Source organism: Magnolia sinica, chromosome 5 (genome assembly GCF_029962835.1).
Source record: "Magnolia sinica isolate HGM2019 chromosome 5, MsV1, whole genome shotgun sequence".
NCBI lineage: Eukaryota > Viridiplantae > Streptophyta > Magnoliopsida > Magnoliales > Magnoliaceae > Magnolia > Magnolia sinica.
Genome location: NC_080577.1, coordinates 102103555 through 102247733, shown reverse-complemented (window position 1 = coordinate 102247733; position 144179 = coordinate 102103555). Strand labels below are relative to the sequence as shown.

Below are 144179 nucleotides of genomic sequence, written 5' to 3'. Positions count from 1 at the left end.
GGCGGATGGCTTGGAAATTTTCAGCCAATTTCTTTAAGCCATGCATTTGTCTTGATAGCTGTAGCCATTCTGATTAAGTAGCCCACTTAATTATTGGGCCATGATATCTTCATAGTGCTTCCACCCTGATTGATGAATTGGATCTCGCACCTATGTGCCAAGCTGGCACAAGTGGGGGCGATGTTCTGATCTGTCTTATGCAAGCTTGTGGGTTTAGCGAAACCTAGAAACATGGGAACAATACTGCCAATATTATATAAACTAATTTTGATATATATAAATATCAGAGGTACATAAGAGAGTTTCTCAATTAGTACGAGCAGAGGATGACATGGGAACAGTACTGCCAATATGTTGAGCACCAATACTACTCTCAACTGCCACGGGATCCAGACAATGATTACGAGCCACCTTGTCACTCCATGTGGGGATGAAACATGGCCATAAATGTGTATTTTTTTCAATTCATTTACTTTTTCATGTCTTAATTGTTATAAGCTTGCATTTGTATATTATATAAACTAATTTTGGTTACTATTTGAGTGATTTCTTACGACAACGCATACTTTTTGGCCCACATTAAATGGAAATTTCTAATTTAATGCATTCTTTTTGCAAAAATTTCATTCCTGAATATGTAAATATGTGTATTTAGGCATGTCCTGAAGTTTCACTGAAAAATTCTACCATTTTCCCCATTTTCCCCCCATTTTCCCTGCATGCACGCATGTATGCATGTGTGTGCTTGCTTGCTTGCTTGTGTGATAGAGTGGAATGGTGTGACAGGACACATATACATGTATGTATGTGTGTGCGCGTGCTTGTGTGTGATAGAGTGGAATGGTGTGACAGGATTCATGCAGCTGACCCTAATTAGTTGGGATAAGATAAAAATGATGGTGATGATGGCAACAACAAAATCTTTTTCTTTTCCCTTTTTTTTTTAATTTTTTTTTGAAGTTTTTCCTTCATTGTGGATATGAATTCTTATTTTAGATTTCTTAGATAATATTGAATCTACATGTTATCTGATGATGGATATGTAATATGGTAGTATGAAGTGATGTTCATATGCTCCTCTCTTATTCAATAGTCTTATTTTGGCACCCAGCATTCCACTATATATCATGCCATTGGGGTATGGAAATATCATGTGAAACATCAGGGAAATATTGCATGTATCGCGTAATGTATTTGTAATATGAGGAAAACATTTGGAAACTTTAGAGAAGTGGTGGAATTTCTCAGTGAAACTTCAGGAGATATTAAAAGACACATAATAACAAACTTAGAACTCATGTGGGATTTTTTCAGTGAAAATTCAGGAGATATTAAATGAAAAAAAAGCACGATAGTTTTGCCATTGTTTAGCGGACAAAACTGTGTATTTCTCAATGAAACTTCAAGAGGAGCTAAAATACACATATTTGCATAGCTAGGAATTAACTAATTGCAAAAAAGATGCATAGATAATAAGTTCCTCCTTAATGGTGGTCTAAAAGCATATAACGATGACTTAGGGAAACATTAGAGAAACATGGGGAACATAGTGGAATTTTTCAATGATATTTCGGGAGATGCTAAAATACACATATTAAGAATAAAATAATAGCAAAAAAGACACATATTTGCATATTTAGGAATCAAATAATAAGTTTCCCTTTAATGGGGCCTAAAAGCATGTGTCATTGACTCAAGGAAACATTGGGGAAATTCAGTGCCTAATAACTTTCATATATTGACACAGACCTCTATTTTTACTTATTGCATTGACTATGTTAATAAGACTGTTTACCTGCTGAAGCACTTGGGAACTTAAGCAAGAAATCAAGAACTTTACATGTCAATTTGATTCTATCAACACTCAAATGCAACTCAGTTTCTGAAAAATCCAAAAAAGGATTTGATAGTTGAAAATCTCAATCAGGTACTTGAAACCTTGTTCTAGGAATAAAGAAGCACGAAATATCAGATTCCATCATTAGCTCAACCTCTTGTAAAGCTCACTAGAAGATGACCAAGTTTCTTATTTGATTCATGCTCTTAGTTCCTTCTCACTGACGAAGTTCTTTATGCATAACATTCTGAGAGCTGCTTTTGAAGTTTGTATCTGTGATTGCAGGCGTGCTTGTCTCGATTATGAGGATCATAACCAAAGCCATCTTCCCACAAGATGCTCGTGGCTTAAGATGCAGTGCAAACCTCTACTTTGGTGTCAGTATCGTAGTTATGGTGATATGTTTTATTTTCTACAACGTGGCAGACAAGCTTCCAGTGATTCAATACTACAAGGAATTGAAAATGGAGGTAATGAATGAGCAAATAACCGAGAAAGGTTCCCTGACTGGATCCGCATGGAGATCAACCTTGTGGGGCATCGTAGGAAGAATGAAATGGTTTGGGTTTGGTATCTTCCTCATCTATGTTGTAACTCTCTCCATATTTCCAGGATATGTTACAGAGGATGTTCACTCACAGGTCCTCAAGGACTGGTATCCAATAATTCTCATTGCCGGCTACAATGTGTTTGATCTGGTGGGTAAGTCTCTGACTGCATTTTATCTCCTCGAGAATGCAAACATTGCAGTTGGTGCCTGTATTGCAAGGCTGCTATTCTATCCTCTGTTTCTGGGTTGCTTGCATGGTCCCAAAATTTTCCAAACGGAGACTCCAGTTGTTGTACTGACATGTCTTCTTGGGCTAACCAATGGCTATTTTACATCCGTGTTAATGATACTTGCTCCAAAAGCTGTCCCGTTACAGCATGCGGAGACTGCGGGGATTGTGATTGTGCTGTTTTTGGTTATTGGCTTGGCGGTTGGTTCAATAGTTTCTTGGTTTTGGGTCATCTGATCCCATGACTGCATTCACTGCCCATTTCAGATTTACATGTTCATTCCATCTTTGTCCCTGGCTGGGGTTCAGGATGCTTTGGTATTATACTATTATTCCATCTGTAATATTGTATAAGACTATCAATATGTTATTTTTCCTTCATTGTATGGAACTCAAGGCTAACTAGATGAAGTGTTTTCTTTCCTGATAACAAGTGCAGCCATTTCTGTTTTTAGCTGTTGTTTTTCAGTTTTTTGGAGATGTGATTTGGTGAGAGATGTACAGTCAAATGGATATTGAGTTGGCTTGAAACTCTCTACCACCTGTAAAATGATCAGCGGACTAAGGGCCTGCTTGGAATTTGGATACACTAGAACTTTGTGCTACATTAAGAAAATTTCACGCCTCATTTCTGCACTTCCCACCCCCGAACATGTTGATGTTTGCAGCAATCTTATGCTGGAGAATTGGGTTCTTCCTGTCATTTTCTGCTGGGTAGCAAGGGTTAACTCTCAAGAACTCTGGTCACTATTTTTTACAGTGATTTTCTGCTTTCAGTAGATGTTGCATGTTGGCACCACATTTTCTCATCTCCCCTCAAAGTACTCGTGGTAAAAGAATTTGTTACCAGGTACTTGCTAATAGAGCTGTATTTTCAATCAGAAATGTGATTCTGATGGTTTTGTTTTTTCTGGTTGTGTCGTCATCCAAACAGGTTACAAGCCACTAATTCATTCAAATTTCATTGCATTTGGATGGAATACTTGCTAAACAGCTGCTGGTTAGCAAGCTTAGGCTAGTATCTCCTAAATAGGGAATGCAGTGCCTTTGGAACGAAGCATAACAGAGTTCAGATAGACCAGGGACCGGTAACTGGTTAGTATTTTCTTTTCACTTGCTTTCTTGTATATGCATGTGGAAATGATGCTTCTGGTTGAAACATAAGCATTTGGACTGGCTAGGGACAAGGTTCGGTCTGGGCCACCCAAGCCCAATCCATTTAGTAAACGGACCAAGAAACCTGGCCCTAACCTGACTTGCAACCCATTATCTGGCGACCCAACCCAACCTACTCAAATTTTATGCAACATAAAACTGTACTATGGATGTTTTGTCTTGGTTATGGGACTATGGATACGTACAGAATTCTTCGGCCTTGAATACTTAAAGGTACTTGAACGAGTCAATTGAACTTGGATTTCAAGCCAATTCACTATGAAGCTTGGTCTTGGACTTGAGTCAACTGAACTCAGATTTCAAGCCCATTCACTAGGGAGCTTGGTTTTGGACTTGACAAGACGAGTCGAGTAGGCTCACTGACTTGTCCAACTCGGTGCAACTGACAATGATTAGACCTGAGACCTGAGTTCAACCTTATGAGGTGAATATCAAACTCATGTACACATTTAGGTGAGAAAGAGCCTCCAACCAGCAGACCATGAGCTATTGTTTTGTTAGGTTTTGCTATTTAACCTTATGTAGGTAATTTTTAGTATTTATTGCACTAGAGGCAATTTTAAATTTAATTATTAAATGGAGTCTAGTTATATAAAGACTTGGTTTAGTCCTCCAGTCGACTCGACTTGCTAAACATATCTGAATCAGGTTTTCATTAATAAAAAGTTCACATAGAAACAAAACATGTGGATTGTATCGAAACTAGGAGGCAGCTATAATTATAGTTCATCATGGGTAGGGACACTGTTGCCTCATATTAACTTATTTAAGAAATGCGGACAGATAAGAAGGAAATGTTCAAATAGAATATCTTTGACCTTTGTTCTGCTGTTAGTAGAACCTCCGCTGTTAGCCACCCCTACTAGGGAATCGATACGATGAGGTCATTGTTGAAACGAGGTATCTTCTCTCAGTCTACCACTTGAGATATGGATCAGGGTGTTAGAATATATTTGACCTTATTCAAGCTATTTAATTGACCATTACATGGTGTATGTGAGAATTTTGTGCTCTCATTTCTGGTCCCAAGCGTAGACAAAGGATGCTTGCCTCAGGCTTATGGTTTAGAGCTTTTGCTACATCTTTTATTGTGAATCCTAATTGTCGATATGATCTTAGTATATGGCATAACAGGAATCTTGTAGCTAACCCTAATTAGTTGGGATAAAGCTTTGATGATGATGATGATGATGGATAGGGACACTATTGCATATTTATCAACTTCTGTAAGAAATGCCAACATAGGCACCTACTAATGTCATTGAGCGTGTTGTTAAAATACTTTTACTAGGATTTTTTGGAATATGATTCCACCATGCAATGAACTCGAAGTGTGGTGGTGATCAGGTGATCACGACAAATTGAAAAAGGAAAGAAGGGATGCCCACCCTCCAAATTGTTTCCCTTGGTTTGGCCCACCTGAATCACAAATGGGCCTGATTTTGGGCCGTAGGCCTAACTTTTGTTGTGACGGTAGGAATCATTTCACATACCCATTATGGTGAGCCTTATAAAAAATCAAGGGCGGACATCTCTCCCAATTGTTTCCTTTGATGTGGGCCACTTGAATCATTAGTCAGCTTGATTTTTTTTGTCCTAGACCTAATGTGTGATGACGCATCTAATGCTTGAAGTAGATTTCACATACACATCACAGTGGGCCTATAAAAAATCAAGGGTGTGTATCTCCCTTCCAACCGTTTCCCTCAGTGTGGCCCACTTGAATAAAAAATTAGACTGGTTTTTTAGCCTTAGACCTAGCATGGGGTCATGCACCCGATGGCTGAAGTGGATTTCAGAAACACATTATGGTGGGCCCACCTGAGCACCCAATCCTTTGCTTGCGTGGATTGCATCTCTCTTTCTCTACACACATGTACGTATCAATGTATGTATGCACACACAGATGTTGGGATTATGCTATGAAAAACCAATAATATTAGACCTTAATTTATGGCATGATGCATTTTATTTTTTTGATTAATTCTTACGGAACAAACATTCTTGTGGGGGTTTGAGAGGCATCACCTTTGATGCTCTTAAAGCATTAGAGACTGAACACAATGGCTTGGAAGCCAAGGGAGAGTTGTGTTATATAGATCTCATTGCTCTAAGTATAACCATACAGGTTTTTCAGTATGCCGATGGTATCATTGGATGGTCACCTCATGTGAGGAGATTGGCTCGGTGTCAGGATGGGCAGTCTCCACCCATCCGGGCTGACTTGATGTTAGTTTACTTCATACGAGTATGTATTTGAGCCATTGATGGTCTCTATGATTGGGCATTTGGTCACTTGTAAGCATTAAAATTGAAAGGCCCGTCATGGCTAGACTTGAATAGGCTTGTGGTTACATTAGTTCCTTTAAAATCTCCATCACTGGAGGATGTGTAGATGGATAGGTTTGTAATTGATCATGCTTTAGCTCTCCTTAACTATGCTTTTGTATAACCATTGAAAATGGGCATAGTTGAGTTTCTTCATTAGGGTATTCGAAATAAGCAAGGTCCTCAAAATAAGCACGATCTAACATGAGAGTCTTCCCAAGACATGAATAACACATGAATAGTTGGTTGATCTTAAGGTTTGGATGCTCCATTGAGTGATTAAAAGGTCACTAGCACTTTTGAGGTTTTCAGTTAGTTAACAAAAAAATTTCAATAGTTGACTTTCGTTTTTTTAGTATTAATTTGTTTTAAATAATTCTTAATGGACACCCAATGATTGAGATATGAGATGATTCATACCTTAGGTGGCACGGGCATTGCTTAGGGTGGTGACCATTAATAGTGGATGGATTTGGACGGTTGAGGTACATAAATTAGGCAAGTATACATACGTCCTTTACAGTATGCAAATATTTCATAAGGTGCTCTGCCACGATATGCAGTATATGCTTCTTGAATCTAAACCTCTCCTATTTAAGATCTGTAACGCCCTGCGTTTTCAGGACTCGAGTATATGACTCGTTTCCCAAAAATTATTAAGTACAATTTTTTAATCTTTTTAATTCTATATATATATATATATATATATATATATATATATATATATATATATATATATATATATATTTATATCCATCGAACAATTTTTGAAACACCAAATTAAACATAAAAGAAAGTTGCGTTATCATTTAAATATACAAGAAGCTGCTCATAATAACTTATACAACTAATGTCTTTGAAATTAACAATTACAAGATTTTTATGATTTATTACATGAGGAATAAAAAGAAGTATATAAATCTGAGCCGCAAGACCTCACAGCTCCTCCTGACGATACAGCCATGTATCTCTAGCCATTTACCTGGACCCGGTGCCTCATCATTTTGAACCTGACAATCACTTAAGCCACTTGTGCTACCTGTACGGTTATATATTTGATGGATAAGTTGCCAACTCAGTGTGAATTCTCTCCAAGATTACACACCGCCGCCTCAAACAAGTATAACATGAAAGCAACAAGGCATTCAAAACATAACAAAATGCATCCTTATTATATGCATGGATGCGTGAATGCAATCATCCTTCCGGGAATGCTCATCCGTGAGGAGATTAGACTCGTCACTCATGCAATCATTGACCTGGGAATGCTTATCCAGTCAGACAAAGGTTGGCCGTTAGCGAAGCATATCACGTGCGTATATTACGTACCATATAACGACTGCCTATCGTACATCACGTACGTTAGCGATAGACGCTGATATGTGCCATGTATGTATGATTAGCCAAACTATTATTAGTCCAATTACAATCAACCGGTTTAGTAAAACTCAAGGTCACTACAGGGGCTTGTCACCAGCGTAGGCCGACGACTCGGGCATAGTGTTCCATGACCACCATCCCTGACCCATGAGTCTACCGCCTTAGGGTGTGTATAGAACCCATCAACATGTAGTTAATCAATTCTCAATATATGGAAACTACCATCATATGTTGAGTGGAAATGATGTCAAAGTTACTAAAATACAACGATTAAAATGAGTTGGTAGGCCTGCCTTAAATACAAATAAGCAGCGGTAATAAAAACGTCAAACAGTTCATCCCAAAATCAAATAGGTGGATTCACCTCATAGATGGTAAGTCCCATGAATAAATTGCCACTAACATAACCTCCATGTTGAGGGACTATTTAGCGCAATCAGTCTCATTACACCCTAGGTACAGACTCTCTTTCTTAAATAGAGGTTCACCTCGCAAACTAGAGAGATTTTGATTCACACGTGTCTTGCAAGCAGTACATTAGCAGATCCAAATAGCATAGAGATCAAATATCGAACTAGGTTACCATTCTAATAAAGTGTAACTCAGGTACAAATGTAAATATGAATCAAGGTCTAGCATACACATTTGGTATTCATGATCAATTCTCAAGCATATATCCAAGTAAGCTAAACATATAATTAATCAAATTCTAAAGCATCATTTATAATAAACTTAAAAACTATCCTTGATCTAATTTAGAGATGGAAAGCTCAAGGTGAAAAGTCATCACCTTATGTTTGAATCGCCGCACCATCGCTACGAAATGCGTGTTCTCTTGGAATCAATTCTTATCATCAATCGTAAAGTTGTGAAATTAGATCCAAGCTTACACACTATATAGGGTTAGGGTCTTAACCTAGGGTTTGGATTACCTAGGTTTTAGGGTTTCATCCTAGGGTTTAGTTAAATGCTTAGATTCTAGGACTTGAATCCTAGATTATTATTATTATTATTGTACATGGGCCAAATAATATTCATGATAGGAGTATTAATCCATCCATATTAATAATGATGGTTCATAAGATCATATTTAAATGTACCGACATTATCAAATATTCTTATAATGACTGATAACCTCTTAAGTAATACAAGTAACAGTATTAGAATCTTTACTAACGATAGTATAATAAGGACTAATACTAATAATTATATTAACAAGAATTATACTAATCCCGTAATGAAAATGATGATATTTTCTAATGATAATAATAATAGTTATCATTAATGAATCTAGTTATGATAATAGATATTATGATCTACCATAAATTATGAAATTTTACAATTAGGTCAAACCTAACACACTTCTATGTTTAGGGTATTGACCTAGAGTTTAGATTACTTAGGTCTAGGATTTTATCCATTAATCTAATCTTAGACTTTGGTTTAGGGTTGAAACCTAATTCGTATAATTAATTTATAATAATATTAGAATGAAGTAAGAATAAATAATAACTGCCTATATTAATACTTAACAATGCTAATCTTATCATCAATATCCTACAATGACAAAAATAGGGATAGCATGATAATGTTAATATCTAATATCTATAATAACTAATACTAGCAAAATTAACCTACCAATGGTTAGCCACATTTAATAATTGCGATGATTATAATAACACTAATGATAATGATAACTACTAAGACCTACTATTAAGAATAATGTTTAAGAGAGTTAAATAAAATACTAGTATTTGATAGTTACAAAGGTTTTTTTTATAATAACTAGTTTCAACATAAATAATCAACTAATGTCTAGCCATATATAATAGATTAACAATCCCCATAATAAGAGTAGTTTAATCATAAGAGGAGGCTCACCTGAAGATGTAACTTAGTTAAGACTGAGAAACCAGGTGTTGCTACTGGTGGTGTTACCAAACCCGAGTTGGCGGGTCAGTGCTAATCGAGCAGCGGCTGAGTCGAGTTGACTCAGCTAGATTGGGTTGGTGCAACAGCCATCGACCCATCCTCTCTTCCTCCCTTTCTTCATCTCTCTCTCTCTCTCTCTCTCTTGCTGCTGAAGGTATCTAACAATGGCTGGCAATCCAACCTAACTCAGCCCTGGTCGAGCTGAGTCGATTCATTGATTGCACAAAGGCAAGGCATCAGCCCCGAGTCACCTCTCTCTCCTCTCTTCTTTTTACTCCCTATCTCCTCCTCTCCTTCTCTCTTTTGCTGCTGCTGGAAGCATCCAGTAGCACTCGAACCAGGCCCAAATCGGCCCCATTGCTGGCCTGGATTGGACCCAACTCGGTCCAAAGTTGGCCCGGGTTGCCTGAGTAGTGTGGCAATAGCCGAATCTGCGCACCCTCAGCAGAGTCGAGCGTGAGGGTTGCAGCACGAATGCACCCTCTCCCTTACTTTCTTCTTCTTTGTCTTCCTTCTTTCTTTCTTTCTTCTTTTCTTCCATCCGTTGCAGGTCCAATGGAATCACTGGACAACTGGGTTCGACTCGAATCAACGCACCAACTCGATTTGGTGCAGCTTCAACAAGGAAGAAGGCCGACATCAATGGTGGATTTATTCCCGTTGCTTCTTTCTCCATTCCGACTGCGTGAGAGAGTTCCTAGGGGTGTAATGGAGCTTGGCGATATGTTGGACCAAAGGTTTGAAAGGTTTTTGGTGGTGGGTTTAGACAGTGAAGGTTGCGGCTGTTCTCTCTCGGGCAGCCACAATAACCAGAGAAAGGCTCATTGCTATTCCATCCTGTTGCCTTATATCAAGCCCTACATTCCCTTAGAGTTGTCGGATAAGGGCTGGATGTCTTGGATCGAATCCTGCCGTTTGGTTTTCTTAAAACCGTGGGAAGGATAGGCGTCGGTTTTGCATAGAAAACCCTAGTACGTGATTAGCGCGTGGGTGGTTTGGGTTTGTTCGAAACAGAGTTATGTGATTGGAGGAAGGATCCTCACATGGATCGTGACAGTTGGCCGGAGAAAACGGTCGGGATAATTTTCCATTTTTGGAACGGGTCGTGTGAGGGTGTCTTTGGGCCGAATTTTGGCGCACACACGTATGCATGAAATCATGTTGGGTCCACCATCCTGGATGGATTTGAGGGGCCTACAACCTAAACGGTTTGGATCGGCCCAAGGTGGCCCGCATTGATCACAATGAACTGATCTTAGGGCGGCTAGAAGCACAAACGGGCTTGCACGCTTGCCCACTTGCACCTGTCCCTGTGAGCACGTATGTGCATTTCCACGTGCCAGAAAGGTGGGGTTTTGGTCAGCCTCGCGCTGTGGACGCGATGGACGGTTCTGATCATCCAAACGGCTCCTGATGGTGGGCCACCAATCAACACACAGATGATGTCCGTTTCAATTTCGAACAGCGGGAAAAGGAGGAGGAAATCCTTCTTCATCGAGCAATCTCAGTCAAACCAAGTTGACTAGTTTGGTATCCTATGGGTGCACGTCTAGTGGTGTACACATACTACAAGTGTGGGGCACACATAGATGTTTTTGACGAATCTACTCCGTCCATTTCACTTGGAAGGCCAAATTAAAGCCCTTGATCAAATATCAGGTGGGTCCAAAGCTCAGGTTTAACATCCTGGATTTTCACTGTTTTGGATTTTTAAAAATCCATCAATTTTTATTTTTTTAAAATTTTATTTAATTAACCTAAATATTACTTAATAACCATTAGCTCTCAATGTCAGTGTATATAGGGGTGGTAACAGTAAAGAGCTGCACCAGTCCGATTAATCAGCCGTAGGAAGCCAATGAATCCGCCCGATCACTTGAACATCAAGTGTAGTGTAACGTCCTGCCCAACCAGAATAGTGTCCTGGGGCGTCCACGTAGGATTTGCCACAGGACCGTTCATTTAAGCTACTTGTAGTGAGGTATCACAAATAAATTAGACCAAGATTAGCCCAATTGAATAGGTCAGACGGGTCCTGATAGAACCTGGTGCAGGCCTCCAAGCCAGATGGCCGTTAACACCTAGCGACAGCTCGTGCAGGCTATACCGCGACTCAGGAAGGTCAGAAAATTATAAAAATTTAGGTGAGCATAGATCTCACTGGGCTTGGGGACCATCGCGGACCACAGACCCAGTGGACACCCAGAAGTTGAATCTAGCACTTGCCAGATGCGCCCCACCAATGCCAGAATTAGAATCTGACATGGGTAAATAAAACTGAGATTTCAGGCATTTCAGCCGTCGGATTTCTTCCAAATTTACGGTAAAGGTCTAATGTATTTTTCTACCCCTGCCTATAAAATCTGGGTCCCGATCATGGTACGATGACTGTTGATCGCGAATCAGACCCGTGCGACCAAACCCCATATCCGATCATCACCAAATTTTACATGGCCCTTCATCGGGACATGGAGCACTTGTTCTATAAGTTTCATGACCAAAGGGCCACTAGAACTGCCCCGATTCTCTAAACAAGCTCTACACCGCTCGTTGGTGGTCCACTAGTTCCAAAACTATAGAATAATGTCTGTCTCACTGGGCTTAACGTCCATCGCGAGAGTCAGACCTGGGTACTGCCTAGAACCGCTCAACTTGAGCTAAAGGATGAGTGCATGAGAAGTGCAAGTACCCTAAAGGAAGAAGCTGAAACTTAAGTGAATTGGGTCGTCTACTCTTATGCAAAGTTGAGAGTTTCGGACCGTCAGTTTTTGACCAAACTTCACACGTGGAGTAAGGATATTTTTCTGCTCATATCCGTATAACCGCGGCCCCGATCGACCACCGGTGACCGTTGAACAGACTTCTAATCATATTCGTCGATCGGCGCATCCAAATGGCGGACCGATCATATCCATGCGTAGATCATCATTAGGGCCAACTATCCAACGGTGGGTGCTGACTCCTACGCCCCGTAGTGGCCCCCAAATGGTAGAAACACACTCCCCTAGGGCTAGTATAGTGAAAACCCATCCCTCAGGGCCATTTACACCAAACCTGGGACTATATAAAGGCCTTATTTGGGGCACCCCCTCCCCCATACGAATTTGCCCTAGGGAACAAATGGAGAGAGGAGAGAAAAAGGAGAAGGAAGAGAGGAAGAAGAGAGTAAAGGTGAGAGTGAAGGTGGATCGTAGGCAAGGTGGGACCCAAGGGAGTTCAATCTTGCACCTCCCTACCTCTTCTTCAAGGAAGAACCCTCCACCACAACCACACATTCGCTCTGTTGATCGTTTAGGTAAAAGCCCTCATCCCTTTTTTTGAAAACCATGAGTTGAGGAAGGATTTGCTTGAAACTCTAACATGCGAATGGTTGCTTTAGAGATTCCGGCCGTCCGACCCCAAAAGCCCTCATTTTTAGGTCATTTTCCAAGCCTCCAACAATCCATAGGTGCAGACTATTATTATTAGGTGGCCTAACACCAATTATAGTTGGAGTTTAATGATTTTGTTTGCTTGGTATGTTGTATGGAAGAATCTAGAGGAACCTAGGGATGATACGTTGTTGGAATTATATGAATTGCATGTTTATTTTTCTTTGATGTTAATCTTGCCTCTCTCATGATCTAGTGTATGGATGATTACATGCTTATATTTGGTTGATTTCTTTTTCTCATATGTGTTGCTTCATATTGTGTATGATTCTTTTGCCCTTATGTATTTGATCCCTTGAGGTGTAGGAAGTGCTTAACTTCCTCACCAACCCACACCACACACATACACCTTATTCAGGATATTAATAGTTTGCTTGCTAGAGAAATTTGAATTGTATGTTGAGCAACATGAGAACATGGTGTTGAATATGCTTGATGTTACATTGGTAGTTGGCATGCTATGAGTCACTATTCCTACCCTTAGGTTGGTCAGGAACATGAGGAGAGCGAAGGTGGTTTCGTTGGTAGGACCACCTTGAGGTTAAACCCATGGGTTGGGGCGAGTACTTGTGAGCGGCAGTAGTTAGACTACATGGGTTGCTTGTACCCGATGTTGTTCCGCCACATACTTGCTTAGGCTCGTGCGGTTTAGTCCACTGGCTGACCCACCTGGTTTGTTAACCTTGTTTGCTCACATATATATGAAAACTGGAACACCCTACCACCGTTGTAGCCCATCGATACCAGATGGAATATTGATCCACAGTCTCGTGAGCCGGGCATGGTGGAATGGGACACTATATCCTAGCTGTCGGCCTACGCTGGGGTGAAGCGCCTCCCCATAGTGACAGCGAGCGATCCTACATTCAGCACCCCCCATGTGCTTGAAGTCGGGGATGAGGGAAACCCGATGGGGTCAAGGATCGCAGGGTCTCGGCCTCATACATTGGGGGGCCTTGGCCTCGCAACTAGTTCATGGCATTTGATATGTGGGGTGTATCAGATTCCCAAATCTGCTGGATGAATGGACTTAACTAAGAACCCGGTTAACATCATCATTGCACGACATTAACTAGGTTGGCGACTCGGCAGTCGAGGTCGCTCTGAGGGAGTGTTGACATATGCGATCGTTAGATGGAGTCGCTCGAGGGAGAGTTGTGGTGAGGGTATACATCATATCATCCACCATGCATGTGCATTAATAAGATTAGTTAGGTATTTGTGAATGATTGCTTTTCATTAAATTCCTATTATAACTGATGGTTGTTGCAACTTAAGACTAATAGCACCCACTGAGTTGATCATTCACTCCCACTCTGGGACGGTGTTTTAAAACACTAACCTAACCCGCTCATAAATGCAGGAGATACAAATTACGTGGAGCCTGGTGATGCAAGTCTCGAGGAGGAGGACGAGTTCCCTTACTTCCAGTTGATGATTGGGACCCCGTCGGATCAGTAGATGGGTCGTTGGATCGCTGAGCAGCGGCTCAGCTTTATTCTTTTGGACATGCCATTCTTTTTATGAATTTGTTGGGCGTCACCTTGTGCGCTCGTTTGTATTCTTTTGGACATGTATATATAGGTATAGTTGATTTTCTTCCATTTCAGTAGACTTGTGTGGTTGTGCTTCATGTTCTAGAAAATTTCAGAATGCGCATTTAGACTGGATTAATCGCATATTAATGAAAACCAGTTATAAGTGACCCTGGGAACTCGGGAGTCGAGCGTATGTATGACAGCCGATTTCTAGGGCGTTACAAGATGATATAAAGCAATAGTTTGGAATCCCTTGGGCCATAGGTCATGAACTCACTAACGCATCCGATGACTTGAGAGGATACGTATTTGAAAACGTAACAGGGACTTAGAACGCTAGGAACCATCCCAGACCCTGAACCAACAATTGTAGACGGAGGGTAGGACTTCCAAGGAGTTAAGAATGGGTCGCGAGAAAGGGAATAATAATGATAGAGAGGGGGATCTGAGAGTCTTACAATGCCACGGCCCATTCCCGAGTAAGAAATTGGAAACTTGATAGCAAGACTCGATATGATTGACTAGGAGATTTAGCTAGTTTAGTCCACCAAATTCCTAGGGCCCGTCGGGCCAACTGAAATAGGTGGGATTAGGGTGAAATGAATTTTAGAGTAACGATAAATGCACGTGTAAGGTATTGTCCCTAGGATGAGTGTATGCCATGTTCTATAATGCCCCATTGGAATGTATTCAATTAAGGGTAAACCCCGGGTCTTCCTTCCCAAATATACTTAGAAATTCATCATCCTGGGAGTTCGGAATCCCACATTACACCTTCCAACGCATGGCTCATTTAGTAAAGCCTGTGAAATAAATTTGAGTCTCATCCCGTACTCGTTCCAGATACGCCATTCCCAATCTTGAGCTAGGATTGACATTGTAACCCCAGTTAGCACAGTTTAATATCACTGGCCAAATTGGCCTAAGTCCAAATTCCTCTCCCCAACCTATCCCCTTAAAATCTTCACCTACCATCACTCTGTCCTTTAGTTTTTCCGGGACATTGATAGAAACGAGCTGGAGACTGAACGATTTGATGGTCAAAGCCATCATCCTACACCAAATGAGCGAATATCGGGCCAAATTTGATAGTTTCGACTCATTTGGGGGTAAAGAGTTAGGGGTGAACGAAAATTCACCGAAAATAGTGAAACTGAAGAAAAAAAATAATATTTTGGCCCCTAACCAGGAGGAATTTTGTGAATTAGATAGGCTCATTGTGTAGATCATATCCTCCTACCCCAAATTCATATATGGCATGTCGTGTAACTCATTCTGGTTTGCAAGATATGCCCGTCACAAAGTACCCTCGCCGCAGCCCCTTCTGACCGCGTGCGCCCCTCCGAATCGGCGTGTTCCCCGCCGCCCGTCTGCGTGCTCCCCGCCGCACACCCGCGGACTCCCCGTCGACCTTCCAGTGAGCCGCAGGCTCCCCGCCGCCGGTCCGCGTTGCCCCTGCTGAAAATTCCTGCGAATTTGGGTCCACTTTAAGAATTCATATCTCCTTCGTTACAACTCTGATTTAGGTGATTCAAAATCTAAATTGAAGCTTGATGAGTCTAGTTTTATATAAAAATAAGAAAAAAATAAAATAAAAATTATAATATAGTTAAAAATTAAGATGTTTTACCAACTGTCCAAAAATTATTAATTTCGGACAGCTGTTGCTCCTGGAATTTTAATAATTTATTTACAACTCCAAATGAGATGAAATTTTGTGAGATGTCTTTAAAATTAATGATAAAATAATATAAAAATTTTAAAAATAATTTAGTTACTAAAAGTACAAGAAACCTTACAAGAAATAAAGACATTGTGCAATCTTACAAAAAAAAAAAAAAATCGTTAGTTTCAAACAAATATCACTTCTAGAATTTTAATATTTTTTTTCTACAACTCAAAATGAAATAAAATTTGTAGAGTGAGGTTGAGCTTAATGATAAACTAAAAAAAATAAAATAAATTCTATTACTAAATATATAAGAAACGTTACAATGGCCCCCACCCAGGCGGCCAATGGGTGGCCCTTTTTGTGTTTTAAACATGTGTGGGGTTACTTGAAGACCCCTCTCCCAGCCCTTCTTTTCCTCATTCCAAAAACCACAATCCATTTCTCTCAAATCCCTCTCCTCATCCATGAAACCCATCCCAAGAACCCTTACTCAAATCCTTCATTTCCTCTCAAATCTTCATCAAAGCCCTCTTCTTCTTCTCAAATCTCATTTCCAAAGCCCTCCTCCATTTCTACATCAAAGCCCCCTTCATTTCTAAATCTTCATCATATTAGTTATACAAATTACTATATTTTAAGAGTTAATTGAGTCATATTAAGTAAATTCAAAGGTTTTAGAAATGAGTTCACGCAGTAGCTTAATTGAGAGTTTCACCAGAAATGTCATCAAAATTTATGATTCTTTTTCCGTTTTCTTCAGTCTTTTATTATTATTATTATTAGTCTTTGGGTTTATGACTTTTCTAAATTCCCAACACATACTTTTTGAGCCGAGTCACCATCAAACTCGTCTGTGAGCCTAACTCGGCCCTGACTTGGCATGACACATCCAGTCAATTACTTGCGTGGTCAAGTTGGCTTGGGTTTTGAATCCATGACTTCTAACAGAGGTAAGAACACCACCAACAGGCCAATTAACAGGCACATGCACTTGCATGTCCTTGCATTATTTTTATATTTTACTGATATATATGTATTTTTTTATTTATAAATAGTATTACTTCAACTATATTTGAATAGAGTTGAGTAAGACTAGTCATAGAACTCGAGTCAACCCAACCCAACTAGACATTGAGTCGAGTTTTCATTTATTTATTTATTTCTAAAACGTGTGATGGATTAGGCTAGATATTGGGATCTAGGACTAACATCCGAAGGCATCTAATGGACGAGTTGGATGATACTTACATGTCAGGGTGGGCCACACATAGGTTTAAAAAAAAAAGGGGCTGGTACTTATCATACATGCATGCTTATTTTAAAAGACCCTGTAGACCTTCCTATATTAATTAATGAATAGTTTTCTTAGGTCTAATTTGGGTCCTGTCTAGGTTGAGTTCATTATAATATTTGATAAGATTGAATCAAATGTGGTGACTTGTAATTCATTGATTGATGGATGGTGTGAGTTAGGTAAGACAAAAGTTGCATCGGACATTTTGCTGTTAATGGATGAGAAGGGTATTTTGCCGAATGGGGTTAATTATACTTCGTTGATTAAGGCCTACTGTAAAGAAAGTGAGATTAAAATATATATTTGTATATACATGATATAGCTCGTTTGACTCTATTGCCTAATTTGCTTGCTCAGCTTTACCATTTGAGGTGTGCATGTAATAGTTGTGTTGGGTTTAGTACTAGATGAGACTATGTCAAGATGCGAGGGTAGTCAATGTGAGGCTCCGCCATGGCCGGCTCCTGGATCCTAATGTGTCATATCTCGAGTACTTCCCTAAGTGCAGACTATGAAGCATTCGCACACACCCTCATTGCGAATGAGTCTGCCTACCACCATAGTATAGTCACGCTATTTTGGAGAGGAGAGTAACATAAGAGAGCCTTCAAGGTAAGGAAATTTGTTATACTAGAACTGAAGAATGAGGTTTATTTGGTTAGTTACAAATGAGGACCCGTCTTCCTTATGTAGACCTAAGATCGTTTTAGCTACCTTACATGGATAGTTAAGATAAGGCTTACGATGTCATTCTGCGGCTGAGAAAACTTTAGAAACCATCTAGATAATCCTACGTAGTCTCTACAATACATTCTTTTACTACTCTAGAATTTTCTATACACGTAGGAACCTCTTAACCTACAAAAGGTGCCAAAATGCCTAGTTTCATGGAATAGCTTCCTTGAAATCTCTGGTATATCCATAACATCAGTTAACAGATGAAGATTGATGCCCTGTGGGTTGCCAATGAACCAAGTATTTTTTTTTTCCATATTTGAGTTTTAGTATTTTGTTTCTTTTTAGAAATTACTTCTAACCATGATAGAAATCGTCTTATATGATTAAATTAGATTATTTTTAGTATATTTTTCTATTTCAAATAGTTTCTAGTACTGTTGAACTTTGACTCTTGAATATGGTTGAATTTGATTTTTTAATTCTTTCTAAGTTCATATTCGATGCAGACTTCACTAAAATATTGTAAGTTTTCTTATTTTCTTATGTAATCAAGATTCATACCACATTGAGAAAATGATGTTCTTCCTCTTTTCATTCCCGCGGCCTTTCTAGGGTCACCATCCCTTCTAAACCCTAGAGAGAACTCTCCCATTCTAGATCTACTTCAAACCCATCTCCAAAAACCCATCTCAAATTTCATTCACAAATCCAACACTAAACCCATTTCATTTTTCCAAAAAAAAACATTCTCATCAACAATCCATTTCCTTGCCGAGGGAAGTGGCATTCCTAACAACTGTTGCCTCCTTCTTCTCCATTATGGTGATTCTTTCCCTCATGGGGAAGAAGCACCCCCACCCTCGTCTGACCGAGAAGAATAGAAGCTTAACGCACGGATAATTAGTAGTTTGTATTGAGTCAGTTAGGACTATTTCCATGTATTGAAGGATAATTAGAACTTTTGCTTGACTAGGTTATATTTCCCTTACATTTGGAATATCTATGCTGAAATCCATACTGTGGATGTAACTGGCCATACTAATGGCACTTTGAATCCAATATGTATGTATGGATTGCCTTGAAATTTTCTTGTTGCCTTGTGAATGCTTATATGTATGATTAACTTACTGCGTCCTTATTAACGTTATTAGCACTTCAAACCACCAGAATACTTTAAAACTTTCAACTATTCCTTCATTCTTGAATTTATGAAACTAAAGTGCAGTCTACTCCTAACCCATTAGACATGAGATCGAATTGGTGATATACATCTAAGATTTTATACTACTAGAAACCTTTTTAGGAAAATCATTTGACCATAAGCACCGTGGGAGATTTAAATCACTAAGTTAGACAAGAATTAAAATGAGAATTAAAATAGGAGATTTAAACTTTTCAATAATGGCCGTTCCCTAAACATTTAGATCGATCGAACTACGGAATTACAGAAGTATACACCTGCGAAGCATTCGCGGCTTGACTCAATTCTCAATCCTGGGCGATTACCAATGGACTCACTGCTTTGGCCGAGCAGAAGACCAGGATCCACCAGGACGAAGAAGGGATACGATGAGCCTTCTACCCTAGTCAGGTAGATGATCGACATATCGGGTTCAAGCTTATTACAACTGTCTCTCCGTATTGGTGTACCATTGAAAACAAATATTTTTACTCTAGATAGAGGAAAACCGTCACCATGAATCTAAATCTTTATAAATAATTTTTAGTAAACCATCAGGGTGAAAAAGTTTTAAGGGGGGTAGACTAAAATAAGTCAGCCTAACATAGATAGTATACACCCTACCATGCATATAAACTTGAAATCAACAAACCTGGGTAAATGAAATAATGAAGCCTTTACTTACTACCCTTAAGCAATTTCGGGGACGAAATTATTTTTAAGGGGAGTAGATTGTAACATCCTGGATTTTCATTGTTTTGGATTTTCAAAAATCCATCAATTTTTATTTTTTTAAATTTTATTTAATTAACCTAAATATTACTTAATAACCATTAGCTCTCAATGTCAGTGTATACAGGGGTGATACCAGTAAAGAGCCGCACTAGTCCGATTAATTAGCCGTAGGAAGCCAATGAATCCGCCCGATTACTTGAACATTAGGTGTAGTGTAACGTCCCGCCCAACCAGAACAGTGTCCTGGGGCGTCCACGTAGGATTTGTCATAGGACCGTTCATTTAAGCCACTCGTAGTGAGGTATCATAAATAAATTAGACCAAGATTAGCCCAATTGAATAGGTCAGACGGGTCCTGATAGAACCTGGTGCGGATGACCGTTAACACCTAGCGACAGCCCGTGCAGGCTATACTGCGACTCGGGAAGGTCAAAAAATTATAAAAATTTAGGGGAGCATAGATCTCACTGGGCTTGGGGATCATCGCGAACCATGGACCTAGTGGACACCCAGAAGTGGACTCTGGCACTTGCCAGATGCGCCCTACCAATGCCAGAATTGAAATCTGACATGGGTAAATAAAACTGAGATTTCAGGCATTTCAGCCGTCGGATTTCTTTCAAATTTACGGTAAAGGTCTAATGTATTTTTCTACCCCCGCCTACAAAATTTGAGTCCCGATCGTGGTACGGTGACTGTTGATCGCGAATCAGACCCGTGCGACCAAACCCCATATCCGATCATCCCCAAATTTTGCATGGCCCTTCATTGAGACATGGAGCACCTATCCTATAAGTTTCATGGCCAAAGGGCCACCAAAACTGCTCTGATTCTCTAAACAAGCTCTACACCGCTCGTTGGTGGGCCACTAGTTCCAAAACTATAGAATAATGTTCGTCTCACTGGGCTTGACGTCCATCGCGAGAGTCAAACTTGGGTACTGCCCAGAACCGCTCAACTTGAGCTAAAGGACGAGTGCATGAGAAGTGCAAATACCCTAAAGGAAGAAGCTGAAACTTAAGTGAATTGGGTCGTCCACTCTTATGCAAAGTTGAGAGTTTCAGATCATCGGTTTTCATCCAAACTTCACACATGGAGTAAGGATATTTCCCTACTCATATCCGTATAACCGCGCCCTCGATCTACCACCGGTGACCGTTGAACAGACTTCTAATCATATCTGTCGATCGGCGCATCCAAATGGCGGGCCGATCATATACAAAACCTACCCAGTTACATCGCTGGGACCAGACTACATTCAGGTCCAACTCGGTCGGGTTGAGTTGGTGTGGCATTTGCTGTGACCTCTCTCTCTCTCTCTCTCTCTCTCTCTCTCTCTCTCTCTCTCTCTCTCTCTCTCTCTCTCTCTCTCTCTCTCTCTGCTCCATGTCCCAGCTCATAATCTCTCCCTCCCTCTCTCTCCTTTCCTTTTATAGACAACAAGGAGGTTGACTGTTTGTAGATCCAGCTGGAGTCGGAGAACTGACTCCCTACGCAAAACAAATCGCAACAAAATGGACCGCGCACCTATGTTCTGTGCAGCAAAGAAAAAAATGCAAAACTCATTGTGTTTGGAGTCATGTTGGGACGGTTGATGCTCCCAACCCTCGAATCTGACTCCATGGTTGGGGTCATCCCTGACCTGGGCGTCTAATGAACGGCTCAGATCATCAAACCAATCCCAGCCTAGGTCACTAAATGGCCCACTGTGATCAATCTTCACGGACGCAAGGGCTATGTAAACAAAGTACGCTATGATGATTGGTGGGCCCCTTATCAGTTCTGGAAGAAAAATCCACTCTGTTCATTAAATTCCTTATGAAAAACCAGTCGGGAAGGGGTGGTTTTGGGCAGGTTTGATGCGGCCCACTGTATTAGATCTTCTCATCATCCATCTTGCATTTGATCGTGATTTATGCGTGTACACGTGCATGAGCCCAAAAGGAAACCATGGTGATAAGGGTCGAATATTGCATATCAGACCCTAATTATTGCATGAGTTTATGTACATGATAATGTTTAACGGAGTATTTTAATTATATTTTTGTTGCAGGATGAAATCAGGAGCGTTGATGGAAAAAGAGTACTACAAGCATGAATTTGACACTCTGAAGTCACCAGAGCAAGGGACGCACTCCAGGGAACTAAGACTGAAGAATTTACATGCCAGGAACCCATGAAAATCAAGCCGTTCACGTTAAAAAGGCCTGAAAATGGTCCAAAATGCAAGATCACATGGTTCCCGCCATCCAAATGGCTCGAAACTTCATACATGGGATGAGGGCCATAAATAAACCGCACATATTAAATTTCAACCATTGGATATCTCGAGAAGTGGGCCAACGTACACATCAGCCCATTAATCTCCAATTTTAGGCCCACCTACAATCTGGATATACTTCAAAGTTGACTTAGACAGTTTAAATAAGATGAGCAATAGGATGGACGGATTAGATTTCTCTAAAGAATCACAGTGGACCCCATATGTATAACGTATGTACATAGTGCACATGTGCACTGCACGGGCACCGAACGGACCTAAGTCGATCAGCGCTGCTGACCCGACTTCCCTTTTCAAAAATGGCAGTTGCCGTTTCTGGCACGCGTAACAGACGAAAATTTCGTTTTTACGGACCGCTGTGGGCCCCACCGGTGGCACGAACGTTTAATCTAAACCGTTCATCGTGTAGAAGGTTTCGACAACTACAAAACCACGTTTACATTTTGTACCCATACGTGCACACGTGTTCGGTATAGAGGACACAAACAAGCTGCCCCATGACGTCCAGAATGAAAACAGCATGATTGCTACAATGGGCCGCGTCCACGCAAGTTCAAAACCATCCATATGCGGTCGAAATTCCGTCCTGCATCCAATGGACGGATTGGATTTATCAAAATAACATCGAAGTGGGTCCCACCAGCACCACAGCGGACGGAATCCGCATACCCTGTTTTCGCGCGCCGGACGCTGTCCGATTTTTGCAGCGGTTTTGGCCCACCATACTTGATCAGATGAAAGATCTGATCCGTCCATCATAAAGATAACTCGGAAACGTCCTAAGGGACGATATTTATTTGGTAACTGAGCAAGGAAAGATGTGTGGTTTTTGCGTCTGAAACTTGGCTGTGTAATGAAGTTACGCACGCGACTGCTGCTGCGACAGCTTTTCCACCGTCCTTCCAGCACCTATAAGAGAAACAAGGGCTCGTTTGGGAGAAAGAGGAGGAAAAAGAAATCGAGAGGAGAGCCAGGGAACAGATCCAGAGAAGAGAAAGAGAAGAAACGAGAAGAAAAGAGAAGAAGAGAGAGAGGGATGTTTTCCTTGTATCAATTTTATTTTTCTTTCTTTTTATTTGAATTCATGGATTGCTAATCTTCTAGATAGGGCTGAGATGAAGCCCCTAATTTGAATAACCCTTGTCATGTGTTGATTTCATGTTGATTTAATTGATTTGTTTCTTTCTCTGGTGTACTTGACTGGAATTTCCGTACTTCTCCATGCTATGAGTTTAACCAAAATCTAGTTATGGATATTGTTTGGAATATTATTCTAGGTGCTTGTGTCTGACCATGAACAGGTTCCTATAGAGGAAGAAACAGGAATCTACATCTCTTCATGCCTGACCATGGATGGAAAGATGTGATCCATATGCTTTAAGGAATTATACATTCTGTGTGCCCGACCAAGGACATAGAGTGCGCTTTATTTATTTTGATATCAATCTGGATTAGGGTGAATCAACAGGTAAAACAAGGTTTATGATAATTAGGGGTGGATTCGAAAGTCCTAGTCTTCTCCTTGATTGAATTTTCCTCATTATTCTTAGTTATTTTTCCATTGATTTTTATTTAGTTTATTCAATTACCATCTCAAATATTTGTTGGATTAGTTAAGAAGAGTCTTTAATTTTGAATTATGACGACCAGTCCTCGTGGGAACGATCTCGTAATACGTACCATATCTACATCTGATTCGTATACTTGCGAGTTTAAAATCATTTAAATTAGGTTGATTTAAATAAAACATCACAATGCCATAAATCACGGACGCAATGGACAGTCCATATTGTCCAAATAGATGATGGGTAGGGCCCACCGAGATCAACCGACGAATGCACCACGTTCAACGAGCAAGGCTAACATGATATCCGACATGAAATTCAGCGAGGCAAACTAGAAATTGAGCGAGGCAAACATGAAACTGAGTAAGGCAAAATGGAAATTGAGCAAGGCTCAAAGAAAATTAAACGAGGCAAACTAGAAAATTAGCGAGGCAAACATGAAATTAAGTGAGGCAAACTGGAAATTGAGCGAGGCAAATAGAAAATTGAGTGAGGCAAACTAAAAATTGAGCGAGGCAAACATGAAATTCAACGAGGCTAACATGAAATTCAGCGAGGCAAAATGAAAATTAAGCAAGGCTCAGAGGAAGATGAGCGAGGCAAACTAGAAAATGAGTGAGGCAAACATGAAATTGAGCGAGGCAAACAGGAAATTGAGCGAAGTAAACTAAAAATTGAGCGAGGCAAATATGAAATTCAGCAAAGCAAACTGAAAATTGAGCGAGGCTAACATGAAATTAAGCGAGGCAAAATTGAAATTGAACAAGGCTCAGAGGAAATTAAGCGAGGCAAACTTGAAATTGAGGAAGGCAAACATGAAATTGAGTGAGATAAACTGAAAATTGAGCGAGGCAAACTAGAAATTGAGCGAGGCTAACATAAAATTCAGTGAGTCAAACATGAAATTCAACGAGCATTAAAGGAAATTGAGCGAGGCTAACATGAAATTCAACGAGCATCAGAGGAAATTGAGTGAGGCTAACATGAAATTCAACGAGGCTTAAAGGAAATTAAGCGAGGCAAACATGAAATTCAACGAGGCAAATAGGAAATTGAGCGAGGCAAAAAGGAAATTGAGCGAGGCAAACAGAAAATTCAAAGATAGACTAAAGAAGACCCAATCAAATGTGAAAATGATCTAGATCATCAAAAGCTTAAATCAGTTATATCTTGCAAATCGGGATGAGTTTTTGACATGTTATATATGATTTAGGGTATGAGGACCTACTTAAGCCAACCACGTTGGGTTGCATATTCCAGATTTTCTAGATTTCATCATATCAATGGCCAAAAGTCTTATTTAATTTCGTTTTTATTATAAATAGTAAGTTTTAGTTAGACTATAACTTTTAATCCTTTGAGTTATGCAAGTCATGCCCAACATGAAAAGGGCTTAGAAGAGAATAACTTGGTTAGGCTAAATTAAACACTATTTTTTGGCCAAAATCATGCTTGCATCGCTAAATTTCATGTTTGCCTCGCTCAATTTCATGTTTACCTCGCTTAATTTCATGTTTTCCTCGCTCAATTTCCTTTAAGCCTTGTTGAATTTCATGTTTGCCTTGTTGAATTTCATGTTTGCTTCGCTCAATTTCCTGTTTGCCTCGCTCAATTTCCTGTTTGCCTCACTCAATTTTCTATTTGCCTCGTTGAATTTCATGTCTACCACGCTCAATTTTTTTTTAGCCTCGTTCAATTTCATGTTTGCCTCGCTCAATTTCTTGTTTGCCTTGTTGAATGTCATGTTTGCCTCTCTGAATTTCATGTTTGCCTCGTTCAATTTCATATTTGCCTCGCTCAATTTCCATTGAGCCTCGTTGAATTTCATGTTTGCCTCGCTCAATTTCCATTGAGCCTCATTGAATTTCATGTTTGTCTCGCTCTATTTCCTATTTGTCACGCTCAATTTCCAGTTTGTCCGCTGAATTTCATGTTTGCCTCACTTAATTTCCAGTTTGCCTCGCTCAATTTCGCATTAACCTCGCTCAATTTGCATTTTGCTTCCCCGAATTTCATGTTTGCCTCAATTTCCAGTTTGCCTCACTCAATTTTCAGTTTGTGCCTTGCTCAATTTCATGTTAGCCCTGCTCAATTTTCAGTTTGCCTCGATGAATTTCATGTTTGTCTTGCTCAATTTTCAGTTTGTCTCGCTCAATTTCCTCTGTCTCGCTCGATTTCTAGTTTGCCTCACTCAATTTCATGTTAGCCTCGCTTAATTTCCAGTTTGCCTCGCTCAATTTCATGTTTGTCTCGCTCAATTTCTTTTCTCTCGTTCGATTTCTAGTTTGCCTCGCTCAATTTCACGTTTGCCTCGCTCAATTTCCAATTTGCCTCACTCAATTTCATGTTTGTCTCGCTCAATTTCCCTTGAGGCTCATTGAATTTCATGTTTGCCTCGCTCAATTTCTTTTGAGGCTCATTGAATTTCATGTTAGGCTCACTCAATTTAACGTTAGGCTCGCTCAATTATCCATTTGTATGTATTTTTCGTTATAAAAGAACTGTCTACGGTTTAGATCTGTAGCCATAGAACTAATGGCTACAAATGTATTGAAGCAATGGCTATGGTTATAACTGTAGCCATAGATCTTTAGCTCGGCCTTTAGCCTTCTTTCTATTATCAGACAGTTCCACCATGATATCCATGGTGGCACCGCGATATCACCGTGCCACCGTGAATGCAAGGGTATTTTTGAGTATATCTCATAAAATAAGGGTATTTTCATATTCAAATAGTGTGTCTGTACATAACCAGTTTAGTCTCAGAAGTAAAGTTTGGGAATGTTTACAAAAGCCACTAGGTAAAAGGTGGGGTTTACGGTAGTTAAAAAACACTCGAGAATATTCAGTGGACCGTGGACGTTTGGATCATGGTCATTGTGAAAGTATGGAGAGAGGATCTCGGGGAAGAGAGAGAAGAGGCAGGTGAGAGTGTTTTTTTTTTTTTTTTTGGGTTAGCTTGTTAGTACACACACTCCATGTTAGCCACCCCCCCTAGGGATTGATACCAAGACGGTGAGAGTGTAATTAGTAGCATTATTGCCATTTCAAATCTTAGAGTGCAATTATACCATTTAATGTCCAAATTCATCTCTGTCAAAATAAAAAGTGATGGACGCATCCATGTTTGCCACTGTGCATCAGCGAATACCACGGGGAAATAGGTTTGCGTGGGTTGTCCGCAAGGAGATGTGACACATGACTAGGGTGTGAATGGACCGGGCTCGGGCCTAAAAAAAATCAGAATTTTAAATAGCCGAGGACAGTGCGAAATCAAGTCCCAAGGCACTGGCCCATCGACAGCCCTACACGTGACCTACCTTCTTACGAGAGCCGATTACTCAAGGTAACACCTTAGTAGATGTTAATGTTACCATAACCGTGTGGCCCACTTTGATGTATATTTTTTAATATATTCATGCTGTCCATTCATTTTTTTTCATCTTATTTTAGGATAAGATTCCAAATCTTTAGAAGATCTAACTCTTAGGTGAATCACAGCACTAAAAACAATAGTGACTGACTGTTAAAAGCTTTTCGTTCGCCATCGAAGTTTTGGATCAGTCTGATTCTTTTATTTCCCTTTCATCCCGGTCATCTTGACATTATCGACAGCTTGGATGGAAAAGAAACATTACAAAAGCCTTATGATGGGCCCTCTAGAATTTTTAATGGTGAAGCACACAAACACTGCTGTTTTCCATGGTGTGGTCCATCTGAGATTTTCACCATCTTAATTTTTGTTATCGCATCCTAAAATGTGCCGGAGAAAGAGATGGACAGCAGGGATATACAACACATCATCCATGTTGGCACCACCAAGGCCTTACTCGGGTAACATCTGGTCCTAACGGTAGAAACTACAGGATTTTTGATGGATTTGAAAATTCACTGCATCTGTGGGACTCATATTGATGCGTGTGATTTATCCACGTCATTCATCCATGACATTTGAGGACCGCTTTTGAATATAGTTCATTGATTACAATTCTATATTTCACTAGGTGTACGGTTTCTTGGTATAATATTATTTTTTTCAAAGAAAGTATTTGATTCAAAACATGAGATTGATGGTGAAAATGCCATGATATTTTCATACATGCAATCATTGTATAATATTATTATTGATTTTATCTAATCTAATTTCATACCATTTAATCTCATGGACCAAAGAGGCACGTACATCTTTAACCTCAAAGTAGATAGCTAAGAAGAGAAGTACCACGATGGCCCACATCTACTTAAAAATTACCCAAGTTAGCACTTGAGGTCATCAAAGTGGGCTTTTGGGCATGGTCCATCCATGATGAGATACACGTTAAACCAATGGTCTGGATTATCGCATGAATGAAACCTGGCTACTATAATTAAGGCAGGTGGAGTATCATATCCAAATTCAATTTTGTCTATTGCGTCTCATTCAAGATAGACTGAGGGTGATATTTAAAGGATAGTACTTAGTCCAACACGCATCATATCCTCATCGAACTTTTATGCTTTGATGGAGATTGAATACGTTGCTTGAAACGGAAATTGAGTGAGGCAAACTAGAAATTGAGCAAAGCTAACATAAAATTCAGTGAGCCAAATATGAAATTCAACGAGCATCAAAGGAAATTGAGTGAGGCTAACATGAAATTCAATGAGGCTCAAAGAAAATTAAGCGAGGCAAACATAAAATTTTACTAGGCAAATAGGAAATTGAACGAGGCAAACAGAAAATTAGAAGATGGACTAAAGAAGACCCAATCAGATGTGAAAATGATCTAGATCATCAAAACCTTAAATCAATTATATCTTGCAAACCGGGATGACTTTTTGACATGTTATATATGATTTTAGGGTATGAGGACCTACTTAAGCCAACCACGTTGGGTTGCGTATTCCAAATTTTTTAGATTTCATCATATCGACGGCCAAAAGTCCTGTTTAATTTCATTTTTATTATAAATAGTAAGTTTTAGTCAGACTATAACTTTTAATCCTTTGAGTTATGGAAGTCATGCCCAACATGAAAAGGGCTTAGAAGAGAATAACCTGGTTAGGCTAAATTAGACACTTACTATTTTTTGGCCGAAATCATGCTTGCCTCGCTAAATTTCATGTTTGCCTCACTCAATTTCATGTTTGCCTCGTTAAATTTCATGTCTTTCTCGCTCAATTTCCTTTAAGCCTTGTTGAAGTTCATGTTTGCCTCGTTGAATTTCATGTTTGCCTCGCTCAATTTCCTGTTTGCTTTATTCAATTTCCTATTTGCCTCATTGAATTTCATGTTTGCCTCGCTCAATTTTCTTTGAGCCTCGTTCAATTTCATGTTTGCCTCGCTCAATTTCTTATTTGCCTCGTTGAATTTCATGTTTGCCTCGCTCAATTTCATATTTGCCTCATTATTTCCATTGAGCCTCATTGAATTTCATGTTTGCCTCACTCAATTTTCTGTTTACCTCGTTTAATTTCTTGTTTGTCTCGTTGAATTTCATGTTTGCCTCGCTCAATTTCCATTGAGCCTTGTTGAATTTCATGTTTGTCTCGCTCAATTTCCTATTTGTCATGGTCAATTTCCGGTTTGCCTCACTCAATTTCGCATTAACCTCGCTCAATTTGCATTTTGCCTCCCCGAATTTCATGTTTGCCTCACTTAATTTCGAGTTTGCCTCGCTCAATTTTCAATTTGTGCCTTGCTCAATTTCATGTTAGCCCCGCTTAATTTTCAGTTTGCCTCGATGAATTTCATGTTTAACTCACTCAATTTTCGATTTGTCTCACTCAATTTCCTCTGTCTCGCTCGATTTCTAGTTTGCCTCGCTCAATTTCATGTTAGCCTCACTTAATTTCCAGTTTGCTTCGCTCAATTTCCCTTAAGGCTCATTGAATATCATGTTTGCCTTGCTCAATTTCTTTTGAGGCTCGTTGAATTTCATGTTAGGATCGTTAAATTTTATATTAGGCTTGTTGAATTTCATGTTAGGCATGTTAGGCTCGTTGAATTTCATGTTAGGCTCACTCAATTTCACGTTAGGCTTGCTCAATTATTCATAGTTGTATGTATTTTTCCCTATAGAAGAACTGTCTACGGTTTAGATCTGTAGCCATAGAACTAATGGCTACAAATGTATTGAAGCAATGGCTACGATTATAATCATAGCCATAGATCTTTAGCTCGGCCTTTAGCTTTCTTTCCGGCATCAAACGGTTCCACCATGATATCCACGGTGGCACCGCGGATATCACCGTGCCACCATGAATGCAAGGGTACTTTTGAATATATCTCATAAAATAAGGGTATTTTCATATTCAAATAGTGTGTCCATACATAATCAGTTTAGTCGCAGAGGTAAAGTTTGGAGGTGTTTACAATAGCCACTGGGTAAAAGGTGGGGTTTACACTGGTAAAAAAAAAAAAACTGGAGAATATTCAGTGGACAGTGGACGTTTAGATCTTGGTAATTGTGAATGTATGGAGAGAGGATATCGGGGAAGAGAGAGAAGAGGCGGGTGAGAGTGTAATTTGCAGCATTATTGCCATTTCAAATCTTAGAGTGCACTTTTATCATTTAATGTCCAAAATCATCTCTGTCAAAATAAAAAGTGATGAAAGCCCGCTACGGCGTGAGTGCGTGGGGGTGTGTGTGCGTGTGTAAAAAAATATAATAATAATAATAAATAAATAATAAAAAGTGATGGACGGATCCATGTTTGCAACTGTGCACGAGAATCTAAACTACATGAAAGCCCATGGGTGTCAGCGAATACCACGGGGAAATAGGTTTGCGTGGGTTGCCCGCAAGGAGATATGACACATGACTAGGGTGTGCATGGACCGGGCTCGGGTCTAAAAAAATCAGAATTTTAAATAGCCCGGGACAGTACGAAATCAAGACCCCAGGCTCTGGCCCATTGACAGCCCTACACGTGACCTACCTTCTTACGAGAGCCGATTGCTCAAGGTAACACCTTAGTAGATGTTAATGTTACCATAACCGTGTGGGCCCACTTTGATGTATATTTTTTATATATCCATGCTGTCTATCCATCTTTTCATCTTATTTTAGATAAGATTCCAAATCTTTAGAAGATCTAACTCTTAGGTGAACCACAACACTAGAAACAATGATGAATGACTATTAAAAGCTTTTGGTTCCCCATCGAGGTTTTGGATCAGTTTGATTCTTTTATTTCCTTTTCATCTAGGTCATCTTGACATCATCGACAGCTTGGATGGAAAATAAACATCACAAAAGCCTTATGATGGGCCCTATAGAATTTTTAATGGTGAGGCACACAAACACCGCTGTTTCCCATGGTGTGGTCCACCTGAGATTTTCATCTTCTTAATTCTTGGTATCGCATCCTAAAATGGGCCGGAGAAAGAGATGGACAGCATGGATATACAACACATCATCCATGTTGGCGCCACCAGGGCCTTACTCGGGTAACATCTGATCCTTACAGTAGAAACTACAGGATTTTTTATGGATTTGAAAATCCACTGCATCTGTGGGACTCATATTGATGTGTGTGTTTTATCCACGTCACTCATCCATGACATTTGAGGACGGCTTTTGGAATCTAGTTCATTGATTATAATTCTATAGTTCACTAGATGTCCGGTCTCTTAGTGTAATATTTTTTTTTCAAAGAAAGTAGTTGATTCAAAACATGAGATTGATGGTGAAAATGCCATGATATTTTCATACATGCAATCATTGTATAATATTATTATTGATTCCATCTAATCTAATTTCATACCATTTAATCTCATGGACCAAAGAGGAACACGCATCTTTAACCTCAAAGTAGACAGCTAAGAAGAGAAGTACCACGATGGCCCACATCTACCCAAAAATTACCCAAGTTATCACTTGAGGTCATCAAAGTGGGCCTTTGGGCATGGTCCATCCATGATGAGATACACGTTAAACCAATGGTTGGGCTTATCGCATGAATGAAACCTGGCTACTGTAATTAGGGCAGGTGAAGTATCATATCAAAATTCAATGTTGTCTATTGCGTCTCATTCAAGATAGACTGAGGTTGATATTTAAAGGATAGTACTTAGTCCAACACGCATCGTATCCTCATCGAACATTAATGCTTTGATGGAGATTGAATACGTTGCTTGAAATGGAAAGGTTACCGTCCATTGAGTTACATACACCCAACGTGTCAAACAAACGTACATGACATCGGAGCCGTTAAAAAGTTCAGCCCCACCTTGAAGATCATTAACTAGAAAATCCAGGCCAATTGATGCATCCAGTGGTTCAAAATGTATAAAATCATAGTAAATAATGGATGGCCAATGCATTAATTGAATGTTAATGTGTGGTCCACCTCATGAACGGATGAAAATGATTTTTGTACCCAATGATCTTGATGGTGGACCCAACCACTTCCGTGGGTCAGATATCATGTACAGTCTGCAAGTCTGCTTTAGCACCACGTGGACTGTTTTCGTCATACATAGATGTCGATGTGAGCTTAAAATATCGTCCACAGAAAACGAATATGAGCCATATTTTTTATATTTTTCGGGAAAAGCTCCAGTGCTCCAAGTTTCATCAGTTCAATTGGAAGGCATTATCAGTAGATCTGAGCTGTTCATTAAGTCCAGAATACATTTCATCATCTACCATGCAAATATTGCACTAATCAGGCAATCCAATCCATCCCTCATTTGGCCTTGTTTTCTATACCATCCTTTTTTTCTTTTTTCCTTTTTTTTTTCCAACCCATGATGGGATGGTTATGATTGCGTAACAACAGTGATTATTGGGAATAGATGGATTAAATTCTTGATTGAACCTATCTTATGTAAATGATCTTGATCGTTCGTATAAATGGTCATTGATCAAATGGCTAATATATGTTAGATTAGAGTAACATTTAGATCGTAGGCGAGGAAATGTGATAGTGGACCTAATAAGCAGTCTAGTTCAATGAATTGGACCATCTAAGTCTCCCAATAAAGCTAAGAGCACTATTAATATTAGTATCTAAAAATCAGTCATATCCAAAACTTATGTGGGCCACACTGAGAAAACAGTAGAAACAACGACGCCTGAAGCTGACCATGATATTTATATGCCATCCAAACCGTTCATGGAGCTATTACCACTCATCCTGATAATAAATAAATAAAACTTATGTCACTGCTAGGCGTTCAATACCTACTGTTTCATGTGAAATGGCCCACGTGAGTTTTGGACCTGCCTGATTTTTATATTACGTTACCATTGTGACCTTTCAAAACAGATGGACGGATTGATTTGCCACGGACATCTCAATGGGTCCCAAGCAGCTCCTGGCACATCGATATCTTTGTGGCCTAGGTCAAAGTAAATCCGCTCCAAAGGAAGCCGATTGCGTCCTACCCCGCCCGTCTCTGGCCACGAATGGTCATTTCCGTGGGTGGGCCCCCCATGATGTGTCTATTTATCTACGCCGTCCATCCCTTCTTTTATATCATTTTAAGGTATGTATAAAAAATAAAAAAATAAAAAATGAGGAGATCCAACGCTCAAGTGGACCATGCCAAATAATAAGCTTGGATTGCATTAAATGTACAAGCATTAAGGCCGGTTTGGCCAGCTGTATTAGGTGGGACTAAGGCGGATGGAATGGCTGGGAACGTATCTGTGACACGTTCTACATCAACTATCCAAGATTAATGTGAAAAATAAGGGCTTGATTGGATTCGCGTATTAGGGTGTATTGTATTGTATTTGGGTACTATTCATGTATATGTTGGATGATTTTCAGAATACATCTAAATCAACATACCATTAATCAGTGTTTGGATAGGAGGTATTGTTCGAGCAAGTATACAATTTCTTATACAGATCAATGTTTGGATACGACATATTAGGCCTACATATTGTACAATCGTACAACATACAATAGTATTTGTATAGATGAAAATTCTGAACCGTCCATTCCATCCGAGAGGCAAATCCTACCAAACTCATGCCGTCCATAAGCATCCATGTACACACAAGCGGTCACAGCACATGTGAAAGCAACACTACGATTGATTTTGGTGTAGTCCACCCAAGACGCGGATTCAATTCACATTTGGACTTATGGCATAACTCGATCCTACAAAACTAATAAATGACCCTGATCCATCGCAAGATGATCGTGAGTAGACCCCACCGACTACAATAGGGAGACTGAAACTGTTTATTCCGCAAACAACGGAGAAACCAGAAGCAATCCACTTCCAAATTGATCGGACCTCCAATCTTAAGGCACAGAACATACCAACGAGGAAATCCCAACCATCCAGCGAAACTATCTTAAAAGACGAGTGACCATATCGGAACCTGCCATTGACGTGCACCACCTTCCTCGTCAGGAAAATGACTACTCAAGAAGACCGTGCGGCTTCCATAAGCTAATCTCAGTCGTCCACTGATAAGCCTGTCCAAAACCGACCTTGGCCATCAGAAAAGAAGGGAGAAGGGATGGTGGAATGTGTCCAAACGGCCTTCCGCACTCCCGCTAATGCAGTTGTGTCGCACAAGACGTGTTCCGCATGGAAAATAACGCTGGAACAATCTAGAGGTTTGGGAACAATATAAAAACCCTTGTCTGACCACCGGAAAACGCAAACAAGGAAAGAAAAGAGATAGAAACGGGAGAGAGAAAGAGAGAAACTCTCTGCATTTCCCACTGGAATATAATGCATTGAAGAGACTGTACAGATGGCAACGCAGCCGACTGACAGTACTTTACAATCGATGCAGTTTTTTGGCTCCACGGTGTATTCGCGCGGGTGGAATTCTTCGGTTACCTACTCCGAATCAAACACCATACATGTCACATCACACACTTTAATACAATATAATACACTCGCAAACGCGAATCCAAATCGGCCCTAAAAAATAAATCTAAGGATATACTTTCAAATTGCATTTGGATCTAACCTAGATGAAGCAAAAATCCATCATACGTGGGATTCGTAATCCCATCTCACACTCTCCAACACAAGGTAAATTTTTCAAAGCCTACAAAGTTAATTTTAATCCCATCTCACACTCCTTCTATACCTGTCATTCCAAATTTCAAAGTGGGATTAGCAATGCAATACCATTTAATACAACTTAATACTACTATCCAAACAAGCCCTAATACTATGGTTGGAATGTATGTATTAAAAATTAAATCTTAGGATTTACTTTCAAATTGCATTTGGATTAAACGTGAATGCAGCAAAAATCCAACATCCATGGGATTAGTAATCACATCTCACACTCTCTAACACAAGACTCATTTTTCAAAGCTTACAAAGTTAATTTTAATCCCATCTCACACTCCTTCCAAACATGTCATTCTGAATTTCAATGTAAGATTAGTAATGCAATCCCAATAAATACAACTTAATACCATTGTCCAAGCAGGCCTAGATGTAAGTTGAATTAAATGCAAGAGTCATATGCAGTGTGGTCTATTTGAGTGTTGGATCTAGGTGACATAAATAACCAGATACATCATGGTAGGCCCATCCACAGAACTGTCCATTAGTGGTTACAGAGTCCTACCCCCACTTGTCTGTAACCACAAACGGTCATTTATATGGGCTGGTCCACTATCATGTATTAATGAGTCACACCCAACACTCAAGTGGATCATACCACGTATGACTCTTAAATTTAATGCCAACCAGAATTATTATTTGGCGTGGTCCACTTGGGTGTTGTATCTGCCTCATTTTTTATTTTATTTTTTTTACATATTTTTAAACGTAGACGAAAACGAGAGTGTTGAATCTACCACGTTTCGTCCTCGTAAAATATCCACACTTCATGGCCCACGCGGTTTAACCCTTTTGACGCAGATAATGTGGTAAGGAGATCACCATGCTAGTGTGGTGTGGATATTCTGTGGGGGCCTCCATGATGTATATGTTTTATCCACAGCGTCCATCTGTTTTTCCGGCTTATTTTAAGGTACGAACCCAAAACTGAAGCATATCCAAAGCTCAAGTAGGCCACACCACAGAAAAAGGTAAGGATAGTGTCATCCACCGTTGAAACATTCCTAGAGCCCACGGTGATGTTTATTTGTCATCCAACCTGTTCAAAAGGTCACAAGGACCCGGATGAAGGGAAAGCACAAATGTCAGCTTGATTCAAAGCTTCCGTGGCCCTTTAGAAAATTTTCAACCGTAGGCATACAATTCCCACTGTTCCTGTAGTGTGGTCCGTTTGAGCTTTGGATATGCCTCAATGTTGGGTTAGTATGTTAAAATGAGCTGAAAAAATAGATGGTCGGCTTGGATAAACCTAAAAATCACGGTGGCCCCACAAAGTGTATTCCCACTACGCTATAGCTTGGTGAACTCCACACTGCACAATCCGTGTCCTTGGCTTTTTAGATTCCATAAGTGGGGCCCATTGTCTGACGAAACAAGCATTTTTAATTATTAGCTACAGCCAAAGGGCCATGCCCATGCACCAAAATTCACTAGGATGCTTGCCATCTAATTCCGTCTTTACTCGATTGGACGTGGTCCATCTCTTTCCTTACTGACCGTTTATTCGCACCACATCAATGATGGAGATGGGATCCTTCCGGGCAGATTTTATTTTTTTTAATCGGCCATCCACAATGAGGCTCATAATTTCAATGGACCGGATTACTAATACATGGCCCCACTTGTAAAACCTAAAGCCGGAGCAAACCGTGGATGATCTTGAGCCGGGCACTGTATCCTTGTCTCCTCGAATCTCTCCCTTTCTGATGATCCAAGTTCCAACCATTGAATAAAAGAACGGGTAAAGTCTCAATTCCGACGGATGGGACTTGCGTGTAACCCAAAGCTCTGTGGGGCCCACTTTGATGTCCATGTGACACCCACCACTGAAACTTAAATGGGCCTCACAGAAGTTTTGGGTCACTATGATTTCTACATCCCCGTGGGAATCACCTGATGAACGGGTTGGGTTGCATGTAAAGATTGATGTGGGGTGGTAGAAAGTTTCAACGTCCGCATTTCCATCCCCACTTTTCCTGTGGTGCGGTCCACTTGAGTTTTGGGTCAGTCTCATTTTTGGGATCCCATGCTATCATAATCTGTTGAGACGGATGGACCGAGTGGATTTCAGATGGACGCCGCAGGTGGGCCTCAGAGAGATTCGGTCACACGCAACTTGGTGCCGATTTTCGCCGTACATTTCATTCAAAATAGCTAAAGACAAAAGGCTACATCCAATTCTGATGTACTGAATGGTCTGGATCATCACGAAAGGAAGCCTTGCTAGAGAAACTCCACCTTCAATTAATAGATAGTCAGTATCCAATAGCTAGCGAGATAGAGAATGGGGCTTTTCATCGGCAACGGAGCGTAGAATGGGGCTTTTCATCGGCAACGGAGCAGACGCTCCGTTGCTAAGCTCCATTTCTCCGAAAATACCAAAAGACACCTTCCACCTTGCCTACATAGTCCACTTCATCTTCGGCGTTGGTTTCCTCCTCCCAGGGAATACTTTCATCACAGCCGTCGATTACTTCAGTTATATCTACCCTGGCGTCAATATCAACCGCATCTTCACTGCAGTCAAGATGGTCGTCTGCTTCATCACCGTTGTGATTGTCCTCGGTTGGGCACGGAAATCTAGCAGTTACCTTAGGATCAACATCGGCCTGGCGTTGTTCGTGGCCTCGCTATTGACGGTCCCGATCATCGATTTGGCATACGTGAAGGGAAGGGTGGGCCTCTACAACGGCTTTTATGTGACCGTTGCAGCTGTCGTGGTTTGTGGGGTGGCCAACGGGTTATTTGAAAGCGGAGTGGTGGGCGCTGCGGGAGAGCTTCCGGAGAGATATATGCAAGCAAGTGGTGCGGGATTGGCTGCATCAGGTATGGGATTACTTTGCCACTGTTAATTCCTTAGAATAAGGAGACTGTGCAAAGGCTCAAGATGGGTGGGGCCCACAGGATTTGACAATATATATTTGGAAACGGATTGGCTACTCCCCATTCCACTAGCCAATGGCTAGTGGTCGGTGTTCTGTGGACCCCACCATGATGTATGTGTTTCATCCATGCCGTCCATCTAACTTTCGAGATAATTTTATGTTATGAGCCCAAAAATGAGTTATATCCCAATCTCAAATGGAACACATTATAGGAAACAGTGTTGATTGAACATCGACCATTAAAAACTTTTTGGAAGCTATAAAAGTTTTGGATCAAGCTGATTTTTGTTTTTTCTCTTCATCTAGGTCTGTATGACCTAATCAACAGATTGGATGTCAAATAAACAGTACAGTGGGCCTTAGGAGGATTTTAATGGTGGATATCCAATCACTATTGTTTTACTGTGGTGTGATCCAACTGAGATTTATATGGCTCTCATATTTATCAACAAACCCTAAATTATATGTAAAAATGGATGAATGGCGTGGATAAAAGACATACATCATGGTGGGGCCCACAGAGCACCTACTACTAGCCAGTGGCAGGGGGAGTAGCCGATCCGTTTCCTATATATTTACATTATCTTAGGGTCCTCTTCACATATTTGAAGATGGATGGCTCATGTCCAGCGATCCATCTAACTACTACGGGAGTAAAAATGAGCTAATCATTTCTTTCATCCTTCGGTTAGGATGTCCACTAATACAATCAACAGTTTAGATAATTAAGAGATAATTTATAATGAATATTCTCTTGTTGTTCCTCTCTTAATTTTATCTCTAGATTAGAATGAGTTTGATATGAAGCTCTCATTTGAATTTGAATTTCGAGAGGAGAGTATTAGGGAAACAAATATCCAACACTGAATGTTTTAACGGTTGCGTGAGACCTACTCGTTAGTGATTGTCCACAAATAAATTTTAAAGATATATCCAACAAGCTGGTGTTTGTGACATTCATTAGCTATGTCTTTTTTCGAGCTTGTGTTTTAGTGTGACCAAAGCTCTTGTGAGTCACATCACTTGGACAGATGATAGGGATGCCAACCATTGAATTCATTCACTACATCTTTTTTCTAGTTTGTGTTTTAGTGTGACCAAAGTTCTTGTGAGTCACATCCCTTGGATAGATGATAGGCATGCCAACCATCGAAACCTTCTTTTTATATTCATATGGGAAGTGGATTAATTGCTTCTGGCCTCACCATCTCTAGCAAGGAACGGGCAGATTTGTGTTAGGGCCCACCGTGATGATGTATCTGTTTATTCATACCGTCCATCCCTTCTTTCAGACTATTTTAAAGTAGGAGCCCAAAACTGAGACAGATACCCAACGTTCAAGTGCACCTCACCAGAGATGACTCTCGCACTTCATATTTTGGCACATACTTGAAAATAATACGAGAGGAGATGAACGGCGTGTGTAAACAGATATATCATGGTGAGCTCCCACATAGATCTGCATATTCCTTGCTAGAGATGGACGGCAATCCCACATAGATCTGAGCTATACTATGCGCTCGTCCTCACAATAAGCTCCCGTGAGATCGAATTGTGTAGGCCCCACCGTGATGCGTGTCGACCATCAACACTGTGCATTTGATGGGTGCCCTCTAAATTATGAGATATCCCAAAAGTCAGCTGTATACGGAACTCAGGTGGGCCATAACATCTAAATCATGTGAAGACACCGTTAAAACATATAAAAGCACTTGGTGGAGCCCACCTGAGTTTTGAATGCTGCTGAAACTTGGTATGAACCCTCATCCAAGTGGGACACACATATGGATGGGCTGGATTTGCAAACCACATCTTGCTGGGCCCAAAAAATGATTATGAATGTTTTAATGGTACACGGCCCCTCCCCACTTCTGTATGTGGTGTGGCCCACACAAGTAACGGATTGACTTGATTTTTGAGATCTAGGCCCACGATGGAATGGTGCATCTGACTGATGGGGTAGATTTTCGAAACGCATCATGGTGGGGCCCACCCAGCTCGACCTCATGGGACCGACTCGTGAGGTCGAGCGCATAGTACCTTTTCCCTATATATACATATATATATATATATATATATATATAAACATTAACTGTTTAGAATATTCACGGAAGAGTAACGCATGCTTATGTACATAAATGGATTATATATTATGAGAAGTCCAACCTATTAGATTAAAAGTTAGTCCACCAGCCAGTAACTTCCAGCCTTTCAAGTGAGTGTGACATCCAATATTGTGTCAAATAGGTTAGCCCCATCATATGGATCACCTTCTAAAAAAAGTTAGCGACATCTATTCATTGAGTGGACAACACTTATATTTTCTGTTAATCAATGGCTAGGTATTATTTTCTATGAAATGGCCCACTTGATAAGTAGATGGGTCTGATTCTTGCTTTGGGTGCTCCTCATGAGAAGGCCAACTTGCTCGAGGGGTTGGATATCACATTCACTTAATAAGTTGAAACTTATCCATTAGGTGGACCCTAACTTTGGGAGTATAAGCGGTTTATATATATATAGCCGAATGCTCACCTATGCACCAGTGTGCATGGAACTGGTGCGAACCTTTTTTGAGAACCCATTGAAGTCTGGCTCGATGCCATCAAAGGTTGTTCGATGACATCGAAGGCCTACTCGATGACATCGGTAAAATTTGAAAAATTCATGTTTAGTTGCTGGAATGTTTGGTCTTTAATTTAATGTCATTGAAATGGGTTTGATACCATTGATGGTCTGTCAATGACATTGAAGTCACATAGAAGGTGCCATCGAAGGGTTGGATATCACATTCACTTAATAAGTTGAAACTTATCCATTAGGTGGACCCTAACTTTGGGAGTATAAGCGGTTTATATATATATAGCCGAATGCTCACCTGTGCACCAGTGTGCATGGAACTGGTGTGAACTTTTTTGAAAACCCATTGAAGTCTGGCTCGATGCCATCGAAGGTTGTTCGATGACATCGAAGGCCTACTCGATGACATCGGTAAAATTCAAAAAATTCATGTTTAGTCGCTGGAATGTTTGGTCTTTAATTTAATGTCATTGAAGTGGGTTTGATACCATTGATGGTCTGTCAATGACATTGAAATCACATCGAAGGTGCCATCGAATGATCTCGTAGAAAATATGCAGAATTGCGTAAGTGCGGGATTTATTTCTTATTTCGATGGTGATTCACCTAGAGGCTATATATATATATATATATGGGTGTAATCGAGATTAGGGAGTATCAAATAGTTTTCTAATTCGTTCATAGGTTTTCAAGGGCTTGTAATGGGAAATTCGAGGCTTGATCGAATCGGGTATTCTCTCTATCTCTTGTAATTTCTGCTTTCATAGTGATATCTATTGCTTTGTGCCATGGTATTTCCATGTTAAATTCGGAGTCTTTGTACATGCTTGTGCTTGATTGCGCGATTGGAATACTCTGCTTGATTCATCTTTGTGTGCTTTTGCAGTCCCCCATTGATCATGTAAAGCCCACCTGAAAGAAGTCTTACATGTAAAGCCCACCTGAAAGCCCGATCGGAGCTAAAAACGATCCAGACCATCAGGACTTTAAATCAATCGTACCTCGCAAACTAGAATGAGTTATTAGGCATATTATATATGATTTTGGGCCAGGAGAAGCTACTTAAGCCAACCAATCCTGCTGTGCCAGGTTGCCCATGCCAGATTTGTGAGATTCCATCAGATCGACTGTCAAAAGTCCCATTTATTTTTGTTTTTACTACAAATAGCAAGTTTTACTTCAAGTATAACTTTTGATCATTTGATTTGTAGAAGTCGTGCCCAACATAAAAAGGGCTTAGAGAAGTTAGGAGAATGGAGGTCATCTATAAATAGTAAGTTTACATATTTATAATAAGTCATGTTTTTAGGGTGTTTGATTTGGAGTTTGTGTCTAAAACTCCGTCCAAAGTTTGAGTTCCTTATTTAAAGAGTTGTAATTTTGTTTTTGTTACCATCAATCAAGTTATTTCGAATTTATTAGAAATAATTTTTACTTTGATCCATCACAGATTCGAGGAAGATCTGTGAGGAGTCCAGAGAGATCCGTGGATTCAGAGTAGATATTCCTGAGGAAGACAGTGATCGACCTCATCACGTCCCTTCATGCTCACTAACTCAACTCATTAGACCAAAAGTCTAGCACAACTTATCTGGATGATGAATTTTGTCTGCTGGGTTGGAAGTATTGGACGAACCTATCTAGCAAAAATTATGTTCCACCAACTAGTCCAGTTTTGATCCCTAGTGGGGTGGCTAACAGTGAAGTGTGAACTGACAGTGGGGGTGTACTAACAAGCTAACAAAAAAAAAAAAAAAAACTAGTCCTGTTTTCTTCCATCGATCCAGACGGTCCATGAAGAGGCCTGCATCAGAAATACTTTTAGTGGCAAAATATGCATTTAAATTCTCCAGCAGTGTGCCATCAGCACACGTAGTTGCACTCCTACATAGATTAACATCTAAAATGTTAATCTATCTGCTCCTTCCTAAACGAACTGAAGTCCCCAGTGAATTAAATGATTCAAACCGGTTACCGTTAGCGCCTAACGGTCTTTTTGGTTCATCTCCTTTTCTTTTTTTTTTAAATTGTAATTGTGTATTTCGAAATTAACTTTTTTTTTTGGCAGAGATTAAAGTATGACAATATATATATATATATATATAAAACTATGATCTCTAAACTCTAATACATAATAACGTTAACAAAAATTAGATGAACTCATTTCTAAGTGGCATGCACACATGGTCTAAAATTCTTGATTCACAACTTCAAAAGCTCCATATCAGTATCCATGAGCATTTAGCAAGTCAGCTGGATCGAATCAACTCAGTATTGTCTTTCTTTTTTTTTTTTTTTTAATTATTATTTTCATTCCTTTAATCCATGACTAGAACTGTGTTATTTCAAAGATTATCATATTGAATACAACACCATTTTTCGTGAAATCTTCTGATTTTGAATTTGTTTCTGCAGGGGTGATTGTTTCAGTTTTGAGAATCATAACCAAAGCTATCTACCCACATGATGCTTCTGGTTTAAGAAGCAGCGCAAACCTCTACTTTGGCGTCAGTATCGTCATCATGGTCATTTGCCTAATTTGCTACAACATCAGTAACAAGCTTCCAGTCATTCAGTACTACAAAGATTTGAAGACAAAAGCCCAAGAAGAAGAAGAAGAAAATGATAAACCCTACCTGAGTAAATCTCCATGGAAATCAAGCTTGTGGGACGTTACAAGGCGAGTAAAATGGCTTGCATTTGCAAGATTCCTCATCTTCGTTGTGACTTTCTCAATATTTCCAGGACACATAACGGAAGACGTGCACTCTCGAATCCTCAATGACTGGTACCCAATTCTTCTCATTGCATGTGAGAGTTTGTTCAATCTAGTGGGCATGTCTTTGCCGGCGTTCTATCTCATCAAGAATGAAAACGTCGTAGTCACTGCCTCACTTGCTAGGCTGTTGTTCTATCCTCTCTTTCTTGGTTGCTGGTACGGGCCAGCGTTCCTCCAGACGGAGATTCCAACTGCCACATTGACATGTCTGCTTGGGATAACTAATGGTTATCTTGCCAATGTGTTGTTGATTCTTCCACCCAAAACTGTCCCAATACAGCATGCTGAAGCTGCGGGGATTGTGATGGTAGTGTTTTCAAATCTTGGCTTGTCAGTTGGTTCGATAGCTTCTTGGCTTTGGATCATCTGATCAGATGGTATCAAATGTCTATATATCACCTTTAATACCAGCTTCAAATGTATGTTTCTGTGAATCCATCCATGGAATTCTTTAATGATGTTCCTACCTATTTGATCATATAAAGCTATGTTAATATATTATCTTATTGTCTTTAAAATGAAGATCAAATCGAAGAACAAGAATAATGATACGGTAGTGTATTGACACCAAAAATAGAACGACATGCATCCCCGAGCCAAAATCTTGGTGTGCAGCTCTCCATGGGAGCCTCACCTTGTGCTCCCGCCACCTCGTGCTTCCGCCACCAAGCTATTTCCGTATCGGGTAATGGTGGCTGTATTTGTCACCACCATTACCAATACTAGGCGTGGAGGCTGTCTCGTCCCCTAAATCGGTTGAATATTTTTTTCTTAAAATAATTTGGAAAAATATCCTAAAAAAATCTCAAATAATCTAAATATTCCAATTATGTATTTTATTTTTTTTAAATATGTTTATGGTTGCGTAATAGTCCACTCTTTAGTGAGAGTGTTGTATCAAGCTGTCTAATGAAATAATTATGAAGCTGACAACTTGAAATTGAGTGCAAAACTCATGTATTTAATTTTAACACTAGGGTCAGTTTAGACTGGTTAAACAACACTCACACCAAAAAAACACCTAGCCTGTTAATGGAAACCTTTTGCGTGACAAGCTCACCCATTCAAAGAGCACTTTGCCTAGTAATGAGAACATTTCGCTTGAAACACTCATCAATCCAAAGGGTACTTGATGAGGGACACATTTATATCTTAGTTGGTCAGACTATAATCCTACTAAACCAAGCATCAGGAACCTTTTGCAATCCCGACATACTCATGCACTCGCTCAAAGGATATACAGTAAAGATTCCAAGAGATACTAATTGGGATTTTGGAATTTTCAACCCAATGGTCTTGATTACCTTACTTATTTACGCTTTAGGAATTTTCAACCTAGAAGACTTGATCACCCCGCTTATTTTCGGGTATCTTGTAACTTATTAATCATCCAAGTCATGAATGCATGAAATTTCCATATACCATAGTTCAAGATCATACATGTCATGTATGGGTGTACTCGCTGGTTGTTGATAAGCATTCTCACCCATATAATAATGACGCATTGTCTTCCTAACCGATGGAACATTATATGCTTTGTTTTCTTCATAAACCGGTCGACTCTTAATCAAAGTTTCAGCTAATTTACGAGACATAGGGTGTTTCCTAACATAGTGATCTGATAGCCCTCTAACCAATATCTCGTCTCCTAGCAGTTTATTAGAGTATTCTCGTGTCCACTTCAACATGAACGTGATAAAATTCTAATTATATAACTAATCCTAAAAATAAAAAATAAAATCCTATAGAAAAATAAAATTCCTACAAAACAGAATCAAGTAAACAATATTAGTAATGTTAGAAAATATGAAACAAAAAAAAATCTTAAAAAAAAAAAAAAAAAAAAAGACTCTAAGTTAAAGAAATTCAGAAAAAATAAAAAAATCTAACATTTAAAAAAAAAAGTCAAATCTAGAAAATCTAAACTTAATTGTGTTCGCGCCACTCTCCCGCAACAGCGTCAAAAAGTTGATCGAATCCAAGGGCTAACAACCGCAAGTGCAGAGCTCCGATGTAATAATAACTTGATGAGACTGAGGTCAAATCCTCAGGGAATGGGGAACACGGTTATAATTAATCTAAAGTGAACGGTTTGTCTGAATTTTTAATCCAGCGAAGTAAAAAGAGTTTTAAAATAAATAAATAAATAAAAGGCTAAGGATCAAGAAATCTACTTATAGCAATCACAATATCTCATTCACTGATTCAATTTATAACTCAATCAGAATTGAAGTCATATCATATCCAATTAGAAGATAATTCTATTGAGTCAATCATCAGCACCAATAAAAATATGAATTCAATTGAACGATTCTCTTATAAAGCATTTGGACATCAAGCTATGCGTGTTAAAGTTATTTTACGCCCTAGATAGATGCTAATAAAGATTCTTGAAATTGCTCCCGGTTAATGCGACATCGTACCCCAACATCCGCGCCCAAAAAGTCTCTCTCAAGAGAAAACAGGATAGCCATAGTGTTAGTGTCCATGGCGGAAATGGCTTTCAACCTTGGTGGTGTGTTGATGTCACCAAGTTCCATAGAGGCCACCATGGTTTATGCGTTATATCCACGCCATTCATCCATTTTGTGAGATCATATTAGGGCCTCTGCCCAAAAATGAAGTAGAACCAAAGCTCAAGTGGACCCACCACAGAAAGCAACGAGGACAACGATTCCTACCGTTGAAACCTTTCTAGAGCCACATTGATGTTATTTTCCATCCGACCTGTTCAAAAGTTCACAGAGACCTGGGTGAAGAAACAAATATCATATTCATCCAAAACTTCTCTGACCCCAATAGGCTTTCAACAGTAACGTACGTTCAATCATCACTGCTTTCTGTGCTATGATTCACTTGAGCTTTGTATTTGTCTCATTTTTAGGCTACGCCTTTAAATGATCTTGTCGAGTGTACGGACACCTTGTATATAGCACATACATCATGGTAAAGCCCATAGAACATGGTAACATCAACTCATCACCGGCAAACTACCCAATCCGCTTCCGTGTGTAGCCTCAAAGTAGCTAGATAAGTACACCAATGGCACACATCAACTGAAAAATTACCCCAAGTTTAGCACTTGAGGATATCAAAGTGGGTTTTGGGCGTGGTATGAGATACACGTTAGATCAATGGTCTGGATTATCCTAGCGTGAGCCCACTTGTCAAAAATGAAAGCTGTCTACTACAATTGGGACAGGAGGAGTATCACATTCAAATTCAATTTTATCAATTACGTCTCATGCAAGAAACACCTGAGGGTGATATTTGAAGGGTTCCTTTTTTTCTTTTTTTTTTGTTAAGGGTTATTATTGATCCACCGTGGCATTACATTCTCATTGCACTTTAATGCTTTGATGGAGATTGAACACATTGCTTAAATCCGTAGCCATTTACTACGGATTAAATCCGTAGATATAGGGATCATTTCCACCAACAATCCGTAGCAATAGAGAACATCTTTCTTATGAAAAAGTTTTTAAAAAAAAAAAGTTTAAAAAAAAAAAAAAAAGAAAGAAAAAGAAAAATAGGAGGTGACCCACATGCATCCTGGTTTTTTTTTTTTTTTTTTAACACCAGTCTAAGCAACTAACATACCTTGGTTAATGTCAATGATCTCCTTGTTGCCAATGATTGCCATTGTTTCCAAGGGACTCGTTTCTTCCGTAGATCTTTGGTGAGCTGTGTAGCAGTAAAAGGCATCAGCACCAGTATTTCGGATCCTTTAGCAGGTTCAGGCCCTCAATGATATTGAGGTTCACCACCTGTGAGCGGAGGTTCTCTGTTTTGTCTACCAGAAGCCCAATCTTCTCACCACGGTCCAAAACCTGCACAAAGGAAGATTACAATGGGTTTATGTTGTACTGCACATCACAAGAATTAAATAATTCGGGGGCTTCAAAAGACAGGGCTGCATGGAGGGCACTAATCTTGGCATTTGGGTGGCCCAAGGAAAAAGATTTTCCTAACTGCACATTGAAATATTAGAGGCAACCATCTGCACATTGAATGCTATACATACACTAACTGCACATTGAAATATTACAGGCAACCATTTGTATCATAGCCATTGATGATTTGAAAAGAAGGAAAGCACACCAAAAGCATGACCATCACTCTTATTCATTCCGAGTCAGCTATGAAATTAGGTTGCTCACCTTGCCACATATACTCATCACAAACCAAAGCTGATCCCCAGTCCCCGGAGCCGGAATATGTCCTCAGCGACTGTCGAGCCTGATGACCCAATGAACACATTCGACATGGCACAGATCGTCTTATGCAGCATGGCTTCAACCTCTGGGACAAAAAGGCATACACATAGCTTTAAACCCAGGTAGGTGCAAGGATACTTCCCAACAAAAATCACCCATATAAAAATGTTGCATGCTCTCTACATGCATACCTCAGTAGGTGTTTTGTATTTACTACCCAAGGAAACATCCACAATAAAGCTATGTAGGTTAAGCTTAAAATACAATGCAATGTGCGGGACCCACCGTGATGTGTTCACAACATCCCATTTGTCCATCATGTGCAAACCTCTAAAATCACATGGTGTGGCCCACCCAAACTTCAGCACATCCACTGGATGGATTGGATGGCATTAAAAAATAAATAAATAAAATAAAAAAACAGTGGATCCCATAACAACCGGTGGCCATCCCCATACCGCCATACCAACTGTTCCTGTCGCTCTGCTCAGTTGAGTTTTGGATTGGCCTGGTTTTGAGTTGCCTAGAAGAAAATGAGGAAGCAGAACATCCTCCTTTTTTGGGGTGTCCATTAATTCATCCAAACCATGCGATTTTCAGCAGATTGGATATCATGCACACATCTCGTTGGGCCCCACACATTGTGTTGCAGGTTAAGCTTAACCTACAAAGCTTTGTGGTGGATCCAACATCTTTCCCACAAAAACCATATTAGTTTTCTCTTTTACTCCAGTAATCAGAATTTTCTACTTAACATGGAATTTCAAAGATGGAAATTCCCTGCATGTGCAATCAGACTATAATAAACAAGCAGAGTACATGAAAGAAACCAAGAAGCTACCAGAAAGGTATGTAATTAAAAAACAAAAGTACCCAAAATCGAACAAAGCCATTTAAAACATTAAAACAACTAAAATTAAAGAACCAAACAAGAAAAAGGGCCGATACAGAAGTACCCAAAAGCTGAAAAACTCCAACGAATACATGAATCGATAAAACGACGAAATCGAAGTAGCTAAAAACAATCTGAGAATCTTCGGCAAAGCTATATACAGCTAGCTTTAACAAAAGAGAAGACACCCAAAATCCTAAATACTTGGACGAATACAAATAAAACGACTAAATTCAAAGAGAGTAGAAGAGTCCGAAAATCTCGGAAGGAAATATCTACAGTACAATTCAGCAAAATGAAGAATACCCAAAAGCTGATAAATTACAACTTTTAGCTGTTCAGAAATCCAGATTGTCCAAATTGCTGACCCAATTGTAGACGAAGCTATACATCACTGTCAGATCTTGTGGGTTTGGTGGTATCATAGGTCCCCACAAAAGAAAAGAAAACTAAGGAAAAAGCGATATAGCTTTTGATTACTTGCTGTCACCAACAAACTCAGTGAAAACCACAACATCTTCAATTAAAAAACAATCAGTCGGTGGCCAAATATCAAGTTACCAACCAAAATAGTGGAAGCAGAAATGTGGGGAGAGTTGAATGAATGTGGAGCGTTAAGCAAAATCTAGGAAAAGGATTTTACCTGAACCTCTTGCAGTTCTTCAAGTTCCACTGTTATCTGCGAGAAGGATGCTTGCGATTTGATGTTTAGAAGAGACCTAACCCCACCCAAAATTGTAATAATTTTGTTAGTACTTGGATTAGTATGTGAAACCTAGAGCTAAAATCCTTCAAAACAAAACACAACTAGCGGTGACTAAGATGCAATTGTAAGCAACGTCATAAATTAATAGAGTTTGGCTGATAATGAGTTAATGTGACTAGAGTCTAGACAAACATAAACAATGAGCCAAACAAGGAAATGTTTAACGTACAATAAACCTCTCTGTATAATATCCGAAATACCTAAAATTTAATGTCCAACAACCTCCACAGGACCCCAACCTGTTTCTGTGAGCAGCTGGGTCCAAATTTCACTGGGAAAAATAGGATCTTTAGGACCAATCTGCAAATTTCATGTATCCATGATGGGCCTTTGATTCAAATGTTCTGGAATGACGTTCCAGTGCAAATGGGATACTCAAATCCCAACTAAAGTATGGTATAATTCCTAGGTATGAAAGCTCTCAGTCCACTTTACCCTGATTTTATTTTTATTTTTTGTATTTCTAGAGCCGTCATGCAATGGTTTCTATGTGATGACAATCTACACAACTTGCACGGCAAGCCTGATAAAAAAGGGTTAAGAAAGAAGCCCGATTAATTTTATCATGACAAAGGAAAAATGATTGGCCATATCTAGACTGTGTACCTAATTTAAACATGATCCTTGGTTGTCAAATGGGAGTTGGAAATGATACTGGTTGGGACATTTACCATTGCTGTAGGCATTTCCAGGGACTGCTACCCCATTAGAAAGATGTTGGTCACATCTTTGAAAAACAATCCACTCTATCAAATAAGAAAAGGAAAAAACACTGAAAAATAAAAAAGAGAGCAGGTTGTTAGTGGCTATTCAAAACGAGATACAATTTAGAGAGCTAAATGATGGTCCAAGCTCATAGTAGAAATTTGAATTAAATCAGGGCTAAGCCCGTTATTGGGTCATTATCATAGGCCCAAGCCCAAGCCGTTCAGGTCAGGACTGGAACCGCAGGCCTATGATAAGTCAGCATGTGGGCTCACATTTTGTAGACATCCCATCCAAGTATTAGGTAGGCCCCATCATGTAGATGGCTCAGCCCTGACAACAGAGCTGGACAAATCAGCATGTAAACAAATGCATGTGCTAAAACCATGGACAGACTAGAAAAAATTGCCAAGCTTGTTTAAACCATCCACCGTTTTCATCTATGTGGCCTAACTGATTATTTAACCATCCTCACAGTTATGTACATGGTAGAGCACACCTGATACATGGCTCAGATGTCCTGCACATTTTCCAGGTTAGCACGTATCCGCTTGTGGAAGTGCATGTGGAGCCAGCAAACATCCCTGACACATGGCTCAGATGTCCTGCACATGTAAGATTAGCACATATCTGCTTGTAGAAGTGCAAGCAGATCTAGCAAACCTCTTTAAAATCCATGCACTCTGCATTCCTTTGGCTTCTTTAGCAAGTACTCAGAATAAACTCAAAAATTAAACTATAGAAAATCTGAGCTTCTTATGACAAAATCAACTAACTAAACCAACCACTATCATAAAAATTCATCTATCAGCCATCATACAGTGCCATCAACAATTTCTGCTTAGGCAACTGTCTTCAAGGAATGAATCTGGACCGTCCATAGTTACAAACTTACAACCTATGGGACACCCTGAAAGAATCACACCAATCAGGTGATCCTATTCACCTGAAAGGTAGCCGTCTGTTTTTTTTTCATGACCATCTTTCATCCAAGTTGTATGCCATGGATGGATGGTTAGGATCATCCGTTGAAAGTGATTCGTTAGAATCATAAGCAATCTTTTATCTAATGATGGATGTTATCACTAGAGAATCAGCTGCACTACTAACATCTCTATGGACCAGATGGGAACTGGGTCGCAAGTGGGTCCCATTGGCAACCTATGTTTTAGCATTCTTTCATTGACCTGATTTAGCATTTATTCCTCACCAAGAACAAGGAAGATCCCTGTTATGCCGAGTTTGCACATGTGCCACACGCACGCACGCACAAAAATCCCAAATTTGGAAAATCCTAGTCACTGAATCTTCAGTCTTTCCTCATATAGTTAACATCCCATGGATATAGCTAAAATTAAAGTAAATTGTACAAGGACAGCTAAAACTCCTTTTATAATTGTAAATGCTACAAGTGCAGTTCCTCTCTAGATGAAGAGTGACCAGACTAGGAGCAAAATAAACATGGAGAAACAGTTTGTTTTAAGCCTCTACTCCAAACTATTGGTTTCACTTTAATTAAGCATAATACATCCAAACACAAATACACTAATCACAAATATTGAAGATTGATAGGAAAAGATACAGACATCCTCATGCTACAATTTGAAAATATCATCCAAATATCTCACACCATTCATAAATGAAGTTTCATTGGTAACCATTCACTATATCATGTTCAATTGCCTCACATGTGCCAAGAAGCTTCTTCTATAAAAGAAAGACTTGCAAACTAGTAAATGGTAGCCTCTCTAGATAAAGAAAAATAGTATATCCAGCAAATAATCTGCAAAATATACAAAGAATTGACAATCATATCTTCAAATCAGCCTCTCATCTCCCAAAACTAATAAATGGTAGCCTCTGACATTTAACACCCAAAACATGTAACAAACAGCCCAAAATTCATCACAAGTTTCACCCCATGGTAGGCGATGGGTCTACATCACTCTGTTGAGCTGGCAGGATTCTCTCTCCTAAAATCAAAATCCAGAACACTGCTTGTTGCACCTGACACAACCAGTATATTGGTTGAGGTAGAAAACACAAAACTAGTATTCATGTGGTCCTGTTTTCTTGCTACCCAAATGGTGCAGCAAAATGAACTGCCATCCATTCAGCCAAAAATCATTTCCACCTGCAACTTGTGGTGTATGTCCAAATGCACCCTTATAGTAATGGTAGAACTGCAGCTAGAATTGCTATATCTCTGAACTATTCAGAAAATTAAGAAAATGCCTTAACCTCATGACATAAATTCTACCATAAAAGATGAGGCTAAAACAAATGGCTTCAATGGAAATAAGTAACTTCACCAGAATGTAACTCTTTTGTTTTTTGTGCAGCCCGTTATCTAATTTGGTAAATCCTCAAAGGAATTATGTATACAACAAAAAGAGTTCAAGTGTTATATCATGGTAGATGGTGAGTCTAGTACATAAAAGAGTTCAAGTGTTATATCAAATGGGTTTTCAGACTGTTTAACTACAAGACAACCGTTGCTCTTAATTGATCAAATCTAATGTATCCCAGGTTGAATCGGATGGTATAATATTTCTTAATAAGCTAAATCACATGAATAAGGTTTTCCAAAACTGCAATTTCTTTGGTAAACCACCAGTAGTCACAAGGAGTAGAGTACTGTACTACACTCAGATCCATAGCTCAACTGGCAGACTGAGTAGAGATACCTCGTTTCAACACTTGAGGTCTTGGTATCGATCCCTAGTGGGGGTGGCTAACATGGAGTGTGTGAACTGACATGCATGGGTGTGTACTAACAAGCTAACCCAAAAAAAAAAGGAGTAGAGTACCGGGAAAGGCGTCCGAGATTTTGAAAGTGAAGACAAGACACAAATGCCAATGATGATGGATATATCCCTTAGAAGTGTAATCTATGTGGTGTGCTAATGATAACAACTGGAACAACTCAAGGTGAGGTTCAGTCGATTTTCTAGCAGCAGTAATGTCCATCTTGGTCCACCCAATGCTCGAGGAAAGCCACATCAGCAAAGAAATTACAATAAGAAACAAGAAATAAAATAGGCGGGAGATTACCTCAAAGTTGGGAAAGAAACCAGGATGGAGACCAGTCCACACAGGAGGATGCTCAGGCGCCATGGTGAAGCATTGAGGTACTGAAGTTGGGTTCTCAGCCTGTCAATAGAAAAACTGTCACTTAAAACTAGCTTTTATGTGAGACAACATGAATTAATAAGTAGACTTCCAGAATGACACTAAACATCAACAAGGTTCAATATCTGCATGTTGGAAAGAAGGCCCAAAACCAGTTAGAGATCAATCAATATCAACAAAGGTAACATGTGCAGTAGCAAAGTATCTATCAATGATGAGAACCCTGTAAAGAGATGAGATTGATTGGCATTCTAATTAGTTTCACAAGCTTTTAATTAGATCTATTGATAAACTAATTTGGGAAATGTTCTAGCAAATGTGAACTTCTAAAGAAGAAATATTAGCTATGCATAGCATGTTCCGTTAGGCGTGTATATGGGAAAAGCATCAGGATGTTTTTGGGGATTTTGGGTTAAGTCTAATGGTATATAAATGTAATATAAATTTTTATAGATGTAATATAACAGGTTCCTCATCTGAAAAATCCATAACAAATATACCATTAGGCTTAAATCCTAACATGATTTTTCTCAAATGATGGATGGAGTGGATGTTGCACTAGCATCACAATGGCCTCACATAGTACATGTTCTGATGGAATGGCCAATGCGTGCTCCCACTCATCTTCATTGGAAGATGAAAACTTTTGTCATGCTGTTTCCCTGTGAAAAGTACATGAATCTAGGACGTTCAGGCCCTCCATTTGGCCTGGATGAAGGGCGCCACAACTGCCTGCTACCATCATAAACTATGGTCTGGTAGCATTGAAGCACACATTTTAATCAATATCAAATGCAACCTTTCTTACTTGGTACAAACAGCATGTACTGGGGTTGCGTTTATTCCGAGTGCGCCACTGCATCCTACACAAAACAGGCCGAGAATCTCACTGGTCAGGCCTATTACCATTCATACAGAGGAAGTTGCAAATAATGGCTCAAAAAAGTAATTCCTAGATTTGGTATGGATGTTTAAGGATCTAAAATCAATGAGGACATTTTTCATGTGGCCCATGTATGGTGGGACCTTGAAGATGAAGGGTCTACATCATCATGTGGTAAGAAGCAGAAGGAAAAAAAGAAGAAGAAAAAAGCAGCTTCAGCAGCCTCAAAGGGAGAGCCTTTTTTGAGTTCCTGTAATGCTTAATAGACCAGCCGTGGCTCGTTACATCAAATAGGTGATCCATTGTGTTAGAATATTCAATTCTCAAATCTAGATAACTCATTAAATAAAATAAAATCAGAAAAGAGACACTATACACACACACACACACACACACACACACACACACACACACATATATACACTCTCATGCTCAAATATACTACAATTCAGAGACTACACGCTGGAAACGTTCTTATATCTATTCCATTGAGGAATGAAGAGAACATATATACTAGGTGTGAGATTTGTAAAAGATTTTAACAAATATAATTTAAGAAATAAGGAATTGTCCTAATCTACAACTCCAGAATGAACAAACCACTTTAACCATAATTAAACAAACCACGACTTCATCAAAACCAGAATGAACAAGAAAAACACTCGAAAAACCAGTTGAGAAAACCAGCAATACCCAAAAAACCATATACGGGAGAGTTCAAGTGCATGCAGACATTCAAAATGCAAGACCCAATTGAGAATACCAGCAATACCTAATTTCCAAAAGGCCAGATATGAGAGTATCCAAGTGCATGTAGAAGTTCAAAATGAGACCCAATTGAGAAGACAAGCAATACCAAATATTCAAAGAACAGATGAGAGAGTCCAAGTGCATGTACAAGTTGGAAGGTGCAGCTTTACATAAAAGGTTGCAGGCCGTGCTCTCTGTCAGCTGCACACCATAAAAGAGTGAAAGTTTGATCCTCTGTCTTGCATCCATACTACATACTACAAAGGTTGAAATGTTAGCTTCTGAAAGTAGTTGTATTTTCATTGGAGTTGGGAACATCACTTATTACTCTCATTCCAAAGAAAAAAGGAGTGGGTCCTTGAGGGATTTCAGGCCAATCAGATTGATTGAAAGTCCCTACAAAATCCATGCTAAAACACTACCATCCACTTACAAAAGGTGCTAGGAAATGTATCTCCAAGGTGCAGGGAGCTTTTGTATATAGCAGACAGATTATAGATGGAACTTTGATTGCCCACAAGTGCATCAATTCCCAGTATATGGAAGGCAAAAAGGGAATCAGATGAAAAAACAACAGTTGTCGTTGGCCTTTTCCTGCATGAAAATCAAGTTCTCAATCAGAAGGACTAGAGCTGTAATGGAAAAAAAAAAAAAATTCTAGAAGCTCCAAACAACCTATAAATCAGTCACATTTTCAAGAATACAGAGGTCAAGTAATGCATTATGCAACATATCCAATTGCAGCATCCCATTATTTATCAACATGGTAAGAGACCATTATGGATTTTCATCAAATGCTTGGTGGGAAGTCAACAAACCTCAGGTTCCAACACCCGCACGGAAAATGCCCCTCAGCCCTGAAAAGTCCTTAATGGCTCACGTTTCAACTGAACAAATCAATGGTCATGCAGATCCTCTCCGCGTGATCATTAGCCCCCATTCAAATTAACAATGATGGGATGAACAACAAATTCCAAGCATCCAAACAGACCCAAACCCCATTCATTCATCAAAAATTAGTTATTATATCAAAGACATGAGTGGTACAGTAGATGGTTAAGATTCTGACTTCCAGTGTCAGCTACAGTAGATGAGTGGTACTTTCCAAGACTAACTGAGTGAACAAGTTGTGTTAGCAGTGGATAAAAGTCATGACACATGCAGGTCATATATCAATGACAGCAATTTGCTAAACATATAAGGAGAGAAAACAAGCAGCAAGTAGCTGGGTCCTTACTCATTCCTCAGTGGTAGACTCACAAGAGTTTCAACATGAGGTCATGGGTTCGGGTGCCCATTGTGGTGAAATCCCACTGTGGTGTGAAAGTAGCAGCATCCATAGCTGGGTCAGGGTCACCCAAGCCCAAGCCAATAGAACAAGATCTTGGCCTGAGCTCAATTTGGGATGACCCAGCAAACCAAATAGAAATTAAGCACGCAACTACCCAGCATGATATGCATTTTTAGTTATATATATGTTAATCATAAAAAAAATATATGATCAAGGTATATTCCAGACCTGACTGGATCCGGCCCAACCTGACAGGCAGAAGATCCTCAACCAATTTCCGGCTCAATTAGTAATTAGGCGTAAATGTCCATTAGATCCAGAACAACAGACCGAGGAGTCTGGAGTCTGGACCCAAGCCCGAGTGGGCCTGACCGCCCTCAACAATGAAATAGGAAATAGATATTAAAAGAAGAAAAAGAAAGGCAATGAAGTAGTAACTAGTTATATCGTGTCGCACTTGCAGAGATGCAATCCTAGGGTAGCATCTAAATGACCCAACTTTCCTAGTGCATTAGATTGAAAGCCACACAGTCTTCAAAAACAGAAAAGAATAACAGATAGCCTATGGACTCCATTTCTGATTCTGCTTTTAGCTAGTTTCAACGCCTTACCTAATTCAAGATGGATCATAGACAAGATAATACAAGGACACCACACTAAAGAAAAGCATTAAGCTAACCTTACATATCAAAAATGGATTCATCCTAAGTTGTTTGTTTGAGACTTCAGAAATTTCAGGTTGTCCTCATGATGCTCGATCTTTAATCCCAACTTTTGCAGATCGCATAGAAGCTAATGGTTTCAGCATTTTCCCAATCTAGCTACCCTCGAGAGAAACAAAGCATTTCATAGTTCTAGAGAAAATTCCACTAATTAGGGGTTTTCAGTTTTTTTTTTTTTTAATCTATAATCCACAATTAGGGAATCAACGCTACAAAATCCCTAATTAGGGATTCGAAACTCAAAAATTCCCAAAACACAAATCATTACACAATGTTACTTTAAGGATTAAAAAATGCCCAAATTGATATGAATAGGGAAGAGAGAGAGAGAGAGAGAGAGAGAGAGAGAGAGAGAGAGAGACCTGATATTGCATAATGATCATTAATCTGCTGGACCAAAGAAAAGAAGAAATAAAAGAGGGAGAGAGAGGGAGAGGGAGAGGTAGATCGAGCAAAGAGAGAGAGAGGGGAGGGAGAGAGATCAAGCGGAGAGGGAGAGGCTGAGAGGTAGATTGAGCAGAGAGGGAGTGGTGCAAAGAGAGAGGCGTAGAGAGATAGATCAAGCGGAGAGGGAGAGGTGTAGAGAGAGAGAATCGGCGGTGGGGAGAGAGGGAGAGCGAGCGGCAGAGAGAGGGAGAGAGAGAAAGAGTCGCGATAGGTTTAGGGTTTTTTTTTTTTCTTTTATATATACTGACCTGCCGGCAGTCGTTAAAACTGGCCGCTGGCAAAAGGTTGGCCCATCGGTCAGCTAAGGCCCTGTTTCTTGTAGTGTCTCTTAATTTTATCTCAAGATTAGAATGAGTTTGATATGAAGCTCTCATTTGAATTTGAATTTCGGGAGGAGAGTATTAGGGAAACAAATATCCAACACTAAATGTTTCAAGGAACAGTTGCATGAGACCTACTCGTTAGTGGTTGTCCATAAATAAATTTTAAAGATATATCCAACAAGCTGGTGTTTGTGACATTCATTAGCTATATCTTTTTTCTGGCGTGTTTTAGTGTGACCAAAGCTCTTGTGAGTCACATCACTTGGACAGATGATAGGGATGCCAACCATTGAATTCATTCACTACATCTTTTTTCTAGTTTGTGTTTTACTGTGACCAAAGCTCTTGTGAGTCACAAGATCACTTGGATAGATGATAGGCATGCCAACCATTGAAACCTTCTTTTTATATTCACATGGGAAGTGGATTGCTTCTGGCCTCACCATCTCTAGCAAGGAACGAGCATATTTGTGTTGTGGCCCACCATGATGTATCTGTTTATTCATGCCGTCCATCCCTTCTCTCGGACCATTTTAAGGTATGAGTCCAAAAATGAGACAAATATCCAACGCTCAAGTGAACCACACCAAAGATGACTCTTGCATTTAATGCAGCCCTAGCTTACAATTTGGTGTGGTCCACTTGCGTGTTGGATCTGCTTCGTATTTTGGCACATACCTTAAAATAATATGAGATGAGATGAAAGGCGTGTATAACCAGATATATCATGGTGAGCTCCCACATAGATCTGCCTATTCCTTGCTAGAGATGGACGGCAATCCCTCTTCCATTCACTCACCCAAGAGGATGATGAAAAATTAAATACAAAACAAATATTAGACTTTTTTTTACACATGCGAAGGATCGCTCGAAAAGTATAGCAGTCACACCACAATGAGATTTCACGGCAATTGGTACTCGAACCCAAGACCTCGTGTTAAAACTCATGTAAGTCTACCAATAAGGCATGAGTAAGGACCATCTTGAAAACTCAAAGAATTTGGTGACTCGACGCAATGGATGATAATTAAAAAAGATAAATTAATTAATTTAAAAAAAAAGAATAACTGTTTAGAATATTCATGGAAGAGTTACACATGCATATGTACATAAATGGACTAATTCTGAGAAGGTCCAAGTCCAACCTATTAGATTAAAAGTTAGTCCACCAGCCAATAACTTCCAGCCTTTCAAGTGAGTGTGACATCCAATGTGTCAAATAGGTTAGCCCCATCATATGGATCACCTTCTAAAAAAAGTTAGCGACATCTATTCATTGAGTGGACAACACTTATATTTTCTGTTAATCAATAATGGCTAGATATTATTTTCTATGAAATGGTCCACTTGATAAGTAGATGGGTCTGATTCTTGCTTTGGGTGCTTCTCATGACAGGGCCAACCTACTCGAAGGGTTGGATATCACATTCACTTAATAAGTTGAAACTTATCCGTTAGGTGGACCTAAACTTTGGGAGTATAAGCGGTTTATATATATATATAAATATATATATATATGGGAAAAGGTACTATGCGCTCGACCTCACGATAAGCTCCCGTGAGGTCGAGCTATGTGGGCCCCACCGTGATGTGTGTCGACCATCAACACCGTGCATTTGATGGGTCCCCTCTAAATTATGGGATATCCCAAAAATCAGCCATATACGGAACTCAGGTGGGCCATACCATTTAAAATCATGTGAAGATACCGTTAAAACATATAAAAGCACTTGGTGGGTCTCAACTGAGTTTTGAATGCTACTGAAACTTGGTCTAAAACCTCATACAAGTGGGACACACATAACGGATGGGCTGGATTTGCAAACCACGTCTCGGTGGGCCCAAAAAATGATTATGAATGTTTTAATGGTGCACAGCCCCTCCCCACTTCTGTATGTGGTGTGGCCCACACAAGTCACAGATTGACTTGATTTTTGAGACCTAGGCCCACGATGGAATGGTGCATCTGACTGATGGGGTAGATGTTCGAAACGCATCACGGTGGGGCCCACACAGCTCGACCTCATGGGACGGACTCGTGAGGTCGAGCGCATAGTACCTTTTCGCTATATATATATATATATATATATATATATATATATATATATATATATATATATATATATATATATATATATGCACCAGTTCGCACGGAACTGGTGCGAACTTTTTTGAGAACCCATCATACGTGATGTGGATCCAAAATCTGCACCATTCATGTGAAGCAGCACCTCATGAAACCCCCCTGGCCCAAGTTTTACTTTGATCTAAAACTTTGATGGGCCATGAAAAATGAAAACAGTTTTCTCCCTTGATTTGCATTTCTCTTTGCTATGTCCCACCAGAATTTTAAATCAGGGTGAAAATTTGTCACATGGGGTTTCATGGGATTCCGCATCACATGGACCGTTCAGATTAGACACCCATAACACGTGTGCAAAGGTGTGCACGTGCGTAGGTGCGCAGGTGAGCATGACTCTATACATATATATATAGCCGAATGCTCACCTATGCACCATTGTGCATGGAATTGGTGCGAACTTTTTTGAGAACTCATTGAAGTCTGGCTCGATGCCATCGGAAAAATCTGTAATTTATCAAGTTGATTGTTGGACACTTTAGGTGTCATGTTCAATGCCATTGAAGGTTGTTCGATGACATCAAAGGCCTAATCGATGACATCGGTAAAATACGAAAAATTCATGTTTAGTCGCTGGAATGTTTGGTCTTTAGTTCAATATCATTGAAGTGGGTTCGATGCCATCGATGGTCTATCAATCACATTGAAGTCCCATCAAAGGTGCCATCGAACGATCTCGTAGAAAATACGTAGAATTGTGTTAGTGCGGGATTTATTTCTTATTTCGATGGTGATTCACCTACAGGTTATATATATGGGTGTAATCGAGATTAGGGAGTATCAAATAGCTTTCTAATTCGTTCATAGGGTTTTCAAGGGCTTGTAATGGGAGATTCGAGGATTGTTCGAATCGGGTATTCTCTCTATCTCTTGTAATTTCTACTTTCATAGTGATATCTATTGCTTTGTGTCATGGTTTTTTCACTTTAAATTCGGAGTCTTTGTACGTGCTTGTGCTTGATTGTGCGATTGCAATACTCTGCTTGATTCATCCTTTTGTGCTTCTGCAGTCCCCCATTGATCATGTAAAGCCTACCTGAAAGAAGTCTTACATGTAAAGCCCACTTGAAAGCTCGATCGGAGGCAAAAACAATCCAGACCATCAAGACTTTAAATCAGTCGTACCTCGCAAACCGGAATGAGTTATTCGACATATTATATATGATTTTGGGCCAGGAGAAGCTACTGAAGCCAACCAATCTTGCCGTGCCAGGTTGCCCACGCCAGATTTGTGAGATTCCATCAGATCGACAGTTAAAAGTCCCATTTATTTTTGTTTTTACTACAAATAGCAAGTTTTACTTCAAGTATAACTTTTGATCATTTGATTTGTAGAAGTCGTGCCCAACATAAAAAGGGCTTAAAGAAGTTAGGAGAATGGAGGTCATCTATAAATAGTAAGTTTACATATTTATAATAGGTCACGTTTTTAGGGTGTTTGATTTGGAGTTTATGTCTAAAACTCCGTCCAAAGTTTTGAGTTCCTTATTTAAAGAGTTGTAATTTTGTTTTTTTATCATCAATCAAGTTATTTCGAATTTATTAGAAATAATTTTTACTTTGATCCCTCATGGATTCGAGGAAGCTCTCTGAGGAGTCCAGAGAGCTCCATGGATTCAGAGTAGATATCCCTGAGGAAGACAGTGATCGACCTCATCACGTCCCTTCCTGCTCACTAACTCAACTCATTAGACCAAAAGTCTAGCACAACTTATCTGGATGACGAATTTTGTCCGCTAGGTTGTAAGTATTGGACGAACCTATCAAGCAAAGATTATGTTCCACCAACTAGTCCTATTTTCTTCCATCGATCCAGACGGTCCATGAAGAGGCCTTCATCAAAAATACTTTTTAGTGGCAAATATGCATTTAAATTCTCCACAAGTGTGCCATCAGCACACGTAGTTGCACTCCTACATAGATGTACATCTAAAATGTTAATCTATTTCTTCCTTCCCCCGGTGAATTAAATGATTCAAACCGGTTACCGTTAGCACCTAACGGTCTTTTTGGTTCATCTTCATCTCCTTTTTTTTTCAATTATAATTGTGTATTTTGAAGTTAACTTCTTTTTTTTTGGCAGAGATTAAAGTATAACAAAAAAAAAATTATATAAACTATGATCTCTAAACTCTAATACATAATAACGTTAACAAAAATTAGATGAACTCATTTCTAAGTGGCATGCACACATGGTCTAAAATTCTTGATTCACAACTTCAAAAGCTCCATCTGTATCTATGAGCATTTAGCAAGTCAGCTGGATCGAATCAGCTCAGTATTGTCTTTCTGTTTTCGTTTTTTTTTTTTTTTTTTCATTCCTTTAATCCATGACTAGACCTGTGTTATTTCAAAGATTATCATATTGAATACAACACCATTTTTCGTGAAATCTTCTAATTTTGAGTTTGTTTCTGCAGGGATGACTGTTTCAGTTTTGAGAATCATAACCAAAGCTATCTACCCACATGATGCTTCTGGTTTAAGAAGCAGCGCCAACCTCTACTTTGGCATCAGTGTCGTCATCATGGTCATTTGCCTAATTTGCTACAATATCAGTAACAAGCTTCCAGTCATTCAGTACTATAAATATTTGAAGACAAAAGCCCAAGAAGTAGAAGAAAATGATAAACCCTGCCTGAGTAAATCTCCATGGAAATCAAGCTTGTGGGATGTTACAAGGCGAGTAAAATGGCTTGCATTTGCAAGATTCCTCATCTTCGTTGTAACTTTCTCAATATTTCCAGGACACATAACGGAAGACGTGCACTCTCAAATCCTCAATGACTGGTACCCAATCCCTCTCATTGCATGTGAGAGTTTGTTCAATCTAGTGGGAACGTCTTTGCCAGCGATCTATCTCATCAAGAATGAAAACGTCGTAGTGACTGCCTCAATTGCTAGGCTGTTGTTCTATCCTCTCTTTCTTGGTTGCTGGTACGGGCCAGTATTCCTCCAGACAGATTCCAACTGCCACATTGACATGTCTGCTTGGGATAACTAATGGTTTTCTTGGCAATATGTTGTTGATTCTTCCGCCCAAAACTGTCCCAATACAGCATGCTGAGGCTGCGGGGATTGTGATGGTAGTGTTTACAAATCTTGGCTTGTCAGTTGGTTCAATAGCTTCTTGGCTTTGGATCATCTGATCAGATGGTATCAAATGTATATCACCTTTAATACCGGCTTCAAATGTATGTTTCTGTGAATCCATCCATGGAATGCTTTAATGATGTTCCTACCTATTTGATCATATAAAGCTATGTTAATATATTCTTTTGTTGTCCCAGGAACAGAAAGCTTCCATGTTGTCCACCAACTATGTCCATGGGGAGCCCATGGATCATATCCAAGCCATTGACATGAGGGCCCCCATCACCAGTGGACCATGCTCCTCAAATCTCTCAAATTGGAGGATCCTGGTGATGTAGGACAACATGAAGGCAATCATTTGGAGGGCTAAGATCAAGAGAAATCAAGTTGTGTGGCTCATGATGGGGCAAATAAAAAAATTGGCATAATGCCCATTATAGTTTTTGATGACCATAACTTTGCAACCATTTATCAGAATCGCTGATATAATACGTCGTTGGAAAAGCTACCAACGAGTGCTACGTCCTGGCCAATGCCAAGAGCAATTGGCTCCCAAACAGTTTGCAAAATTCAATTGCCTTTTTGGGTCGAATTTGTGTTTTAAGTCAAAGTTTGTTATTTTTAGTAAGTTCTATTTTTTTATTTTTAGGGTTTTAAGAGTCCAGCTCTGTTTCAAGGTCATTGTTATGGTGGGTTGTTTCAGAGCGTGGGTAGAATTAGACAACTTTTACTGTTTTTAATAATTTTACTCTTTTTATTAACTTTTATTATTTCGTGTGTTTACTAGTTTGAGTTAGATTGGGAATCTAGGGCCTCTTTTGCTTATATAAGGCCATCAAGTACATTGTAGAAAACAATTTTCATCAATAATATCAATTTTGTTCTTGTTTTAGAAATTTTCTTTCTTCAAGGATTCAAAAGCTATTCTTGAGAAGAAGATGATGATCTTCTTACTTTCACCACACACCCACTTTGCTACCTTACCATTGAATCTTTGGTCCTTCATTAATGTGGCTTGTTTGTGTGTTTAAATCAAAAGTGGACCAATTGAGGAGACTTTTTGGGCGTGGTCCATCCATGATGGAGGTCATTAGACCAATGGCTTGGATAAACCGGCCATGCAACCCACGTGTACAAACTCAATGCATGATAGGAAAACTCAATGCCTGTTACAAATGGATGCAAATGGCATCTTCACTACAAGGAAAAAGGGCTTTAGCCTCGGTTCAAAACTATGGCTAAAAAGATTAAAAACTAAGGCTAAAGCCTTTAGCCTCAGTTTTGCCTCAGTTATCCAAACCGAGGTTGGAACCCCCGTGGCTAAAGGCTTTAGCCTCAGTTTTAGCAACTGAGGCTAAAAGGGTTTTTATAGCCTCAGTTCTTCAAGTGAAGCTAAAAGAACCATTTTAGCTTCTGTTGCCTTTAAATGAGGCTAAATCAAAATTTTAGCATTCATTCTTTCCAACCGAAACTAAATCCAAATTTTAGCCTCAGTTGCCTCCAACCGCAGCTAAATCTATTTTTAACCTCAGTTCTCAACAACCGAAGTAAAGGCCTTTAGCCACGGGAGTTGTAATCTCAGTTTGGGTAACCGAGGCAAAAACTAAGGCTAAAGATGAATTTAGCCTCTATTAGTATCAACTAAGGCTAAATTCAATTTTTAACCTCAATTCTCAACAACTGAAACTAAATCATTCATTTTAATCCATTCATAAACATGTGCATATTCATTCATTCATTCAATCAAATACAATCACTCATTTTAATCCATTCATAGAAGCATAATACCAACAAAAATTATCTATCTATTTAAAATTTTCAAAACGAGCTACAGATGCACCCTACTGCATCAAACTATTACATAGCGTTAGCATGTAGACTAGGAACACACTCAAAAAACCAAGGTCTGGTGTCATTGGGCTTGCAACAGCTAACGCAGCTAAGCTCTGATTGGCTAGGCCTCTCCTATCTGTCTAGCTAGCAGGAAACTTATTTGATGACCTTCTGCAATAAATGCCTACAAAGTAATCCCAACATAATCATAATCAAATTTCTTTTGAAGTGTACTTGCAGATAGAATTACAAGGACCCATGTTATGAGAAGAAACAAGTGATGCATTTTTACGAAAATTGTCAACATTCATTGTGGCCATAAAATCAAACCTTGATCATTTGCAAAATGCCGTGGAGAATAGCACCCAAAATCACTTTGAAAGAAAAACCTATCACATAGAAATTGGTTTTTATCAAATAGCTATTGAATTTTCAGCATAACTAGAATGAATATCATGGCCCTGTTAAAGTAAAAGTTGGCCTACAATCACAGGTTTCAATCACCCTAATAGGTGTTAGCAATTAAAAAGCGACGGGTACTACAGCCATTAGAAGGATTCTATGGATACAGATCTCTATCATAATACAACGAAAGCCATGTAAGCATTCTCAATTAAGACTGCAATTTCTAATACAATTCTGCTTTATAAAACAATGTATATCGAAAGATGTTGGGCGAATCAAGACATACAGATTTCTTTTCTTGGCAATATCTGTTGGTGAATTCCTGAAAGCGTGCCAAGGCCTACACAAATATCAGTAGGAGCGAGTCAGAACAATCTGCTTATATTCATATATTTGTTTCAAATAAATAGATAAATAATGAAATCATTGGCACTGCCTATCTGGTCAACATCCACATACCTGGAAATGCAATGGATTTATTTGGCAGGAGAGGATCCACCTGCACTGCCTATCTGTTTGAGATCCACATACTTGTTAGCACTTGGACAGGGCCTTCATCCCCATTCGTATCATATTCATCTCCATCTGGCACACACATCAATACTAATTAGGAGGCATGTGCAGAGGAGGCTTTACTGATGTTGAATGGAACTCAGCTAGGAGGGCAAAATATTCATCTTTCTTGGGGCCGTAGTCCTAACAAACAGGTTTATATGACTAGATTAGTTTTGAAATATTCACGTGAATGGAAAGTATAGAAACTTTGAGGAACACAACTTTCATTTTGATTTTATCACAAAGAACTAGATTTATACAGCTATATTTTGACTCTATTGTGCTCACTGAGCTGTTTCATAGGTCTGGTTTCAAGCCCAAAAGAACATTGGAGGTGATCATGTTCGCATTAGAAGAGCCTACTCGTTATGGCATCAGCTGCTTGGGAAGGTCTGGACCTAGATTCTTTTCACAAATGCTAATTCTTTTTTTTCCTTTAGGCTTGAGGTGATACAATTATCTTGTTGGTGGCCTTATTTGTTCTGTGACTTAAACCCAAGTAAGAACTTGTGGAAGTCAATTCTGTTTTTCTGGAGAATGAACTAAGTCAGACCTGAAACATGTATGCTTTGGGTGAGTAATAATGATTCTGGTCCACAGGTGAAACCGAGTTTTCGATTGTTCACAATATAACAATAAGTAATTGTTCGCTATTGCTGTTGATTCTTATCTTCAAGCATTGATTATGATGTTCCTAGGCTCCCAAAAGATTGCACCAATTTTAGATGGAGTTGATCTTTGGAAACTTTGTCTAGAATGGCATTTTCCTTACCATTCAATAAAAAATAAAAACAAAAACATGTGAATAGATTGAAAGAACAACAATCCACTATCAAAACAGTGTGAAAAGTATACTAAGAAGCAAAGGAATGAGAATGCCCATTCATCAAAGAAACAATGGATGATATTAAAGAATCTCAATCAATTGTTTCAACTTTCAACAAACATCAGTGTTTTCTAAACCTAAATGTAGCTACGCAAGCAGAAAGGAACTTTGCTAGCTTGGTGCGTGACTAACTTACGGATTCCGATGACTGGGTCATGCATGTGTTCCTCGTGATTTATCCAATTTGGCAACATACACAAGACTCTCAAGTGGCAAACTGTTGGAGTAACAGCAACTCAATCACAAATAACACACATTTCACAAATAACACACATAAAATAATAAGGGCTGTTTTCTTAAAATGTAGGATAGCAGAGTATGTTGAATTTTTCTGTATATCTACACTACATAGAAGACTCTTTTATAGACATGATGTAGACACCTGAACTAACACATGAGAGATTCTTGCTAAAAGAATTAATCAGCAACTGGCATGTGGCTTGACCACATTCAATTCAATTACAACAAACAGTGAGAAAACAATAGAACTTCAAACGTTCTTATGACCGTTGGATAGCAACGTTCAATCAGGTTTGAATTATTCTCAACACGCCCCCTTGATTCAAACAACCTCAACTCCGAGCATTTCTCCTAACTTGACAAATTTCCGCCAGGAAAGTGCTTTAGTGAAAATGTCTGCAATTTGATCCTCGTTGTTGCAGTATTCCAACTTGATTTCTCCTTTCGCCACGAGTTCTCTTATGAAGTGATGACGTACTTCTATGTGTTTAGTCCTTGCGTGAAATGCTGAATTTTTTGTCATTGCAATGGTAGATTTGTTGTCGCAGTAGATTACCGTGGCTTCTACTTGTTTTGCCTTCAAATCGGATAAGATCCTTCTAAGCCATACTGTTTGGCAAGCGGCACTTGTGGTAGCAATGTATTCGGCTTCCGAACTTGATAGTGCGGTGGTTTCTTGCTTCTTAGTCGCCCATGATATCATTCCGGATCCAAGACTGAGCGAAAATCCCGAAGTGTTTTTTCAGTCATCTGCACAACCAGCCCAATCACTATCACTATAAGTCACAAGTTTAAAATCACTCACCTTGCGATACCTGATTCTAAAGTTCAATTTGCCACAAATAAATCGTAGGACTCTTTTTGTTGCTCCCATATGTTTTTTACTTGGAATTTGCATGAATCTGGATAGAAAGCTCACTGCAAACATTATATCTGGCCTTGTATGAGTGAGATAAATTAGTCCACCAATCAAGCTTCTATAGTCTTTTCCATTAGTTTTATTTACCCCATCTTCTAACATAAGTTTATCATTTGTATTCATGGGAGTTTTTGCAAGATTACAATTAGTCGTATAAAATCTTTTTAATATATCATGAGCATACTTTTCTTGACATACAAAAATATCTTTGGAATCTTTAATAATTTGCATGCCTAAAAAAATATTGTAAAAGGCCCAAGTCGGTCATTTCGAATTTACACATCATATTTTCTCTAAATTGTTTCATCAAACTTATAGAATTGCTTGTATATATCATATCATCAACATACAAGTAAACTATAAAGATTTCCATACCTTGAGTTTTCACATAAAGAGTAAGTTCACTTTCACTCCTCTTAAAATTTGTGTCAAAGAAGTACCTGTCGATTTTACTGTACCATGCTCTTTTTAATATATCATGAGCATACTTTTCTTGACATACAAAAATATCTTTGGAATCTTTAATAATTTGCATGCCTAAAAAAATATTGTAAAAGGCCCAAGTCGGTCATTTCGAATTTACACATCATATTTTCTCTAAATTGCTTCATCAAACTTATAGAATTGCCTGTATATATCATATCATCAACATACAAGTAAACTATAAGGATTTCCATACCTTGAGTTTTCACATAAAGAGTAAGTTCACTTTCACTCCTCTTAAAATTTGTGTCAAAGAAGTACCTGTCGATTTTACTGTACCATGCTCTTGGAGCTTGTTTGAGTCCATACAAAGCTTTCTCTAATTTGTAAACTTTAATTTCCATCCCATTGAGTTTAAATCCTGCAGGTTGTTCTACATAAACATTTTCCTGTAACTCACCATTTAAGAAAGCTGATTTGACATCAAATTGATAAACATGCCAACTTTCTTGAGATGCTAAAGATAAAACAGTTCTAATGGTTTCTAATCGAGCAACAGGAGAAAAGGTTTCAAAAAAAATCAACACCTGGAATTTGAGCATAACCTTTTGCTACTAAACGAGCTTTATGCCTTTTCAAAGATCCATCAGGATTGAATTTGGATTTATAAATCCATTTCAGTCCAATGGCTTCTTTTCCTGGGGGCAAATAAACCAATCTCCATGTTTTATTTTTTTTAATAGCATCAATTTCTTCCTTCATTGCATCATACCACTCTTCCTTTGTCACTGCATCTTCAAAACATGTGAGTTTTGAAGAAAAGAAGGCAAAATCACATAATTGATAAATATCAGTAAGACTTCTTACCCTTCTTGGAGGCGATTCACTTGATTCAATATGTGGTGAAAGTGGTGGATGAAACTCATTTAGTGGCATGCTTGGTGGCATACAAGATGTGGTTTCTTCATGATCAACAACCAAATGAGCATTTTCGACACTACTTTCCCAATTCCATGCACCATTTTCATTAAAGATAACATCTCGACTGATGTTCAAAATCTTATTTTTTGGATCATAGAGCCTATAGCCTTTTGTTTCATCGCTATAGCCAATAAAAATATATTTTTTGCTCTTATCATCTAATTTTTGCCTTTTTTGCGAAGGAATATGAGCATAGGCTATAGATCCAAATACTTTAAGATGGCTCACATTTGGTTTTCTCCTAAACCAAGCTTCATATTGGGGTTTTTCCGATGACAGCCTTGGTAGGAAATCGGTTTAATAAATAAACCGAAGTTGCTATGGCTTCAGCCCAAAAGTTCTTTGGTAGTTCCTTTTCTTTCAGCATACACCTTGCGGTTTTAACGATTATTCGATTTTTTCGTTCCGCGACCCCATTTTGTTGTGGGTTAAAGCTTGCCGTGAGTTATTTGCTTATACTTGCACTTTTACACATCATAAAGAATTTTTTAGATGTAAATTCACCACCCCGGTCAATACGCAATTTTTTAATAGAATAGCCACTTCGTTTTTCAACAAAAGCCCGAAATTGTAGGAAAAATGAAAGAGCTTCAGACTTTTTTTTAAGAAAATACACCCATGACATTTTAGTAAAGTCATCAACAAATAATAGAAAATATCTACATCCACCAAAAGAGGATGTACTCATAGGACCACAGATATCAGCATGTACAAGCATCAAAGGTTCAGTTGCCCTCCAAGATTTACCCACTTGAAAGGGCTATGATGTTTTACATATACACATGCTTCACACAACTTTCCATCATTTATCACCATGGGTAAACCATCAACCATTGTATTTTTATGCAGTAAATTTAGACCACCAAAGTTTAGATGCCCATATCGTTTATGTCATTAGCCTAGAGGCATCACTAGATTCAACATTAAAAGCAACGATGGTGAGATCAGAAAATTTAAGAGGGAACATTTTAGTATCAGTCATTTCAACAGAAACTATTAATTCCATGTTTTTCTTATTAAATATCATGCATTTATTTTCAGCAAAAATAGCATAAAGTCCTCTTTTCATCAATTGTCCCAAGCTGATTAAATTTTGAGCAATGCCAGGAACATACATAACATCATGAATAAGCTTCTCATCAGATTTGGTGTCTATGGAAATAGTTCCCTTACCTCACACTTGAACTGGATCATGGGTGTATTTTCTTGAAAAAAAGTCTGAAGCTCTTTTATTTTTCCTACAATTTCAGGCTTCTGTTGAAAAACAAAGTAACTATTCTATTAAAAAATTTGCGTACTGACCGGGGTTGTGAATTTACATCCAAAAAATTCTTTATGATGTGTAAAAGTGCAAGTATAAGCAAACAACTCACGGCAAGCTTTACCCCACAACAAAATGGGGTCGTGGAACAAAAAAATCGAATAATCGTTGAAACCGCAAGGTATATGCTGAAAGAAAAGGAACTACCAAAGACCTTCTAGGCTGAAGCCGTAACAACTTCGGTTTATTTATTAAACCAATTTCCTACCAAGGCTGTCACCGGAAAACCCCATATGAAGCTTGGTTTAAGAGAAAACCAAATGAGAGTCATCTTAAAGTATTTGGATCTATAGCATATGCTCATATTCTTTTGCAAAAAAGGCAAAAATTAGATGATAAGAGCAAAAAATATATTTGTATTGGTTATAGCGATGAAACAAATGACTATAGGCTCTATGATCCAAAAAATAAGATATTGAACATCAGTCGAGATGTTGTCTTTAATGAAAATGGTGTCTGGAATTGGGAAAGTAGTGCCGAAAATACTCATTTGGTTGTTAATCATGAAGAAACCACGTCTTGTATGCCACCAAGCATGTTACCAAATAAGTTTTAACCACCACCTTCACCACATATTGAATCAAGTGAATCGCCTCCAAGAAGGGTAAGAAGTCTTACTAATATTGATCAATTACGTGATTTTGCCTTCTTTTCTTCAGAACTCACATGTTTTGAAGATGCAGTAACAAAGGAAGAGTGGTATGATGCAATGAAGGAAGAAATTGATGCTATTGAAAAAAATAAAACATGGAGATTGGTTTATTTGCCCCCAGGAAAAGAAGCCATTGGACTGAAATGGATTTATAAATCCCAATTCAATCCTGATGGATCTTTGAAAAGGCATAAAGCTAGTTTAGTAGCAAAAGGTTATGCTCGAATTCCAGGTGTTGATTTTTTTTGAAACCTTTTCTCCTGTTGCTCGATTAGAAACCATTAGAACTGTTTTATCTTTAGCATCTCAAGAAAGTTGGCATGTTTATCAATTTGATGTCAAATCAGCTTTCTTAAATGGTGAGTTACAGGAAAATGTTTATGTAAAACAACCTGCAGGATTTAAATTCAATGGGATGGAAAATAAAGTTTACAAATTAGAGAAAGCTTTGTATGGACTCAAACAAGCTCCAAGAGCATGGTATAGTAAAATCGACAGGTACTTCTTTGACACAAATTTTAAGAGGAGTGAAAGTGAACCTACTCTTTATGTGAAAACTCAAGGTATGGAAATCCTTATAGTTTGCTTGTATGCTGATAATATGATATATACAGGCAATTCTATAAGTTTGATGAAGCAATTTAGAGAAAATATGATGTGTAAATTCGAAATGACCGACTTAGGCCTTTTACATTATTTTTTAGGCATGCAAATTATTAAAGATTCCAAAGGTATTTTTGTATGTCAAGAAAAGTATGCTCATGATATATTAAAAAGATTTTATATGACTAATTGTAATCCTGCAAAAACTCCCATGAATACAAATGATAAACTTATGTTAGAAGATGGGGTAGATAAAACTAATGGAAAAGACTACAGAAGCTTGATTGGTGGACTAATTTATCTCACTCATACAAGGCCAGATATAATGTTTGCAGTGAGCCTTCTATCCAGATTCATGCAAAATCCAAGTAAACAACATATGGGAGCAACAAAAAGAGTCCTACGATACATTCGTGGCACATTGAACTTTGGAATCAGGTATCGCAAGGTGAGTGATTTTAAACTTGTGACTTATAGTGATAGTGATTGGGCCGGTTGTGCAGATGACTGAAAAAGCACTTCGGGATTTTCGCTCAGTCTTGGATCCGGAATGATATCATGGGCGACTAAGAAGCAAGAAACTACCGCACTATCAAGTTCGAAAGCCGAATACATTACTACCACAAGTGCCGCTTGCCAAACAGTATGGCTTAGAAGGATCTTATCCGATTTGAAGGCAAAACAAGAAGAAGCCACGGTAATCTACTGCGAGAACAAATCTACCAGTGCAATGACAAAAAATCTAGCATTTCATGCAAGGACTAAACACATAGAAGTACGTCATCACTTCATAAGAGAACTCGTGATCAAAGGAGAAATCAAGTTGGAATACTGCAACACCGAGGATCAAATTGCAGACATTTTCACTAAAGCGCTTTCTTGGCAAAAATTTGTCAAGTTACGAGAAATGCTCGGAGTTGAGGTTGTTTGAATCAAGGAGGCGTGTTGAGAATAATTCAAACCTGATTGAACGTTGCTGTCCAACGGTCATAAGAACATTTGAAGTTCCATTGTTTTCTCACTGTTTGTTGTAACTGAATTGAATGTGGTCAAGCCACATGTTAGTTGCACTCAGAAATTCTGCATTGCCAGCTGCAATAGGTCATGAGAATCAAGGCCCAATAAGTAGGGAACTTTGCTAGCTTGGTGCATGACTTGTGCAGTGCAGATGCTGCCCCATATGAAGAGGTGTTGGATCCATGTGAAATGGCTCATTGTCATCACAATCTGGCAGTTGACAGTCCAGATGACTTGAAAACCCAGAAGTTAAAAGTGTTACATCACCATGCTTTAAAATGTTTCACAACCGTCATGCTTTAGGGGATAGTAGGAGGTGAACCATGGATCAAGAACCAAAAAGATAGGGTTGATTAATTTCTCTATATTGAATGGAATGTACGTGTGGATAGATGAATGAATGTGTGTATGAGAAAGTTAAAAACATCCTAGATCATGAGTTACACAAAAAACAAGCCAAAGTAGAAAGGAAAAAAAAAAATCAAAGAAGAACAATGATTCCATACTGATAGAACTGTTTCCTAGCATCCAATTCTTCTGGACGATCATTCTTGAAGCTGATGCCCAAGGATTATTATTTGTTAATAGCTATAAAGAAGATAGAGTTCAAAACCCCAGCTGAATTAGAATTCCAAGTCTCTGTGTGGCGAATACCTTACACAAATATCCAAGCATCTGAGTTGGGAACTCCAGTTTTACCGAATGATCCAATTATTGTAGGTTGTCCATATCTATCATCTATATCACGAAAAAAAAAAAAAAAATTTGCTAGTACTCCTTGTTAAGGTACAAAACAAGAACAAAAAGGACTGAATCACAATCTTTGCCCCATATGGCATAAATGGAATAGAAGTCTTCATCAAGGATTTTATTAACCTTTTTTAATTACAAGAACCCAAATACTGGCATGTCGGAGTATTTTCCAGTAGCAGCAAAGGACCCACGACTTCAGGTTCCATTCCCTCCAGCTTCCCTTGAAACTGGTCTACCCAATGAAGACGGAATTCACAGAATTCCGTCTTCATTGGGTAGTTGAATTCAACCTCTATGTTGATGTAGCCGAATTCATAGAATTTCTAGAATTCTAATAGAAGCTTCATAGATTTTCTGAATTTATATAGTTTTGTGAACCAAGTGGAAACATAACAAGAAAGAGAAGAAGCAGAGAGCCATCTAATCCTGGTGGCCAGTTTACCTCTGCTACTGTACACAAATTCGATGATCAAGACCATTGATCTTGATCTTTCATGCAGGAGATAGAGACCCATTTCAAGTTTTTGACCGTTGGGAAACAGAGCAGGAATGTAAGGTTTAGAATTGTCCAGAGACTTGAAAGACAGTGATATTACTTTTGTATGATAGTGGTATTGGTGTGGCTTTGGGAAGGCTAGCAAATGCAAACTGAGACCAGTGTATATTAACATTGCAAGAGACATTTCTGAGTAACATTTGTTAGCTATAACTCTAACCACATTTCACTGGAAGAATTCATTATCCTTCATGTCTATCTTATTTGTTGGATTCAAATCTGCCATTTGCATTAAGGGCCTACCATTGGCAAAAAAGGGACAGCATTTGATGGAAAAAATGGAAGGGCCATGATGCATTCGGATGCGACAATGTCCTGTTGCAGCATGTCCATGCCAGTGGGCCCACAGTGGTAATTGTCACATGATGCACTCCGATGTCTGCGACAGAACACTTCTTTATAACCCAAACATTGATCCATAGTTTCTGACAAAATCAGCATGTGAAATACCCGGTAGCTGTTGGATCCATCGCCAACCAGTCCAAGCTCAGCCATATAAGGCCTGGCACAACCATTGGGGCATCCAGTTACCATTATTACTACTTGAGGCCAACCTATAACAACAAAACACCATTTTCAAGCGTCTGGGCGACCCTATGGAAAGACAGGTTTGATGCCTATTTTCTGCTCATTTTGAATTACATGATAATATTCAGTGTTCGAGTTGTCGGTATCGCTACAAGTTTCGCTGGCCGGAGATAAAGATATAATATCGTTATCGCCGATAACCAGAAATGCAGGGAAAAATGGGGAAATATGGGGGAAATGGTGAAATTTTTCAGTGAAACTTCAGGACATGCCTATATACACATATTTACATATTCAGGAATGAAAATTTTGCAAAAAGAATGCATTAAATTAGAAGTTTCCATTTAATGAGGGCCAAAAAGTATGCTTTGTCGTAAGAAATTACTCAAATAGTAACCAAAATTAATTTATATAATACAAATGCAAGCTTACAACAATTAAGACGTGCAAAAGTAAATGAATTGAAAAAAATACACATTTTTGGCCATGTTTCATCCCCACATAAAGTGACGAGGTGGCTCGTAATCATTGTCCGGATCCCGTGGCAGTTGAGATCAACTTTATGTGGCCTATTGTGATTTATACATACAACATGATGGGTCCATGTAAATAAAGGGTGGATGTTATCTCCTAATTTGTTCCCTCTGGTGTAGCCCATTTAATTAATTGATCATCTTGATTTTTAGAAATTTGAAGTAAAATTCACAGTTTCATAGGATGGACGGGTTAGATTTTACTTTATGAATGCATGTGCATGTGCGGCCCCAGCCTCATCCACGACAGTGCGGTCTTGATTGTGGGGCCCAACTTGATGTATTTATTCTATATCCATGCCGTTCATCTGTTTTTGTATTTAATTATAGAGTACTGGATAAAAAAATGAAACATATAAATTTAAAAGCCCACAGGTGGATCCACATATCAGCAAAGTAATAGTTTTCGAATGGGGTGACTCATTTCCAAAGATGTGGCATTTCTGAATGTTATCCAGACCGTCCAAATTGTTAGGCCCGTGGTGGATGGAGCATAGCCCAAATATCATAAAGATTAAACGAGTCTAACTGTTGATTGATGGTTACAAAATGGACAGTTCAAAAATGCATCTGTTATCAGTCAGATATTCAATCTGCAAAATCAGATGGTTAAGATCAAACGTAGTCTTATTTCAGTCCATGGTCGATCAACAATGGGACCACCATTGGGACAGAATCTATGCAACATGTATATTGGAATGTGGATGACCCATCACCACAGGACAAATGCCATGACCTATTCAAATATCAATTCGGCAAGAGTATGGTGGTAGTTCACCACATTCTCTAAATTGGGGTTGATTCATCCACGGTGGTAACAACCCTAATCCCAAAATGACATTAATGGAATGATCCTAGCAGTCCAAATGGTGTATCCAAGCGAACCGTTAACATTATTGGTGATCTTGTCCATCACTCCTTTCACAATTGGCCCACCGTTATACGGAGTGGATAGATCTAAAGTTCAAGTGGACCCACCGCAGAAAACTGTGAGATCAGTCACACCCACCGTTGAAACATATATAAGGCCCACCATTATGTATTTTTAGATCCAGCCTCTTCATGAGTTAACATAGAGATAGATGACGTGAAAACAAAAATATAAGCTTGATCGGAAACTTCTGTGCCCCTAAGAAGTTTTGAACGGTGGATCACTGTCCCCATTGCTGGGGCCCACTGTGATGTTTGTGAAAAATCCTCCCCATCCATCCTTTTTGTGAGTTCATTTTAGGAGATGATGCCAAAAATGAACCATATCTAAAGCTCAAGTGAGCCTCAAACGTGATAATTAAACATCCACAGTTGAAATATTCGTGGGGCACAGAAGTTTTGATTCATGCCAATATATTTGTTTTCAGTTCATCCCAATAGTAATGACGTTATTAACGGTATGGATAGCATTTAAACATCATTGTTGAACCCAGGAAGGTTTCAACGGTAGGAATTTTCCAAACTACATTTTCCTTTAGTATGGCTCACTTGAGCTTTGGATACCATTCATTTTTTAAAACTAGTCCTAAAATAAAATCACAAAACGGATGGACGGAGAGGATTTCTCACAACCATCACAGTGGGGCCCACCTAAGCTTACAGCGCTGGAACAGGAGGAAAGGCTTCCGTAGAAATCCGCGTCCCTGATCCACGCGCACGGCAGAAACGGATTTGGCTACTCCCCTGCCGTGCTCTGTGGGCCCCATCACGAGGTATGTGTTTCATCCATGCCATCCATCTATTTTTGTAGATAATTTTATAATATCAAAAAAAAAAGAGATATATCCCAATCTCAATTGGACTACATTACAAGAAACAGTGTTGAATGAACTTTGACCATTAAAAACTTTCTGGGGGCCATACAGGTTTTGGAAAAACCTGATCTTTGTTTTTTCCCTTCATCTGAGTCTTTATGAGCTAATTAACAGATTGGATGTCAAATAAACAGTACAGTGGGCCTTAGGAGGATTTAAATGGTGGATATCCAATCACTACTGTTTTCCCGTGGTGTGGTCCACCTGAGTTTTAGATCTAACTCATTTTTTGGATAAAGCTCTAAAATAATATTTCAAAATTAATGGACAGCATGGATACAACAGATACATCATGGTGGGCCCACGAGCACCGACCTGCACCCTCAAAGCCGTGGTGGGGTGTCTTTTGAAGACCGTCTGCACCGTCGAGGCTCACCTGTGGGGTCCACCGTGATTTAAGTATTCCATCCACTCCATCCATCCATTTTAACAGATAATTTTATATTTTGAGCTTAAAAACCAAGCATATCCAAACCTCAAGTAGACCACACGATAAGAAACAGTATGAATTGAACATTTACCGTTGAAAATATCTTGGGGGCCACAGAAGTTTTAGATCAAACTTCTATTTGTTTTTTCCCTTCATCCATGTCTGTGTAATCTTATGAACAGGTTGGATGAGAAATAAACATCACTGTGGGCCCTAGAAAAGTTTTAACAGTGGAAGTTATTATTCAAACTGTTTCCAATGGTGTGGTCCACTTGATCTTTTGGTACACTTAAATTTTGGTCTCAACCCCTAAAATAATATGGAAAAACAGATGGACCGCATGGATATACCAGATACATTCTTTGTGGGCCCAACACAGTGTACTCGGTACAATAAGTCCCTACTGAGTAACCAAGTACGCAATCCCCATTCACGCCTCGATCCCCAAATTGCGATAAAAACCCCCAAAATCCCTCTCCTGTTCGAAAATTTTCAAAATTTTATCTGTTCCCACCGATTTCTCCGGATTTCCAGCCCGAAAATCCTTCTCCCTCATCCCAAATCAAAAGAACCCTCTAATTTCGAACAAGATCTCCGCCCACTAGTGGAATCAAGAAGCTGCAGAAGATTTTTGGATGGAAAAAAAAAAAAAAAAAAGAAGAAGAAATTTTCGGGGTTGATCTTACCGGAAATGCCGATTTGCACTCAACAGCAGCTGAATTCGCGTCTTCCTCCAAATCCGGGCGCAAAAAAGGGTATTTTTTTAATCTTTTTTTGTGATTTTCTCGCCGACAACCACCCCTTTTATCGATAAAAGTGGGTTGTTGGCTACAGTTCCCACCCATGGTTGGTGGGAACAGTGACATATCGGCGTGATATCGAAAATACCGATAATATCGGCGAGATTTCGGCAATACCTGGAAGCGACACGAAATATTGGGGTTTCGGTGTCGTTGCACTGGCGACAGCGATATTATCGGCGATATTTCGATAATATCGCCAATAATTTGAACACTGATAATATTTACATCTAAGTTAAACACACCCACATGCCACACCAAGGATTGACTATAAGGCCTCTAACCCCATTGGAAGAATTCAACAACGCATAGTTAAATAGTTAAAAGAAACAAATGAATCAATCGAAGAAGATCCAGATTTTACCTGTGGAGCTTTATCCAGTCCTTGATGACCACTGAGCGATCACTATTTCAAAACTGTGTTACTTTCACACAACAATGCTTGTGAGGCCCTCGCCAGTTCCTCATCATCATTGACAATGTATATATAAAAAGGTCATTAATCACAACAACCAAAGAGTAATAACAGTACCATCTCTAATAAAAGAATACTTGGGTATTTTTAGATCTCTATTTTTATAGGGTCATTGGTATAACCACCTATATGCAGCCCATAAATCAGATGGATATGATAGTATGATAGTCTGGTGATAGCTTCTCATAACCTCACTCACTCTGTGGACTGTCCTGCAACTTACTTATTTTGGATTGACGCGTCACGTGAGACATCATATTCTTCCACAATCATTGGGTTTTGGATTTCCAGCAACTCAACATATGTTTGAGAAAGCCTCCATATAAAATAAACTGAGAAATATAGACCCAAAGATGGAAAATAAAAGAAAAGAAAACCTATAGAGAATGCTAGTGTATTATATTTATAGTGTGTCCTTTTAGTGTAAGTACATGTGCACACTTCCCTATTCCCCTGCAGTGTACTATATGCTTTTTCATAATAAAATATTATGTGTTAGGGCATGCAAGCCTAACACACATCATCTCTCCAAAACTCTCCTCCTCTCTCAATATTCTCATCTCTTCTTCACATTATCCTCATCAAATCTTTTTCTACTTGGTATCAGAGCAAGTTCAAGGCATTCCGCATCCAACAGGTTGAGAGGCGACACGTCACCTTGCTGACGTCAGCAGCCGTACGGCTGACGTCAGCGTTGTACGGACGCATGGGCTCTGCTTGAGCTAAAAGTTTAGGGGTTTGATAGATCTTGATTTTAGAAGATTTGTCATGATTTTTTCAGAATTTATTGGACCTCATTTCATGGTATTTTGGGCGAAATAGAGAAATTCGAAAATCGGTTCCAGATTCCGTTTTTCTTCGATCTACCTCAAATCGGTAAGCTTTTCTTCGGTTTCTTTGCTCAAGATGGACTGAAATCTTCCTCCCATGCTATCCATGGTGGATTTTTTACTTAAGATCAATGTTTGAGAGGTTTTTAACCTCAAATGGGCATGCGGCTGGGCCGTTTTTCACTCGGTCAGGCCCTATTTGACTGCGTTTCATGGTATTTTTGATGATTGACATTTGTTTGAGGTTTATCTCTTGTTATGTTGAAGGATTGAGTGAGATAGAGTTGTTTGAATCAATCTTTCTTGGCATAGGGGGTCTCTTGGCATAGGTTTATTTCTCTTGGACTCTATTATGGCTGACAAAGGGCCCTCATCTCTTGGCATAGGGTCTCTTGAATCTAACCCCTTGCAGATTACCTCCATTAAGTTGAATGGTGACAACTATCTTCAATGGGCACAATCTGTAAAAGTATTTTTAGGAGCCCGTGACAAGTTGTCGTATATTTTGGATGATTCCTCAAGCTCTACAGATGTTACCTACAAGTCTTGGACAAAGGAGAATTATCAAGTTATTGCATGGTTGTTGAATAGCATGGATTCCTCGATTAGCCACTCAGTGATGTTTTTATCCTCGGCTAAAGGCATTTGGGATACGCTTCATGATATGTTCTCAGAATCTCAGAATTTTTCACGGGTATTCCAGCTTATTCAAGAAATTGGTCGGTTTCAACAAAACTCCAGATCCTTAAAAGACTACTATTCGATGCTTCGGGGTATGTGGGATAAGTTGGATATGTATCAGCCTCTTCCTTCCAAATGTAAAGAGGATCATGAACATGCTCATAAGCAACGGGATGATACTCGTATCATGCAGTTCCTCGCTGGGTTGAGTTCTGATTATCTTCACGTTCGCGATCAGGTTGTTATGCAGGATCCTCTTCCCCCATTGACGACAGTCTATGCCATGTGTCAGCGTACTATGATCTCTACTCTTCCTTCTCATTCATTTGTGCCACCCGAGCGTTCGGCACATCTTGTTGGCGATCAGTACTCCCTTGGTCTTAAGGTATCATCCTTGAGCTCAGGGCGCATTTCTGGTTTTGGTGGTCGTGGTAGAGGCCGCGATCTAGATCGCAGTCGCGGCGGCCGTAGTCTTCGTGGTCGTGGTGGACGTGGACGAGGACGTGATGGTTCCCGCATTTGTTCACATTGCGGTGGAACTAATCACACTATTGATTATTGCTGGCAGCTACATGGTCGTCCTACGTATGCCGCTACTTCTGTTGCTTCCACTGTTGCTTCTAAGACACAATCTTCCACCCCGACAGCTGAGTAGTCTACTTCAGGGGAGTCTCTTATTATTTCTCGGGCGGCATATGATGCCCTTATGCGGCTTCACATTCGGGATATTCCTGAGCCTTCTCACGCAGCTTCGGCCCAGTCAGGTACCGCCCTTCTTGCATCATCCTCTCCTACCTCCTGGGTCATTGACTCTGGAGCTTTCTCCCATATGACTGGTAAGTTGCAATTCTTTTCTTCTTATTCTTCTTCTTCTTCTCCCACTCAGTATGTCACAGTCGCAGATGGAACCCAATCTCCCATCTCTGGGATTGGTTCCATCCCTCTCTCTTCTTCCTTGTCTTTGTCCTCCGTATTGCATGTGCCTCGTTTTCCATTAAACTTATTGTCTGTTAGCTCTCTTACTAAATCACTCAATTGTTCCATCACCTTCTTTCCTTCTTATTGTTTGTTTCAGGACCTACAGACGAAGAGAGTGATTGGTGGGGGGCATGAGCGAGGAGGCGTTTATCTTCTCGATGATACACCTGTTGCCGCTTCTAGTACCCTTTCTCTAGATCAAGAGTCCATGACTCGGTGGCATTGCCGCTTAGGCCACCCATCCATTGCTAGATTGAAACTTTTATTTCCCTCCTTACCTGTCACTAAACCATTATGCTATGATATTTGTGAATTGTCTAAACATCATCGTGCTACGTTTCCTCCTAGCTCTTCTGGGAGGAAATCTCAACCTTTTCTTCTGGTTCACTCGGATGTTTGGGAACCAGCTCCGGTTACCTCGACTTTTGGATTTAGATATTTTGTTACCTTTATTGATGATTATTCCCGCATGACTTGGATTTATCTTTTGAAATCTAAAAGTGAAGTATTTGATGCATTTAAAGTGTTTTATCATGAAGTGTGCACTCAATTTCATTGTTCCATCAAATCCCTCCATTCTGATAATGGGGGAGAATATATGTCTACTGCCTTTCTGTCCTTCTTGCAGGAACGTGGTATTTTATCTAGGACGTCATGTGCTCGGACTCCTCAACAAAATGGTATTGCAGAACGAAAGAATCGTCATCTTCTTGACGTTGCTCGCACCCTTCTACTTGGTATGCATCTACCCAAACATTTTTGGGGTGATGCTCTTTTAACTGCTACTTTTCTTATTAATCGTATACCCTCACGTATTCTGTCTTATAAATCTTCATTTACTATTTTGTATCCTCATGATAACCCATTTCCTCTACCACCTAAAGTTTTTGGTTGTACATGCTTTGTTCAAATTTTGGATGGGAGTAATGATAAACTTAGTCCCAGGGCGATTAAATGTGTCTTTATAGGGTATACTCGGAGTCAGAAAGGTTATAAATGCTTTGACCCATTGACTCGCAAGAAATATGTCTCTGCCGATGTCACCTTCTTTGAGGATCTTTCTTTTTTCTCCTCTCCAGGTAGATCCCTCTGTGATCCTCTTGTGCGTCAGGGGGAGTATAACTGTTATCCTCTTTCCACTAATGATCATGGGAAAACTCCTCTCCCCTCTATTCAGCATCTTGTTGGTGATATGGTTGAGCCTAAGCCTCTGCGGGTGTATCAGCGTCGAGATAAATCTTCACAAGCTCAGTCATCTACCCTTCCGCTTACTTTGGATGTTGGTTCAGGTGACTCTCCTAACTCGAGTTTAGATCTTCCCATTGCTTTGCGCAAAGGGTCACGATCTTGTACTCAACACCCCATTAGTAATTTCGTTTCATATGATCATCTTTCACCGTCTTTTCAGTCGTTTGCAGCTTCCCTTTCATCACAGACTATTCCTAGATCTCTCTCACATGCTCTTCAGAGTCCTGATTGGACAAAGGCGATGATGGAAGAAATGTCTGCTCTTGAGAAGAATCATACTTGGGATCTTGTGCCACTTCCTGTAGGCCATAAGCCTGTTGGCTGTCGATGGGTTTATACAATCAAGTTTCTTCCAGATGGCTCAATTGATCGCTATAAAGCTCGTCTTGTTGCTAAAGGTTACACCCAGACTCATGGTGTGGATTACTTCGAGACATTTTCTCCAGTGGCTAAGCTTATTTCAATTCGTGTTGTGCTCTCCTTGGCCATTAATTTATCATGGCCCTTGTTTCAGCTTGATGTTAAGAATGCATTTCTCCATGGGGATCTTACAGAGGAAGTTTACATGCATCAACCTCCTGGCTTTGTTGCTTCTCACAACCCTGCACTTGTATGTCGGTTGAAGAAGGCTCTTTATGGACTCAAACAATCTCCACGTGCATGGTTCGAAAAATTTAGTCAGGCTCTCTTGGAGTTTGGCTTTGTTCGTAGTCATGCTGATCATTCTCTCTTTATATGTCGTCGATCGACGGGCATCATGGTTCTCATTGTCTATGTGGATGATATTGTTTTGTCCGGTAGTGATTCTGCTGGAATGAGGGAGGTCAAAGATTTTTTGAAGACCAAGTTTGAAATCAAGGATCTTGGTCCTCTTCGTTACTTCCTCGGAATTGAAGTTGCTCGCTCATCATCCAAATTGGTCTTGTCACAACGAAAATATGCGCTCGATCTTCTCATGGAGACCGGCATGTTAGGGTGCAAGCCTGCTACCACTCCCATGGATACTTCACAGAAGCTTCGACCAAATGATGGTACTCTCCTTACTGATCACGAGATTTATCTAATACTTGTATGCCGGATTTTTTACCTGACTATTACTCGCCCAGATCTCTCATTTGCGGTGGGGGTTGTTAGCCAATTCATGCAAGCTCCTCGTGCTTCTCATCTCACGGCTGTCTACCGCATACTTCGGTATTTAAAATCAGCCCCGGGTCTTGGCCTCTACTTTCAGTTGCATGGTCATCTTCATCTTTCTGGCTATTCCGATGCTGATTGTGCAGGTAGTACTTTTGATCGCCGCTCTACATCCGGCTTCTGTACCTTCCTAGGTGGCAATCTTATAACCTGGAAGAGCAAAAAGCAGCCAGTTGTTGCCCGGTCCTCAGCTGAAGCTGAATATCGTGCTATGGCTCATGCGACATGTGAACTTGTGTGGCTTCGCAATCTTCTTGAAGAACTTGGCTATCCTCCTTCGGGTCCTATTCCTCTTCACTGTGACAATCAAGCGGCTATCCATATTGCTCGTAACCCAGTTTTCCACGAGCGAACCAAGCATATTGAGGTTGACTGTCACTTTATTCGGGAGAAAGTTGCTTCTAAGGAAATTGTCACTCCTTTTGTTCGATCTGGGGATCAACTTGCTGATGTTCTTACAAAATCCTTGAGTCGAGTGCTCTTCATCGTGTTCGTGACAAGTTGGGCATGATCAACATCTATGCTCCAACTTGAGGGGGAGTATAGAGAATGCTAGTGTATTATATTTATAGTGTGTCCTTTTAGTGTAAGTACATGTGCACACTTCCCTATTCCCCTGCAGTGTACTATATGCTTTTTCATAATAAAATATTATGTGTTAGGGCATGCAAGCCTAACACACATCATCTCTCCAAAACTCTCCTCCTCCTCTCTCAATATTCTCATCTCTTCTTCACATTATCCTCATCAAATCTTTTTCTACTAAACCAACATCAAAAAATTCCAGAGAAAAGAAATTAAATAAATACCAAGGACGAAACTGGAAGGACAGAAAAATTAAATTAAAAAATAGGAATATAATAAATTAGTAAACCATAATGAGATGTATCACTGCTTTTTCTCTGATATTAATTGAATTAATTAAATTAGTAAACCATAATGAGATGGAGGAGTAAATAATCAGCATCTTGGTATAATAGCTTGACAAAGTCTTGCCTTCAATGATTTTAGCTTAGTATAGAATTGATTCTGTTCTACATCTGATATTAGTGTGACTTCCCTTACAAATTAATGTTGCTTCCGCATTGTGTAGAGGGTATGAGGAAACAATATGCATCAGTACCTTTTCCTTTGTTAATCATACCCAATAATTAGATAGAAGTATGCATCTAGTCACTCAACAGCATAGGGAAACTTACCCATGGTTCATTGATCTGGCCCTATGATCTGGTGGACCCTTATGTAGATTGACCATGCTCCCAAAAATATACCCAATAGAACAACCCGAAGTCTACAGGGCAGGGTCTGTTGTAACAACAGTAGAAATGCCTGCAAAGTCACAGGTCCCTTTGCCTGCCCTTTCCTTTGGAAACAGCTATTGGCAGCATAATTGCAATGAGCTTTCAGAGTATTGGGGTTAAAACAGGGTCCATTTTGAAGTATAGGACTGCAATCAGCCCCAGCTCCACAAGCATAATCAATTGTCTTCTGGAGAACTGCATCACACGACTCAGAATTACAAACACACCATATAGCACCTGAGCTAGTAGCCAAGGCCAAGATGATCAATAAAAGAACTAGAACAGCCATGAATGGTGCAGAGGAAGAAGAGAGATGGAGAGAACTCAATAGTTTTTTTTATTTTGAGAGAGAGAGAGAGAGAGAGAGAGAGAGAGAGAGAGAGAGAGAGAGAGAGATTGGAAATTGTTGAATCAAAACAGATGAGAAACCAGAGGTTTTCTTTTTAGCACAAAGAGAATGCTGTGGGAAATGGAAATTTCTAGAGAAGACGATAGACTAGGCGTCTTATCAAACACTTTCAGTGCACTTTCTACACACACATTTCACATAGAAATTGATAAGTGCAGTTCCTAACTCTAGCCCATAGTCAATTCCATTCTCATCTATGTAGGAATGCACCCATTTCTACACACATTTCACATAGAAAAGATTGCACAGAGAGAATGTATTAAGAACGCTCATCAAAATGGACTGGTTGGGTGTCTCTGAATCCATACATGCATGAATGATATATATGCAAATGAAAGAAGGTTAGAAAAGAAAATGAGAAGATCTCTAACCTGAGCAGATAGTCTTCCACCATCTCCACAGAAATCCCACGCCACACACACACAGCGGCTGCCACTGGTAACCAACACCTGCCGTTGAAACTAGCAGACTCACGAGCAGTCCCTGCTCCGTCTCTGCTCGGCCCCATCGCCGTTAACAGTGCAACTGCTGCACCTCCGAAACCCTAGGGATTCGAAATCACTTTCCAACCACACACAACTAGTTCCAGCAGTCCACCTCCTCCTTCCAAAAACCTGATTTCATCTCTTCTCCGGCAACAAGATTTTTATCCATGTGCTCTGCTGGGAGCAGACACTATTCCAGCAACCCTTGCTTCTGGCCTGGCCCTCCATTATTTCTAGCAACCCACCAGCTGCGGCAACTACCGCCTCCAGCAGCACTACCAACCGCGGCATCAACTGATCGCCCCATCTTCGTGTTAGGCGGGATTTACAAAGGGAGAGAAGAAGGAAGAGAGGGAATTTATAGCAGACAGAGAGAGTCGGTTTTGGGAGAGGACATCTGAGCCGCTGATGCGTGCAAAAGCTTGCTTTCGAGTAAAATCCCTAGATCTGAAAGAACACAGCAAAAAGCAGGAGATCTCTCCCACTTAAAAAATCAACGATCAGAACCTCAGAAATCGCAGATCTTCTAAAATCAAAATGTCTTGATCAGGCAAAAAAAGAAGCACAGATCGATTGATATCCCTTCCGATAAGGTAAACACAGCTTCTATATCATCGATCAAAGATCTAGGCTGCGGAAATCACAGATCTTCACAACTAAGAGCTTCCGCAGCTGAATCTGCTTCTATTTCAGCCGATTGAAGATTCTGAGTTCAGAAGACACGTATTTTCGCATCTGCGAGCTTTCCAGGTATGAATCTCTCGATTAAAGATCGGAAATTGCCAGAAATATGGAAGGAGAGATCGAGAGAAAAGGAGCGGAGACTAGTGTTTCAGCTCTTTTTTGGGAAATCTGAGATTTTTTTTTTTCTACGCTTTTTATAGCGAGCAGAAGGAGCGAAATGAAAGGAGCGGACACGGAATGGCGAAAGGGATAGAGGCCATATGTGTGGAGTGCCGGTCTCATTTCTCCCTAAGAGGAACTATGCCGTATTCTACGAGTGAAACATGTACTGTAAATTTCCCACACATTCATGTATGGAGCATATACATGCCCTCATGTGGATGTGGGGCATGGCAAGGAAATAACACTACTTGGATGATATCAACCGTTAATGAATTTGGCGGGTGGATCATTTCTCTTAACCATCCATTGGAAACCATAACGAGATGGGCCTGATCCAAACTTGGCCACCATGATCATTTCTCTTTTAAACCTTTTGGACTACACCCATGAAGGGCAGACTTTTGGTCTCAGTTTCTCACCAACCGAGGCAAAATGGCGGACTTTTGGCCTCAGTGTCTCACCAACCGAGGCAAAAGGGCAGACTTTTGGCCTCAGTTTCTCACCAACCGAAGCAAAAGGGCAGACTTTTGGCCTCAGTTTCTCACCAACCGAGGCAAAATGGCAGACTTTTGGCCTCAATTTCTCACCAACCGAGGCAAAATGGCAGATTTCTGGCCTCAGTTTCTCACCAACTGAGGCAAAAGGGCAGACTTTTGACCTCAGTTTCTCACCAACTGAGGCAAAAGGGCAGACTTTTGGCCTCGATTTCTCACCAATTGATGCAAAAGGGCAGACTTTTGCCTCAGTTTCTCACCAACTGAGGTGAAATAGCAAACTTTTAGCCTCAGTTCCTTGGCGACCGAGGCGAAAAGGCAGACTTTTGGCCTCGGTTTCCTAACAACTATGGCTAAAAAGTAAACTTTTAACTTTAGTTTCTTACTAACTGAGGCAAAATAGTAATCCTTTAGCCTTGGTTTCTCACCAACTGAGGTGAAATGGTAAACTTTTTGTCTTAATTCCTCACCAACCGAGGCAAAGGCGAAAAGGCAGACTTTTGGCCTCGGTTTCCTAACAACTATGGCTAAAAAGTAAACTTTTAACTTTAGTTTCTTACTAACTGAGGCAAAATAGTAATCCTTTAGCCTTGGTTTCTCACCAACTGAGGTGAAATGGTAAACTTTTTGTCTTAATTCCTCACCAACCGAGGCAAAACGGTAGACTTTTCGCCTCAATTTCTCACCAACTAAGGCAAAATAGCAAACTTTTAGCCTCAGTTCCTTTGCAACCGAGGCGAAAAGGCAGACTTTTGGCCTCAGTTTCCTAACAACTGAGGCTAAAAAGTAGACAAAATAGTAATCTTTTAAAATGGTAGACTTCTAGTCTCGGTTCCTCACTCACCGAGGCAAAATGGTAGACTTTTCGCCTCAATTTCTCACCAACTGAGGCGAAATAGCAGACTTTTAGCCTCAATTCCTTTGCAACCGAGGCAAAACTATAGACTTTTGGCCTCAGTTTCCTAACAACTGAGGCTAAAAAGTAAACTTTTAACTTTAGTTTCTTACTAACTGAGGCAATATAGTAATCTTTTAGCCTCAGTTTCCCACCAACTGAGGCAAAACGGTAGACTTTTAGCCTCGATTTCTCACCAACTGAAGTAAAATAGTGAACTTTTAGCTTCAATTCCTTCAGAACCGAGACAAAAAAAATGAACTTTTAGCCTCGGTTCCTCAACAACTGAGGCTAAAAAGCACATTTAGCCTCCATTTTTTGAACTGAGGCTAAAAAATTGTGGCTAAAGGCCCACTTTCTTGTAGTGCATGCAGCCCTAAGTGCTGAGGGGCCCAAAGTGATGTTTGTGTTATATCCACTCTGCCCATCCATTTTTCCAGCTCATTTTATGGGCACAAACAAGAGGAAGATCCAAAACTCAAGTAAGCACACCACAAGAAACAGTGGAGATTGAACGCCCAGTGTTGAAACCTTCTTGGGAGCCACATGAATCTAGATTTGGCTTATATCAATATTTTTCCTTCATTAGGGTGGGCATCACCTTATGGAATGTGCTGAATGGCATACAAACATCACAATGGGCCCCAAAAAGGTTTTAGCCCTGGGTGTTTCCATCCCCCATTGTTTCGTATGGTTTGACCCACTTGAGTTTTGGTTCTCCCTCGTGTTTTGGCTCCAAAAATTAGCTAGTGAAACAAACAAACGGAGTGGATATAACACAAACATCACGATGAGCCCCACAATCCTTATTAGGGGTGTCAATGGGCCAGGTTAGAGCTGGGCCAAGCTCTTTCCAAGCCCAGCCTGAATTTTTCAAGATATGCCCAAACACCGCCCGGGCTTATGACGGGCCAAAATAGTCGAGCCCGAGCCCAAATCCGCCCATTCCTATATGTGTGTGTGTGTGCGCGCGCGCGTGTGTGTGTGAGAAATGCTCACACACAACTAGTTGGACCATTTAAATTGGTCTAACTAGTTGTGCATTAAATGTCAAAATTCCTATTTTCATTCACATGTAATGCACCACATGTGAGAATATGTGACACTGAGTTTTACATAAGTATGTTGGAAATTATGTGTTATAGATCCAACCCATTTATCAAATAGAGCACGCTAATGAAATTTTATGTACTAAAAGTTAGTAAATTGTCATCACCATTAGAGCCACATATGTAACTTAAATCTGGACTATTGGAGTAGATTTCTAACAGTTCACTTTTATTGTAGATGATATCATGCTATTGATATTTATTTATTTTTCTCATATTCTTACAATGGATCCTACCCAATTAACGGACCGGATTTGCAAGATACGTTGCGCATCACCTAAATATATCATATTTGTACAGCTTCTTTAGTGGTCCCATTATTTTCTCTATAAACATTTTGCCTCCTCCTTTCTCTCTCTTCATTTAACCTTTTTTTCCTCTTTTTCCTTATTTAATGCTCTCCCTTCCCTATACGTTTAGAAACAAGTCGTAAGCAGATTAGCAAGTGACATGTGACATCACTTAGTTATGCGGGGGCCACCATGATATGTGTTGTATCCATACTGCACATCCATCTGGAGAGATCATTTTAGGGCATGAGCAAAAGTATGAGGCAAATCCAAAACTAGAGTGGACCCCACAACAGAAAACAGTGGGGAGAGTGGCGCCTACCGTTGAAACCTTCCTAAGGTCCACCATGATATTTATTTGAGATCCAACCTGTTCACAATATAACAAAGTGACCTTTAGAAACGTTTCAACGGTGGGCATATTTTTACCACCGCTTGATATGGTGTGGTCCACTCGAGCTCTTAGATTTCCATAGATTCACGTTTGAAAGAGGTGTGAAAAAATCACTTCACAGGGAATGTCAATTGAGTACTACCCTTGGTCACGAGCTTGGAATGTGTAGGGGTCATGGGTTGCCACCCTGATGTATGGGATTTATCTATAGCGTCCATCTACTTTGCCATATCATTTTAGTATATAGGCCCAGAACAGATGCGGATCCAAGACAAATGGACCACACAATGGGGACTAAACTTTTACTGTTGAAAACTTCTTGGGGGCAACGAAGTTTTGGATTTAGCTGATATTTTTGTTTTCCATTCATCCAGGTCTACGGGACTTTAGAATCCGTTGGATCGAAAATAAACATCACAGTGACCTCTAGGAAAGTTTCAACGGCGTGCATATTTTTACCACAGCTTGATATGGTGTGGTCCACTCAAGCCTTTGATCTACCTAACTTTTGGTCCTATACTATAAAGTGACGTGGGGAAATGAATGGACTGTGTGGATAAAATCCACACATTATGGTGGACACTTAAAGTTGTAACACACAATCCGCATCCATAAACAAGGTTATGAGATTGACACCCTTTTAAAAGAAATAAGGACGACTTTACTTACCAATAAAATATGAGAATGTAACGTCTTACCCTCGTCCTTTGTGGTCCCATCATAATGTAAGGGGTTAATCCACACCGTCCATCCATTTTATCAGATAATTTTAGAGGATTAAAAATTAAAAAAATTAAAAAATTAAAAGAGAGAGAGAGAGAGGATAAGGCCCATGCATTATAGTGATCCACTTGTGGCTTGGATTTGCCTCTTTTGGGTTCACGCCCTAAATAATCTAACAAAATGGAATGTCGGCTTGGATAAAATCCATACATCATGGCGGGCCCCACATAGCTCTCTCTAGGCCAAGAAAGACATTCGTTTGGACGCGGATTTGCTACTTACAAGATGAGTAGCGAGACTTGGCACTAAACTAACGTCACCTAGTTCTTAGGGTCCCACCATGATGTATGTTTTGTATCCACACCGTCCATCCATTTAGAGAGATTATTTTATGGCATGAGCCAAAGAATGAGTCAGAGCCAAAGCTGGAATGGACCCCTCCACGGAAAACAATGGAGAGGGTGACACCCACCATTAAAAACTTCTAAGGGCCACAAAAGTTCTTGATCAAGCTGATATTTGTGTTTTCCCTTCTTTAATGTCTATGTTATATTGTGAACAGGTTGAATCTCAAATAAATATCATGATGGACCTTAGGAAGGTTTCAATGGTAGGCGCCACTCTCCCCGTTGTTTTCTGTGGTGGGGTCCACTCCAGTTTTGGATCTACCTCATACTTTTGCTCATGCCCTAAAATGATCTCTCCAAATGGATGTGCGGTATGGATACAACACATATATCATGGTGGGCCCCACATAACTTAGTGACGTCACATGTCACTTGCTAATCCGCCTACGACTCTTTTCCAAATGTATAGGGGAGGGAGAGCATTAAATAAGGAAAAAGAGCTTAAATGAGGAGAGAGAAAGGAGGAGGCAGAATGTTTACAGAGAAGTAATGGGAACAATAAAGAAGCTGTACAAATATGATATATTTGGGTGATGCGCAACGTATCTTACAAATCCAGTCCGTTAATTGGGTAGGATCCATTGTAAGAATATGAGAAAAAATATTTTTTTTTTATTAATAGCATGATATCATCTACAATAAAAGTGAACTATTAGAAATCTACTCCAACAGTCCAGATTCAAGTTACATGTGTGGCTCTAGTGGTGATGACAATTTACTAACTTTCAATGCATAAAATTTTATTAGCATGCTCTATTTGATAAATGGGTTGGATCTATGACACATAATTCCCAACATACTTATGTAAAACTCAATGTCACATATTCTCACACGTGGTGCATTACATGTGGATGAAAATAGAAATTTTGACATTTAATGCACAGCTAGTTAGACCAATTTAAATGGTCCAACTAGTTGTGTGTGAGCATCTCTCTCTCTCTCTCTCTCTCTCTCTCTCTCTCTCTCTCTCTCTCTCTCTCTCTATATATATATATATATATGTGGAGAGAGAGAGGTGGGAAAAGAAATAGGCGAATAATGTTGCAGCATGTGTCATCTAGGAACACAAGAGAGCATATGCAGAAAAAAGGCAAAGGGTAAAGAGAAAGATGGTGGTGGACCTATCGGCACAGCTATTCTTGGTGGATCAGGCACAAATAAGCACAAATTCAGTGGTTTTTGGCTTAGAAGTGGGCCCCATGGATGATGAAGGCATTGAAGTGGGAAGAATTCAAAGAACAATTGGCAGTGACAGGTGTGGCAGAGGCAATCCAAGCCTCAACCACTCCTATCCAGAGGAATTTGGTGCAAGTCTAATGCTTATAGATTGTTTGGGTGTCGTAGACGCACTCCTTCATGATTGAAGGGACAAAAGTAGGTTTCCACTAGAAGTCACAACAGTGACTGCAGGCTTGCCACTATGTGGAAGGCCGAAGGTCACTATAGATGACCAGTTGAGTATCAAATGACTTGGCAAGTCAGCCCTGAGTCAAATGCAATTCAGGTTCATCTCGACCCAGTCACCCAGTTGGTGACTGGGCCGGGTGGACTCGCCCAACTCCCAGGTAGACCAACCAAGTTCGCGAACTATAACTCATATATATAATATATTTATCTCTATGATATATAATGAGAGCAGCAATGGCAAAAATTTGCCCACAATTAGTTTTGGTAGCTACCAAGTAAATGGTTAGGATTGTCTAATGACTTTTGAACACTCAAAATGAGACCAGAATGTTGCAGATAACAACTTTAAGGAATAATAATGACATTTTTGTTCTCAAAACAACTTAATTCTGTGTTTAAGGTGCAGTGCATTTCCACATATTTCATCTAACAATCCTGAGATTGTTCAGGTAACCATGGCATTTTCTTTCCTAACTATGAATGTCTAAATGTAGAGAGCTCTAATCAAATTGAATAAATTTTTTAATTTAAATATAAATAATAAGGCATAAGCAATACAAAATCCCAAGAAGGAAGGCGGCACATACGTTTCCCATTAGAGGACAGGAGGGAGAACTCAGAGGCTGAAATTCCTTCCCAAGATCTCCTTAAGACATTCATCAGTTTGGTATGAATTCCTGCAAATTCGACCGACAAGCAACCCAAAAAGGGGCACCCCAGGAGTGTAGCCCATCCCAAACATAGCATCCAAAACAAGTAAAGTGTCATCTGCTCGATCTTCTAAACAGAGGCATTCTACTAATCTGTTAAAGGTGTCTTCTCGGGGTCTTTGCTTGCTGTCTAACATTCTTGCCAACCACTCCATGCCTTCCGTAGCATCACCTCGACCACAGAATCCAGTTATAATATAATCATAAGTACAGATCAATGGCTCCAGACCCTTACTCAGCATATCATTCAACAACTCTATGGCTTCTTGCACATTCCCCTCCTCGCAAAGGCCCCGGATCAATGGTGTATAAGAGGAAGTGCTTGGCTGCAAACCTGCTCCCAAGAGCTCACTGTAAAGACCCATAGCCTCAACTGTCTTCCCATTGTTGCAGAATCCCTGAATCAGAGTATTGTACGTAATGACGTCGCGACCAATACCCTTCTCCAGCATTTCTTCAAAAAGATGGTATGCAGCGTCCATCCTTCCCTGCAAACATATACCGGCAATCAGTATATTGCAGGTCACCGTGCTTTCTCTATAACCTCGATCGCACATCTCTGTATACAGCAACCAGGCCGATTCCAAATTACCCAATTTACAGTATCCATCGATAAGGACGTTATACGTGTATTCATTCGGAATCAATCCCTTCCCAATCATTTCAAACCAAAGCTTACAGGCATCATCCATTCTACCCATCTTGCAAAGCCCATCAATCATCGTTGTATACATCACCACATCAGGAGCATACCCTCTCTCCTTGAGATCATTAAAGACCCGGAAACCTTCTCCACCCATACCATTCCTGCAAAGCCCGTGGATAATGCCCTGATACGTAAAAACATCCGGGGCTTGGTTCTTCGCAATCATCAGATGTAGAAGCTCCGAAACCCTCCCATAGTTCCCTTCTTTGCTGAACTCGGAAATCAATCTGGTGAAAGAAACGACCTCTGGCATCGACCCACTTGCCACAACCTCCTGAAGAAGCTCGTACGCCTCCAATAACTTCTTCTCCTCACAGAAGGCCCGAATCAGACAACCGATGGTTGCGACATTACCCGCTACACCAGACTCCATCATCTCGCCATACAACTCCCACACGAGATCAGTCCGTCTCGCCCGGAGAGAAGCTAGCAAGACCGCATTCCAGACCGTAAGATTCATCGGAGATCCAACCTTCTTCAATTCAGAAAATGCGTATAAGGCCTCTTCAATCTTCCCCTCTTTGCAGATACAATTTATGTAAGTCTCCAAGGAAGCAGGTTCGGCTCGACATTTTGTCGAACGCAAGAGGGTCGTTGCAGCATTCATGGCCTTGGCATTGACAAGAGCACTGAAAACAATATCGAAAGATTGCGCATCCGGCGGGGAGCGATTCTGGGAGCAAAGCCATTGGAAGAATCGAAGTGACAGCAATATGTTGTTCTGATGCTTGAAGATTGAGTTGATGAAGTTGGGGTCGGAGAGATCGAGGGAAGGGAAATCTGATAGAAGGGTGGTTTCCCATCTGGGTTGGGTTCGGATCGTTTGGCAGACCCTTTTCGCGATCTCGGTGTACTGTTCTTCTAGGGTTTGTTCTTCTGGTCCGACGCGTCGGACGGAGAGATTCCGGATCTCATGGAAATGGGTAGGGTTTTGGAGCTTGCGGGCGTTTTGACGAACAAAGGTGAGGATGGAATGAGAGGGAGGTTTGCCCATTTTCCCTCTGTTTATCGCTCATCTGAGACTGACCGTTGAAGGGAGGTTTTACTTTCGTACAGACATTGAGGTTGCGTGCTGAGTAACTCAGTACGCGTTACTCAGCACGCTTTTGTAGCACTGAGTAAGGACGCGGATTGCGTCCTACACCCACCCGTCTCCAGCTGGGAACGGGCAGGAGCTTTGAGTGGCCAAAGTGATATATGGGTCTCATCCACACCGTCCATCCATTTTTTCTATCATTTTAGGATACAAATCTAAAACTAAGGCAAATCCAAGGCTCAATCGGACCACACCACAGGAAGCAGCGGTGAAAATGATTCTAACTATTAAAACTTTTCTACGGCCCACCATGATGTTTATTTGCCATCACCTATTCATAAAATCCGCATCCCACCTCCACGTGGAATGCTTTTCGGGGCACCATGTTGTGTAGCTAGAGCTAAAAACCGCTGGATAAAAGGTGGGGTCCACAGTCGTAAATTTCTCTTTGTGGTTTAGGTCCTGAAATAATAGGAAAAAATGGACGGATGGTGTGGATAATACTCATACATCACGGTGGCCACTCAAACATAAACTCTGTTGGGTCCACTTTGAATGTAAGTAGTTTATCCACGCCGTCCATCCGTTTTTTCCTACTCATTTTAGTGGTTTAGTCCAAAATTGAAATATAGCCAAAGCTCAAGTAGACCGCATCATAGGAAACAGTGGGAATAATGATTTCCACCATTCAAACTTTCCAGTACCAGCAGTGATGTTTATTTGTCATCCAAACTGTTCACGAGATCATGGATGATCGGAAAACACAATTATAAGCATGATCCTAAACTTCTCTAGCCCCAAGAAAATTTCAAAAGTAGACATTTAATTCATGATGTTTCCTGTAGTGTGGTCCACTTGAACTTTGAATATGCTTCATTTTTGGGCTAAGCCCTAAAATTATCTGGTAAACTAGATTTTCCGAGTGCATAAAATACATAAATTAGGGGTGCACATTTAATTGTTGGAACTGTGTAACCGGACCGGAACCGTTGGATCGGTCCAGTTTGGTCTGGTTCCAGGGTGCTAACGGTTCGGTTCCGGTCCCCAAATTTTGAAAACCGTTGATTACAGATTGGTTCCGGTTTAGGGTCCTATAGAACCGAACCAAACCGTTGATCTGAACCGTTAACCGAACCGTTGATCCGAACCGTAGAACCGATCAGTGACAGGAACCGTGGATTCGAACCGTTGATCCGATGTATTTAAAACTTAAAAAAAAAAATCCTAAGTTCCCTAAGTCCACGCCCTGCCTCTCGCGCCACACTCCCTACCCCCTGCCCTCTGCCCCTCTCTGGGCTCTCTCTCTCTCTCTCTCTCTCTCTCTCTCTCTCTCTCTCTCTCTCTCTCTCTCTCCCAACTCCCAATCTTCGAAAAGCTTCTGCGACATATGCACAGACGTGAAACAACTGCATGAAATGTTCATGAACAAGAACGGTTCTCATGTGTTTTGCACCGATTGCACAAGCAATCACGTTGCTGTGAAGATTCAAGAAAACATTGCAATGGTGATATGTCCTAGTTTGGAATGTAAAGGGGTTTTAGAACTTGATCTCTGACGTCCGATCATCCCCACCCAAGTGTTCGATAGGTGGGAAGCTGCTCTTTCCGAGTTGATGGTTCTTGGATCACATAAATTTTACTGCCCTTTCAAGGATTGTTCGATGCTTCTGATCGATGATGGAGGGGATGTCGTGAGACAATCAAAGTGCCCGAATTGGCAGAGATTGTTCTGTGCACAGTGCAAGGTGGCATGGCACTCGAGCATTAGGTGTGAAGAGTATAAGGGATTGAGTGAAGATGAGAAAGGAAGAGATGATCTGATGGTGATGGAGCTTGTCAAATCAAAGGAGTGGAAGAGATGTTCTCGCAACAAGTTCTATGTGGAGAAAACAGAAGGTTGTGTACATATGACTTGCAAGTCAGTTTCTTACTTTCTATCTATGTATTCATCTTTCCTTTTTTCATATCTATCCTGCAGGAACCGTGGATCTGATCCGGGACCGAACCCTTCTTCACGGTCCGGTTCTGGTTCGGTTCTAGGGTGCTAACGGTCCGGTTCCAGTTCCAATATTTGCAGAACCGTTAGGAACGGTTCGATTCCGGTTTCACCCCAAAACCAGACCGAACCGAACCGTGTGCACCCCTAACATAAATAACGGTTGGCCCCCACAGAGGTTACCAAATAATGGTTAGCCTGCTGAGTTACTCAATTGCAGTCCACGCAGTCCAGGCCCTCGTAATCATTATTTACCAAGGTAATTACTTCATCTTTCCCTATTGATGAGGGTCAAATATTGCATAAACGCTTAAATAGAGAAATTTATAAAATAAATATGGGGCCACCATAATGTGTGTGGCTTATCCATACCATCCATTCATTATGACAACTGAATTTAGGGGCCACAATAATGTGTGTGGCTTAATTTAAGGCATGAGCCCAAAACTTAGGCAAATCCAAAGCTCAAGTGGACCACACCACACAAAATTGTGAGGATCGAATGCCTACCATTAAAAACTTCTAAGGGCCCTTGGAAGTTTTAGATTAAGCTTATATTTATGTTTTTCACTTATCCATGCCTATGTGACCCTATGAACGGGTGAGATGGTGAATAAACCTCAACGTGAACCCAATAAAAGAATCAACTTTCAACGGTGGACAAATTAAGTCCATTGTTTCCTTTCATGTGGGCAACTGAGCATTGGATCTTCTTTATTTTTCGGCTCATGCCTTAAAAATATTCTAATAAAACAAATGGACGATACAGATATATCATACACATCACGATGGGCCCCACAGATTTAAGTCAAACATTTTTAGACTGATTTTCTAGGTGGAATTATTCACTCATTTTCAAACAAGTGAAAAGGTAATAATTACCTATTTACCAGGAATTTTCATACACGGATTGCATCCTACCCCCGCCAAGCAAGGCTCCGTGGGGTCCACCGTGTTGTAAGTGTTTTATCTACGCCGTTCATAGATTTTCCCATATCATTTTAAGCTATGTTCCTAAAAATGAAGCAAGTCCACAGCTCTAGTGGACCATACGAAAGGAAGCTGCAGTGATAATGACACCCACCGTTGAAACCTTTCTAAGGGCCATTCGTGATGTTTTTTTTTTTACCATACAACCTATTCACAATTAAGGTCATGTAGATGTGGATGAAGTGAAAACACAAATATCAGCTTGATCCGAAACTTCTTCAGCTCCCAAGAAGTTTTTATTGGTGGAAGTCCAATCCCTACTTTGTGGTCCATTTAAGACCTGTAACTGCCTCATTTTTTGTTTCATATCTTAAAATGATTTGAGAAAAGCTATTAACAACTTGGATAAAACACTTACATCACGGTGGGCCCCAGGGAGCCTTACCCGAACGAATTACCGTCCGGGTGGGGTAGGACGTAATCCACGTCCGGAATTTACCAGTATCATGGAAAATCAAATAGGCCCTTAGTTGGAAATGGATTTCCTGGTGACAAGTGTTGTGTGGCCACCCTGGTCTGTGTTTTATCCACATCGTTCATCTATTTTGCCAGCTTATTTTTAAGGCTCTCTAAAGCTCAAGTGGACCACGCTGCTACATGAAATAGTGGTGATCGAACGCCCACCAGTAAAAACTTCTTTGAGCCACAAAAGTTTTGAATCAAGAAAATTTTTGTTATATTGGGTGGCAAATAAACATCATGGAAGTGTATGCAAACGTTGGCTATCATTATCTCCTCTGCTTCCTGTGGTGTGGTGGACACTTGAGCTTTGGATCTGATGAGCTGGCAAAAATGAATGGACACCATGGATTTAAAACACATATCACAGCGGGTGGTATATATGGTTGGGTCACAGGGAATATGCTTTCGACATTAGTTTTGTTGACTTGGAAGGAATGACTTCACACACATTAGATCCACCCGGTCCATTAGCCGTGCTATCATGTCTTTGTGATATAGCTAAAAATTCAAGCAGATTTAACGGTCATGCAGGTTACACAGTTGGAAGCAGAAAACAATCAATATAGAAAGCATGTAAGAAGGTATTTGGAGTGTTTGGTGTACAAGAACCAAGCTAGCTCGGTTAGCTCGCTCTTCTCGACTCGAAAAAGCTCGATTCAACTCGGTTTGAAGCTGAGTTCAAGCTAAGTCGAGCTGATTTTTTTAGCTCAAAAATGAGTTCGAGCCGAGTTCAAGCTGGCCCCAGCTCAACTCGACTTGGATCGAACCTAGCTCGAATCAAATTCAGATCGAACCAGTTCGGTGACTTGGTTACTTTGATATTGATGTTGCTCACCAAGTGTTTGATGAAATGACTCAAAGAAGTGTGGTTGGTGGCAAGGAAGGTATGTATATGAAACCAACACCCTTTTTTTCTTGATTTTTATGTTGCTTAGAAGGTGTTTGATAAAATACCTGTAAAACCATTGCTACTGTCTCAAATACAGTGAGATTTTGAAGGTGTAGTCCAAGTGTTTGTGAAAATGCTGTAATGGCGAACTCGGCTCGAACTTGCCCGAGTTGCTGACTGAACTGAGTTGAGCTGGCCAGTCAAGCTCAAGGACCGAATCGAGTTGAGTTCAAGCTAAGGTCAGCTAGTGGTCGAGCCGAGTCAAGCTGAGGCCAACTCGACTCGATGTACACCACTATTTATAAGGTATTCTATTTCATAATCTTTTGATAAATGTTGTATTATGTTTTAGTTTGTATGTGTGCGTAAGGACAGTTTAGGAAAAACTAGCTAGAAAATCAATTAACCGAGCATATGTGCAAGTATTGGTCCGCAAAGGGGTGCAAATGTCAGGCCAATAGCCATAATAGGTTTGATTTTGCTAAAAATTACTTTGTTACCACTAAAAGTTGCTTTACTCTCGAAATTGTTTTCTCACCTCTACTACGTGTAGTCATAGTAGAATCAAAACTCTCTCCCTTACTTTATTTATATCTATATAAGATTGTTGTCTCTTGGGGTTTTATAACAACAAATTTCCTCTCTCTCTCAAATACCTTTGCTGCTTTTCTCAATATATGTAAAGGTGTGTGATGGAATTGTAATAGGTTTTAGGTGGTATGTGCACACTGTTGAAATTATATGTTGGGCAACTATATCTTAGTGATAGCATAGTAAGAGCATGCTACATCTGTGAATTCTGTTAAGAGGTGCATAATATCTTAAAGAGAGTAATTGAGTCCGCACCTCATTCCAATAAGAAATTAAATTCATTGTGGACTTTGTTATTGCATTTGTAATCATATGAATAGGAGTGACATTCCATATTTCTTTTATTTATTTTCGTTTAAATATTTTTCATACCATCACTTTTAGCAATTTTAAGATATTAACTCCTATGAGTTTGGAAAATATATTGAATGAAAATAAATCAAATTAACTTAAAAATTTTAATGGCTATTTATTTTAAGAGGTTGAAGTAGAAGACTAGTTAATCAGACACATGCCCCCGCAATATTGGCATTTGGGGGGGGGGGGGGGGTGTTACAAATTCCGGACTGATTTTACAGTAATAAAATTGCCTTCCTTTTGACACTCTCTTTAAAATCTTTTTTCTATTTTCTTCTTTTTAGGTGTACAAAAAAGGTGTGGTGGAGGAACTGATATTGAATTTTAAGTGACATGTCAGTGCTTAAGCTACTACAATTGCTCGCCTCACATTCGATATGCCAATGAGGTGACCAATGCAAGGGAAGTTGGTTTAATCTCCTACAATACATGAAAATGTTGATTTCCTGAGGAAGTCACCTAAATGTGTCTTCTAGAGAATTTAGACAAAAGATATGCTAATAAAATTGAATTTAATCTCTAGAAAATATTGGAGTTCAAGTTCAACTTCTCTTTAGAGATTGGAATCCTCATTAGAGTGTTAAAGCTCATGAAGATGACTTAAAACTCATGAGATTAGAGGTTTAGGATGTGGGATATAAATATGGAATCATATAATCTTCTATTGCACCAAAAAACAATCAAAATGCCCAAGGTCCGTATGCCCTTTATAAAGGAACCAAATTCCAACAGACTAAAAACATGCAAAAAACAGCCAGTTCGATCGATCGATTCAAGTCATCGATCAATCAAACTCCTATTCGATCGATCATTCGTTAATTCTCTCTCTCTATATATATATATATATATATATATTTATATATATATATGTATGTATGTATGTATGTATATAAATAACTTGTTGGATAATTTGGGGCACCTTCGATTGATCGACATCGATCGGACTGGTCTATCAATTGATCAGGCAGGTCCATCGCCATTGATTGATCGAAGGTTTGATCGACAACCCTATGAGTTTGTTTTTTTGGGCAGTTTAGTTTATAGCAGCTTGGGACCTCTATAACCCATCTAAGCATATTTAAATGGGGCTCCTAAGGTCAATGGATGATCAATCAAGGTTTTCCTATTATGGTAGGATCATCTAGAAGTTAAGGTTGTTTTGGGTCTAAGGATTAGTTTCATGAAGGCACCTCATTTATTTGTTCTTCACTTCTCAATGCTCAATGTCCTCTTGTGTCTTCGATCTTTAGCTTCTAAGGGTTTAACCGACTCTCTAACACATGGACTCACGTGATTGACAAATAAGATGTCACTTATGCTTGTTAAGTGGGATGTATAGTTTACTTTTTATGTTTAAGTGCACACTCTACTTACTCATCCATTACATAACATTCATGGCATCCTTATCTTGCGAGCACGTTAATTCTGATTTCATTAAAAGTTTTATTATGATATACGAATAATCATATAATAAGCTTATGTGAGACCTTAATGGGTTTATTAACTCACCTGCTTGAGATCATGGTTCAAGTTATGATTTGAAGTGCTACGCTGTGGAAGATTACCATTAGATTTTTTATTCATTGAATTATTTAGGCCTTAGTTTATTTTTTAATAAGACGATGTATTGGATCTTCACCTTTAATTGTTATTTTCTTTTAGCTTTCTTTTTATTTAATTAAGTTATTATTTTGTTGTTTGAAATGAGTGTATACAGACTCTTACACATGACAACTTATTTGTCGAATTGAGCACATTTTATAATATTGTCTCAGGTTGCTTGATCGATGTTCTCCTGTGCTTCAACCAGCTCCCCATTTACTCCATCGATTATGATGTTGATGCTTTTCCAAGATTTCAGCTCCAAGATCAAACACATTGCATGTAATGCTCTGATGCAATGACCAAGGTGATGAGAGGTTAGGTAGAATCTCCTACAATTAATGAGAAGTTGTAAAGCCTGGGTGATTTTACTTGATGGACACTCTAGAGGTTCATAGACACTTGGATTTGCAAAGAAAAATGGTGTCTAAACTTTAGAACTGGCTTGAGATCATGGTCTTCTTATGGAGAAGCTTGGAATGCTTAGTAGAGTGAAGAATCACCAAGAAGAGAGCATGAATCTTATTGAGGTAGAGCCTAGAAGGTTTGGTGGAGCTTGGGATCCATTATGGTCTCTAAAATGAAATTTTTCATCATTTTCACAAAGATCCGGTTGTTAGATTTATTGAAAAAAGGTTCCAACGAATTTATAACGGCTAGTCTTCGGTCACGCCAAATGCAAGTTTGGTCCACCGAATTGAGGTTTAGTCGAATCGAATTCAGATAGAAAAGCCGCTTGAAAGACTTTGGCACTTTCAGTCGCACCGAAGGTGGTCTTCGATTTCACTGAAAGTGATCTTCAGTGAGACCGAATGTGGCACTCAATTGTAGTTGAATTATCCAGAATTTTGTCATAGCACACTGTCCTGTTTTAAACATTTTCAGTCAGACCAAATGTGGGTTCGGTGGGACCGAAGGTCACTGAAATTGTGCATTTTTTTTCAATAACACGGGACCGCTAAAGACAATCTAAGGATGGTTAATTTAGGCTCTTATGACTTAAGGGATAATCAATAAAAATGTTTACATATTAGGTCTAATATCATATAGAGGTTTAGGTTGTTTTGGGTCAAAGGTTAGGGTCACCAATGCACCGTATTTGCTTGTTCTTTGTTCCTTGATGCTCCACCTTCACTTGTGTCATCAATCTTTAACTTCCAAGGGCTCAACCGACTACATGATATAACGACTCACATGATTGACAAATAAAGTATATAAATCAGTGCACTAACAGGATATATAATATATGTGAATTATACATAATACAATCCATGTAATTTCCTATCCTGTCATATATCATCATTTATTAATTCATGAATACTCACATGTAGATATCCAATGATTTCGTGACATTTATACTCATTGTTCAGAAATATTTTTTTTAAATGATTGAACCCAAGGGTTAATAATCCCAAGTATAGGGTTGCGATGTAGTAATAATTCAGTAAGACCGAGGTTGATCCACATAAAATTTGGTGAGAATATACTAAGAATTTAATCTAAGAAAAATGATTGGTCTGGGTTTTTAATCCAGCGGAATAGAATAGTTGTAAAACAATTATAAAAAAAGACTAAGGATCAAAGAATCCTCAATCAATAGACTTTGAATTAAATTCGTCTTCTCAAGTTGATAACTTAACTAGAACTACATGTTAATCCATTCTAATCGGAAGATAACACAGTAATATTAAAATAAAAATAAAAAAATCATCCAACATAGATTAGACTCATGATAGGCTTCATCTCTCATGAAGATCTAGTTAATTACACTGTAGGAAATTGGAAGCATCTATTGTACCTGGAGGCAACAGTAAATCAAACAACTTCACAAATTAATTCCTTCCCTAATATAGAAATTCAATTACATCCAATCATAATTCAACATAAAAACATTAACTTCCATTAAAGAAACGAATTAACTATCAATTATACATTAAAAAATTCATTCATTAGCCCTATATAAGAAATTAGCTAAGCATGATTAACATCTTAAACAAAACATTAAAAAAAATAGAAAAACAAACTAGAACCAAATGATTGAGAAGGAATGATGATTTTGAAGAAACTCTGTAACTCTTAAGTTTCTATTATAAGCCCTAATTCGTACTTAGGATGACTTAGAACACCCCTTTAATATAGAAAAAGTTTGCACCGACTTCAAATTTGAGTATTTTTGTTACGTTTTAGTCACACCGATAGTCTCCTTTAGTCGCACCGAAGTCGCACCGAGTCCAGCTAAAGGTTCCTTCGATAGCAGCCAAATTTCATAAAAATTTGTCTGAAGTCTCTGTCCCAATAAACTCTCATTCGGTGGCACCGAACCTAGTTTCAGTCGGACCTAAGTGTTGAATTGACTGATCTCTAAAAATCATAGTTTCTTGCTGGACTGTTCTGTACACATTCGGTCGGACCAAACCAACCTCAGGTGAGACCAAACAGTCTGTCATTTCTGTTAATGAATTGTGTGAATTTTCAATCCTTCATCTTTTATAGTTAGTTTCTTGGATATTTGCATGTAAATTCTTCATTAATATCTTCTAAACATCCAAGTCTTCTCTTGATTAATCTTTTAAGCTTTAATCATTCTTCTTAAGTATGGTTTTTTTTTTTCAGATTACCCCGTATGTACAAAATAGATATTAGTTAATCAATTAAGCACTTTAAATCATAGAAAATAATACAATTGAGAGGATAAATATGCAATATTTAAATGTTATCAGTAAGCTCGATCATTGTAATTTTATTTTATTTTACTATAGTGTGGCATTAGGTAGTGATTTTATTATTTATTTTTTAAAGTATGGAGTAACATCGGGTAATAGTAGTTGTCATGTCGTATTAGAAATTAATTTATTAGTCTAACTAGCTAATTGTGATTGAAAAATCAGAAGCAGATGATGCACTTTTATGCGATGTTCAATGGTGCAGCCCGTCATTTATGAAAGCTAGAAGGATTGTAAAATTCAAGTGAAGTGCTTTAACAGATGTTGATTTAAATCTTTCAAGACATATAGGGAAGCGGTGACAACATGGTCATGTTTTGTTAGCAATGTTATGGACCCATGTGCGGAGGTCCTTAAACGGAGGATGCTCAATTCATCCCACACATGGATTGTATGGATTCTGGTACCTCACGCATCAAAGGAGAATTTTTTCATTTCTTCAAACGTCATGCTTAGAGTCGAGAAATATTGAAGTCCTCCTTTGAATATTATCATTATGATTGTCATTTTCTATGTTAGCATATTGTTTGGCTCAAAAATCGATCATTGGTACGTCTACATGATGTCAGGGATGTTAAAGCCCAATATGGCTCAATCTGAACCAGACACGTTTAACCCAAGCGTCTAGATAGATAGAGAGACCATAGGTGGTCATTTATGACCGAGAACTTAATAGTTTGACCATCTATTCAACCAGTTGTAAAAAAAGACAAAGCGATTTGTGAAGGGAATGATTCGTCATTTTAATGAGTTCTTTTTATCTTTCAACCGAATTTTTTTTCTCTCACCGTGATAGCAGAAATTGATTGATTAAAACAATGTGAGAGTAGAATGAATGAAATTGCATTAATAATTACATCTTCTTTAGTCTCACAACTTAGGCATATTTGAAGGGAATTACACTACTCCTAAGCTAAGTTGGTCTAGCGTAGTAGCATAGATAGACTGGATTACACTACTCCTAAGTTAAGCCAATCCAGCATAAGTAGATGGAATACATTACACTGAGAGTTAGGCTAAGCTAAGATAAAAATTAAACTATAATAAGTAGCGTTGCACTATAGAGTTATGTTATGTCAGATTAGCGACCCTTAAAGATGTTTGATCTTCCTCCTATATATATATATATATATATATATATTAAGGGGTAGCTGAAGAGATATCTTCATAACCACTCCCCCATATCTGCTAATGTGGAAATAATCATCTGATCCCGTAGACAATTTTGGCTTATAATACAACGCAATATGTGCTAGTTGTTTATCATGGGTTAGCCATTATATGTACACACGTCTTGCACCCACTATACTGATGAGAATTCTTCTCGTGATGCTACGTATTGATGATCGTTATCTGTTTCTGCACTTGATGTGTGTTATTCACTATGAAAATTGGCCAACTTGGTATTGTTGTCATGTTGCTTCATAGCTTCTTAAGCGGTTTTGGCCATAAGTACTTCTTTTATGCGACGCTATGGTGCATCGGCTGAACCCATCACTAATTATAACCGTATTTCAGTTGATATCCATTATAGATCATGAGGCCACTATGGTGAGTAGTCAATTCTGCCACGTGAGTGAGATGCGTGGTACACGCCTTATGATAATAGTCAGCTAGACTTACCTTATTGGGGTTATACATAATTTTTCAAAATTTGAACAAAATCAGCATCATAGTAGCTAAAAAGATCTTCCGTTTATTTTTTATTGAGATCTTGTTGCGACATGGTATCATTTGAGTCGCTATATCCTACATAATTAGATTAGGCGTAAACACATATACATCATTTTAATTACGGGCTTAAGTTTGAGTTTGATGTTCACGTATGCCTCCACTTTACCTACACCACGGATGTTGCTTTTGGTCTGGTGTGAATTTTGTGTAAGATTATCCTAGAGCAGTCGGTTTCCTTCATTAGTACTGTTGATGTTCTCTTTCCCAAGTATTGAACTTATAGTGGGTAGGATATCACATATGATCCTCTAGTAGAGTATAGAATGTGGCATTGGATTGTAATATTTCTTATGATGGTGGTAGTAGAGATTTCACACATTTATTGTGAATTTGAATGCCTACAAATGCATTCAACATGTGTAAGCTAGATTTTAGATTGTGATTTTACTCTTCCTCGGTGAAGTGTGATAATTTCAGCTTGTGGGATTCTTTTCCTGTGATCTCCATCTCATGGCCCATAATCACGATAATAAGGCCACACTTAACCATTAATATAGTCTTCATGGTCTTTAGTTGAGTAAGAATTATATTCAAGAACCATCAATTAATTTAGCCACTGTAATTTTTAGTGGGTTCATCTCATGAGGCTGGGAGTGGATTGGGTGTTACCTAAGTGGTGTTAAGTATTCTTATTGTGTGGGGCCCACCTTGATAAGTGTGTTGTATATCAATGTCGTTCGTCTGTTTTCTTTTTTCAGCTTATTTTAGGATGTTATTCAAAAACTTTAGTTTCAAATCTCTTGTCGATCACACGTGACCATTAAAAATTGGTAAATGACCATTAAAAACTTTTTGTAGGCCACAAAAATTTTTGGATCAAGATTATCTTTGTATTCTCTCTTTATCCAGTTCTATTTGACTTTCTAAATGAGTTGGATGGAAGATAAACATTACAGATCTACTCAAGGTAGGCCATGGAAAGTTTTTAATGGTGGGCATTCAATCACACTGTTTCCCAAGGTGTGGTCCACCTGAGATTTAGATCTGCTTAATTTTTTGGAACACATCCTAAAATGGCTTGGAAAAATGGAGGGATCGCATGGATATACAACACATGTCTCATCTATATTCATATGTATTAGTCTCGCCTTAAAAAGGAGTAGAGGTGGGCAAGACTCGACTCGACTCGGCGGATCCGACTTGATCAACTTGGTCGGATCCAATTCGATTCGAACCGAATGCCAGGGTCGGGTTCGGATCGAGTAGACCCACCTAGATCTGAATCCCGACTGACTCGAGTTCGGGTTACATAGTAACCCGATCTGACTCGATCTGAAATTCAATCCGGTCGGATCCGATCCAATCTGAAACCTGACTTGGACCGGAATAGGGTACCTATAAAACCAAAATCTTAACTTTTCCTTTCACCTCACCTGCACCCTAACCCTACCCACGCCGCACCAAACCCAATCGGAACCCCAAATCCAGGCCAGCTAGCAGCCCAACACCCAATCAAAACCACTCTTCCTCGTCCTCCACTTCCCTTCATCAGGAAAGTTAAAATTTTAAGTTTAATGGGTTTTTTCTGTGGTCTACCGGGCTCGGGACCTCGCTGGTGGCCCACCCTGGCTCGAGACCTCAGGTGTAGCATCCCGCCAAGCCACTGGTGGTCCGGACGAGCTCGAGACCTCACTGGTGGCCTAGACGAGCTCGCGACCTTAGGTGCAACGTCCTGCTTAGCTGCTGGTGGTCCACCCTGGGCTTGGCTTGGGTGTGATCATCGATCTGGTCCATCCACTTTGGTGGATGATGGATCCCACCTTAGATTAGCCAACAACTCCCATCCCACCTTGGATTGGCTGTGGTCCTGCGAACTAGCCCGAGTAGCCCGGGCTGCTGGTTCGACCGAGCTTGGAACCTTGCTGGTGGTCTGCCCTGGCCATGTAGAAAATTTTCAATGGTTTTTTACCCGATCTAAACAAAGGCTAACTCGATCCAACTCGGTATCTCTGATTGAGTCGAACTCGGTTCCGGTCAGTCCAGCCAAGATCCGGTTCAGATTGAGTCGGGCCCACTGGACTCGGTCCCGAGTCAGATCAAGTTCGGCTCAGGGTTTTGACAAATACTAGATCGAGTTGAGTTAGACCTAACTCAATTGGACTCGACTCGATGCCCACCTCTAAAAAAGGAGTAGAGCTGTGGACATTTAAATTAAAAATAAAAAATAATAATAATAAAAGAAAGAAAAAAAAAGTGTACCATTTATCCACGGTGAAATCACTGTCGCTCACTTAGGGATCGGTTCTTGTTATACATTTAGAATAACCAATCTAGAGGTGGCACATAGATTTATAGGTGATCTGCTAGAGACTCTCCATGATCCATGCATGTACAAGATACAGTCTCATTTGGATGCAAACGGATTGGCTACTACCCCTGCCACTGGCCAATGAGTGGTGGCCGGTGCTCTTTGTGGGCCCCACCATGATGTATGTGTTTCATCCATGCCGTCCATCTATTTTTCTAGATCATTTTATAATATGAGAACAAAATTGAGATATATCCCAATCTCAAGTGGACCGCATTACAGGAAACTGTGTTGAATGAACATTGATCATTAAAAACTTTTTGGGGGCCATAAAAGTTTTCGATCAAGCCGATCTTTGTTTGTTTTTTTTTTTTTTTTCCTTCATCTGAATCTGTATGACCTAATCAACAAATTGGATGTCAAATAAACAGTACAGTTGGCCTCATGAGGATTTTAATGTGGATATCCAACCACTATTGTTTTCTTGTGGTACGGTCAACTTGATATTTATATCCCTCTCATTTTTGGAATCAAGCCCTAAGACGATATATAAAAATGGATGAATAAAATGGATGAAACATATTCATCATGGTGAGGCCGACATAGCACCGACCATCAGCTAAGGAGCCGTTTGCAATAGTAGTAGCCAATCCATTTCCCATTTGGATACGTGTAATGACGTACGCATGGCAAGGGTAGCTATCTACAGGCAAGGCCAGCCGGTCAACATCAGAAACGGATTGGCTACTCCCCCTGCCACCAGCCCGGTGGCTGTGGTCAGTTCTCGGTAGCCCCACCATGATTTATGTGTTTCAACCATTTCATTAATCTATTTTTAGAGAACATTTTATAGCACGAGACCAAAACATAAATCAATGCATGAGACCATTGGCTGGTGGCAGGGGGAGTAGTCAATCCGTTTGGGTTGACACAGGCCTTCTACGAATTTTTCTGTGCACGTGCAGCTTGTGCGCAGATAGACTTCATTAGTGATCCCTCCCGTACCCAGTCGGGTCTGGAAAAGTTCTATGGCCTAACCATGATGTATCTTGTCCATGCACATCGTTCATTCATTTTGTGAGCTCATGATCTTAAACATAAGTCCGATCCAAAGCTCAAGTGAACCACAAGGATCCTTGCTCTTGCTCAGGTGGTAGACTCTCGGAAGTTTCAAAACCCGGTCAAGGGTTCGAGTATCCATAGGTGGTGAAAGCCCACTATGGCGTGAGTGTGTGAGGTGTGTGTGTGTTAAAAAGAAAAGAAAAAACAGAAAGCCAAACACAACATGAGAAGTAGCTGAGATTGGACGGCCACCTTTTGAAACTTTCTTCGGGGCCACTACATAACTGTCACATGGAAGTGAAAGCACAAAAATCAGCTTGATCTAAAATTGGTGGCCTATAAGAAGTTTTAACAATGGGCGGTCAATTTTGGATTGTTTCTTTTGGTGTGGTCTACTTGAGCTTTTAAATTTATTTCATATATTTATTTTTCCAAGCATCATATCATTTTATGTGAAGGGCCTAAAAATGAGACAGAAAACTTAAGTACACCATACATGGGATTATCATTTAATTTTTTTAGGGCTAACAAAATGTTTATTGGCAGTTAACCTGTTCATAATTATAGACATGGATGTAAGAAAAATACAAATATGAGCTTCATCCAAAACTTCTCTGGCTCAAGAAGTTTTCAAGGGTAGGCATTCCAATCCTCAGAGACGGTGGTCAACGCACCACCGTAGTCTGTAGTGTGCGACACACCATGCACTCTACTTTCGTTGCACGGCTCATTCGTAGCAAACACATATGCTCGAGGTAAGCTCCACCGCTCGTGTGTGCCATGTTGGCACACAATCTCCGACGTGCCAACTGGGGAACGGAAACGGATCGGCTACTCACCCTGCCGCTAGCTGATGGCTAGTGGTCGGTGCTATGTGATGTGTACTTCACCCATGCTGGTAAGGTTGATCCAAATTTCAAGGACCGCACATTGTTGATTGAACGCCCATCATTAAAAACTTTTCGAGGCTATAAAAGTTAAGTTGATATGTAATTTTTCCTTCATTCAAGTCTGTATGACCTAATCAACAGCTTAGATGCTAAATAACCATTACAGTGGGCCCTTGGAGGATTTTACTGGTGGACATTCAATCACAACTGCTTTCCCATGGTATGGTTTACCTAAGATTTAGACCTACCTTATTTTTGGGATCAAACTTTAAAATTATCTTTAAAAAAATGGATGAACAATGTATATAAAATACATACATCAGGGTAGGATCTACCTAACACCAACCAGTAACCACTTAGCTGGTGTCAGCGCCACTAGTGAAACGGCCGTGAATAAGGGAAGTGGATTGGCTTAGGTGCCTTAATGACGTTAGTAAGTTTTGTGGGTATGACCATAAGTTATGTGTAAATTGTCCGTTCATTTGATGAGCTTATCTTAAGACTTGACAGGAATAATAAGACTGATATAACTATCAAGTAGATCACGTTGTAAAATGTAACGGGGGATTAAATGCCTATCATTGAAATTCTTTTTGAGGTCACAGGAGTTTAGGATCAATATAAAATTTGTTTTTCCTCTTAGCTCTTTGTGCCCTTATTAACAGATTGGATGGAAAATAAATGCTATAGTGGGCTTACGAGCTGTTTAATAGTGAAAATCATTATCACTGCCGCTATTTTTGATGATTTTTTTAATATGATTCAAATTTTTTTTAATAATCCTTTAAAAGATTTCTAAAATTTCGATGAACGGTATAGAAATAATAAATACATCATTGTCACGCCTTTGTAACTTTGATATCTTTTGAGCCGTTCGTACAACTCGGAGCCCAAGGAGCGTCAGTGCTCGTCCTCGCACGATACGTACCCAGCAGCTATATAACTGATGTGTGGTACACCAGCCAGCCAATCCGCTTCCATGAACAAGATGCATAAGATCTCGCATCCCCGTTCCAGGCTGAGAAAATGTCCGAACCCCATAAAGACGAAATTACCCTCACATCCGCTTCCGGAAAAGCAGGACGTGTCATTGGACTGAGTCACTCCGTGAAGCCAACGGACATCCTTTTTCCTCTGAGTTCGTTTCACATCAGTTGCGACTGAGCATCCAGCGTCATTCGCTGCCCACAGGGACCCACATGCTGAGTGGTCTTATAATCGGAACCGTCCATGCGGTAGACTCTATGCTATAAGTCAATTGGCCTCAACAGGAAGATAATTAGCATCATAGATGAATTTAAAACATTGAAAAGAAACTTTTTTTAAAGGCTTGCATTTAACTCTAAACATCAATGGTTAGGATTGTCACTGAAGAATGATTACTTAGATAATGGCTTGAATGTGGGACATTACAAGTTGTAGGAAAAACTCGTGTAGCAAGGCCTATTTGGAACGTAGGATTATACGGTGTGGAATTACATTTGGTCCAATATAAATATCATCAAGCTTTTCCAAAGGATTCGATTAACGTAGATATCATATCATGCTGTTCTAACAACAGACATGATTGGATTTTTGGTAGATTTCAAAGTGGACTATATATGTGAGCCCACGTTGATGCATGTGTTTTATCACCACATGCACTGTGATCGATTGCATGTGCATATAAATGATTGATATTAGTTTTGAAATATATTTCAATGGTACACTAAACAAAGTTTAATTTAATATAGTTTTTTTTCCAAATAAAGAATTTATTTCAAAATATAAATTGGACCATTAAAATACTATAGTATTTCCAAACATATAACCATTCAGCAATGATGGTGTTAATTCTACCTAAATCAATTCAATACCATTCAATGTTCCGGGGTTCCATCATAGCCATTTACTTTCTAGTGATCGACCTCCATTGTGAGTTTATTAAACTGAATTTGTAAATATCATATGAATGAGTAATTATTACCGTTTCACATTTAAAAATTCATTCAAATTTCTGTCTTGCAAACCCGTTCAAAAGAACTGGTCTGAAATTTTGGACCTTACTGTTATATATATATATATATATATATATATCAGTTTGGTTCATCCATTTTGCCGCAACATTTTGAGGCATGTTCCAAAAAATGAGTCAGATCCAATACTCAAGTGGTCCACACCAAAAGAAACAATGACCCTAAGAAGTTTTTAACCGTAAGTGTTTGATTCTCTTTTTCCTGTGGCATGGTCCCCTTAAGCTTTGGATATGCCTCATTTTTAAGCTCATGCCATAAATTCAATTGCCATAATAGATGAACAGTGTGGATAAGTGACATGCATCACTGTGGAACCCACACATATTTTGTAGTGCTATTAGGCAGTCAAATCATGCACATGGAAGAGTACCCTAAATACATAGGAAATAATTATTAGGGAATTGGAAGATCAGTATACACCAGAAACACATCCAAATCAACAGTCGGATTATTACCAATAATCTAATCCAAAAATGCTATGCGGTAATCTCAGTGCGCGTTGTTTCAAGACCAGCATTTTCATATTCTCCTTTCGAAAATGATTGTTGGATTCCCGCCAACAGAAAATTTTAAGCGAGGGAGGCCGTCAGAGACAAAAGAACTCCAAAATCTGAATTAGATATTCAAATGAGAAAATGGAAAAAAAATAATAAAAAAAAAGAATAAAGAAATAATGGGTGTGTTTGGTTGCACCCAATTAGACTGATTAATCATGATATTTTGTGCAACCAAACACACCCAAAAAGAAACAACAACCAACAATTCAATCAAAACAAAGAAATGTCTCAGGATCAGTGAAAAAGACGGAAGAAAACACTACTCCGTCTTGGTGGGCCATTCAAATCCATCAAGCAGCTGCCATGAGATCCTTTAGCCACGGGTCCAATGGTTTCCCAATCGAAAACACAACAAACCCAATCTTCCTCAGCTCCTCCACATTCACCACATTCCGCCCATCGAAAACAAACGCCGGCTTCTCCATTCCATTAAAGATCTTCTGATAATCCAACGTCTTAAACTCATCCCACTCCGTCATTATACATATCCCATGGGCTCCTTTCGCCGCCTGATAAGCGTCCATCACCACCGACACTTGCTTCAATGTCGCAGATGGGCTACTCGGCATCAGATGCTGTGGGTGGTCCCAATCGAATTTATTCAGCGCGAGATCGCGCCTGATCTGGTCCTCAGTCACCCGAGGATCGTAGATCGAGAGCAAGGCCTGATCACCTACCAATCCATTGCAGACATCGATCGCAGCCGTCTCTCGAGTATCGCCCGTATCCTTCTTGAACGCGAACCCTAAGATCGCGATCTTCTTCCCAGAAACGGTATTGAACATGGACGACACGACCCGATTAACGAACCGACTCTTCTGGTATTCGTTGATATGAACCACCTGCCGCCAGTAATTAGCCACCTCAGCTAGGCCATTGCATTCACAGATGTAGACCAGATTGAGAATGTCTTTCTGAAAGCAAGATCCGCCAAACCCGACACTGGCATTGAGGAATCGGTGCCCGATTCGTGAATCCTTGCCAATGGCATAAGCCACTTCATAGACGTTTGCTCCAGTCGCCTCGCAGAGGGCTGAAATCGCATTCATCGATGAGATCCGCTGCGCCAGGAAGGCGTTCGCTGCTAGCTTCGACAGCTCGGCGGACCAGAGATTCATCGTAATGATCCGATCATCTGGGACCCAGCGAGCATAGACGGCTTTGAGAGCTTCAATGGCTTTCTTCCCGCCAGGGGTCTCGCGACCCCCGATCAGGACACGTTCTGGACTGGTGAGATCCTCGATGGCGGTTCCCTCGGCGAGGAATTCGGGATTGGAGAGGATCTGGAAATTGATGCCGCCGCTGTTGTGAGTGAGGATCCTCTCAATTGCCTCCGCCGTCTTGACGGGGACGGTGGATTTCTCGACGACGATCTTATCGGATTTTGATACGTCGGCGATCATGCGTGCTGCTGACTCCCAGTAAGTGAGATCGGCGGCCTTGCCAGCACCAAGGCCACGGGTCTTGGTGGGGGTGTTGACGGAGACGAAGATGATCTCAGCATCGGCGACATGGGCTTCTACGTCGGAGGAGAAGAAGAGGTTCTTGTCTCTGCAGGCCTTGACGACTTCATCGAGGCCAGGCTCAAAGATCGGCAGGTGATCGCTGTTCCAGGCATTAATCCGGGCCGTTGAGATGTCCACGACGACGACCTTGACGTCTGGGCATTTGTAGGCGATCATGGCCATTGTCGGCCCACCAACGTAGCCAGCTCCAATGCAGCAGATCTTCACCATTGTTTTATCTCTTTCCTTTCCTTTTCGTTTCCTTTGAATTCTCGGCTTAGGATTTTCTGCGTTTTTAGTTGTTTTGGAGAGGAAGAACAGAACATTGGAGGTTTTTATAGCGAGGAAAAATAGGATCTTGCTCGCCAGCAATCTGGGAAATTTTCTGGGGTGTATTATTTTACTGTGTACCATTATATTAACGGTTTGGATCACCAGATCATGGGCCCCACGTGGAAGGAAACATGGGAAGCGGGTTGGCTAGTGTACCACACACCGGCTACGTAGCTGCAGTAGGTACGTGTCATGCGAAGACGCTGATCCGAGTTGTACGACCGGTTCAAAGGAGATCAAAATTACATGGGCCCACAACGATGTATTTATTATATCCACACCGTTCATCCATTTGAAGAGATCCTTTTAGATCATGAATCAAAAAATGAAACATATCCAAAGCTCAAATGTATCACACCACGTATAGCAGCTAAGATAATGATTTTCACCGTTAAAACATTAGTAGGGCCCACTATAATTTTTATTTTCCATCAAATCTGTTCATAAGGTAAAAAAATACCGGAATGAAGAGAAAAAATAAATACCATATTAATCCAAAACTTCTATCACCCTAAAAGGGATTCAATGATAGACGTTCAATATCCCACTGCTTTTTTGAGGGTCGTCCCTTGATCTTTAGATATGTCTTATTCTACGCCTAAAAACTTAGGACGAGCTAGCCAAATGGATGGACGGTCTGGACATAAGACATACCTCATAATGGACCCACAAAACTTGCTGACGTTGATACACCAGCTATATTGATGATGTGGAGTACACCAGCCAATCCGCTTCCGGAAACAAGTACGTCAGAAAACACTTACTTGCGTTTGCTGACAGACGCGGATTTATTACTGATGCTGCCTCGCTACTGGACAGTACTCTGTGGGCCCACTATGATGTATATATTTACGCCGTACATTTATTTTATAAGATCATTTTAGGATATTTGCAAAAAAATTAAAGCAGATCTAAATCTCAAAGAGACCCAACATAAGAAAACAGTAGTGATTCAACAATCACCGCTAAAAACATGCTAGGCTCCACTGTAATGTTTATTTGCCATTCAACCTATCGATAACGTCACATAGACCCGATAAAGTGAAAATGCATACGTTTGTTTCATCCAAAACTTTTAATGGTAGGCCTTCAATCACCGCTGTGTACCATGGTGCGTGGTCGACGTGATGTTTGAGTCTGCCTCAATTTTTTCGGAAACGGATTGGCTACTCGCCTGCCAACATATAATGTCTGGTGGTCAATGCTACGTGGAATCCACCATGATTTATATGTTTCATCCATGCCGCCAATCTATTTTTCTAAATCATTTTATGGTGTAAGACAAAATATTGAGGTATATTCCAATATCAAGTGGACCACATTACAGGAAACATTGTTAAATGAATGTCTACCATTAAAAACTTTTGGAGGCCATAAAAGTTTTGGATCAAGCTAATCTTTGTTTTTTTCCCTTCATCTAGGTATGTATGACCTAATAAACACACTGGATATCAAATAAACAGTACAGTGGGCCTTAGAAGGATGTTAATGTTGGATATCTAATCACTATTCTTTTCCTGTGGTGTGGTTCACATGAGATTTATATCCATCTCATTTTTTGGATAAAGCCCTAAAATTATCTATAAAAATTGATGAACGACATAGATGAAACATATACATCATGGTAGGGCCCACAGAGTAACCACCACCGGCCCACTGGGCTAGTGGCAGGGGGAGTGGCCAATCCGTTTCCATTTTTATTTTATTTATTTTTTGTTTTTTGCTTATTAACTAAAATAATATGGAAAAAAAAATGGATAGAGGACGTGGATAAAAGAAAGTCCGCGTCCTTTGCCGCGTAGCAGGATATGAGCCGCACTATTAGGACAGTTAACAGCATTTTAAAATGACGGTGATTTTTCAAAATGACGTTGATTCTTCAACCGTAAGTCAAAGTTAATCTTCCCCAAAATAAATATCTTCCCAAAATTCTAGTCACAATCCATACAACAACACTCCGTGGGCCCGTTATGTCGCGCATGAGAAATCATATCCATCCATCACATGCATCCTTTTCTTTTAGTCCATGTGGCAAAAGATCAGCCTTATTCACAAACCAGGTGAGCTACTCAACTAACAAGATTTGATTGGCGGAAAAGCCCATGTGAGAGATGGGAGAGGACTAGGTGAGACCCGGATCCACCTAAGTGGGTGGACCCCTGACTGTGGGGCTCACTTTGATGTATGTGGCTATATCCACACTGTCCATCTGTATTGAAAGCTCATTTTAGAGCATGATCCAACAATCGAAGGAGATCTAAATCTCAGGACCATAATATAGGAAATAGTGGTAATCAACCATTAAAAACTTTTTGTGGCCACAAAAGTTTTGGATCAATCTGATATTTGTGTGGTCTCTTCGTCAGGATATTTGTGATCTTATCAACAGGTTGGATGGTAAATAAACATTTGGATGGCTCCATTAAGTTTCTAATGGTGGGGATTCAATCATTACTATTTCTTCTGGTATGGTCCACATAAAATTTGGATTTGCTTCATTTTTAGGCTCATGGCCTGAAATAAGCTTTCGAAACGGTTGGAGGGTGTGGATTTAAGAAATATATATTACTTTGAGCCCCACAGTCACGATCCCAACGACGTCGATGGATCAGGGTCTTACCTAGTCCGCTCCCACCCTGGATGTCTGATGGGACCGTTGAGTACGGGAGCAGGTTAGGTAAGACCCCGGCCGGCCTCACCCAATACGGTTGGAGCTTAACGTGGGGCCCACCTTGGTGTTTCTATTCTCCGTTCATTCCAGCCGTCCATATGTTTTTATGGATCATTTTAATGCATAATTCCAAAATTGAAGAAGATCCATAACCCAGGTGGACCATAATCTAAGAAAAAGTGTTGTTTGAAGGGTTTACTAGTAAAAACTTATTAGAGTGCACTCTGATGTCTCCTTAGTGTTTATTTTTCATCCAATCCGTTAATAAGGTCACGTAAGCCTAGATGAAGAGAAAAACTTATGAAGTCTATTGTAATGCTCCGAAATTCGACATCTAAGTACATATATTCTAATCCCGAGTTCCCGAGTGTTAACTAAATGAAAATACATGTGTAACCGTGTGACTTAGTTTAGATTCACATTAATTCAACACACGAATAATTAAAGTTGCGCAATTCAATTTAGCGGAACCAAAGCGAAGTAGAGATAACAAAAATCAACAAATATGGGGCAAACAGTCAAAGTACAAGTAATTTTTGTCCAAATAGGTATTATACAAGCCATAATATACACACCTGAGACGGTTAAAGTATAGAGTTTTCAATTTACGCCAAATCCTCCAAAACATAAAGACGGTGGTACAAAACGATCTAAGCCAACCCGTCTAAGGTCTCACTAGTACATGCATCAATAATATATCTGGTTGGTATTTTAAAATACCGTCCCATGTGGGAGTGAGTAGCTAACTCAGTAGTTCCATTAGTTCTAAGTTACATATGTTATCGACTCAATCAGCGCAGTTAATGATAAACAAGACATCAAGCATTTCTTAAATACTCTCGTTAAATGTATGAATGAGATTATAAAATAATGCGTGCACCTTACAATCTAACACCCCTTCATAAGCAACTTTAACTCCTATTTCGCAAATGCCAAAACTCCCTCATTACGCGACTCCAACACCAAATCGCCACATCTTATTTAGTGCAATGCAATTGATGCGTATGTTAGTTGAGTAATTATTAAGTTCCATTCATCGAGCATATTGGCAAAGCTAGTATACCAATATTATATCACGAGTCTTTATCTGAATCAAGTGGCTCGTTGCTGCACATAGTAGCTCCTTACCAGTGTCCTTTGATCCAACTTTAAGTATTACTCATTTATCTCACCAATCAAAATTTTCAAATATACGACATGATACCCAAAGGTACCATGCCCGAGTCATTAGAACAATACTCTGGCATGCAACCATCGGCCAGGTAATTTAACGGGGCTTGTTCAAATAATGGTCTATCACCCCATTATTGTCCACTGGTCACTACGGGGTGGCTCGTCACCCCAACATAAACCGACAGCTTGGACACGGTGTCCCATACCACCATGCTCGGCTCATGAGTCTTGTGAGTTCGTATCGCACTAATGGTTATGAATAAACCATCCATTAGGAACGGGATATCCTATATTCAATTTGGTCGTATCATACATTGTGAACATACATGATCAATCGGCTAGTGGACTAATTTGATTGACCTTGGAGAACTCTGGAGCAACTGACAATGAGTGCAAGCATCCCATGTAGTCCAGCTACCGCTGGTTATCCGTGTTCACCCGGGTCGATCGAACAAGCCTAGGGTGGCGGCCCTAATTCGGGTCACCCCTTGATTTGTGCAATTTACCAACTGACCCAACATTGTACAAATTCTAAGTATCGCTATGAACTAAACACTACATCATGTAATTATAACATATGTTTTACTACACAACCAATTAAGCATTTCATTGAATATGTGAGCATCGATAGAAGCAATACACCTACTTAGGTATTTTATCAAACATGTAAGCACCAATGAAAAAACACATCTACTAGGCATTTTATCAAACATATAAACATCCATGTCCAACCAATAGCATATATTATAGAAAAATCAAAATGTTAACACATTAGCATGCACAAATTTATTTATAAGCATCTAATAATTAATTGAGATCTTCAAGGGTCGATAAACGATAACATAAAGATAATGGTCCACACCTTTGCAATGATTCGCCCAACTCAAAGCGCTCCTAGGATTAGGAATTTGGAGAAAATGATTCTTATACTAATTTAAAAGCAATTAGGTAAGATTCATGCAATTTACTCTAGAAAAACCTAGGTTGGGAAGTAGAATTTGTTTCTTACCTCCCAATCACGAGTAGGGTGGATTCGACGGAGGAAAACGATCGAGACTAAGTCTTTGATTAAAGGAAATTGATGAAGGGAAGCACTAAAACCTCCACACTCCTACTTTCACTCTTCTTCTCTTCTTCTTTCTCTTTCTCTTTCTCTCTTTCTTCATTATTCTCTTATTGAAATTCTTATGGGAGGAGGAGGTGCCCAAATGAAGACTTTATACAGTGCCAGAAGCGGTGCAAATGGCCCTAATAGCCCTTTATTCATTATATTAACCATAAGGGAGGTTGTTTCTCACTAATGAGACCTGACGGAAGGCATATGGGTCAATCTAAACCATGGAATGGTTGTCCAACAATGCGATCTCTGTTTAAACACAATTATACAATGATCGGGCATACTGATCAACCGAGAAGGCCTTAACTTAGATCGACGATCACTGATGATGTAACGTTTCGAAAAAATTCGTACAAAGGCCCAAGTACCACCTCAGGCAGAAATCCCTAAGGATCGTATTCTGTATGAATTACACAAAAATTAATTAAGTACTAAACTAAATAATCGATGGATTTAGCTTGAACCACTATTTATACAAATGGCAAGACCCAAAACTATCAAAAGCACTAACTCAATGCTACTTTAAAGCCTAGGAGAAATCCCAAAAGTCAGTTGCTATCGGGAGCACATTAAAACTCTGTAGTGGATCTGGACCACATGTCGAAAGTTCGATGACTGCGAAACTATAGGATTATGACCATCTTATTGGGCTTGACAACCATCGCGGAAACTGAGCCCAAATAGTATCCAAAAACGCATAACTTGAACCCTAAGCGAAGTGTGTGGGAAATGCAAATATCTTTAGAAAACGTAATAGAACTTAAGTAAATTGGGCATTTCGCTTGCAGGTGAAATTGAAGATTTCGGACCGTCAGTTTCTGATCGAACTTCACCCTTGGATCAGGAAAATTTCATTGCACATATCTGTATACTTGTGGCCCTGATCGAGGGACAATGACCATTGATCTAATACTGGTCCTCCACGGTTGATCCGCTAATCCAATCGTACCGAAATCACAACCTGGCTTAGATCCATGGTCAGAGAACTTGGTCCATGCCGTAGGTGAGTAATAGACCTCCAGATGAACCCCATTTACCTGAAACAGACACCCTTTGTTTATAACCTAAGTATACCATGACCCTGGGGCCATTTGCACCAATTATGGGCCTATTTAAAGCCCTTAAACCACTCCACACCTCTCTCATACGAATTTGCTCCAAACCCTAGGAAAGAGAGAGAGAGAGAGAGATAGAGAGAGAGAGGAGAGAGAGAGAAGGGGAGAAAAGAGGAAGAAAGGAAGAGAGATTCCTGGAGATCTTTGTTGGGATTCTTTTCCACAAATCCACGCACTGATTCACCTCCCCCACCATCGCAACACGACTCATTTCAACTACGATTTGGATAATAAATCCAAACCCTAGCGCCATAGTTAAGGTTTAAAATAGTCGTTTGTCAGCCTAGCTAACAGATTTCGTGATTTAGGTACTCGTTATTCTATTTTCGGAAACGTAGGATTTGAACCACGTCTGAATCGAGTATTCCAACGAAAGGTACGGACTATAAACGTTTAGGTTATGGTTTTCAAGGCTTTCAATGTCAGCAATGATTTATGTCTGACTTGATTGCTACCATATGATCTTAGTTACAACGTTTTTGATAAATTATACATGTGTGATCTATGTTAAATATAAGATGCATTACCTGTTTTTGTTGAAATGTTTGAATGAATATGAAATTGTGATTTCTGCTTGCCATACTTTCTAATCTAAGAGCCATGTTTGTTATATGCTTTATAACCAATGTTGTGTAATGAATTGCTATGATTCGTATTGTAACTAATCTAGTCTATGTATTCAGTAATGTGTAGTCTAAGTATTTGATAAAATGTCTGAATGAGAAATGGTTGATGATTTGTATTTAATAAGAGTATTGAGATAAGATTCTCAATTACCTTATCTATATGTATATTTTCTTTCATGTAATCATAATTTCGATTGCGCAATTTATGGATGAAATGCAAATATTTGGTAACATGTGCATGTGTTTGATAAAATGCTCAAATGAGAATTGTATTTGAATTGTTTGTTAAGTGTCGTTATGATTATCACGTGTCTGCCTATTGCACTTGAGTAAAATTGGGGCCATAACCTGGCTCAGGCAATCGGTAATAATTCCCGTTTGAGTGGGGGAATTGGCTTCGCTACATTTGATACGTTCGATGAATCTGGGTCGTACGACGATTGTCGACAGTGGTTAGGCCACGTGGAGTGCTTATGCGCTCCACATTGATTAAGTTAACATACGCTCATACCAATCGAACTGTCTAATCAACCGATTGGCCTATTGTGTGTTTACCATGTATGGATATCACTGCTTGAATCTAAGGTACCATTTACTAATGTAAAAACCCGTTTCAACCATGGTACCACGATCCGCTAAAACTCATGAGCCGGGCATGGTGGTATGGGATACTGTGGTTGAGATGTCGGCCTATGCTGGGGTGACGAGCCTCCCCGTAGTGACCAGTGAACAACCCAAACTCGTGAGCCGAATACGGTGGTATGAGACACTGTATTCGAGCTGTCAGGCTGTGCTGAGGTGACGAGCCTCCCCGTAGTGACCTCGAGTATAAACTCTTGAATTTGCGTATTCATTATTTTTCATTGGGGGTGATGCCCTACAACTTGCCTATTATATGTGGTTAACTAGAATTGACGACCCTAGATGGATCCTCTAGTTTGGGTTAATGATGTAAATGGAGGTATCTTAGCTTTCCGAATCTGCTGTATGAATAAGCCTAATTAATTACTTGGCTAACACGACCATGCACTGCATTGCATGTGCTTTGGCGAGGAAGTTGCACGTTTAGAAAGTTTGTCATGCGTGAACGGTTGACGAAGTCGCTTAGGAGCTTTATGCGAGGGCATGCATCATTACTGCACACCATCCCTGCATTAACAAGAGTAGCGAGGAAGTGATTATTGTACTGCTTTATCATTACTGCTTGATTGAATTGATAACATGTTAACCTTTGCCTTATAGTACCACTAAGTTGATCACTCACTCTCACTCTAGGACGGTGTTTTAAAATACCAACCAGACTCTGGTCTAAATGCAGGTGATGCTGGAGTCTATGCAGCTGATCTGGACTTCGTAGATGAGGAGGAATTCTCCTTTGTTCAACTATCAGGCGGGTCTATGTAGACCTAATACTGATTCGACAGGATCACAAGGTTATATGGATTAGTCAGACATTTACATTTTGACATTTTATATATTTTGAGATAAAACATGTATATATTCAACCCGGTGATGTACTCATACTCTAGAGGTTGTGAAACACGTACATACTTTATATATTTATCTTAGTTTTCCGCTTGCTAACTATATTAACTCTGGAATATGATATGCTGATTTGGTATAATCCCTCTTATGTTTAATGCACTAATATGGACAACATTTAAACATCTTTATCTATATATTATAAGTGATGCGTTGGATCTTGAGAGTTGAGTTTTGCTCGACCCTCGTAATTCGGAGCGTTACAGATGATCAATCGGGGTTGTGGCTATACGGATATGTATTGTAAGCCCCGTGTCCTAGTCCGTACCATTCCATCAGCTTCCGCGGTCCGTTCGGTCAAATTTCGGCAACCTTCGCACCGTATCCGACGTTTACGTGCGATCCTAAGCCAGGTCCCGCACATCGATGTCGGGTCGATCCGAAACTTGTATCATAGCGACCGCGTCGTCGTCGCTGTTCCAACGCCGTGACTTGCGCACCGAACCGATACCCAGGCAAGAAGATGTCGATCTGCGTTTATTCCGAAGAAACACCGCGCGTTGCGGATTTCGAGGGAATCTCTACAATTAGTCCCATCAATCAATCATAAATGCATCCCATACCTCAAGTACTACAACCCATTCCCTCCTTTTTCAAAAGTCCACCCTCTTTCCACCTCACCATTCCTCTTTTTTCCATTTTCAACAACAACCATACCCCTTTTACAATTTTTCAACCCAAACCATCACCCATCACACCTCACCCATCCATATCATCTCTCTCTCTCTCTCATTTATCAAATCTCCCAAGCAACTCAAGCCTCACACGTCCAAGCTTCCCTCTCCCTCCCAAGTGTGGTCCACCTTCTCATCTTCCATCTACACCCTCTCATCTCTCATCCACACCATTAATCTCCCATCATCCACCGTCCAAGGCAAAGGCAAGGAGCATTTGAGGCCAAGGGAGCAAGGAGGAGGCTTAAAGGTGGGTGATCCACCGTTGAAATCTTGATCTTTAGGGCCCACTTGTTGTGGGACCCATTTTGATGTATGTGTTGTATCAATGGAGGGCCCATAGTGGCGGGGTCCCTCCTCTCTATCTCACCGTATATTTCTCTCTCTCTCTCTCTCTCTCTCTCTCTCTCTTTCTTTGTGATGGTGTGGATCCCACCAATATGTGTTATATCTACCCCGTCCATCTACATCAGACGGTGTGGCCCACTCTATTGCAGGTGATGATCCACACCATCCACTGTTTGGATGGGCCCAATACATTTCTTTTTCTCTATATGTTATATTTTATATAATATATATAATATTATATGTATTATATATATAATATAAAATATATTTATTATTTGTATATATGTCGGTGGGCCACATCCACGTGGGACCCACCACATTAATGTATTTATGTATGCCGTCCAGCGTCCCTGGACGCTGGACGTTGGCGAACAGTGAAGTGTAAACTGACATGGACTGTACTAACGAGCTAGCCAAGAGAAGGGAGTGGTGGGCCACTCATGCAGGCCCCACCTTGATGTATATATAAAATCCAAGCCGTCCATTTTGTTCCCCACCTCATTTTAGGCGTTGAGCCGAAAAATGAAGCTGATCCCTTTTCTTAGTGGGCCATGTAAGCCCCGTATCCTAGACCGTACCGTTCCATAGGCTTCCGCGGTCTTTCCGGTCGAATTCCGGCAACCTTCGACCCTTAACCGGTATTTGGGCGCGACCTGGATTCTCGTACCGTCAACCTGAGTCGACTCAACTCAGGACTTATACCTTAGCGACCGCATCGTCGCCGCGGTTCCGATGCCGCGACTCGCGCGCTGATGCGATGCTCTGGTCGGGAGTTGTGGGCCAGCGTTTGGTGCGAGGAAACGCCGCGCGTGCGAATTTCGAGAGAATCTCTACAAGGTGTCACATCAATCAATCAATCCCATCAATCCCATCATGTCAAGTACACATCAACTTTCACCCTTTCCCAAGCAACCCCCAAAGTCAAAAAGCTCTTACACAACCCATGCTTTTCTTACACCTTTAGCCACAAAAGTCAAAAATCTCTTACACTTCCATCCCTCTCTCCCATCCATCACTCCATCACCCATCACTCCCTCTCTCTCTCTCTCCCTTACAAGTCTCTCTCATTTCCAACTTTCCCAAGCAACAAAAATTCATACGTATGAGCCTCTCCCATTTCCTCCCAAGCTACATGTGTGGCCCACATTTCCATCCTTAGATCTCTCATCTTAACCATCCATTTCTCATCTTCCTCCATCAAAGAGAAGCACAAGGAGCTAAGGAAGCCAAGGGAGCAAGAAGATCAAGTGGTGGGTGTTTTGATAGGGTAGATTTTGATGTTTTTAAGATGGGCCAAGTGAGGCCAACCGATCAATGGTTTGAATCTCACTTTGGACCCTAAGATGTGGCCAATGGCCCACTTGGATCATCATGATCATTCCATGATGGGGCCATTCTCCATGGACCCCATCATGATGTTTATTTCTTGCATGCTTAGGGTCATCTAGATCGTCTATTTTAGTGGAGAAGGGATATCCACCGTTGGATTTCAATTTCATGGGCCCACATGTAATGGGACCCACTTGATGAATGATTTAGTGCAAGGGAGGGCCCATAGTGCCGGGGTCCCTCCATCACGCGGATGTCATTCTCTATCTCTCTCTCCTATCTTTTCTTTTCCTTATTTTCTTTATCTTGCTATGATTGTGTGGCCCACTTGAATGGACCCCACCATAAAGCATGTATTTTGTTTAAGATATCTATAAGTGGGGCCCACCTTATATGTGTAGTACCCACACCATTCATCAGTGGTGGCCCACCTGAGCAGGCCCACCTTGTATGGCAGACCGTCCAGTGTCCCTGGACGCTGGACGTTTTAATGGGAAAACACAAATACTAGCTTGGTTCAAGCTTTGGGTGGCCCACTCATGTAGGCCTCACCTTGATGTATGTATTAAATCCACACCATTCATTCCGTTCCCAAGCTCCTTTTAGGCGTTGAGCCCAAATATGGGACCAATCAGACCTTCGGGCGGGCCATACCATAGCAAATGGTAGTTTTCACCATTGAAACCTTCCCTGGAACTATTATACCCCAAAATATGTCCAATATTGGACTTGTTTTGCTCGTGGTGAGCCATGGAAGAACATTGGACGGAGCGGATTGTTTGGATGTGGACCCCACCGGTAAAAACCTCGAAAATATTGAAAATAAAAAAAAAAAACTCAGCAGCAGCCGCTGCTGCTGCTGTGTCAGTAACGCAGCAGCACTACCTGCGCACTCCAGCGGGCTGACGGCTTGGCTGACGTACAGCCCAGCCTGATCCAAGACTCAGGCGGCCCACACCGTAGGAATCAGTGGGATTGAACCTCTACCTTTGAAACCTTTTTTTGGGCCCACAGAAGTTTTGGATCAGGGTGAAATTTGTTTTCACCCTTCATCTAGGCCCATAGGACCTTATCAACGGGTTGGATGGCATAAAAACATTGTGGTGGGCCCCACATGGAGCCCACATAGATGTATGTGTTTCATTTCCACCGTCCACCTGGACGGTGGACGTGGAGCCCACTGTGATGTGTGTGCGTGCGTGTGCGTGCGTGTGTGGTGTGTGTGTGTATATATATATATATAATATTATATTATATATAATATCATATGTATTATATATATATATATATTATATATTATATCATATTTAATATAATATTGGTGGGAGGCCCATCTCAGTTATTGTTGGCCCATGATTGAGGCCCACTTTGATTTGTTATGGGCCCATGGGTCGAGGCCCATTTAATGTGTTAGGGGCCCATGGATTAAGGCCCGTTAAGATGTATTAGGACCTACGAGTTAAGGCCCATTTGATGTGCATATGGGGCCCAATTGGCGAGGCCCATTTGATACACATAAGGCCCATGTGAGTAGGCCCATTTGATGCACTCTAAGGCCCACGGGTCATGGTCCATTGCAATGCACATAAGGCCCATTGGTGCGGCCCAATGATGTGGCCCACTTGATGAATATAAGGCCCATATGATATGGCCCATTTGACGTATTTAAGGCCCAATGGGATGTACCTAAGGTCCATTGCAATGAACGATCCCAACATGGGTTATGTAATGATGTTTACATCGGGCTGTACCTTGGGAGCAATGGCGGTTTGACGTCCCCATTGCAAGTATAGTGTTGGTTGAATGTTCGCATTATGACTTTCCCTAGGGCCCATTGTTAGGCTCGTATGTGTAATGTGTAGGCCGTCTAGGCCCGTCTTCGTTATGCACATCATCCATCCTATATAACATGTTTAGTTCCATGATTCATGATCATACGCATCATACGTATGCTTGATATGAGAAATGACTGATCATAGCATACGCCGGCGATTGTTTAGGGGCTCTGTACAGGGGTGTCGCCTACATGAGCGCACGATATGCGCAGATTTGATGTATGAATGAATAGTGTGATTCATGCATTCGCATTGTGTGATATGGTTCTGTACGCCCTAGCGACATCGGGCCGTGGCCTCCATAGGCGTATCGTGGTTGGCAAGATTGGATACCGGAAATACTGTTCTACATGGGGTGCGATAGATATCCCTGGGTGAAAGTCCCTAAACCCTTATGGTACCAGGAGGTTACTCCAACGTCTAGACCGAGTGGATGCATGAGCGCTGAGTGCCGATTACCAGACGGTTGCGCTTTCCACTGTGTCGTGGTCGGTTGGAAGGGGGTGCGGCCTTACCCGCCCGAGAGTAGGGGGCAATGCTAGGCTGAGTCTGACCAGCTAGAGGAATGGGTCCGCTATTGACGAGCCGAGCCCGATATTGGCAGGCTGATAGTGAGGTCTTTTCCACTCACCTTATTGCGCGCGATGGGGCGACAATCTGGCTTGGAGTGTACTAGACCCCAGTGATATTCCAGATTTTGAGCTGTATTGATGTGGACTTAGATGAGGATTTGTATGCTTGAGTTGCATCTCGCATTGCATGGCCTTGGTATGGCCGACATCATTCTTTGCACCGCATGGCCTTGGTACGGCTAATGGGATTCTTGGCATTCATCAGCATGTTCCGCATTACTCTGATACTGCATAACTACATCACCACCTTGAGCATACACTTTCACCACCCTCTAAACTTTCTATAAGCTTATGCACGACTGTTGCGTGCAGGTGACGTTGGATCGCAGCAGCGCTGAGGCTTAGGCGCGTGGCAGATCATTTTTGGAGTTTTGTTCATCTTCATTGTATTTCCCTTATGCTCATTGTACTTGTAAAGTTTTTTATTATAGTGGAAATGTAATGGAGTTTTTGGTTGGTGTTTGTGGGTTATGCCTTTGGTTATGCTTATTACGAATTAAACTGATGTTGAAAATCCTCCTTGTAGCATCCCAGGATCGGAACCTGGCGAATGGGCACTGGGAGCCGAGAATGGGGTGCTACGGAGGCTGTCGGCGTCGGATTCGGCGATCGAAAATTTTGTGAGCCCGGTTTCCGAGTTTGGGGCGTGACAGGCCATACCATAGGAAATAGTGTTCCTACCTTCGATTTACTCCCTTATGCTCCTGTATATAAAAAATAGCCCAATATTGGACTCAGTCGGTTTGTATCAAGCCACAGGGACCCATGGCTGGAGTGGATGTTGCTGATGTGGGCCTTACCATGGAGAATCTGTAGAAAAACTGTTTTCTAAAAAAAAAAAAAAACAATGGCAAAGGAGGAAGCAGCGCTGACGCTGCTGCTGCCACTGACAGCAGGCGCAGGCGAGCCTGCGCTGGCCACTGACGGACGGACGGACGAGCTGGGCTCACGGCTCCAGCCGTAGGCCCCACCTTGATGCGTTCCGACCATCAGCACCGTGCATTTGATGGGTCCCCACAGACCAAACGTCCACCTCAAAAATCAGCCTTATACGGAACCTATGTGGGCCACACCATCTAAAATCATGTGAAGGCATGTCTAAACATATAAAAACACTTGGTGGGGCCTCCCTGAAATTTGGATGCGGCTGAAACTTGGTCTGTACCCTCAGCCAAGTAGGGCACACATAATGAGCGGGCTGGATTTGTGGACCACATCACGGTGGGCCCCCTGTCCATGTGATATATAAATATATATTTATACTTATATATATATAAAAAAATCATCACGGTGGGCTCCTGACCGTGTTACAGATTATATGTAAATAAATGGTGGACCCAACCCACGGTCCATGTGACCTTACAAATACTTTGGGTGGAAAATAAACATTCTAGTAGGCCCCAGTCCAGTGGGCCCTACCCTAGTCCACGTGACCTTATGAACAGTTGGATGGCAATAAACATTACCGTGGACCCCAAGTCTGAGTGACCTTATCAATGGGTTGGATGGAAAATAAGCATTATGGTAGGCCCCACATGGGACCCACTTATGTATGTATTGTAAACCATACCCTCCATTAATGTGGGCCCCACCATGATGCATGTGTTTCATCCAACCCATCCTATCATTTGGGAATTTTTTTTAGACCATACGATGAGGCCCATCTTGGTGTGTTTGTGGGCCGTTCATTGAGACACACTTGATTTGTATAAGGCCCATTGTGATGTATGCAAGGCCCATGTGACTAGGCCTATGTGGATGCAGTTGTGGCCCGTCATTGAGGCCCACCTTGATATATGTATACGAGACCTATGCATGAGGCCCATTTTATGTATTGGAGGCCCAATGGGATGTACATGAGGCCCATACCATGATTTATGTGTTGATCCTTATAGCGGCAGTGCCTTGGGAGCAATGATGGTTTGATGTCTACATTATAAGGTTAATGTTGGTTAAATGTCCGCATTACGACTCTCCCTAAGGCCCATTAATAGGCCCATATCTGTAGTATATAGGCCGTTTAGGCCCATCTTCATGTTGATCAGAGCCTATCACCACATAACATGTATAGCATAGATCCATGATTCATGATCATACGCATCATATGTATACCTGATATGAGAAATGACTAATCATAGCATATGCCTTCGGGCAGATCGTTATGGGCTCCCTGATAGGCGGAGTCGCCCCACATGAGCGCTCGGTGCGCGCAGGATTGTTGCATGTTTGGTAGGGTGATTCATGCACTTGCATTGTGTGATCATGATTATTGTATGCCCTAGCAACATCAGGGCCATAGCCTCCACAGACTCATCGTGGGTGGCTGGGTTGGATACCGAAAATGTTTGGTTCTAGCATACGGGCGCCATAGATGTCCCTGGGTGAAAATTCCTAAACCCGATGGTACCAGAGGATGACTCTAACGTCGAGACCGAGTGGATATATGAGCGCATGAGGGCCGAATACCAGGAGGCCGCGTCTCCCACTGTGTCGTGGTCGGTTGGAAAGGAGTGTGGCCTTACTCGCCCGAGGGTAGGGGGCAATACTAGGCTGAGTTTGACCAGCTCGCGAATGGGTCCGCTATCGACGTGCCGGATAGGTATTGGCAGACTATTGGCCAGGCGGATAGTGAGGTTTCTTACGCTCACTTGGACTGTGCGGCTAGGAGAGCGACAGTGCCATTTGGAGTGTATTGAACCTCGGTGATTATCCAGAATGAGAACTGTACTGATATATGATGAGGTTTGGCATGCTTGAGTTGCATCTCGCATCGCATGGCTGTGTTATGGCCGATAACATTCATATTTTGCACCGCATAGCCTTGGTACGGCTGATTGCATTCCTTTGCTCATCACCATGATTCCGCATTACTCTGACCTTGCATTTTGAGCACGCTTATATTGCGCACATACTTACACTACCCTCTTAGCTTTCTATAAGCTTATGCACGATTGATGCGTGCAGGTGACACCAGGACGCAGTCCCAGCCTTAGTTTCACCGTCGTTGGAGAGTGCAGCCGAGCTTCTGGAGTTTTATTTCTTTCGTTACATTGTATTTTCCATTTCAGATGCATTGTACTTAAAAGTTTTTAATCATAGTGGATTTTGTGGTGGTGTTCTTGTGATTATTGTTCGTGGGCTATGCTTTTGTTTATGCTTATTATGAATCAGACTGATGATTATAAATCTCTTTTTATTATCCCAGGATCGGAACCTGGTGAATGGGTGCCGGGAGCCGAGAATGGGGTTCTATGGAGGCTGTCGATGCCGGATTCGAAGATCGAAAATTTTGTGAGCCCGGTTTTCAAGTTCGGGGCGTGACATGTATGGAAAAATATCTTTAGTCAGTACCCTGAATTTGTCCATGAACTGATGGTCCGAAAGTTACAACTTTGCAAAAGAGTAATGAACTTATTTCAATTATGTTTCGGATTTTCATATAAGGTATTCGCGCAACTCAAGCACTCGCCTTACAAATTCAAGTTGAACGATTGGAGCCGCGATCTCAGATCGATGTCCCGCGATGGACATCAAGCCCACTGAGACGAACATATTTCTATAGCAACGAGTTTAGTGGCCCACTAATGAGCGGTCTGGAGCTTGTTAAAATAATCAGAGCATTTCTGAAATGAATTGGGTATCGAGATTTCTTATACGCAATGATTAGGGTTTGGATTAGGTAAGTTCATAGTGTGGCCTATTCGTAACTAACGAAAACGGCGATTCGATCATAATCACCCTAAACCATTGGTTTTTAGGCTAAAAGAGTAACTGAATTGATTTGGTTTATTAATTAAGATCTGAACCCTAGTTGTCTTCACTTTTGGTAGGTCTTTATTTAGTTGTGGTTGTTTTGATTAGTCAATGGTAGGTTAGATATATTTGGGCCATAGATAAACAAATTATAAGGTTAAACTCGATGTTTAAGTGATTTAGCGGATTCACTGGCTTCCTACAATTGATTAATAAATTTGTGTGGTTCTTTACCGGTACCACCTTTGTGAAGGCTCACCTTGAGCATCAAGAGTCAATAAGTAACAATGTAGGTTAATTATAATGAAAATTTTTAAGGTTTTTTGGAAAATTCAAAATGTTAAAAATCTGGGACATTACACCTATTAATGCTCAATCACCACTATTTCTTATGGTATGGTCCACCTGATAATTGGATCTCCTTCATTTTTGGAATCTTACCCTAAAAAAAATTGCGAAAAAAAATGATGGACGACATGGATGCGGAATAGATACATCAAGCAGGTCCCACGGTAAGGGATGCACCATCTTGGGTGAGGCTGGGTTCTCACCTAATCCACTCCAGTCGAGTACAAGAGGGATCGAATCAGGTGTTACCTGAGTAACACTCTAGTGGGTAGAGCTGGGCAAGACTCGACTCGACTTGGTGGATCTGACTCGTCCGAATCGTTCAGATCTGACTCAATCCAAACCAAATGACAGAGTAGGGTTCAGATCGAGTAGCCCTATCTCGATCCGAAACCCGACCGAGTTGAGTTCGAGTTATATAGTAACTCGACCCGACTCAAACCGAAACCCGATTCGGTTGCACTCGACCTAATCCGAAACTCGACTTAATCCAGTTATCGGATACTATATATATATAAAAAAAACCTATTCTCTTTACCCTAACCCCTAGCAGCCGGCCGCTACACCCAACTAGATCCCGAAGCCCCTACTTCGGCACAATAGCACCCGTTCGGCTCCTCTCTCTCTCTCTCTCAACATATGACACAACATCACCCGTTCGGCGTCCAGCTCGATTTCAAGCCCCACCTCCTCTCTCTCTCTCTCTCTCTCTCTCTCTCTCTCTCTCTCTCTCCCCCCTCCACCCATCCACATACGACACAACATCACCCGTTCAGCGTCCAGCTCTCTCTCTCTCTCTCTCTCTCTCTCTCTCTCTCTCTCTCTCTCTCTCCACCCATCCACATATGACACAGCATCACCCGTTCGGCGTCCAGCTCGATTTCAAGCTCCACCTCCTCTCTCTCTCTCTCTCTCTCCTCCACCTGTCTACACAGCAGCACCCGTCCAGCCACCCAACCCATTCGAGCTCGATTTTGGGTATTTTTATTTTTTATTGTTTTAATTAAATAAAACATCAAATGGATGGTTTGAGCAGCTTGGGCCCACTGTGGTGCATCTGGGCCAACTCATAAGCAGCCTGGGTTCACTGTGGTGCGTCCGGCCTTACTCAGATCAGGTGTGGTGTCTGGCCAGTCAGCTTGATGACCAATTAACTCGATCTGAATCATAGCCAACTCGATCTGACTCGGTATCTCTAACCAAGTCGAACTTGGTTCAGATCAACCTAGCCAAGATTCAGTTCAGATTGAGTTAGGCCTGCTGGACTTGGTCCCGAGTCAGATCAAGTTCGGGTCAGGGATTTGACAAAACTGGATCGAGTCGAGTTGGACCTAACTCGATCCGACTCGACTCGATGCCTACCTACTAGTGGGTGTCACCCTTACTGTAGGGCCTACCTTGATGATGTGTTATATATCTACACTGGTTATCCTTTTTTTTTTTTTTTTTTTTTCTCTAGTCCATTTTAAGAAGAGTTTTTTTCGACTGTAAATCCCACCTTTTACCCACCGTCTTTTCTAAACGCTCTCAAACTTTACTTTTCGAAACAAAACCATTCTGTACTGATACACTATTTGTAGACGAAAATACCCTCACATTTAGGTGGCACCGTGAAATCTATGGCTACGGATTATAACCGTAGCCATTGGCTTCCAATGGCTATGGTTATAATCTATAGTCATCAGTTTGGCTCGGTGAATTTCATATTTGCCTTGTTGAATTTGATGTTTGGATGTGGCTACGATTATAATCCATAGCCATAGGTAAAGGGTATTTTCATTAGCAAATATTGTGTCCATACAGAATGGTTTCGTTTTGGAAAGTAAAGTGTGGGAGCATTTGAAAAGACCGTGGGTAACAGGTGGACTTTATCGTCGGAAAAAACTCATTTTAAGACGTGGTCTCAAGATTCAGGAATTAAGCAGATCCAAATCTTAGGTGTACCGTACCACAGTAAACAATGGTTATTGAACGGCTATTATGCTCACCATGAGCACATACGTAATGTTTATTTGTCATGTATTGAACCCACTGATAAGGTCAACCAGATTTCGATGAAGAGAAAATACAAAGATCATCTTCAACCAAAACTTTAATGGCTTAAAAAAGATTTTAATAGTCATTCATCACTTGTTACAGTTGTGTGGTCCACCAGAGATGTGAATTTTCTTAAATTTTGAGATAACTTCCTAAAATGAGCTGAAAAAAAGGATGGGCGGCATGGATATACAGTAAATTCATCAAGGTGGGCCCACACGATAAAGGTAACACTAGAACTGGGCAATCCTGACCCGATCATCTCTGAATGGGCTCCATCATGTAAACAAAACTCTGTGGGGTCTACTGAGATGTACGTATGACATCCACTTCATCATTAATTTCTCCATCTCATGTTAAAACTCAGGTGGGCCACACTACAAGAAACAGTGGGGATTGAACTCTTGGGGCCCATAGAAGTGTTGGATCAGGTTGATATTTGTGTTTTTCCTTCATCCTGGTGAGAATCTCCTTATGAACGGTTGGATGGCATATAAAATCATGGCGGGCCGCAGTAAGGATTCAATGGTTGGAGTTCAATCCCGGCGCCTGCAGGAAAGTAGGAATTATTATTGGTAGCTATTGTTTACACCCCTCTTTTTGATAATGCGCCCTTGCTTTGCATTCACGGTAGTGCAATATTGCAAGAGTCTTACTGATGTATTACAAAAAGTAGGAAAAGGGTGTGTAAAAAAAATTGAGGGGTCGCTTGGATTCTTGTAAACCACTACTGGTCAATGCATCTTAAGCGCTCATTTTCTGGAACACAAGGCATACCGGAGGGTGCATGATGAGCGAGGTGGACCCACAGTCATGGCCTCACCAAGAAGCGGATTGGCTGGTGTACCACACATCAGCTATATAGCTGTTGTAGGTACGTGTCGTATGCGAAGACGAGTACTGACGCTCCTCGAGCTCCGAGTTGTACAAACGGTTCAAAGGAGATCAAAGTTATATGGGCCCCACAGTGATGTATTTATTATATCTACACCGTTCATATATTTTTAGATATCATTATAGAGCATTATCCAAAAAATGAATAATATCCAAAAATCATTTGGACCACACCACAAATAGCAGCAAAGAATGATTTTCACCGTTAAACAATTCGTGTGGTCCACTTGATAGTTAGATCTGTCTTATTTTTTGTCTCAAGCCTTAAGACGAGCTCGCCAAATGGATGGACGGTTTGGATATAACACATACCCCATGATCAGACCCACAGAACTTGCTAACGTCAATGAAAAAAGTCAGCAATGCACTGTGCACTTGCGTGAAGAGCACGTCACTGCACTTTCGTACAGTGCACGTTAACACTATATGTCCGATAAAAGTGTGGATACGGTAGACGGATAGTTCTTTTAGAGCCATATGGGGCCTACCTTGATGTATATGTTTTATCTAAGCCGTTCATCCATTTTGGCATATCATTTTAGGCCTGGAGCACAAAAAGGTGGTATATTGAAGGCTGAAGTGGACCACACTACATGAAACAGTTGGATTAAATTCATACGATCCGAATCGTACCCAACCTGATTAGACTCAGTTTCCCTGACCGATTCGAATTCGGTTCGGGTCAGGCCAACCATGCATTGGATCGGTCCGAGCAAGGTGATCCGGACTCGGTCTCAGATCAGATTGAGTTCGGGTCAAGCGATTGAGATTTCGGATCGGATTGAGTTGGACCCAATTCGATCCGATCCGGACCAATGCCCAGCTCTAGGTAACACCAATTAAAGTGTTATCCCAGTATCACCTAATCCTCTCCCATCGAATACGTACTCGAATGGGCAAGCGGACTGCGCTATGGTGCCCCCATTGATATGGATGGTGTGTTAACCTCACCAAGTTCTATAAGCCCCACCATAATGTTTGTGTTGTATCCATACCGTCCATATATTTTGCAAGATTATTTTAGAAAACAGTTCAAAATGTGAGGCAGATCCAAATCCCATGCGGACCACACCACAAAAAGCAATGGGGATTGAACTCTTACCATTGAAAACTTCTTGGACCACAAAAGTTTTGGATTAACTGATATTTGTGTTTTCCAACCTAATCAAGAGATTTACAAGTCTTAACCCTTAGTCAGAACTAATGATGGACACTTACCTAAACTCGTGACCCAGACACTATTCCAATAAAGTTGCACATATCTACCAAAGGAAGCAACAAAAACCCACTAGAAAAGAGACATTAGGTCTAAACTTCTATCCCCAAGATAATAAATAGTTTAGATCATTGATCACCTACCCCATAAGACCCAAAAAAAAGAAAAAGAAAGGAGATGCAATAAGAAGCTGTTGAAAAGAAAGAATACAATAAGCAGACCATCTGAATCTCTCTTATAGTTCTTGCGTTGCCTGAAAATTGACAAGTGTCCATCGTCAACCCACCACGAGTCACGGTTTTAGTCTATAAAATGACAAGTGTCCCAACTCATAGTATCAGTAGACCGTAGACCGTATGCCGCGCCCTGGTGTATCCAGGATCTTACCCAAGTAGTATGTACTAGCTGACCACGGGACCTTTGTCATGTTGACCGCGTCATCACTGCAGCACAACAACAAAGATGGTGTGTTAATCCGACATCCAAGCGGAAAATTGTCGCCGTTTCTAAGGCTGCCTAAGGCAGATTTGACGATTAGGGGTGGGTGTGCGCATGCTTGATGTTTGTTTGCCTCTAACATGTTTACTAGGCATCAGAGGTGGAACCCACTAATCGTGGGGCCTCACCAAGGTGTGTGCATGTCATCCAACTCGTGCATGCTAGTCGTGGGCCCACTGCATGGGCGGGCAACCCTTCGAATGTCCAACCGTCCTCCATCTTCCTTTTCCTTTCTTCTTCCCTTGTTTCTCTCTCCTTTTGTTACATGTAGTGGGGCCCACTTATGTGGGACCCCTGTACAGGTGGAACGCTGGCAGAGAGGCCAGCCACGTGGCCTTTGCAGCTGTGGGTCCACCTTGATGTATGTGTTAATCCATTCCATCAATTCCCCCTCTCTTTCTTTCTTTTGCTAGAGCTAGTGGGGCCCACCGACGTAGGACCACACACACTTGAGACACTGGCCCACACTTAGTGGGGTCCACCATGATGTATGTTTTATCTTCACCGTCCATCCGCCCATGGTGCGATCATCCGGGTGCGTGCATGTCTTATCTTCCATGCTATCTATCACGTCGTTATGCGGCCCAGCTGGTTGGGACCCCCTTTGATGCATACCTTCATAAATTTTCATCCTTTTAAAATTGAGATGGCTATCCAATATCTTGCGCAATGATTTTTCCATGACTAACAATATCCTCATGCTGAAAATGTCCAAGTAGTGGGCTAGCCATGTAGTGACTCTTTTATCTGGTTGTGCATAAGATGGGTGGACTTATGTGGGGCCCACTGAAATAGAAAACTACCTTAAATGATTCATTTTGGTTGATTATCAAGGGCTGCCATGTTGGAACGGACCCATTTCTGAAAAATCTGCAGGTCTGATTTTATAATTTTTGGGCCACCTTTTGGCGCCCCTGGTGGGCCCCACATGAAAGATATGTGGGGTCCACCATCTGGACTTTATGGCTCATACTAATTTCTGAAAGATCAATGTTTAACTCAGGCCAATGCGGGTCTCATATGGTCAGGAGTTAGATCCGAAAATGGGGCCAGGCTCAGTTATACAGAAAATTCTGTACAGAAATTTGATACAAACATGTTTGGCCTTGCACCAAAAATTATGTGTGCACAATCAAGGGTCCCACCTTGTGGTTTTGAAGTCCATATATAGGACCACCAAGGGCACTTGACGGCATACTGAAAGGTGGCCCCATGTGATTGTGAGACGTACTCAAAATCAGTCCAAAACTATTTCTGCAATATATTTTCCTCACAGTTTCTCCGATTATCAATGTTTGGCCATCACTGTAAATTGTACACACACAACCAATGAAGCATGCATTGTGGGTTTTAAAGCCCATACATATATAGAGCTACTAAATGGCTCTTTACTTTCACTAGATATGGACCCCACATGATCATGAAATTGACTCAAAAATGGCCTGAAACTCCTTTTTCACCAAAAATCTTTTTGACATAAAATTCATGTGGGACTATATTAGTGGAGTCCACAACCTTCCCAAGGTATTTAATGCAGCATCTAAACCATGAAAATGAACTTCCAGGTAGTGGTGGCCCCAAAACCTTAAGCGGGTCATTTAGTGTGGGCTGCTTGTATGTGCCTTACCCTTGCCTAGTGAGGCCCGCCTTACACGCTACGTAAGTCTATTATTTTCTGATGGTGTGATATGTGTGATGGACATCCTTACTGCCCATTTGTTTCTCTTATGTTACATGTGGCCTTGGGCCCAACCAAATGAAGCAGAACTAAGGCCCAATTGAGCTCAATATCAAGGGAAACACTTGGGAGTAGGAAACCCATCATGGTAACCCTGCTTAGGTCCATTAGGCAGGCCCATTGCCTAGTGGGCAACGTGCATTGCACACTACCACTAGTTAGTTAGGCCAAACATAGTACGACCCATTTGTATTATATAAGTTGTAATAGATTAGCTTTCTTATTTTACTTGTGCACGAGGTTTATGGGCCCAACATGATGTGGGATTTGTACAATGTTGCCATGCGGGTCTTATGTTTGGGATTGTAATTTATTTTCTAGTTGATGGTGGACGTGTGGGGCCCAGTTGTGTTATGGAATCCACCTTAGATATATGTATCCTATGTATGCCTTACTTGGTGTGGGACTGTTATCCACTACCGAACCAAACTCAAACCTAAGTAGATTGTACCCAAGAACGTTAAATCAATGAAAAGCCCATTAAACATATTTGTTGTAAAATGTGGAGCAAAATCTTGAATTGAACATGCAACCTTAAGCTGGTGGGGCCCACTTAGTTGTGGAATTAGATCGACACCATTGAAAAGCTTGGTGGTTAGATGTTTATCCTACATAGAATTTGCTTAGTGGGGCACCAAATGGGACCTATGCTTAACCTATAAGACCGCGTACCTTGTACAGAGTTTAATGTTAATGTGGAGGTCAAACTTGGGCGGGACCCACATATTGATGGTTGAGATGATGATACGTGTGTGGAAATATGATGGTGATGGGTATGATTTAAATGATGGTGATTATAGTAGTGTTAACTTGATGGTGGCTAAATGTATTGATGATAAGCATGATGTTATTTATATTTAACGTAATGTGGTTGTGGATAGACTTGTTATGTTAGCATGCATACTAAAAATGATATGATAATGAATGCATGTGTTGATGGTCATGAGGATGACACGCATGTGATCACCATGCTCCACTTGATATTTGGTTGCATAGGAGAAAATGTCGATATCTAAATTGATAATAATACATGTGTTGATGGTCATGGTAGTGAGATCTATATAACCACCATGCTCTATTTGATATTGGTTACCTAGTAGATAATGTTGATATCCAAGTGATAATAATGCACGTATTGATGATTGTGATAATGACATGGATAAGATAACCATGTTTTACTTGATGCGTGGATGATAATAAATAAATGATGTTGATGTACGTAAGAATTACCTCATGTATGATGATGGATGATCACCTAATGCCTAAGGCATGTATTGTGATAGTGCTGGATGATGGCTATGATATTGACGATGCATGTGAATCATTGTATGCTATGCACTCCATGCACATGCACATTAAAAACACACATGCTTGTTTGATATTGTTTATGATGATGAATTTAATGTTGAATGATGACTTTGATAAAGATGATCCATATGAACACTTGTATGCCACCATAACATATGCATTGTATACATGTGTATGCTACATGACCTTTGGCGGCTCACTTTTTAAGTATTCACAATGATCATGGTATCTTAGTGTGTTATTTGGAAGCACTTAAAAATGAGCCTTGTGTTATATTGGTTTCTATAAATTCAAACTCAACATCTACTTTCTACCCATGTAATCTTGATATTTAATCTCACCCCATAGTGGGAATTTCTCTCCAACCACTTCATCCAACATTTCCCTTCCAACAAAATCCTCCCACCAAGGATCACTGAAACATTGAGATAGTCGACCATTATGAGGAAGAAGCGAACCGAGATCTGCAAGGAGCACAACCCCTTCCTCATTAACCCTCCGAAATTTTCAACTTCGGAAATATTTCGAGGACCAGCCCAGGTCCATGAAATGAGCTCCAAAAGCAACATGGGGGCAGAACTCTCTTCCACTAAATTAAGGGACCTTTTTCCATTCCCGGATGTCAGGGTACCATTAATCTTCAAAGTGCCCAAATTCCAAAGATACGATGGCACGAGTTGTCCCACCACCTACCTGAAAGCCTTAAGTGGCAATTTGGATGCCATGGCAGAAGATGACGAAGCCCTAATATGCATATTTCAAAAGTCTTCGAGGGGTGATGTGTTTGATTAGTTCACATCATTGGATGGATTATCATAGGATCGAGACTTGGGAATAACTATCCCAGGCATTCATAGATTGCTTCGCATATAACCTAAATGTTGGGCCTTTGAAGGGCAAACTTGACATCCTCATGTAGAGAAACAACATGTCATTGTCCACCTATGTTGGATGATGGATCACCATGGCCGTTAAAATGAAAACGCCTATCGATGATGAGGAAAAAATTACATGTTTGTTCACTTGTCCAATTCAAATATATTAATTAGGATACTTGATCTCGTACTCATACGCCAATTTTGCTCAAATATTTCGTGCAGGGGAATGAGTGAAAGTCGGAATAAGAGCCGACACAATCTCACCATGTCCCCACTAGTCTGCCCTTACATAGAAAGCGAAATTCAAAGAAAAGATGAGTAAATATCGAGTCAGGAAGAAGGAAGCAGTTGGCCCTCACCTAATGGAAACCAACAATTTCATCACCTCTACATAAAAGGCACTAGCTAACCCTCAACAGGGCCAACAATAGGCGCCCAAGTGGATTTATGATACTCAAACTAAAATAGGCAGATGAATACAGCTCAAACTCCTAGGAAAATATTCATGCTTATGTGTTTTATTAGTTAAATTATATGCATGCTTGAATTGTATTGTATGTTAGGCACTTAACTTGTAAACACACACAAACTCACTATCTCTATAGACTATTTGCTTGTTGTTGCATCATTTATAGGCTATGTGATTGGACGCCCAAGTGTTATTTGCCTTCTAAATTTAAATTGATAAATTATTTTAAACAGGTAAGAATTTTTTTAAAAGTAGTCCTATTCACCACCTTTAGGACTTAGACATAATTCTAAGCTCCATCAAGCTTCCGCACATGCCGTGATAGATAATCCACACAATTTCAATTGGTATAAGAGTGGGTTGCTCTTCAAGGACTTAACCATTTATAGTAAGATCCGTATGATCTTTAGAATTATGTTTACCCATAAGAGGAATGCCGTCTCACGACCACCATATTTTAATAGGTCTAACTATGCCTATTGGAAGGTTAGAATGAGGGTATTCTTAATATTCCTTGACCATATAGTTTGGGCAGTTGTCGAACAAGGATAGATTATGAACGTAGAACAAGTTATGGTTAATAGTAGAACCATTAGCACTCCCAAAGATAAATTCAAATGTAGTGCGGATGAAAGAGCTCAATATACCTATGATGTTAAAGCTCTCAATGCGATAGACTGTGTGATTTTTTCTAATGAATTCAAAAGCATATATTCATATGAAACAAAGAATGACGCGTGTGACATATTAGAAACCACCCATGAGGGAACTATCACAATAAAGTGCTCGAAGCTTTAGCTCTTGACCACCCAATTTGAAAATATTAAAATAAAAGAGTTTGAAACTTTCATAGAGTTCTATAAAAAATTAGATGATGTTTACAACTCCATGTAGGGTTTAGGAGAAAAGAACCTGGAAGGCCAATTATATAGGAAAATCCTTTGATCCATTCTGGATAGGTTTACTCCCAAGATAATCTCAATGGAAGAATGTAGAAACATAAATGAGATGAGAGTAAAATAACTTATAAGTTTCCTACAAACATATAAACAACACTTTACGACCCGCTCCAGTAAAAAAAAAAACCATTCTTTTTCTAACTTTACATAAGAACTCACATAAGAAAATTTGGTCAGAAGATGATAATAAGGAGAAAGATGAGAAATGAGAAATAACTAGAAAAATTAAGAAATTCATCAAGTTTAATAGATAGAAGAGTTGTGACAAGAAGGATAAAACGGTTGAGAAGCACATATGTAAATCCTTCAAAAAGAGGAGAGATATCCAATGTCACGATTGTGAGGGTTATGAACATGTTGTCTCCGAATGCATTAGCAAAGTAAGATCTAAAAGCAAGGCTATGACAACAATATGTGATGATACTGAGGAGTTCAAATCTGATTTAAGAGACTCTCCTAGTGATGAAGACCTTGGACATTTACATTTTCTAACGACCTCCACCATGGTTTCCCTCCCTAGAGACTTGGGAGAACATAACACCTTAGATAGGTGACCTTAAAAGATCCTTGTGGGTTAAATAGTTAAATATGAGGATTCAAACCTCATTGAGTGAGCCTTATCGATAAATATGAGGGTTTTAACCTCATGGTTGAGCATATAAGTAAATCTGGCTATTAGAGACACATTTTATACTTAGTTAAATCAGAGAATTTTAACTCCATTTTTTTATTGTTTAGTTTTAAAGTTGCTTAATTTTAATGTCATATGTTTATTGCTAGACTATCATTGATCATTGATATTTCAATATGTATATTTTTAAATAACCATATTATGCACGATCAATGTTTTTAATGCTTATATATATCCTACATTCTCTTATTAGTATGTGCTTATTGATAAATGTATGACTTATAGAGCTTTCCATTTTTTGTACTTATTGATATATTTATGGAATTAACTCTTTGTCAAATACTGACAAAAATGTAGAGAAATATCAAATTCCACCAAAACAAATTAAATTTTGTTTTCCAGGTTATGTTTGTTCTTATAGGGAATTGATGGAGGTAGGAGGAACATTTGAAGGGGAGTAATGTAGAGTTACAAGTCTTGTATCGAGTTGTAAATCATTGATAATTTAACATATAATATTCTAGCTGTTTTGGGATGTCATTGGTAATGGACCATGACAAGTTCTAGGATAGTTTTTGTCATGTAATTGATAAAGGGAGAGATATTGGTACATTGATTTGTGCACCTTGTTTGTCAATCACATGAGTCCATGTGTCATGTAGTCGGTTAAGCCCTTAAAAGCTGAAGATCGAAGACACAAGAGGACATGAGCATCAAGAACCAAAGAACAGATAAATGTGTTACCTTGGTGACCCTAACATTGATCCAAATCAAGCCTTGAACCTTTAGATGATCCTAACTTTAATAGGTAAATATTTTTTATTATCCATTAGCCTTAGAAGCTTAATTGAAACATGATAAGGTTAGAAGAGGTGAGAAGTTGCTGTGAAATCGTATGCTCAAAACAATATAGTTCTGTTTGATCCTCGATATCATTGAGTGATTCTTGATCAGTCTCCATCGATCAAAGATGCCTATAATTGTCCAGCAACAAATTGCCTATCAATCGATCAATCAGACTAGATGTTTACTACTTTTTTTATCGATGGAATTTTGTTCCTTTATATAAGGCATTTGGACCTTAGGCATTTTGAGGATTTTTTCGATGCAAATAGAGACTACGTATTTTCTCACTCATACTATACATCCTTACCTACATTCAAATAGTGAGCATTCACTCTAATGAGCATTCCATGCACATATTCAAAGATATGAATGAACTCTCACCTTTCTAAAGATTAGACATTGTAGTTATAGTCAAATTCCTGTATAAACTCTCTAGAAGACAATGTTAGGTGAATCCTCTAAGATTTCAACTTTCCATTAGTTGTAGGAGATTTACCCAACCTCTCATCACCTTGGTCACCTCAAAGAAGGATCACATGCAAGGTGTTTGATCTTGGAGCTAAAGCCTTGTTAAAGTTTCAGCATCAATAATCGGGGGAGCATAAGGGGGGCTTATTGAAGCATGTGAGAGCAATAATCAAGGAACCTAAGAAGCTGCTACAAAAGGAGCTCAATCCTATAAGTTGTCAAATTGTAAGAGTCCACACACTCTTTCCTTGTGTAGGATCGAACGTAGAATTTGTAATCCAAACTCGTATAGGTTCTTGTGTAGGACCGTATCACCACCAATATGAGTGAGTACTTGTGTAAGTCCTTATATAGGTCACCGACACGGTTGTATATGTGGATAAGTCCTTGTGTAAGCCACCAACACAGGTATGTAGTAGTAAGTCTTTGAGTAGGCCACCGACACGAGTGAGTACATGGGTAAGTCCTTGTGTAGACCTTCGGTGGAAGTATATGTTTATAAAAGTTAAAGGTGAACCTAATTTAAAACCTCCAATAGTGAAATCCAGTACACTCATGGTTTAAGAGCGTCCGCTAGGAGTGGAGTAGGGAAACCGAATCATTATACATGCTTGTATTTAGGATTGTTATTTGATTACTTGCTTAATCATGCTTATGTGATTGATTAATGAGTTATATGTCTGCATAATTAGATGAATGCCAGGAGTTAATAGTTAGCACATCCCACACAAATATGTATAATATCATGTATATAAACTAGTTGCTTGAATGACATATCTATTGTAGTCTATGTGATTGGACCCACTATTGGCT

At 40.1% G+C, this 144179-nt stretch overlaps 5 protein-coding genes and 2 long non-coding RNA genes across 20 annotated transcripts in view; 3 read left to right on the top strand and 4 right to left on the bottom strand.

Moving 5' to 3' along the window:
* The window catches only part of LOC131246473 (equilibrative nucleotide transporter 1-like), a 20017-nt gene extending 16947 nt beyond the window's left edge, over positions 1–3070 (top strand). Inside the window, exon 2 of the mRNA XM_058246637.1 lies at positions 2123–3070. Within this exon, the coding sequence (XP_058102620.1) occupies positions 2123–2853 (731 nt within the window). The 3' untranslated portion in view covers positions 2854–3070. The remainder of the gene's footprint in view (positions 1–2122) is intronic.
* A 34089-nt stretch (positions 3071–37159) lies between these two features.
* LOC131246470 (equilibrative nucleotide transporter 1-like) lies at positions 37160–43587 on the top strand. Its single transcript, XM_058246635.1, has 2 exons — positions 37160–37670; positions 42725–43587. Exons 1-2 carry the CDS (start codon positions 37160–37162, stop codon positions 43456–43458), a joined length of 1245 nt encoding a protein of 414 aa, XP_058102618.1. The 3' UTR covers positions 43459–43587.
* A 3047-nt stretch (positions 43588–46634) lies between these two features.
* On the bottom strand, positions 46635–52690 carry LOC131246471 (uncharacterized). Of its 2 annotated transcripts, XR_009171393.1 has the most exons (4): positions 52479–52690; positions 48841–48916; positions 47249–47390; positions 46635–46918 (listed from the first exon to the last, which is right to left on the bottom strand). It is a non-coding gene; the product is annotated as an uncharacterized LOC131246471 (long non-coding RNA). The 2 variants fall into 2 exon arrangements; XR_009171392.1 differs by lacking the exon at positions 46635–46918 and having other exon boundaries at positions 47022–47390; positions 52479–52677.
* Positions 52691–54408: 1718 nt separating this feature from the next.
* Positions 54409–56875, bottom strand: LOC131246472 (uncharacterized). 3 transcript variants are annotated; one of them, XR_009171396.1, is made up of 3 exons: positions 56809–56875; positions 54867–55027; positions 54409–54634 (listed from the first exon to the last, which is right to left on the bottom strand). It is a non-coding gene; the product is annotated as an uncharacterized LOC131246472 (long non-coding RNA). The 3 variants fall into 3 exon arrangements; XR_009171394.1 differs by lacking the exon at positions 56809–56875 and adding an exon at positions 56404–56680; XR_009171395.1 differs by lacking the exon at positions 56809–56875 and adding an exon at positions 55252–55516.
* Positions 56876–61778: 4903 nt separating this feature from the next.
* Positions 61779–62360, top strand: LOC131247118 (equilibrative nucleotide transporter 1-like). The gene has a single exon (XM_058247557.1). It carries the CDS (start codon positions 61779–61781, stop codon positions 62358–62360), a length of 582 nt encoding a protein of 193 aa, XP_058103540.1.
* Positions 62361–64206: 1846 nt separating this feature from the next.
* LOC131246468 (pentatricopeptide repeat-containing protein At5g18950) lies at positions 64207–94315 on the bottom strand. 11 transcript variants are annotated; one of them, XR_009171385.1, is made up of 8 exons: positions 92443–94315; positions 85177–85737; positions 78054–78496; positions 72939–73022; positions 72791–72841; positions 65147–65383; positions 64974–65027; positions 64207–64466 (listed from the first exon to the last, which is right to left on the bottom strand). XR_009171385.1 is itself a non-coding variant. In XM_058246633.1 (2 exons), exon 1 carries the CDS (start codon positions 94263–94265, stop codon positions 92472–92474), a length of 1794 nt encoding a protein of 597 aa, XP_058102616.1. In that variant the 5' UTR covers positions 94266–94315; the 3' UTR covers positions 84777–85737; positions 92443–92471. The 11 variants fall into 11 exon arrangements, 2 of the variants coding, with proteins under 2 accessions (XP_058102616.1, XP_058102617.1); XR_009171383.1 differs by lacking the exon at positions 64207–64466 and having other exon boundaries at positions 64775–65027; XR_009171388.1 differs by lacking the exon at positions 64207–64466 and having other exon boundaries at positions 64775–65027; positions 72944–73022.
* Positions 94316–112582: 18267 nt separating this feature from the next.
* On the bottom strand, positions 112583–114227 carry LOC131246467 (UDP-glucose 6-dehydrogenase 4-like). The gene has a single exon (XM_058246632.1). The coding sequence runs from the start codon at positions 114157–114159 to the stop codon at positions 112714–112716; it is 1446 nt and encodes a 481-aa protein (XP_058102615.1). The 5' UTR covers positions 114160–114227; the 3' UTR covers positions 112583–112713.
* Positions 114228–144179: the final 29952 nt, after the last annotated feature.

Excerpts from the sequence above, each read along its gene's own strand:
- LOC131246467 (XM_058246632.1), bottom strand. The coding sequence starts at position 114,159 with ATGGTGAAGATCTGCTGCATTGGAGCTGGCTACGTTGGTGGGCCGACA.
- LOC131246468 (XM_058246633.1), bottom strand. The coding sequence starts at position 94,265 with ATGGGCAAACCTCCCTCTCATTCCATCCTCACCTTTGTTCGTCAAAAC.
- LOC131246470 (XM_058246635.1), top strand. The coding sequence starts at position 37,160 with ATGGGGCTTTTCATCGGCAACGGAGCAGACGCTCCGTTGCTAAGCTCC. Across the intron at positions 37,671-42,724 it reads TGCGGGATTGGCTGCATCAG|GGGTGATTGTTTCAGTTTTG; the intron begins GTATGGGATTAC and ends TTGTTTCTGCAG.
- LOC131247118 (XM_058247557.1), top strand. The coding sequence starts at position 61,779 with ATGACTGTTTCAGTTTTGAGAATCATAACCAAAGCTATCTACCCACAT.